The sequence below is a fragment of the Aethalodelphis obliquidens genome, unplaced genomic scaffold, assembly GCF_003676395.1.
Source record: "Aethalodelphis obliquidens isolate GAN/ISIS:26980383/991018 unplaced genomic scaffold, ASM367639v1 scaffold14, whole genome shotgun sequence".
In the NCBI taxonomy this organism is placed as follows: Eukaryota; Metazoa; Chordata; class Mammalia; order Artiodactyla; family Delphinidae; genus Aethalodelphis; species Aethalodelphis obliquidens.
Window position 1 is genome coordinate 2,547,237 of NW_020837958.1, and position 142,985 is coordinate 2,690,221.

At 41.5% G+C, this 142,985-nt stretch overlaps 4 protein-coding genes across 13 annotated transcripts in view; all 4 read left to right on the forward strand.

Annotated features, from left to right (window-relative positions):
- The first annotated feature begins 5,646 nt into the window (after nucleotides 1-5,646).
- On the forward strand, nucleotides 5,647-44,528 carry FNBP4 (formin binding protein 4). Of its 3 annotated transcripts, none has more exons than XR_003434446.1 (18): nucleotides 5,647-5,889; nucleotides 6,881-6,970; nucleotides 12,762-12,898; nucleotides 13,421-13,604; nucleotides 14,217-14,364; nucleotides 14,470-14,590; nucleotides 16,063-16,398; nucleotides 17,437-17,667; nucleotides 19,625-19,667; nucleotides 21,142-21,266; nucleotides 22,159-22,263; nucleotides 23,170-23,303; nucleotides 24,291-24,478; nucleotides 29,358-29,668; nucleotides 30,213-30,357; nucleotides 31,095-31,429; nucleotides 37,896-38,148; nucleotides 40,003-40,113. XR_003434446.1 is itself a non-coding variant. In XM_027114698.1 (18 exons), exons 1-18 carry the CDS (start codon nucleotides 5,673-5,675, stop codon nucleotides 43,542-43,544), a joined length of 3,099 nt encoding a protein of 1,032 aa, XP_026970499.1. In that variant the 5' UTR covers nucleotides 5,649-5,672; the 3' UTR covers nucleotides 43,545-44,528. The 3 variants fall into 3 exon arrangements, 2 of the variants coding, with proteins under 2 accessions (XP_026970499.1, XP_026970500.1); XM_027114698.1 differs by lacking the exon at nucleotides 37,896-38,148 and adding an exon at nucleotides 43,454-44,528 and having other exon boundaries at nucleotides 5,649-5,889; nucleotides 40,003-40,160; XM_027114699.1 differs by lacking the exons at nucleotides 19,625-19,667; nucleotides 37,896-38,148 and adding an exon at nucleotides 43,454-44,528 and having other exon boundaries at nucleotides 5,651-5,889; nucleotides 17,457-17,667; nucleotides 40,003-40,160.
- Nucleotides 44,529-45,701: 1,173 nt separating this feature from the next.
- AGBL2 (AGBL carboxypeptidase 2) lies at nucleotides 45,702-89,757 on the forward strand. Of its 6 annotated transcripts, none has more exons than XM_027114700.1 (17): nucleotides 45,703-46,532; nucleotides 46,706-46,841; nucleotides 47,131-47,194; nucleotides 51,513-51,605; nucleotides 52,342-52,527; nucleotides 65,313-65,420; nucleotides 70,479-70,632; nucleotides 72,448-73,230; nucleotides 75,001-75,157; nucleotides 77,195-77,321; nucleotides 77,863-77,963; nucleotides 79,010-79,140; nucleotides 82,425-82,491; nucleotides 84,203-84,328; nucleotides 84,836-84,943; nucleotides 86,962-87,045; nucleotides 88,590-89,757. In XM_027114700.1, exons 2-17 carry the CDS (start codon nucleotides 46,806-46,808, stop codon nucleotides 88,761-88,763), a joined length of 2,499 nt encoding a protein of 832 aa, XP_026970501.1. In that variant the 5' UTR covers nucleotides 45,703-46,532; nucleotides 46,706-46,805; the 3' UTR covers nucleotides 88,764-89,757. The 6 variants fall into 6 exon arrangements, with proteins under 6 accessions (XP_026970506.1, XP_026970505.1, XP_026970501.1 ...); XM_027114701.1 differs by having other exon boundaries at nucleotides 46,747-46,841; XM_027114705.1 differs by lacking the exon at nucleotides 86,962-87,045 and having other exon boundaries at nucleotides 45,702-46,532.
- Nucleotides 89,758-103,284: 13,527 nt separating this feature from the next.
- MTCH2 (mitochondrial carrier 2) lies at nucleotides 103,285-142,487 on the forward strand. Of its 2 annotated transcripts, XM_027114714.1 has the most exons (14): nucleotides 103,285-103,516; nucleotides 106,005-106,089; nucleotides 106,238-106,344; nucleotides 113,279-113,305; nucleotides 113,505-113,567; nucleotides 115,442-115,499; nucleotides 115,760-115,811; nucleotides 116,250-116,309; nucleotides 117,703-117,796; nucleotides 118,761-118,808; nucleotides 119,741-119,808; nucleotides 122,014-122,089; nucleotides 141,473-141,555; nucleotides 142,376-142,487. In XM_027114714.1, exons 1-14 carry the CDS (start codon nucleotides 103,430-103,432, stop codon nucleotides 142,392-142,394), a joined length of 927 nt encoding a protein of 308 aa, XP_026970515.1. In that variant the 5' UTR covers nucleotides 103,285-103,429; the 3' UTR covers nucleotides 142,395-142,487. The 2 variants fall into 2 exon arrangements, with proteins under 2 accessions (XP_026970515.1, XP_026970516.1); XM_027114715.1 differs by lacking the exons at nucleotides 141,473-141,555; nucleotides 142,376-142,487 and adding an exon at nucleotides 124,008-125,522 and having other exon boundaries at nucleotides 103,293-103,516.
- Nucleotides 142,488-142,796: 309 nt separating this feature from the next.
- C1QTNF4 (C1q and TNF related 4) overlaps nucleotides 142,797-142,985 on the forward strand; it is a 4,241-nt gene continuing 4,052 nt past the window's right edge. The window contains exon 1 of one of the 2 annotated variants that reach the window (XM_027114711.1): nucleotides 142,797-142,904. The gene's annotated coding sequence lies outside the window, so the exon portion shown is untranslated. The remainder of the gene's footprint in view (nucleotides 142,905-142,985) is intronic. The other variant, XM_027114713.1, reaches the window with a different exon arrangement.

Genomic DNA, 142,985 nt, shown 5'->3' on the forward strand with positions numbered 1-142,985 from the left:
TTCTGTGCAAGGGCTTTAGTTGCGGCGAGCAGGGGCCACTCTTCATCACGGTGCGCAGGCCTCTCACTGTCGCAGCCTCTCTTGTTGCGGAGCACAGGCTCCAGACGCGCAGGCTCAGTAGTTGTGGCTCACGGGCCTAGTTGCTCCACGGCACTTACATTTCTTTTAATCTTCACAGCTCTTTCCAATTTTGTACCTAAAAACAAAGATAGTCCTGCATTATTTTTTAATATAATCGGCTCATCATTAACCCTAAGCCACAAGAATATACCTTCCTGTGTCTGCACAGAACTCCAACATCAAAAGACATTTATTGTTCAAATGACTTATGCCAGTTTCTAGAGACTAAAAGTAGGTATTTCTTCCAGTAAATGAGGCTTCATGGTTTAAATGAACTTCCATGAAACACACAAGGTCAAATAATGTGGTATAATAAAGAGTATATCTGATCTTTTTCCCCTATTCCTGGCATAGAGATTATAGAACCCTTGTAGTTTCCTGAGTGAAAGAAGTCTTTGTTATGCTAATAAGGTGACTCTTGGCAGGGGGGCCCTTAGATAGCTTCAGGATAGGGCTAGTCCCCAGGAAGACCCACCCTGTGATGGTGAATATAGGGTTAGAACTTTGGGCCAGAAGGACAGGGCAGGGGGCTTGAGATTGAGTTCAGTCACAGTCACAGTGGCCAGTGAGTTAATCAACCATGCCTATGTAATCAAGTCCCAGTAAAAACTGGACACCAAGGCTGAATAGAGCTTCCTGGTTGGAGAACACATTAATGTGTTGGGAGGGTGACATGAGGACTCCACAGAGAGACAGCATGGGAGCTCTGTGCTCCCTCCCACACCTCACCTTGTATCTTTTTTTTTTTAAATAAATATTTGGCTGCGCTGGGTCTTAGTTGTGGTATGTGGAATCCTCATTGCCGCGTTCAGGATCTTTTAGTTGCAGCATGTGGGATCCAGCTCCCTGATCAGGATTGAACCTGGGCCCCCTGCATTGGGAACGCAGAGTCGCAACCACTGGACCACCAGGGAAGTCCCTCACCTTGTGTCCTTTATAATAAAGCTGGAATCATAAGTATAGTGCTTTCCTGAGTTCTGTGAATGCTTCTAGAGAATTCAAAAATGTGAGGAGGTCGTGGGAACCCCTGATATTATAGCCAGAAAGAAGTGTGAGTGGCATGGGGACCTCATGTGGAGCTGGCTTCTGTAGTAAGGGCAGTCTTGTGTGGGACTGAGCCCTTAAACCTGATTGTTACCTCCTGGGGCTTATCCCCAGAATTGAATTGATCAAAGTACACCCAGTTGGGAGTGAGACAATAATGACTGTTGACCTAAAAAATATATACTGCCAGTTATTTCTCCAGCAAAGATAGATTTATTCGGAATCATCAGACAATTGCAATCCAGGGTCTTGCAACCAAGGCATGCCATGTGCAAGTCCCCCCAGGGCAAGGGAAGGAGCGAGGAAGGGGAGGGGAGTTGGGAGAGCTATAGTAAACAAAGCACTTGGCTTTTCATTGGCTGAGTCCTTGCTAGGAAAGAAGAGTTTTCTTCCTATTGAGCTCTGCTATCATCCCAGGGCATGAGAGCTCCCAGTCCTAGTCTCCCAAGACTATTTAATTGAGTTTTCCTTTTTTTTTTTTTTTTTTTTTTTTACATTTATTTATTTTTGGCCGCGTTGGGTTTTCTCTAGTTGTGGCGAGCGGGGGCTACTCTTCATTGCGGTGAGCCAATTCTTATTGCGGTGGCTTCTCTTGTTGCAGAGCACGGGCTCTAGGCACACGGACTTCAGTAGTTGTGGCATGCAGACTCAGTAGTTGTGGCTCGCGGGCTCTAGAGTGCAGGCTCAGTAGTTGTGGCGCATGGGCTTAGTTGCTCCGCGGCATGTGGGATCTTCCCGGACCAGGGCTCGAACCTGTGTCCCCTGCATTGGCAGGCGGATTCTTCACCACTGCGCCACCAGGGAAGTCTGAGGTTTCAGTTTATTAATTTCTTACATGATAAAATTTAGATGAATTAACACACACAACCCTAAAACTTCATTCTACACTGCTGAAGCTGGGATTTCTGTGGACAGTCTTCCTCTGCAGCATATCTCATGTTGAAGTTCCAAAAGCCAGAGCTTTAATATGGATTAGGAAGGTTGGCTTTTGAAATTAACATCAAATACAGAGTAAAGACATCGCCCACCAGTCGTGATTATAACTAAATATATTTGAAAATGCATGTTTATTTAAATGATTGTTCTTCCCAGGTTTCACTTGTCAAATGTAAGCTCTGATAATTTGATTTTACTAATTCCAGAGCTGTTTAGGTCCCCGGCAATCAAAGAGCAGGCCTAATTTTTCTTTAAAGGGAGTGACTGACCATGTTTACTCACCCTGTGTGGAGACGTAAAAAAAAAAAAAGCCAGATAAGTAGTTTAGGTTTTATAGTCTACACAGTTCTCTGTCACATATTCTTTTTTTTAATTGATTACTTATTGAAGTATAATAGATTTACAATGTTGTGTTAATTACCGCTACACAACAAAGTGATTCAGTTATACATACATACATATATATAAACATACATATACACAATCCTTTTTTTACTCTTTACCATCATGGTTTATCACAGGATTTTTTTTTTTTTTTTTGGCTGTGTTGGATCTTCGTTGCAGTGCACAGCCTTCCCATTGCAGTGGCTTCTCTTGTTATGGAGCACAGGCTCTAGGTGCAAGGGCTTCAGTAGTTGAAGCACACGGGCTCAGTTGTTGCAGCACGCTGTCCCCAGAGCACACGGGCTTCAGTAGTTGCAGCATGTGGGCTCAGTAGCCGTGGCACATGGGCTTAGCTGCTCCACGGCATGTGGGATCTTCCCAAACCAGGGCTTGGACCCATGTCCCCTGCATTGGCAGGTGGATTCTTAACCACGGCACCACCAGGGCAGTCCTCTGTCAGACATTCTTTTGTTTTGTTTGTTCAACCCTTTAAAAGGTAGGCCTGGGATTTCCCCAGTGGTACAGTGGTTAAGACACCATGCTTCCACTACAGGGGCGTGTGTTCAATCCCTGGTTGGGGGAAGTAAGATCCCACATGCCATGCTGCACAGCCAAAAAAAAATTTTTTTTAATAAATAAATAAAAAGCAGGCGTAATTTAGCCATGATTTGTCCATTCTTGGTTCAGATCCTAATACCTTCTCTGAGGCCAAAAACAGTAAAACATGTCTCTAAAGCCAGTGGTTCTCAACCCTGGCTAAGCATTAAAATAAAGAGCTTTTTAAAATAAAATTGATATGAGCCCTGCACTCTCAGCCCTGATTCAGATTCTTATATTGCTTTAATACCCTCCAGATGGTTCTCTAAACAGCTGGGGTCGAGAACCCTGGCTACAAACATTAAGAGCTACCTCCAAAAATATAAATTTCCCCCAAGGAAAACAGCCTTTCACATTTCTATGCATTGTGGTTTAGCTCATAATCTCACTTGTTTACAGCCAGTTTTATAATAGGATCTGGACTTTCATGTAAACAAAATGCTCATTAGTAGTAATAATAGCTACTATAGAATAATTGCTTATTTTGTTCCTGGCTGCATTACAAAGAGCTTAAAACTATGATGTAATTTAAACTTCACAACAACTCTATGGATACTATCACTAACATTTTACAGTTGCAGAAACAAGTTTAGGGATGTTAAGAAACTTGTGAGAGGGCTTCCCTGGTGGCACAGTGGTTAAGAATCTGCTTGCCAATGCAGGAGGCATGGGTTCGAGCCCTGGTCCGGGAAGATCCCACATGCCGCGGAGCAGCTAAGCCGTGCACCCCAACTACTGAGCCTGTGCTCTAGAACCCAAGAGCCACAACTACTGAGCCCGCACGCCTAGAGCCCATGCTCTGCAACAAGTGAAGCCACCGCAGTGAGAAGCCTGCGCACCACAACTAGAGAAAGCCCGTGTGCAGCAACGAAGACCCAACACAGCCAAAAATAAATGAAATAAATTTGTTTTAAAAAAAGAAACTTGTCATAGCAATCACATCTGGAAGGTGCTGGGGTTGAGTTTTGAATCCAGATGTTTGGCTTCAAAACTCCTATGTACAACTACTGTGTATCAACTACTTCTTTTAATAAATAAATCAAAAAAAGAAAGGAAGAGAGAAAGAAATCATTGGTGACAGCTTCAAAACAGCATATTCTCCCCTGCTTCTAGCTGTTAATTTTTCAGAAGTCTTGGGAGTCTAATCTCAAACCACTCTAATCCAGATATTCCTCCCATAGGTAAGAAAAGGAAAGAACTCTTGCTACTTATTTCTAGTTTGTATATATTCAAGCACTATATTCATTCAAAAACTGAGTGCTTGTGTTCCAGAAAGTGCATTTCAATACTGGGAACAAAATAGACAAGTCACTGCTTTCATGGCTTTTGCACTCAGCAACCAATTTAAGGGTTCATCTATAAATGAGGAATATGATCTATAAATTAGGAATAATGATATCTACCCTATAAAGTTGTGAGAATCAAATGCAATTCTACATATAAAGTCCTTAGACGGTACCTGACACATAGTAAGTGGTCAATAAATGTTACATATTATTAGCATGCTCTAGCAAGAACTGAGTGAGCGCTGGGAATATAAAAATATATACCACTGGGGACCTCCCTGGCTGTCCAGTGGTTAAGTCTCTGAGCTTCCAATGTAGGGGGCGTGGGTTCAATCCCTGGTGGGAGGTGCGGCCAAAAATATACCACTGGATTTCTTAAACTCAATTTAGAAGTGGGAGACGAGTATCAACGGTAAGTCAAGTTGCTAGGGAGGGGCTCAGCATTGAGATAAAAGGTTCAGAGATGTTATGCCTGCAACGGGTCTTGAGGAAGGAAAATAATTTTGCCACACGATGCCGTAGTTTTTCCAACTAGTGTGAAGGAATAAAGGTGAGAGAACCGCTCCGAGTGGCTGGCTCCAGAATGGGACAGGGGAGAGGAGAGTGCTAAAGGAAGATAAATCTATGGAAGCGGCCACGTTGGGAAGGCTCCTGTATCCCATCACAATTTAGGCTCTACCCTCGTATGCACTATGTCGTGATATTTTTCCACTTGATAAGCCACACGATGAGACGTCATCTTTGTGCCCCAAGAAAAACTTCACAAAACCATAAAAGACCTACTATTTTACCTAATGTTCAATGTTATATCCAAAGTAAGCCACAATAATCAGGGCGAAACTTGGGAAAGGGCCTGGAAAGCAGCACAGCTTCCTGGACGACAAACGACAAGAAACACATAGGCAAGAACGGGTACAAAATGGAGGACAAGACGGTAGAGAAAAGACTCCGCAAAAACCGCATGGGTGGAGCCTGACGTAATTGGAAGCAAGTCTAAACTCACATCCTTCCGTACTATTCGCTTGACTCTGACCCTTTTTCCTTGTCCATTGGCTACCGGGTTCTTCAATGTGTCAAAACAGCCAATCGTCTAGCCCCGTGGGTAAAGTCCTCCTCCCCCCCCGGGGGAGGAGCCAGAAGAGTGTACGGGGCCCAAGGCGCTTGCGCGGGCGCATGCTCCGCCGGTTAAAAGCGGATCCTTCTAGGAGGCGGTGTCGCAGTGTATGAATATTGATTACGTAGCGTCGCGCCGAACGCCCGCCCCTCTAGGTTGCCCGACGCTCGCAGCTCGCGTTCGGGCTCGCGATGGGGAAGAAGTCCCGGGCGGTACCCGGCCGTAGGCCTATCCTGCAGCTCTCTCCGCCAGGTCCGCGGAGCAGCACGCCGGGACGGGACCCAGATCCGGAGCCCGACACCGAGCCGGACGCGGCGGCGGCGGCGCCCAGCCAGCCAGCCCCGGCGACGCCGACGACAACGACCGCGGTCACTGCCGCCGCGGGTCCGGACGACTCACCTTCAGAAGGTAAGCGTGCGCGAGGGGCCGCGGCGCCTAGGTGGGGCGTCCGAAACTCGAGCTCGGGGCTCGCGGCCTAGGCCTCTCGGGCGAGTCCTAGGAGGAAGAGAAACCCGGGCGGGCGGCGTCCGCATCCGAGGCCTGTTGCGTGCGGCCTGCGGTGAGGACGGCTGTGAGCCCAAAGCTGCGGAAGGGGCGGCGGAGCCGTGTGCGCCCGGCCGGAGCCGACCCAGAGGCGCCATCTCTGGTGCAGGGATTGGCCCAGGCGCCTAGTCTGCTCAACGTCTATTCTTGGCTTTGAATAACTTACGGGGTAAATGTGAGAGTATGCGTTTCCGCGTCCTAGGTTTGGTGACCGTGGAACCTGCCGTTTTCTACACGGCATCGGCTTTTCCTTTTCGTTTTTGTTGAAATTGAGAGAGACCCTTTAGAAGTGAGCATACCATTTTTATTATGCCAGCTAAAATGTAAGTAACCCCTAGTTGGCAGGTTTCCCAAAAATCCCTGGAGAGGTGGTGTTTGTGGGTTCCCAAGTACTTGTGTTTATCCCTAGAATGGTACTTGGGTTAAGAATAACCGGACTGGGCTATACTGCAGGGGCCAGACGCCGGAAAAGCCCCGACCATTTCAGGTTTAAAAAACAAAAAAAAATCACGTTGGGTGGCTCTTGCGAAAAAAATGCTCTAGTTGTGCTTTTCGTAAAAGCTTTCTGGTAGCCTGGAGAAGATTTATTCTGTGTGTGTGTTTTAACTTTGGATTATTTCAGATGTAATTTTTATATACGGTGTTTAAATTCTTAATGTTAAAGCCACTAGGCAGATGGAAGATTCTAGTTATACTGGTTTTCTTTATTTGGGTTAGTGATGAGTTACAGCTACCCTGTTTTTAAATTGATGAAATCTAGACTTGAGAAGTCACAGATTGTTTTGTCACCTGTATAGTTTTTTCTGTGTTCCGTCGTCTGACTGTAGTTTTCTTTTGTTTGCTTTTTTAAATTCAGATGAACAGGAGGTGGTGGTGGAGGTTCCTAGAGTTCAGAATCCTCCCAAACCAGTCATGACCACCAGGCCCACTGCCGTTAAAGCAACAGGTATAGTTTTTTTTTTCATCTTTTCTACATTAGGATCAAACCGTGTTTGTATATAGTGTTTTGATGAATGTTTCAGTGTTGCTAATTTATATTCCTCCCATAAAATGGAAATTTTAAATCTTTGTGAGGGCTTGTTGGTATATATACTTTAACCAATGTAAAAGAAATTTTTTTAATTTATTTATTTATGGCTGCGTTGGGTCTTCATTGCTGCGCACGGGCTTTTTCTAGCTGCAGGGAGCGGGGGCCCCTCTTCGTTGTGGTGCACAGGCCTCTCACTGCGGTGCCTTCTCTTGTTGCGGAGCACGGGCTCTAGGCACGCGGGCTTCGGTAGTTGTGGTGCGTGGGCTCTAGAGCGCAGGCTCAGTAGTTGTGGCACACGGGCTTAGTTGCTCTGCGGCATGTGGGATCTTCCCAGACCGGGACTGAAACCCATGTCCCCTGCATTGGCAGGCAGATTCTTAACCGCTGCGACACCAGGGAAGTCCCTTAACCAATGTAAAATTTGCTGTTCCCTTTTCTCTGTACCCAAATTACTTTGTACTACTTTTTCTACTGATGCTTTTGTAACTAGTTTTCTAGCTCCCCATTATCTTGGCATTCTTTAGGGACACCAACAGTGTCTTTTCATTGTGTTATTTCTCTAACACACAGCTTTGATTGGTACCTAGCAAATGTTTGTGCAGCTGAAAATTGCTCTTATTGATTATTTTTTAAGCATGAAGGAATATTTGCAGTGATGGTTTTGTAGACAAACCTGGGTTCAAATCACCACTCTAGCATTCATACTAAAACCTCAGGACATCATTTATCTGTAAAATAGATCTTACAGCCCTAAGTTATTTTGATGATTAAATTGAACAATATATGTAAGTTTCTAACACAGCAAGTGCCAAGAATGTTAGTTTTCTCTACTCTTTATGTATCTTGAAAGATTAAAATATGTTTTGATACTAAATATTCTATAATTGGTAGTAATTTTATTCTTCTGAATTTGCAGGACTTTTTGTACTATGTGACACCTGAAATAATAGATGCTTGTTCCCCCCTACCCTGTATTTGCCACTTAAAAAAAAAGTATGGGTTGGAAAAGGTAAAACTACATTGTGAGAGAAATTCCAGAACTAGGAAATAGCATTTTGTATTTGTAAACTACATATATTATTTCATTTGGGTCTTCTAAGGATTATGTGCAATGGATAGAATTTAAATGTTCTACGAGAAATTTCCTTGGTTGCAGTGTCAGTCAGCACTTCAGACCTTTATGTGCCTTGTGAACAGAACTGTTTTCATTCTGTTCAGCTTCATACTGCGGCGTAAGAATATATCAGCTTTACACTCCATCCCTCCCCACTGCCGTTGGCAACCACAGGTCTGTTCTCTATGTCAGTGAGTCTGTTTCTGTTTCGTAGGTAGGTTCATTTGTGTCATATTTTGGATTCCACATATAGGTGATATCATGTAGTGTTTGTCTCTTTCTGACTTGCTTCACTTAGTATGATGGTCTCTAGTTCCGTCCATGTTGCTGCAAATGGCATTATTTCTTTTTTTTTTTTTTTTTTATTGCGGTGCGCGGGCCCCTCACCGCTGCGGCTTTTCCCGTCGCGGAGCACAGGCCTGGCGGCCATGGCTCATGGGCCCAGCCGCTCTGTGGCATGCGGCATCCTCCTGGACCGGGGCGCGAACCTGCGTCCCCTGCATCGGCGGGCGGACCCTCTACCACTGTGCCACCAGGGAAGCCCCCCCCCTTTTTTTTTTTTTTTTTTTTAAATAGCTGAGTGGTATTGCATTGTATATATGTGCCACATTTTCTTTATCCATTCTTCTGTCAGTGGACATTTAGGTTTTTCAGATATTCTGTTTCTTCTTGACTCAGTTTTGGTTATTTGCATCTTTCTAGGAATTTGTCTATTTTAACAAAGTTGTCTATTTGTTGCTATAATTAGTTCAGAATATTCTCTCATAATCTGTAAGGTCAGTTATGAAGTCCATTCTTTCATTTCTGGCTTTGGTAATTTGTGTCTTGTCTCTTATTTTTTTTGGTTAATATAGCTAAGTTTTGTCAATTTTGTTGGCCTTTTCCTAGCATCAAATTTGGTTTCGTTGATTATCTCTATTAATTTTTTTGTGTCATTGATTTCTGCTTTTAATATTTATCATTTCTTTCCTTCTATTTGCTTTATAATTGTTTGCTCATTTATTTTCTAGTTTCCTATGGTGAACGCTTGAGTTGTTGGGTTGAGATACCTCTTTTCTTTTTTGACTTAAGGCAATAAATTCTCCTCTAAGCAAAAAAAAAGAAAAAAAAGAATATATCAGCTTTATTCATTTCTTACTTACTAGTTGGTATACGCATAGGAAAAAGTTTAACGAAAACAAAAGGGATGCAATTTTCCATTATTATTTGCATGGCTTTGTGAAACTGTAGATACTCAAGAATTGATATATATATGTATATATTTTTTAAATTAATTTATTTTATTTATTTTTGGCTGCGTTGGGTCTTCTTTGCTGTACCCGGGCTTTCTGTAGTTGTGGCGAGCGGGGGCTACTCTTTGTTGCAGTACACGGGCTTCTCATTGCAGTGGCTTCTCTTCTGATGCATGGGCTCTAGAGCGCAGGCTCAGTAGTTGTGGCGTACGGGCTTAGTTGCTCCACGGCACGTGGGATCTTCCCGGACCAGGGGTTGAACCCGTGTTCCCTGCATTGGCAGATGGATTCTTAACCACTGCGCCACCAGGGAAGTCCCTTGATATATTTTTTTAAAGATGATTTTAGTTAAAGAATTTACTTTTATCACTATAAACATGCTGAATTTCTTTGCACAAAAATGAAATTTAAATGAAATTTTAAGTTATTAAAATATGCTTTTATAATATAGTAGAGAAGCATATGTAGTATTTTTATGCTAACAGATATTATGGTAAATGCATTTGAAATTATCTAAGGGAAAATTTAGAATAAGTTCTGTTAAATTAGGCCAACAGACTACCATGATAGTCAACAGTATTTAAGCATCTTCTAGAAAAGGGTATTTAATGTGGTTCCATAGATGAGTGTCAGACATCTGTGAATCCCCTGAAATTGCACACTCAAGTGTGTCTTCCTGAGAGGTCCACAGCTTTTATCATTTTGATTGTTAATAGCTTTCTGTGACCAAAAGAGTTAAAAATCACTGTTCAGTGTTATGAGGAAATAGTTTCTAAGGGGCATAAGGCACAGTTACTGTTTGAAGCTTATCAGGAAAGTAAAGTATATATCTAAGAAATAAATAATTTACTGCCCAATATCATTAGTTAATTTGCAAATTGTGTGGCACCATCCATTAGAGGTAAGCATATTGAGGTTTGAGGAGTCAGTACTCCTCAAAAAAGACTGCTAAGGACTGGCTCTGAAGATTGGCCTTGTTTCCTCTGGCTTCATTTAGCAACAGCTTCTCAGTAGTAGTCTAGAAGCCTGGTCCTGTGAAGCTTTTGGCTTTCTAAGATTATGCAATTTTGTATAGTATTGTGAGATTTTTTTTTTTAGTGTTATTCTAAATGCATGCCTGTTTTTATTAATGTATAGAATAAATTTTCAGAGATGTAATTAGAACTTGTTTCATGACTTGATTTTATCTTTTATTCCTTTAGAGTTACCTTTTGTCCCCTTAACATCATTTTATGTAATCCCATAATGGTCTGATTAATCATAAAGTGATATTGCATCTGGCACTGTGCTGGAATTTGCTTTTCCCGTCCCCTGTTTGAGAGCATTTGAGTTGTTTACAGTTTTTGGTTATTTAAATGAGGCTCTTAAAAGCTTTGTGCAAAACAATTTTTGTAATTATTTCTTAGGGTTATATTCTCAGAGATGAGATTATCTAGCTATAAGAAACTTTGAGAGTTTTGTAGTTCTTGGTATATGTTACCAGATTGTTCTTAAATATTGTATCAGTTTATGGTGTCGCTAACAGTATTAAGTATGTGTCTTTCCCCCAAATGCTGCGTTTAATCGTTTTCATTTACTTTGCTATTTAATTGTCATTATGTTATCAGGAGTTTGGAAGAGGTTTTAAGTGTGTAATATGAAAAGCTCTGAGTTGAAGAGAAAAAGACTAGGTGGAGCCTTGGCTAAACCTTTTTTTAAAAAATAAATTTATTTTATTTATTTATTTATTTTTGTCTGCATTGGGTCTTCGTTGCTGCCTGCTGTCTTTCTCTAGTTGCGGGGAGCGGGGGGCTATGCTTTGTTGCGGTGCGCTGGCTTCTGACTGCGGTGGCTTCTCTTGTTGCAGAGCATGGGCTCTAGGCGCACAGGCCCAGTAGTTGTGGCACACGGGCTTAGTTGCTCTGCGGCGTGTGGGATCTTCCCGGACCAGGATTTGAACCCGGGTCCCCTGCATTGGCAGGCGGACTTAACCACTGCGCCACCAGGGAAGCCCTTGGCTAAACCTATTGCCCTAGAGACCCACTCTGAGCCTGGGGAATTGCCCCTGCTTGGGAATTTTGTAGTCAAAATTCCACACGGCTCACCTGGTTGGAACCTTTTACCAAAAGATACAGAATTAAAGAACTAAGGCCAGTGATTATTGTCTCTCAACTAAGAAGTGTGTTTATATAAAAATATAAATTTCCCATCCTCCGCCTTCCCTGAAAAACCCATCAGTGCTAAATACTAAAATGCAGATTTTTTCTGTACAGAAATGTCTTGTGTAGTTCTATCTTTATCTCTTGTTCAGAAAATGTGGAAAATTGACTGGTATGACCCCACCCCCAAAATGAGATATAATATATTTGGTAACTGGAAAATGGAGATACTGTGAAATATCCATTTAAGAATCTTCCTAATCAGTTTAAAATAATATTTTGGAAATTGATAGTGTAACAACTTAGCTATATACTAAAAAAATAATGAAGGTGAAATTTATGTGGCTAAAACAATGAATGTGAACTTTTGTATGATAAATGAAGCAATTTGTGTTCATGTTTAGGTGAATCCATGAATTTGTTTACAGAATTATGACAGAGAAAACTAGGTTTTACCTCCTGATAAATCTGTTCAGTTACCAAGGCACTGGAAAATTTAGTCTTATTAATAGCTGCATAGTCTAGCTAGACTTAAATATTTCATATACCTATTATAATAAAATGATACATGAAGAGGATATATATGCTCACTTAATTGTAACATTAGAGTAGCCATAGGTGATACAAAAGGAAATGGCATAAGCATTGATCAACTAGTAAAAAAGTGTATAATTTCAGTTTTTTTTTAAGAAGGAAATTGCATTGCAGCATCACAGAGGCCATACCTAATACCATTTGAGTGGGAATTTTGGTTTTAGCTGGGTTTTTGTTTAGCTGGGTATTTGTTGCTAACCTGGCATGTTAGGTTCTGTTTTAATTTGTCACTTCTTTTTTGAGGAAAAAAAATCATTGAAAAAGAGCTTTGTTTTTCACTTTGAAAATCTCCTTGTTTGATTTACTAAACCCTAATTGGTTTACTTGTTTGAGATGGACACGTAAAACAACAAATTCTAAAATCAGGATATACTATGTGTTATTTTGACAGAGGGAGTATGAGGTTGAATAATTGAGCATATATTTTGAAAAGGATGTCAAGTTGCTATGCAGATTGATTTTATTAGCTCTAAGTGCATAGTCAGTTTGTACCTCTTTTTGGTAGTTCATTGAAGACTTTTTTGAGGTTCTACAAGTAAACTAAATGGCTAAAGAATCATATTTTCTCTTGGATACTTCCTAGGACTTTTTGACATTGTTATAAACGTTGCTTACCTTTTTGTTTCCAGGAGGTCTGTGCTTACTTGGTGCATATGCTGACAGTGATGATGAAGAGAGTGATGTTTCAGAAAAACCAGCACAGTCTAAGGAAGCAAATGGAAACCAGTCAGCTGATATTGATAGTACATTGGCCAGCTTCCTAGCGGTTAGTGGTGTTTTTGTTTGGGTTTTTAGTTATTGAACACTTTGGGATCGGAATTTCAAGTGGTTAGCCTACTTGTCAATCTATGTCTGTCTCTCCTTTTTTTTTAGTCTCTCCCCATCTCCTCTTTTTGTGACAGTTGTAATGAGAAAAATGGGGAAGAGGAGGGTTTTTTTTGTTTTGTTTTGTTTTGTTTTTTCAGTATGCGGGCCTCTCACTGTTGTGGCCTCTCCCGTTGCTCCGGACACGCAGGCTCAGCGGCCATGGCTCACGGGCCCAGCCACTCCGCAGCATGTGGGACCTTCCCGGACCGGGGCGCGAACCCGTGTCCCCTGCATCGCCAGGCGGACTCTCAACCACTGCGCCACCAGGGAAGCCCAAGAGGAGGGTTTTGACTTGGGAAGCTGAGACTTAAGCTTCTCAAGTCAAAACCCTGTGTGTGGGGGATTTTTTTTTTTTTTAAAGTGATGGCCATTTTTCTGGTTTAATGTGATTAATGAGTTTGTCACTATTTTCATTCTAAAGGAGATTGATGCTATAACAGCTCCTCAGCCTGTAGCTCCTGTAGGAGCTTCTGCTCCACCTCCAACTCCACCTCGGCCAGAGCCAAAGGAATCAACATCTGCCCTTTCTTCCACTACCCCAAATGGGACAGACTCAACCCAGACTGCAGGGTGGCAGTATGATACTCAGTGTTCACTGGCAGGAGGTAAACTTGATCCTTTGAGTTTTAAAGAAATCTAAAGTGTAGTTCTTAAAAGGTATTCTAGGCATTGAGGTTCCCAAAGGTGAAAGCCTGTGTGCTTTAGCCCCAGACTTTAGAATTCTGGTTTCTTAAATACAGTATTTAGAAAATGAGAACGGCTAGGGTATATTTTTTGTACTGAAAGATAATTGTTTGCCTTTTAACCAGTAGCAGATTATGCTCGGTAAATAATAAAAGCCATTATTTTAAAAAGTATTTTGGGATTCAGAATACATTTTTCAACTATCAAACTGCTTTTTTAAACCATGTTTGCAAAGATGACTGAGGAGGGGGGAGTGGCCCCCCCAGGGAACATTTGACAGTGTTTGGATTTCTGGCTGTCAGTCACAGCAGAGGGTGGTAGTGGGTGGTGAGAGGAGGGTTTACTGCGTCGACTGGGGAGAGGCAAGGATGCTGGTGAACACTACATCGGACTGCCTCCACAACAGAGAAGTGCCCTGCCCAGTTGTTAACAGTGCTGTGTTAGGTTGTTATAGCTTTAGAGTTGACTTGAGATAGAAGGTCAGAGTTGTGTGGGAATATGTGCTTCTTAAAATTTGTTTCATTTTCTTCTAGTTGGAATTGAGATGGGAGATTGGCAGGAGGTCTGGGATGAGAACACAGGATGCTATTATTATTGGAACACACAAACAAATGAAGTGACTTGGGAATTACCCCAGTATCTTGCCACCCAGGTGCAGGGATTACAACATTACCAGCCCAGGTAAGAATAGACTTGAAAAAAAAAGTTACTAGAAGGAAATCAGAGTCTTATCTTTTGCTGATAATATTTGCCTTCTGTTTCTCTTGCTAAGTATATTTTTTTTAGTTCCGTAACAGGTGCTGAAGCTAGTTTTGTGGTAAATACAGACATGTATACTAAGGAGAAAAATATTTCAGTTTCCAGTAGTAAAAGTGCACCAGTCATAACCAAGCGAGAAGTTAAAAAGGTCAGTGTTACAACTTACCTCATCTGCTTATTTTCACATCTAAAGAACTTGAATGTTACTCTGTCACAGGTATATAAGCCTCTGTTAATATTTTACAGCATAGATGTGAAACAGTATACATTTTGTTTCTTAAAGTTTTACATAATCTGTGTCTGTTTATTATATGGCATTTATAGCAGTTACCCAGTTCAGTGGTGCTTTTGGAGCTTTAGGGTGCAATAGAGGCTCCTTGAGTCATTGTGAAGGACATGGGAGCAGCCAAGCAGGCAACGCTTCGGGTCCCCTTCTCTGCTTCAGAATAGTTGTATTTTGGGATTCCGCCTTTTTTTTTTTTTAATATAAAGATTGGCTACCTTAAAAACTGCTACTAATAAAACTTGACCATTTTTGTAATCTCATCAGTAAGAAAAGTAAGTTGTACTCTACAGAGAGAATGTGTTGAATTTTAATTTATCTTGAATTTTTGAATGATGACGGAGTTGTATCAAAAAATGCTTTTACAGGGCTTCCCTGGTGGCGCAGTGGTTGAGAGTCCGCCTGCCGATGCAGGGGACACGGATGGGTTCGTGCCCCGGTCCGGTAAGATCCCACATGCCGTGGAGCGGCTGGGCCCGTGAGCCATGGCCGCTGAGCCTGCGCGTCCGGAGCCTGTGCCCTGCAATGGGAGAGGCCACAACAGTGAGAGGCCCGCGTACCGCAAAAAAAAAAAAAATGCTTTTACAGAATAAGTTCACCTTTACACCTGTAAGAGGGAGGTAGAATAAATATCCCAGTGGAGGAGGTAGACACTTTAAATGAAATCACACATTTCATTTTAGAAATATTTCACTTTCCTCTGAATCACCTTCACAGCATATTTAAGTTATCTCATCATACAGAAGAGGAAGGTGAAGATTTATCCAGTCATGTGTTGAACTGGCAAGATTCTGATCTTATTTAAATCTGCCTCTGTTTCTTACTAGTCTGCCTTTTGATGTACAGAGAATAGAAGAAAAGATATGTTTGAGTCCCACCCAGAACTGTAATACTGCCTTCCTAAAGTAGCAGTGTTTCCATTATACATGTGTAAAGAAAATGGTACAAACATGTACACTAATCTGATGGGAGTCAGTGGTTTTTAAGAATATCCAGTGACTGAAAATTATGGTCGTTTTTATTTTTATTTTTATTTATTTATTTATTTATTTTTCTGGTGCGCGGGCCTCTCACTGTTGTGGCCTCTCGCGTTGCGGAGCACAGGCTCCGGACGTGCAGGCTCAGCAGCCATGGCTCACGGGCCCAGCCGCTCCGCAGCATGTGGGATCTTCCCGGACCGGGGCACGAACCCATGTCCCCTGCATCGGCAGGCGGACTCTCAACCACTGCACCACCAGGGAAGCCCTATGGTCGTTTTTAACACGAACAATTAAATGTACTGTATATTTAGGTGAGATTTCTTTGAAAGTTAAGCAAAATTATTTTATTCTTTATAGGAAGTGAATGAAGGAATTCAAGCTCTCTCAAATAATGAGGAGGAGAAGAAAGGGGTGGCAGCATCACTGCTTGCTCCTTTATTGCCTGAGGGAATAAAAGAGGAAGAAGAGAGATGGAGAAGAAAAGTAATTTGTAAAGAAGTAGAGCCAGTTTCAGAAGAGAAAGAAACAAGTACAACAGAAGAAGCAACAATAGTAAAGCCACAAGAAAGTCTATTGGACGGTGTGGAAGACCCTACTCAGGAGGATATTTGCAGTGTTGTTCAGTCTGGAGAAAGTGAAGAGGAAGAAGAACAAGATACCCTGGAGCTGGAGCTGGTTTTGGAAAGGAAAAAAGTAAGTGTTTGAAGTTCTGTTAGATGTATTTTCTTCCTTCGGAACTGTCATACTCTGGGATTGCTGTGCTCAATTTACAGCCATCGTTGGGATTTTGTTTTTCTTATCCTTTCACCTAGATATGCTTATGTAATAAAAACTTGAACTATGGAGTTGTAGTTCTTTTGGTCCCTGATGATGCTTTTGGTAGTTGACAACCAATAAAGACTAACGTTGTTATGATTTAAGGATAGATACAGTAAGTATAATGTATATCTTTGGTTTAGCTTCTTAACAAACAAACATTGCGAATTCTTGTGATAATTTGGTTTTTAACCCAACAGTTAAAGTACAAGTTGACTTCCAATGATCACCTGTGGTATTGTGTGTATAGTTAAGTGGACCTTATGGGAATTCCCTAGCAGTCCAGTGGTTAGGACTTGGCGCTTTCACTGCCTGGGCCTGGGTTCCATCCCTGGTCAGGGAACTGAAATTCCACAGACTTCTATGCGGCCAAAAAAAAAAAGGAAAAAGAGAAGTGGGCCTTGTGGGAAGATAACAGGAGAGTTTAAGAGGAACCCATTATTTCATGTGCTTTCCTTCTAAGGTAAATGGTCCACAGGAAACTTTCTGATTGAGAAGTTGATTTTTACTTATTTTCTGCCCTGATTTTTCTTGGAACAGTTTTATCTACTGCTGCCTTGAGTATATACGAAGCAAAGTCTTAACAGGTGTTATAGCAGTAAATCACTTTGAAGCTTCCCGCTTTTGAAAAATTTGAAGCTATAGAGAAGGACCAGCGAAAGTTGAGCTTTATCCTTTGTGTACATGTATTAGAAAATTTGTTCATGGATCTTTAGAACCTATACCCTTTAAATCAATATTTGTTAACTGTAATCATGAGTAAACATTTATTGAGTAACAGTAGAATTTGGAGCATAATGATCAATCCTGATGTAAAAATGTATTAAAAAATACTTATTGTCCTCAAAGGATTTAAATTCCAAAAACACATGGCTGTCATTCTTGCTACTCACACAGATAAATGTTGGTAAACAGTTAATTCCTGTTCGTCGTAGGCAGAGCTGCGAGCCTTGGAGGAAGGAGATGGTAGTGTGTCAGGGTCTAGTCCGTGTTCTGATATCAGCCAGCCAGCATCTCAAGATGGAATGCGTAGACTTATGTCTAAAAGAGGAAAATGGAAGATGTTTGTTCGAGCTACCAGTCCAGAATCTACCAGCCGGAGTTCTAGCAAAACTGGACGAGAGACTCCAGAAAATGGAGAAAGTGGTAATTTGTGCTTTAATTAAACTTGAGAGTTGAAAGATGTAGAGGAGAAATCCCTCTTACCCTTTTCTGTTTTCTCTTCAGCAAATAGAAGGATATAGCACTTTTACCCTTTTAGGAAATGCGGGGAAGGAAACTTCTGCCTTTTCCTGCTCCACCTCTGGTGGAGCAGTAAGAAATTGAGAGGCTAGAATCCATCGGGCTGTGTATTCACTACTGATTCGGAATAACTTCTCCCTCAAAAACAAAAAAATGAGATTGGGTCTCTCCCTCCCTTTTCTTTTTATCACTCACTACAGTAATTGTCATGATAATCTGCATAAAGACCGTGGATTCTCTTTACCTCTCTATTACCAGTTGGTAAACACGGCAGGCAAGGCCCACCTCTGGCAAACCCAGCCTCATTTTCCCTCTCTGTGTACAAGTTGTCCAGCCTTTGGTTGGGTGTGTAGATAGTCTGGTACTGTCATGAGGACCCAAGTCATCTTCAGGGTAATATAGAGGAGAACCTGCTGCATTTTTGCAGTCTGTTACCAGAACTAACTAATTTTAATCACCAAACCTTAGTTGAGTGTACCAAGCAGAAGGTACCTTATAGGTTACAGTTTAAAAATAACAAGTAAACAAAAACACAGGTAATAAATAAATGCAAACATCCTTGAATTTTTCTTTCCAATCAACCATATAGAAGAATATGAAGTAGAATTCTAAAGGTGCCCCTCCCCCCTTCGTCTTTTCACTGTTTTCATGCCCTACCCTGAGGTCCGTTTTCTTTATTTTTTTATCTACATATATTCTTCTAGACCTTTTCCTCTTTTTTAAATATACGTTGGTGGTTTTGTGTGTGTGTGTGTGTAATGTGCATATGTAAATTTTACCATAGGTGAGATTAACCATATGGATTGTTAGACATACTTTTTTGTTTAACAAGGTCTTGAAAATTGTTTTTAACTGCTGAGTAGTATAGATGTCTTCATTTAACTCTTTCTCCATTGATGGACATTTGTGTCCTTGTTTCACTCTTAGAAGTAATATTACATTCATTTTATCCCAAAAAAGTATAAATATTAGCCATTCAAATATCCATCAAAAGAGTAGTGGATAAATTGTGATGTATTCTTCCAATTGAATACTAAGCAGCAGTAAAAAATGAATGATCCATTGCTATATGCAGTAACATGGATTAATGTCAGGAACAATAATGTTGAATTTAAAAAGCCACAGAAGAATGCATATGTTAGTGCTCCATGTATATAAGTTGAAAAATAAGCAGAAATATTGTGCTTAAAGATCTATCCATGATGAAAGTAGAGGCATTTACCAACACCATCAGGGTGTGTCTGGTGTGAACATGTTGGGGGAGAGGCACAGGGAGCTTCGAGGTGTTATTAATAGTCTTCTGTTAAGCTGGGTTGTAGTTACTTGAGTGCTCATGTTGTTTTTTAAATATATTATACTCATTAGTTAATGATACTATGCAATTAAAATAATGCTGTAGTAAACATCTTGGTACATCTATCTTTATGCAGATTTTAGTACCATTATAGTATAGATTCCCAGTGGTATATTGCTAGGTCAAGGGGTATATGCATTTTCATTTGATAGATCCTGCCTAACTGCCCTCCAAAATAATCAAGTCTTAGAGCTCTAGCAGTGCTTAAAATTGTTAAATTCTTAAACCTGCCATCAACTGTAAGATGTCTAATATACCAATGAACTATAAACTAGTAAGTGAGAGAGTAGAAAGATTTGGTTTTAGACAACATGAAAATGCAGAAGGAATATTAATGATCAAATAAAAAGAACAAGGCCATTGTATGAAAAGATTAAGTACTTAATACAAAATTTTAGGCTAATGAAAGCTGTTGAGAGTGATATTAAAGTCACATTTCTTCTCTAGATCAAATATTAACCAGTGTTAAGAAAAGGTACTCAAATTTGTTTTTTTGTTTGTTTTTAGTCTGTGATCCTCCAGAGAGATGGATTTACATTGTATATGTTTGGTAAGCAGGTGTTAAGCAAACATAACAAAGAGTTCATATCTTTTAGTCCATTTAAGTATGTGGTAAACCTACCTATTCTTTTTTGGAGATTCCCACTACCAGCAGACAGCACCAACCAGAAGGGTAGGTAGGTCCAATAAAGGCTGTCTACAGGTGTTAACCAGTTCAGGAAGGGAGTTATTTGGTAGTTTAATATGCTGCTCTGGTCTTGAAAGCCTTTTTTTAAAAAATAAATTTATTTGTTTTTATTTTTCGGCTGCGTTGGGTCTTCATTGCTGCGCATGGGCTTTCTTTCATTGTGGTGCACGGGCTTCTCATTGCAGTGGCTTCTCTTGTTGCGGAGCACGGGCTATAGGCACATGGGCTTCAGTAGTTGTGGCACATGGGCTCAGTAGTTGTGGCTCGCGAACTCTAGAGGGCAGGCTCAGTAGTTGCGGCACACAGGCTTAGTTGTTCCGCAGCATGTGGGATCTTCGTGGACCAGGGCTTGAACCCGTGTCCCCTGCGTTGGCAGGCGGATTCTTAACCACCGCACCACCAGGGAAGCCCTGAAAGCCTTTTTATCAAAACCCATTTGATAAAGAACCGTTAGATATTCTAGCTTTTGTAAATAATTGAAGCCATGATTTTCTGGAAGAGAAGATTAGAAAAGATTAATAGATGAAGGAGGAAGGGAAAGCAGAAACTTCTTGGTAATGTGGTAAAACAAAGTAAATCATGTATATAGACACATTTTAAGAAAGGTGATTATAGGGGCTTCCCTGATGGTGCAGTGGTTAAGAATCTGCCTGCCAATGCAGGGGACGCAGGTTTGAGCCCTGCTCCGGGAAGATCCCACATGCCGTGGAACAACTAAGCCCGTGCACCCCAACTGCTGAGCCTGCGTGCTGCCACTACAGAAGCCCGCAGTCCTAGAGCTCGTGCTCCACAACAAGAGAGGCCACCGCAATGAGAAGCCTGCACACCACAATGAAGTGTGGCACCCGCTCGCCACAATTAGAGAAAGCCCGTGTGCAGCAATGAAGACCCAATGCAGCCAAAAATAAATAAATAAAATAAATTTATTTTAAAAAAAAGAAAGGTGATTATAAAGGATTAAATTTTTTGGCTCTTTAGAGACAGTAGGTTGATAAGTCACTAGGGCTTCCTTAACATGTAAGGAGAAAACAGGCAAAGGAGAGCACTAATAACTTTCAGATATTTGCTACGGGGTAAGAAAATGTATTTGGGGCTCTATTAGTATTGGTCCTTTTTTTTTTAATTTTATTTTTTTTATTGAAGTATAGTTGATTTACAATGTGCCAATCTGTCCTGTACAGCTAAGTGACTCATTTATACACATATAGACATCCTTTTTTTTATATTTTTTCATTATGGTTTATCAGAGGATATTGAATATAGTTCCCTGTGCTATAGAGTAGGACCTCGTTGTTTACAGTCCTTTTGATTTAATTTCACATATTTTCTTTTTTAGCAATTGGTGCTGAAAATTCAGAAAAAGTAGATGAAAATTCAGACAAAGAGATGGAAGTAGAAGAATCTCCAGAAAAGATTAAAGTACAAACAGCACCTAAAGTAGAAGAAGAACAGGACTTGAAAGTATGTATATTACTTAATGCAATTTGACAAATAAGTACTTTTAAATTGGCGAACCATTTTAAATAGGCCAACTACTTTCTTTTAGCAAGTAGTAAAAAGTAATCTTTACTATCTCCAAATATAAATCATTTATTTGGTTAGGTGAAAAGGTTATATTTAAGGCTGAAATAAGGAGCTATGAGACTGACTTGATATAGAGAAATTATCTAAAAATAAATTCTAAATGCTTAATTACTTATAAGTAAGTCTCCATTGGAAAGCAGTAGCTTATCAACTATAGGCTTCTCTAGTTTGGAAGTACTAAAGAGACTCAAGTTACAAATTTAATTCCTGCATGAACTACTTGTCCTTACACAAAGGCATATTTGTTTCCAATTTCATTTCTGTTGCTAATGTCATGAGAAGAATTGGACCAAGTAAGTGTGTGGCTCTTAAAGTGTGATCTGTTGGAAAAACCACTTAGCATATTCTTTTGACTTGAAAGAGTTTGTCCACTCACCAGTTAGTGTACAGCCATGTAGATGGGACTGGGAGAATTAATTTTGTTCAGTGTGGGGCTAGTGTAAGCAATTAGTAATGGATAAATGATGGCTTGGACAATATTGGGGGTTATGTCATTTAGGACCTATTTTCAACTTCCATATCGTATTAGAGTAGATAGTGCGTCTAATTTCTCTTGACCTTGTCTCATTATTTAACACTTTGTTATGTGAATTATTTTATTGTAAATTAGGGTTTTATCTTGTACATAACTAGTTGCGGTATGTGAGAAAGGCTGTTTATAGGCAGACCCATTTTTCTAGTATCTGCAACAATAAATGAAAGATTTTACATAATAAAATTTTGCTGACTCTGTTTTTATTTTTCCTTTTTTTTCTTTCCTGCATTACAGTTTCAGATTGGAGAACTGGCAAATACCCTGACAAGTAAATTTGAATTCTTAGGCATTAATAGGCAGTCCATCTCCAACTTTCATGTGCTGCTTTTACAGACTGAGGTAATTTAGCCATTTTTAGTATAAATAGTCAGTGTTTGAATGAAATGCTGTGTGTGTGAGGAATCTGTCTTATTTATGTTTCAATCCTAAATTTAAATTTTTAATCTTGATGTATATTTGAACCACCAACCCAGGAAATAAAACTATGTATTAGCCAAAGCAAAACATAATTATGGAAATAAATACTGAGAGTTTGTGTATGATGATGATACTTAACCCCCTTGAATTGGCATATATTCTGTTTTTCTAAGAAATTAAAATTCTGTTCATAGTGATGATGAGACCACATAATGTTGAAAGTACTTTATAAGTGTTAAAGCATTATAGACTTTTTTGGCGGGGCACGGGCAGGGGTGGCACTCAGCTTTTGGGATCTTAGTTCCCCCACCAGGGATCACGCCCGGGCCCACGGCAGTGAAAGCGAGGAGTCCTAACCACTGGGTCGCCAGGGAATTCCCTACAGGTCTACTTAAAAAGAGAAGTTCTGGATCCTATTTGTAACCTGTGTACTTTACAATAAATAGGATTAGGTAAGGAATTCCTGTAGGAAGCTCACTGATTTCCTTGAGAACTAAACCTTTAATTTTGATTAATAACATTACTTAATTGAATGAACTATCCACCCAAAAAATAAAGTTACTGGGGAACCATCTTAATATAGTCCAAAGGGAAAAACAAAACTACTGCTACTCATTTTCACAGATGTTGGAGATTTGACAGTACTGGGGTCCAGTCTCATTTTTGAGAACTCTGAAGAGCAAACAAGATTTTTAGGCTGGGATTTCTTTTCCCGTTTGGTCTAGTCTGCTGCCAGAGTATACATCATGGACCAGAAGACTTAAGTTCCTTTTACCTCTGCCTCCTGACATAATAATAAGTCTTTAACTTACTGCTTTTTTATTTTAGACACGGATTGCAGACTGGCGGGAAGGGGCTCTTAATGGAAACTACCTTAAACGAAAACTTCAGGATGCAGCAGAACAACTAAAACAGTATGAAATAAACGCCACTCCTAAAGGCTGGTCCTGCCACTGGGACAGGTACGCACTCTTCTCCCCTTTTCACCTTTCACCTTTGACATCTCAGACTTGATTTGTGATCACCACCACCTGACGACCTGACAGCCTGTCTGGAGACTGAGAGCAGCTGCGTTAGCGGTGCTGGGCAGGCAGAGCACCCCGAGCACTTGCAGAGTTTGGGCCAGCCACACGTTGGAGAAACAAAAAGCAATGTCTAAAGTGTTCCATGTAACGGATTTTTTCCCAAGATTGGACAAAGCTGGTTTTTACTCCAGAGTGTTGTTGCACGGAGTAGGGCGGGCTTGGGGGTTAAGCGCATGCGAGAGCTCTGTGCGCTTTACAGGACCTCTGGAAGCAACTACTCCTGATTAACCTCGGTGAAGTTAAGGAAAGCTTCGTGGCTGAAGATGTGAATGAAGAACAAGATTACTATCTTCTGCCAGCAGGTCAGATGAAAACATTTCTTTTTATATTTGGCTTTTCTTGATTTTTTTTTCGTTATTTGAAATCTTTGCTCTTTTATTTTTCAGCTCCCAGATCCTCTCCCTCTCTTTAGCTTTCACTGTGTTTGGTATCAAGAGTATGAAATGTGAATTCCACGGTTCAAGAGGGGAAGAGTCACCTTTTGCAAACTTCGTTCTCTTCTTTGGAAGGGAAATTAGTGTTCTAGGAGATTGAGTCCCTTTGCTAATGAAACTTGAAACCCTGTTAAGCATTGGCAAAAAAAAAAAAAAAAAAAGATGTGAGAGGTGTTTTTCTAAGTCATCTGTTGGAGTGAGAGGGCTCAGGGCTGTATTCACAGAGCTGCTGGCAGTGCAAATAGCTTTGAATTATCCTTGGTTCTCCATCCTCAATTGTCAAAGCTCTTTGTTGCCTTTGTGAATAGCAGTCCATTAAGAAGAGGTTCGTCCCTGTGAGAGCAGACTGCTGTCCTGGGACAGGACCAAATGGAAGTGTCTTTGTAGGAGAATGGGTCTTAAAACATGTGTTTTCTTTCTTGTAATTTAGGGATCATAGACGATATTTCTATGTAAACGAACAGTCGGGCGAGTCTCAGTGGGAGTTCCCAGATGGTGAGGAGGAAGAGGAAGAAAGCCAAGCACAAGAAAGTAGAGACGAGACTCTTCCTAAACAGACCTTGAAAGACAAAACTGGCACTGACTCAAATTCTACAGACTCTTCCGAGAATTCCACAGGTGGGACAATTTACCCTATATTAATTGGAGAGAAATTATTTTAGAGGAAAAAAAAGACTTGTATTAACATGTAAAAGAAAATAATTTGAATCATAATCACATAAATTTCTAACTAAAAAATAATGGCTTGCCCTAAGGAAAAGAAAAAAAGAATGCAGGGCTTATATTGAAGAAAATTAAGGTAGTGACTAGTTGGAAGTAAGCATAGTATTGATACCAGCCAGACTCTGCTAAAAAGTAAAATTATGAGCCGGTGTATTTTGATTTTAAAAGATTGTCCTATAACTGTTCTGTCATGCCACAGACGAAGCTGTGGATTTCCAATAACAGGAATTCTAATTAATGCTAAGGAACCAGTTATTTAAATTGTCGATATTTATGTGGAGTAATAAGAGATTTGTTCTGCTTTTCTGTAGAGCACTTAGTCTGCTGATTTTGCAACCTCATTTTTACACTTCACTAATCTCGTAGGAAGTATGGTTGTTACAAACCAAAATGATCTGAATAAATGCTGTGAAACTAGGACCATACTTGTTTCAGAGAAGCAAAATAATTGATCATTGCAAATCATCAATATTCTCGTATAAAACAATTAAGATGGCTCAATCCAGTTAAAGTACTCTTAGGGAACTTCAGTTTGGTTACGTAATTTTTTTTTTTGCGGCGTGCGGGCCTCTCACTGTTGCGGCCTCTCCCGTTGCGGAGCACAGGCTCCAGACGCTCAGGCTCAGCGGCCATGGCTCACGGCCCAGCCGCTCTGCGGCATATGGGATCCCCCCGGACGGGGTTACGAACCCGCGTCCCCTGCATCGGCAGGCGGACCCTCAACCACTGTGCCACCAGGGAAGCCCTGGTTATATAAATTTAAAAAAGAAAAAAAAGGCTTTCACATTTCAGTTTTTCATTTACTCTGAGAATCTGAAGAACCATTGCTTGATTTCCTTATTATGGAAGAAGATACACTGTTTTTTTTCCTCGAAGTCCCATCTTTCTTGGAATGACAAAAATAAGTGGCTAATGAAGCATAGTCAAGACTGTGATGAACAAACAGCCTTTCAATCTGAAAAACTGGTAGATGTTTGTTTAAATGATAGCATGTGAAGGTAAGAGTGTTGTGGAATGATTTCTAAAGTCATAAACCTTTGTGAACTATATTCAATATTTTGTAATAACCTATAATGGAAAAAATCTGAAAAGTATATATATGTATAACTGAATCACTTTGCTGTATGCCTGAAACATTGTAAATCAAACTACAATTTTTTTTAATTAAAAAATAAAGTCACAAACCTTTGAGGATAAAAAGATAGTTTTTGGTAAGATGGGAGTGAAGAGCTGAATTCTTACGTCCTCTGCTAATCAAAAATAATATTTTGTATTCTACTGGCTCCCTAATCCCAGTAGAAAAGTTCTGATTGTGTACCAAATAAAAATGGTCATGTACCAATGATTTTGTTAACTTCTTAAATAGCCTAAGAATCATTATCAGGTCACTCAAAATAGGCACCTATGACTGCAGATAATTTTAGAACATAGCAAAAAAGTGGTTTTCTACTTCATATTTCAGAAAAAAAAATTCTTAAGTTACAGGGTGTACCATTTTCATGAAGAGATTTTCTTTAGATTACTTTCTCATTCTTTGGGTAGTGAATAGTAGATACGTCTAGTAACTTGGTTGTATTTACTTTTTAATAGTTAGTGACCTGAAGAGGCTTGATGGTGGTTCTGGTTTGGTGATTCCCTTCTTGACCAGTGTCTAATGTCCCTTCTTATATGTTCTAAAGCTGAATTGCTAATGCTAAGTGTTGTGTGAATACCTTAGAGTTAAACATTAAGTTACTTTCTCCCTTTGTTAATGACACGCAGTTGGTACTGTCTGATAAAGGAAAAAGCCGCTGGTAAACCAGCTTATATTTTTGAGCCTCTTGATTGAGAGCTACTAAAACCACATGATAAACTTGATCTAAATAAAATCCAAATCTTGTACTAAGGTCTTTGGAATTGAAGAGCAATACCAATCACTATTTTAAGCCTGTAAAGAAAGTGTATAATGCTTGCTTTTTGTCAGCCCAACAGTGGTTAAAATCATCTTTTAAAGAAGAAAACATATACACTGAGGAGCAAGAAAGTTTCAAAGTTCTGTTCATTTTTAATCCTTGTTCATTGTTGCATGTTTGAATTTGACATTATATCTCTTAAGATGAGTGATACTTCAAGATACCCAACATGTCTGTTTTGCTGGGCTTTTGTCAGGTTAAGTTAAGCTGCTTTTCCAAAAAGTCTTATTTCTATAATAATTTCTTGATTTAAACTGATAAACTGGCCTCTTGCCTCAAAATACTAAGCAATAATACTTTTGGGGGAGTATAGGAAAACAATAAAGGAAGCCTACCTTTATAAGAAAGAAAGCCTGATTTTCTATTTATATAGAAGTAAAGATTCATAGAAAATATATGTTCTTGGAGAATTCAACATTTGTATCCTCACGGTATTCTGTTTTTAAGCTTGGTAGTTTAAAAAATTTATTAGCACATAATAAAAGCTATGTATATACCATTTTAATCTCTCCTTGGACTTCAGACTTAATGTTCTCTTAAATGGCAAAATACCTCAACTGGGTTAAATTTAGAAATGAAGAGAAGCAGTATGTAATATGACATCCATGGATATTCAAACTAGGATTTCTCGAAATTCTTTGTATTTAAGCTAAAAGAGATAATTATCAGTGTTACGATGCAGCTTTTATGTTTTGAGTAAACTTAGTTTAGGATTCAAATATTAACTCTAAAAGTGCTCCTTGTATGATCTAAATTTATCAAGTCTAGTTTGTTTCCTATTTACAGAAAGCTCAATTATTTCTGATTAACTTTGTTGAAGGTTGTAAACCACATTATTAATCTTGAACCTGCTTTGTTTTCTTGATTTCCTCTGCATAGCAGCTTCTCACCATCATAAACATAACCAGTATTGCATTATGCTTCCAGATGAGAAACCTGCCAACATATAAATCTGACAAATTTGTTTACCTACCATATATTATGGTTGGTTTAGTAAAAGGAAGTTTAATAAGTTATTAATCCTCAGTGTTTACTTCCTCAGTTCTGATGTAATCTTGATGTACTATTATGTAATGTAGTAGACTGCCTGCCCATACCCAAACTGTCTACCAGTTAGTGTAGAGATTCATAAAGCTTAATGAGACACTTGAAGTCTTTTAGCTGGAAAACTACATTCTTGTTTTCTGGTGAATTTTTTTCAGTTCCCTTTTCCTTGGTAGTAAGCAGTTTCTCAAAATAATTAGAGTAACTGTGTGAATTATGTTCTTCAAGTCTCTTACATAATGTATCATCTACCTGTTCCGTAAAAAAGTGAAGCTATTCTAAAAGCCAAATGGTTCATGGCTGCTTTGGTTTTACACTGTTGAGTGCCAGTGTGCTGTATTTTGAGCAAAGTAAGGTAAAAGGCCTTATCCTTGTTCTAGAGCCTTTTATAATAGAGTCGTTATTTAATCTACTGCTTTGACCATGGAATTTGACAGGTGACGGCATCTGGATCTCTACTCCGTGAGAAGTGAAATTTGAGATTTCTAACGCTCTTAGACTCCTGATATTTCACCAGGACATCTTGTTAAAATAGCACTAGGGGAGTTCCCTCATGGCCTAGTGGTTAGGATTCTGAGCTTTCACTACTGTGACCCGGGTTCAATTCCTGGTGGAGGAACTGAGATCCTGCAAGCAAAATGCACGGCTCGGCCAAAAAAATATATATATCACTAGACTAGGGGTCAGACTTGACCACTAAGAGCTATATGATCTTGGGCAAGTCATTTCCCTCCTGGGTTTCATTACCTTTAAAATGAGAGGGGTAAACTAGACGATTTCTCATGTCTCTTCTACTCCTAAATTCTATGATTTTAGGGAGAAAATCCCCTTCAGCATTCCTGGGATATATATCTAATAGTCCCAAATATTGTGAAACTTCCCTATTGACGATAAAGAGGGATGGGGAAGGCTGCAAGTAAGTATATCTTCCTATTTTCTCTAATCTTTAAATCTTTTCCCAGCAGAGAAAGGGTAGTAATTTACTATGACTTTTGCAAATTTTGAGGAAAGCTAACCCTGCAGCTCCTCAGCTATAATTTCTTAACTTCAGCAGCCATTTCAAATCCTCCATATCTTCAAACACCTCTTCTCTGTGTTATATTTATCATTATCATTTACCTTGAAGATTCATGCTCACTGATTTCCCTTTTCTCATCACAGGAATAAAAAATTACCCTCTCTCATTTGTTGCTGTGATTTAGTAAATGAATAATTCACACAAAGGTGTGAAGGAATGATAGGATTGACAATACCACCTTGCAAATGGATTTTTGAAACTTAGTAACCCAAATTAATTGAAATGGGGAGAGTTTGTGTGATTTGAATGTGTACTTCTCTGGGTCATCCTTAATTACTTATCTAGCTCACTAAAAGATAAAGTACATGGAATCAGTATTGCAAATGCACATCATTCACTCTCTTTTGAAATAAAGAAGACCCCAGAATGTTGCCTTCTAGTTGTGTATCTTTGAAATAAACTTCAGGTTCAGATGACTGAATTTCTCATTAAGTTGATGTGATGTTGCTTCATTTACTCAGCCATAAATCTGTACCCAGAAAACAAGACTAGTATAACACAGCTGGGGCGAGTGCTAACAGTAAATTCTATAAATTTATCTTTTCATGGAAGTCATTTTTGAACTGAGTTTAATATTTCAGTGACATCAGTGTAGAATAGATGTCTGTGGGACAGGTTTTGTCTATATAATCAGTTGAACATTTCTGTGTTCATGGAGTTTTAGTCTTGCTTTTTCCCTGACTCCTATTTGTTTTCATAGGTTCTCTTTGTAAAGAGTCCTTTTCTGGCCAAGTTTCTTCTTCATCACTCATGCCACTTACTCCGTTCTGGACCCTTCTTCAGTCAAATGTGCCTGTGCTTCAACCTCCATTACCTTTGGAAATGCCACCGCCTCCGCCTCCACCTCCAGAATCCCCGCCTCCCCCTCCCCCTCCTCCTCCTCCTGCAGAAGATGGTGAGATCCAGGAGGTCGAGATGGAGGATGAAGGAAGTGAGGAGCCTCCTGCTCCAGGAACGGAGGAGGATACTCCATTGAAACCTTCAGCACAAACCACAGTTGTAACTAGCCAGGTGAGAAATGCCATCTGGCATTCTGAAAAGTTTTGGAGGACTGGGGCATGATTGACACGTTTTATTTTTTTTTAATTTATTTATTTATTTTGGGCTGTGTTGGGTCTTTGTTGCTGCGTGCGGGCTTTCTCTAGTTGTGGCAAACGGGGCTACTCTTCATTGTGGTGCACGTGCTTCTCATTGCAGTGGCTTCTCTTGTTGCAGATCACAGGCTCTAGGTGCGTGGGCTCAGTAGTTGTGGCATGTGGGCCCTAGAGCACATGGGCTTCAGTAGTTGCAGCGAGCAGGCTTCAGTAGTTGTGGCTTACAGGCCCAGTAGCTGTGGCTTGCGGGCTTTAGAGCGCAGGCTCAGTAGTTGTGGGGCACAGGCTTACTTGCTCCGCAGCCTGTGGGATCTTCCCGGACCGGGGATTGAACCCGTTGTCCCCTGCATTGGCAGGCTGATTCTTAACCACTGCACCACCAAGGAAGTCCCTACATGTTTTATTTTAGAACAGGATACTTAACCAGGGGCTACAGCCACTGACTAGAATCTCTGTTTCAGACTTCAGCTGACTGTACCATCTCTAGTTCTCCTTCCACTAAAGCAATAAAGAGAAAAGCTACAGAAATTAGTACTGCAGCAGTTCAGAGGTCAGCTACCATTGGTAGTTCTCCGGTCCTCTACAGCCAATCAGCTGTAGCTACAGGTAAGCATTGTGATTAAAATGTATTTTCATCAGTGTATTATCTTTGTTTCCAGAATTAGATATCATAAATTAATGTTAAAGGCTTTTCATTGCAAAGACAGTTTATGTGCATTTATTTCAGTTACTAAAAACCACTATTAACATTGGCATATATCCTTCCAGATTGTTTTCTGAGCATTTACACAAAATCATTGATCTTGATGTTTAAGTACCTTAATGCTAAAATATTAGGAACACCAGAAAATGTGACTGGGTTTTTTGTTTGTTTTTGGGGGGGTGGTTTGTGTGTTTCTTGGCGGGGGGGGTATATTAGAATCACTTTGTAGGTGATCTAACTCCCAATTTCCTTTTCCTCCTCCTTCTTGTTTTTGGCTGTGTCACAATGTCCTTTTTTTTTCTTTTTTTTTTAAGATGTTGGGGGTAGGAGTTTATTAATTAATTTATTTATTTTTGCTATGTTGGGTCTTCATTTCCTTGCAAGGGCTTTCTCTAGTTGTGGGAAGCGGGGGCCACTCTTCATCGCGGTGCGTGGGCCTCTCACTGTCACAGCCTCTCTTGTTGCGGAGCACAGGCTCAGTAGTTGTGGCGCACGGGCCTAGTTGCTCCACAGCATGTGGGATCCTCCCAGACCAGGGCTCGAACCCGTGTCCCCTGCATTAGCAGGCAGATTCTCAACCACTGCGCCACCAGGGAAGCCCCACGATGTCCTTTCTATAGTTTTATGTTTTCTGTTCTAGGTCACCAGGCAACAGGGATTGGACACCAGGCACTATCAGTTAGCCATCCAGCAACAGGAATGGGTCATCAGGCCAGAGGAATGAGCCTACAGTCCAATTACTTAGGACTGGCATCAGCTCCTGCAATTATGAGCTATGCTGAGTGTTCCGTCCCAGTGGCAGTGACTGCTCCCACATTGCAGCCAGTCCAGGCCCGCGGCGCTGTGCCCGCCACTGCCATTATAGAGCCGCCGCCGCCGCCACCTCCTCCTCCTCCTCCTCCCCCCCCACCACCACCACCACCAGCTCCCAAAATGCCAGCACCTGAGAAGACAAAAAAAGGAAAGAAAGATAAGGTAGAGTAAACCTCTCTTTACATTTTAGTTTAAAATTTTTGTTTTATTGAGGTGATAGTTAAAGTATAAATTCAGTAGCACTTAGTATATTCACACTGTGGTGTAACCACCACCTCTCTCTAGTTACATAACATTTTCATAACTCCAGAGGAGAACCCTATACCCATTAAGCAGTCACACCTCATTACACCTGCAGTGAACATTTGGGTGCATATGTCTTTTTGAATTATGGTTTTCTCTGGGTATATGCCCAGTAGTGGGATTGCTGGGTCATATGGTAGTTCTATTTGTAGTTTTTTAAGGACCCTCCATACTGTTCTCCATAGTGGCTGTATCAGTTTACATTCCCAGTAACAGTGGAGGAGGGTTCCCTTTTCTCCACACCCTCTCCAGCATTTATTGTTTGTAGATTTTTTAATGACGGCCATTCTGACCAGTGTGAGGTGATACCTCATTGTAGTTTTTTGCATTTCTCTAATGATTAGTGATGTTGAGCATCTTTTCATGTCTTTGTTGGCAATCTGTATATCTTCTTTGGAGAAATGTCTCTTTAGGTCTTCTGCCCATTTTTGGATTGGGTTGTTTGTTTTTTTGATATTGAGCTGCATGAGCTGCTTTTATATTTCGGAGATTAATCCTCTGTCGGTTGCTTCATTTACAAATAATTTCTCCCATTCTGAGGGATGTCTTTTTGTCTTATGGTTTCCTTTGCTGTGCAAAAGCTTTCAAGTTTCATTAGGTTCCATTTGTTTGTTTTTATTTCCATTTCTCTAAGAGGTGGGTCAGAAAGGATCTTGCTGTGATTTATGTCATAGAGTGTTCTACCTGTGTTTTCCTCCAAGAGTTTTACAGTCTGGCCTTACATTTAGGTCTTTAATCCATTTTGAGTTTATTTTTGTGTATGGTATTAGAATTTCATTCTTTTACACGTAGCTGTCCAGTTTTCCCAGCACCACTTACTGAAGTGCCTGTCTTTTCCCCACTGTATATTCTTGCCTCCTTTGTCAAAGATAAGGTGACCATATGTGCATGGCTTTATCTCTGGGCTTTCTATCCTGTTCCATTGATCACTGTTTCTGTTTTTGTGCCAGTACCATACTGCCTTGATTACTGTAGCTTTGTAGTATAGTCTGAAGTCAGAGAGCCTGATTCCTCCAGCTCTGTTTTTCTTTCTCAAGATTGCTTTGACTCTTCGGGGTCTTTTGTGTTTCCATACAAATTGTGAAATTTTTTGTTCTAGTTCTGTGAAAAATGCCATTGGTAGTTTGATAGGGATTGCATTGAATCTGTAGATTGCTTTGGGTAGTATAGTCATTTTTACAATGTTGATTCTTCCAATCCAAGAAAGTGGTATAGCTCTCCATCTGTTTGTATCATCTTTAAGTTCTTTCATCCGTGTCTCATAGTTTTCTGCATACAGGTCTTTGTCTCCTTAGGTAGGTTTATTCCTAGGTATCTTATTCTTTTCGTTGCAGTGGTAAAGGGGAGTGTTTTCTTAATTTCATTTTCAGACTTTTCATCATTAGTGTATAGGAATGCAAGAGATATCTGTGTATTAATTTTACATCCTGCTACTCTACCAGATTCATTGATTAGCTCTAGTAGTTTTCTGGTAACATCTTCAGGATTCTCTAGGTATAGTATCATGTCATCTGCAAACAGTGACGGTATTTTCAGTTAATTTTTGTATGGTGTCAAGTAGAGATCCAATTTCACTCTCTTGAGTGTGATACCCTGTTGTCCCAGGACCATTTGTTGAAGAGACCATTCTTTCCCCCATTGAATGGTAGACCTTATCTAAAATCAGTTCACCATAAACACATGGGCTTATTCCATTGGTCTATATGCCAGCACCACGTTGTTTTGATTACTATAACTTTGTGGTATGTTTTGAATTTGAGACGTGTGAGTTCTCTGACTTGGTGCTTCTTTTTCAGTATTGGCTCTTCAGGCCCCCTTGTAATTTCATATGAATTTAAAGGTCAGCTTTTCCATTTCTACATAAAAGGCCAGTGGAATTTTGATAGGGATTGCATTTACCTGTAGATTGCTTGGGTCTTATTACCTATTTAGCAATATTGAATCTTTCAGTCTGTGAGCACAGGATTCCTTTCCATTTATTTAGGTCTTTAATTTCTTTCAGCATTGTTTTATAATTTTCAGTGTACAACTCTTTCATCTCCTTGGCTAAATTTATTCTCAGGTATTTTATTCTTTTGCGTGCTATTTTAAGTGGTATGATTTTACCCTTTTATCGTATGTAATGTTCTTCTTTATCTCTTTTAACAGTTTTTTACTTAATTTCTATTTTGTCTTGTAGTAATCCACTTACCCCTTCTTTCTCTTGGTTACAATTTTCATGGAATGTGTTTTTCTGTCCTTTCACTTTAAACTTGTGTATGTCCTTAGATGTAAAATGAATTTCTTATAGACGTGATCAGTTTCAATTGCATTTTGTTTTTTTAATCCATTCTGCCAGTATTGTAACCAAAGAAAGTGGGGGTTCCAGCTGCTCACCACTCAGAAGCCAGTAAAGAGGCAAGGTTGGCGGAAAGGGAAGTTTGCTTTATTTTTGATGCTGGCAACCCGGGGTGGGGAGGAACTCCTGTCAAGAGGCCGACTCCCCCCACTTACAGTCAGTGGACAAGAACTTTCATAGGTGAAGGGAGTGGGCTACAGGCAGAAACAGCACTGTCAGCTCTAACAGTCCATCTTGAAATTGGTCATGCAGTGGCCTGATCAGCATCATCGTGATTGTTTTAAGTACAATTAATCTTCAGTTCCAGGGTCAGTTTGTTCCCATTTCCTTGAGACCATTTCTTGGAATTGTGGCAGCTTATGTCATGGCTACAGTCTGGTCATCATGTAGTTAACATCTTCCACCTGGTGGGGGTTTCAGTATAAGACGGCTCACAGGATGTGGCTCAGAATATTATCTATAGCCCTTGAGAAGGAACTAAAGGTCCTTAACTATGCTTAATGACTAAACATTTATTACTTGGTCTCATTTGACTGTTTTCCTTTGTTTCTGCATTTTCTCATTTCTCCAATGAAACTTTTTTTTTTTTTTTTTGTTTTTTTTTGGCTGCGCTGCTTGGCATTTGGAATCTTAGTTCCCCAACAAGGGATTGAACCTGCACCCCCTGCAGTGGAAGCATGGAGTCTTAACCACTGGACCACTAGGGATGTCCCTAATTAAACTTATTCTTTGGCTGAAGTTTTTTCACAGACAAAATGTAGGCCAAGGACATGACAGGAAGGGACCATAGGGTCCTGCTCCATTGCAGTATGTGTTTTTTGATTGTAGCGTTTAATCCGTTTACATTAGTAAATTAATAATTTAATATAGTAATTACTGATAAGGATTTGGTATTCCTTTTGGTTGTTTTCTGTATGTCTTAATAGCTTTTTTGTCTCTCATTTCCTCTCTTACTGCCTTCCTTTATGTTTAGTTGATATTTTTCAGTGACACATTTTGGTTTCTTTTTCATTTCCTTTTGTGTATATTCTATATTTATTTTCTTTGTGGTTATGGTAGGAATTACATGTAATATCTATTTTAAACTGGTACAGTCAATTGCAGACAAAAACTCCTATACAGACGCACCTCCACTCTGTTATGTTATTGGTGTTACAGATTATATCTTTATATACTGTGTACCCATTAATGTAGACTTGTAATTATTTTTTATGCTTTTGTCTTTTAAAATCTGTAGAAGAATAAAAATTATGAACCAGTATCACAATAATACTGGTTTTTATGTTTGTTCTTGTATTTACCTTTACCAGAGAACTTTAAATTTTTGTATGACAAGTTACTATCTAGCATCTTTTCATTTCAGCTTGAAAGACATGCTTTAGCATTTCTCGTAGGGCACATCTAGTGGTAATGAATTTTCTCAGCTTTTGTTTATCTAGGAATATCTTAGTTTTTTTCCCTCGGTTTTTTTACATTTATTTATTTATATTTTGGGCTGCATTGGGTCTTCCTTGTTGTACGCGGGCTTTCTCTAGTTGCAGCGAGTGGGCGTTACTCTTTGTTGTGGTGTGTGGGCTCTAGGCATGCGGGCTTCAGTAGTTATGGCTCACAGGCTCAGTAATTGTGGCTTGCGGGCTCTAGAGCGCAGGCTCAGTAGTTGTGGCATACGGGCTTAGTTGCTCCGCAGCACGTGGGATCTTCCTGGTCCAGGGCTCAAACCCGTGTCCCCTGCATTGGCAAGCAGATTCTTAATCACTGCGCCGCCAGGGAAGCCCCATTATTTCTTACATAACATCTTTGCCCTTTTCTCCTTCTGAGATTCCCATAATGCATATATTGGTCCATTTGATGATGTCGTATAAGTCACTTGGACTCTGTTCACTTTGCTTCATTCTTTTCCTTTTTGCTCTTCAGACTCAATAACTTCAAATGACCTATCATCAATTTTGCTGATCTTTTTTTATGCCTATTGGAGTCTGTTGTTGAAATAGTGAATTTTCAATTCAGTTGATGTATTTTTCAGCTCCAGAATATTTCTTTGGTTCTTTTTAATAATAATATCTGTCTCTTTGTTGACAGTCTCATTTTGTTCACGTCATTTTCCTGATTTCCTTTCATTCTTTGTGTTTTTCTTTAGTTCTTTGGGCACATTTAGGACAGTTATTTTAAAGTCTTTGTCTAGTAAATCTGAAACCTTTCTTTCTTCTTTTCTTCCTTTCCTTTCTTTCTTCTGCACTGGGTCTTAGTCGTGGCACATGGGATCTTTTAGTTGCGGCCTGCAAACTCTTAGCTGCGGCATGCATGTGGAATCTGGTTCCCCATCCAGGGATCCAACCTGGGCCCCCTGCATTGGGAGTGTGGAGTCTTACCTACTGGACCACCAGGGAAGTCCCAGCATGTGTTTGTATGCTTTGTGATCTTTGGTTGAAAACTGCACATTAGAAAAAATAAACTCTCCCAGTCTTTGCACACTGACTGTGTATGGAGGAAAACCTTCCTTAATGAGTCCAACATGAAAGTGCAACATTTTTTCAGGCCTTTCCTGGGTATATGTGTTCCCTGGACATGTGCTGTTTTTTGTTTTCCTTTCCCCTTGTGTATTTACTTTTAATTTCCCTAAGAGCGTCACACCTGCTTCTTCTGTGAGCCTTATATGTTCTGTTGTATTCCTCTGCCCATGATCTTTTGCCCCCATCTGTCCACATGACTTCTGTCCCACTGTGGTTTTCACATGCCGCAGCTCCTGCTACTGCCTTCACGGTTTCCAACCTGAGACCCAAAATATGCCACCATTCCTGGCTGACCTCCAAGTTAAGACAGTATTGAAACCAGTCCCTAAGGCAACCACAGACAGTCTAGAACATATCAGACATTCCAGTTATTTCCTTCCACCTGGAGGGGGAGAACTGAGAATTGGGCCATTTCATCCCAGCCATATTGGGGAGGGTGTGTGGAATAAGGCAAGCAAACATGCCACAAAATTCCCTGTTTTTAGTGTGGGTTTTTCTTGATTGGGTGTTCTCTTGGTTGCTCAAGATCTTTGACTGGTTTCCAGAGTTCCCACAAAGCCATTTTAGTCAGTCTCTATTTGTTTATATAATATTTCCATGGGGAAACAAGGGCTTGGAGCTTCATAGTCCGCCATCTTTCTGACATCATCCTCATGAACACTTTGAATGCCCTAAATTACCTAAAGAAACTTTCTCATCAGCTTTTCCCCTCCCAGTGAAGTGTTATAAAAAATCAACAGTGACAGGATAATGTCTTGAATTAGATTCTTGTCAGACAACTTACTCTACCACATACAGTTCTCCTGAGCCAACATACTGTTGACCACCTACGTGTCTTTACTTTGTTTACCAGTCCCACTACTATTCATTCTTTTATAATTAAATTGTTAGAATGATCAGTGCCCAGGAATCATTTCTCTTACGAAGCCTTCCTTGGCGTCCTGCCTCCAGTCTTCCAAGAGAGATAATTACTTCCACCTCCATTCATTCAACAAGTAATTTTTTAGCCAATCATGCTTTTATAGTCATATAAATAATAGTTTTGAAAATCCAGTATTCTACATTAATATGTCATTTTTATGTACCTGTTATCTGAAAACAATGATCCATCTCTTTAGTGTTACCGGCCATTTTTAAAGGATATAAGAGAGTGGGGGGGGTGGGCAGTGGGATGAATTGGGAGATTGGGACTGACATATATACACTGATACGTATAAAATAGGTAACTAATAAGAACCTGCTGTATAGCACAGGGAACTCCACTTCCCTGTACAATGAAAACTAACACAACATTGTAAAAAACTATACCCCAATTTAAAAAAAAAGATATATACTCAGTACCTCTGATGTTCAAGAATATTTAAGACCAGTGTATATTTTCGATATTTTTGCTGAAGAGTTTTGTGTGCGGTTTACTAGAAAATAAACTAGAAAAAAAGGCATTCTAGCCATTTAGTCTTTATTCCGCTGGCTGCAGTGTTCCCATATTAAAAACGTGTTCAAACAGCCAGTGCAACTCGGGATCCATGGTTTTGAATGTGATCGGCAGTACATAACTTCTGAAACATAAAGTACTTTCCCATGACAAATAGAAATGAAATGCACTACAAATTTTCAAAATCCTATGGAAATCAGAATGAAAGCACAACTCTACCTAGATCTATGTTTTTTAATCATACTTGGAGACGTTCGGCGAGAGCTTGTAACCCCAGTGAGCCCTCTATGCACAGGTGACCGTTATTAATTCATGTTACTTTTTACTCAGTTGGTTCCATGCTAACCCAGATGAGCTATGTTGGAGCTTGCTGGAAGGGTGTATATGCAGTGGGTCAGGTTGTACCACAGGTGAAATGACAGAATGGAATGTGGGAAGGTGTGTGGAGCAGAAGGTTTAAGCACTATAGATGGGCATTTCCCCAGAAGGTTAAAAACTGTCAGTGACAGTCAAAATAGGGTATCGAGCAAGGAGCCAAGTAATTTTAAAAGACTGAAAATATTAAGCTGATTTTCTCAACTCTTTTGGGGACTTAATCAAGAAATGTGTTTTCTCTTAAGTGCAGGCCGGAAAAAAAGCTTGGGTCCTTATACCCGATCCTCACAGGAGCACAGCACTCAGTCACACCTATCACTTGAGTGCCTGCTTGTCACGTTTAGAGTGTAACCTGGCCAAGTCTTCAAAACCGCAGGGATAAAAAGTGGTTCTTATCAATGTCTAATACAGTGTTTCTCTAAATTCAAAGACCTAATCACAAATATCAGCAGGTATATTTTGAATACATACTGTGTCAGGCATTCTCTCTAGGAGCTCTGTGTTCAGTAGCTAACCAACAAAATCTCTGCTTTTGCTTTTGTAGAGCTTTTCTGGTGGGCTTGGAGAGGGTATGGGGGGACTGGGTTGCAGAAACAGATAAGCAGATATATGTTCAGTGTTTAAAAATGCAATGAAAAAAAGTGTAAGAGGACAGAAAGTGACCTTTGGGAGGTGGTACTGTTTCATGTAGATAGGGTGGTCAGGGAAGGCATCTTTGCTAAAGAGTGCCATTGATCAGAACTCTGAAGGTAGTGATAGAGCAAGCCATGTTGGATATGTAATAAATATCACAAGCTTTTTTTACTGTGAGATTATGTTTATTATAGGCAATTTAGAAAATGAAGTTAAGCTGCTAGAAAAATTTATTATTGTATCTCCTCTTAGAACTAATCTCATCATTAATGTTTTGATATACCTCTTTGCTTTTTTCATATTTAATAGTTGCCTTTGACTCTGTTGGCTCTTTCCAGAAAAGCTGGTCATTTGTTTCTCAGCACTGTTTCACTTGATGTGAACACTGCATCCATTTAAAATTGTAAAAAGGTACACTGTGATTCTTTTTTCCTTTTTCTTAAAAAAATATTTATTTATTTTGCCTGTGCTGTGTCTTAGTTGCAGCTCACAGGATATTTAGTTGTGGCATGCAGACTCTTCGTTTCAGCGTGCATGCAGGATTTAGATCCCTGACCAGGGATCAAACCCAGGCCCCCTGCATTGGGAGCATGGGGTCTTACCCACTGGACCACCAGGGAAATCCCGGGTACACTGTAATTCTGAGAAAATGAGACAAGGGCAAGAGTTTTGAATTTCATAGAATAAGGCTAAAGAAGATGTTTCTGACTTGATTTCATAAAACACCACATTTACACTTTTTAGTGTTTTTGTGTTTTTTTTTTGCGGTACACGGGCCTCTCACTGTTGCGGCCTCTCCCGTTGCGGAGCGCAGGCTCAGTGGCCATGGCTCACGGGCCCAGCCACTCCGTGGCATGTGGGATCTTCCCAGACCGGGGCACGAACCCGTGTCCCCTGCATTGGCAGGCAGACTCTCAGCCACTGCGCCACCAGGGAAGTCCCCCAATTTTTAGATTTTTAACCAAGCTTTAAGTTTATAGTTGGTAGAAATTTCTGGCAAGAACTTAGAATGGTATTTATTTTTGGTGTTTCTTTTCCTTTAATTTTGAAGTTCACTTATTCCTTCGAACTAAGGAAAAGATCCTGATCTCGTGTGAAGGACTCATGCACTTGTTTTATGTATTATATTCCTTTGTTACAGGCAAAGAAGAGTAAAACCAAAATGCCATCTCTGGTAAAGAAGTGGCAGAGTATCCAGCGTGAGCTAGACGAAGAGGAGAATTCTAGTTCCAGTGAAGAGGACCGAGAATCAACTGCACAGAAGCGAATTGAAGAGTGGAAACAGCAGCAGCTGGTCAGGTAAAAGAAAGAACCATAGATGGCGTGGATAGTGGTGGTTGTAGCTGTGGTTTTAGAGCCATCATGTTCTTAAAATCATAGCCCTTAATTTGATTCCTTTACAGACTTACCTAAGTAGTTTTTAGTTCATAGAAATGTTTATTTCCCTATAAAAATTGTAATCTAGCCTTTTTCAAAATCAGAAACATCAAATCTGTAATACTTCCCACTGATTGTTCCTCTTAGGCAAAGAGCTATCTTAACCCTGAGCATATGGGGAAAAATAGTCATCCCCATTTACCATGTAGCTCCAAGAGACTCTTCTATATGTATATTTTTAAATTTTACAAATAATTTACAGACATAAAAAATAAAGAGGAGAAAACTTAATTAGAAATTTTCTGGGCATATACCCTGAGAAAACCATAATTCAAAAAGAGTCATGTACCAAAATGTTCATTGCAGCTCTATTTACAATAGCCCAGAGATGGAAACAACCTAAGTGTCCATCATCGGATGAATAGATAAAGAAGATGTGGCACATATATACAATGGAATATTACTCAGCCATAAAAAGAGACGAAATTGAGCTATTTGTAATGAGGTGGATAGACCTAGAGTCTGTCATACAGAGTGAAGTAAGTCACAGAGAGACAAATACCATATGCTAACACATATATATGGAATTTAAAAAAAAAAAAATGTCATGAAAAACCTAGGGGTGAAACAGGAATAAAGACACAGACTTCCTAGAGAATGGACTTGAGGCTATGGGGAGGGGGAAGGGTAAACGGTGACAAAGCGATAAAGAGGCATGGACATATATACACTACCAAACGTAAGGTAGATAGCTAGTGGGAAGCAGCCGCATAGCACAGGGAGATCAGCTCGGTGCTTTGTGACCGCCTGGAGGGGTGGGATAGGGAGGGTGGGAGGGAGGGAGACGCAAGCGGGAAGAGATATGGGAATATATGTATATATATAACTGATTCATTTTGTTGTGAAGCTGCAACTAACATACCATTGTAAAGCAATTATACTCCAATAAAGATGTTAAAAAAAAAAAGAAATTTTAATAAGAATCTAAACATAGCTAACTCAAATTTTTATTTATTTTCATGGTTTTTGAAGGTACACATACTGAAATGAGCAACATTCTTTGAATGCAACTAATTGCTCAGTTGTCATGCGTAACTTGGAACATACTCCTCTCATAAATGGTGCCAGATTTCAGGTTCATCTCTGATAGGTTCTAGCTTATCATTACTTCTGGTTCTTGCACTTGCAACCTCCATAAATGCAGTACTTATGAAAATATTGGGGGGAGTTCCCTGGCGGTCCAGTGGTTAGGACTCTGCGCTTTTACTGCTGAGGGGCCCGGGTTCAGTCCCTGGTCAGGGAAAGATCCTGCACGGCATGGCCAAAAAAAAAAAAAAAAAATTGGGAGAGGATAGCCATCTTTGCTTCATAATTCAAAACATTTTCATTCTTAGATCCATAAACACTAATTGGAATAGTCATTCCAGTGAATTTTTTTTTTTTTTTTTTTTTTTTCCAGTGAATTTTTTTGTTCCTAAAATATGTTTCTCTCCAGCCACTACACACCTACTTTCAGCATTTGTCCCACTTATGAACCTTATCAAATAAATTTTAGCATGTAGCAGTATAAAACCTGAAAGGTTTCTAAGGAAAATGCGATCGATGGTCCCAGTTCTTGTTACAAAATATTGGGTGAAGGAGGTTGTTCAGATTTATTTATTATTTATTTATTTTATTTATTTTTGGCTGTGTTGGGTCTTAGTTGCAGCACACAGGATCTTTGTTGAGGCATGTGGGATCTTTCGTTGTGGCGCGAGGGCTTCTCTCTAGTTGGGGCATACTCGTTTTCTCTTCTCTAGTTGTGGTACGTGGGTTCCAGAGCACGTGGGCTCTGTAGTTTGCGGCGTACGGGCTCTAGTTGAGGTGTACGAGCTCAGTAGTTGTGGTGCTCGGGCTTAGTTGCCACACAGCATGTGGGATCTTAGTTCCCTGACCAGGGATCGAACCCGTATCCCCTGCATTGTAAGGCGGATTCTTTACCACTGGACCACCAGGGAAGTCCCAGGTTGTTCTTTTCAATGAGACTACTGTATTTCCTTTTTGACCTTACATTTCCTTACTTTTACAAGAATGTGTTGTTTTCCTTCAGTATGTTCACTCATCAGTCTTGAATTTGAGAAGATTCATCTAGATTATGGTCCTCTTATCACTCATAGTCTGAGATTTTACTTATCCAGTCAATTTTACCATCACAGTTAGAATCTACAGTGCCTCTGTCTCTTGGCATTTATCTGATTGTATAATATTGGGGAGCGGTAGGGGAGACTATGAAGATGTTGTCTCCAGACTTCTTTTTTACTTCCTGGAAAGGAGATGCACTGTTTTGGGCAACACAATAAGAAAGCTGAGGGGTGGTATTAGTGATGATTTATTTAACTTTTGTATCATCGTTGTAGATGATTCCATTATTCTTCAGCTTTCTTACTATTTTAATCTTTTTTTAATATTGCTGGGAATTGACTAATTAATTCCTACAGTGATGAAATAACAAACTATTTCAAGATGATCGGAAGTCACAAAGATTCTGTAATTAATCTTAGCTCATTTTGTATTTATAAAAGGGTCTAAGGCACCCATTCTGGTAATTGTAAGTTACAACCTGAGTTTTTGTTTGTTTTTGCCGTGCTGCGAAGCTTGTGGGATTGAAGCCAGGCCCTCGTCAGTGAAAGCATGTAGTCCTAACTACTGTAGCACCAGGGCATTCCCTAGAATCTGAGTCTTAATCGGTTTTATAAATGATTGAATAAGCCATGAGAGATCAATCCTAATTAGAACTGATCAAGAGAGTCAAAAACGTTAGGTCCAGCGGTCCCTGATGGTATGTTAAGAGTTAAATATATCTTCCTATGTGTTAAATATATCTAAGATAAAGAATCATAACTCCTAGGGACCAAGAAATACTTTTACAAGAATGTGTTATTTTCCTTCTGTATGGCTTCAGTGGTTGCTGGGGAGATACAAAAACAAATATGCACTTTCATATAAATAAAACTATAGAGAAGAGTGCTTTGTATGTGTTTGGTTGACCTATCAATTAAGAAATTTGATGAAGAATAACGCTGGTACTTAGCTGAGAAACTTGAAACATTTTCATGAACATAGATAAAATATGTCACATTTTCGGTTTCAGTTAGCTTTTATTTGCTAGGAAATAAACACTTTTTCGTTCTTTTTCTTTCCAGTGAACTAATTTAATCTGTACGTTGTTTTCACAGTGGCATGGCAGAGAGAAATGCTAATTTTGAAGCCCTTCCTGAAGATTGGCGAGCAAGACTGAAGAGAAGAAAAATGGCTCCAAACACATAGTTTTTTAAATTTTTATTACTGTTTTTTTTGTTTGTTTTTTTAATCATTTCCGAGTCTTAACCAGTCTTACTGTTGTCAATAAACTATAAATGTCATGAGGGAGAGCATATGATGAATTTCCTGGGCAAGAGTATACACGTACAAAATTGCCACGTTTGTGAAATGTAATTTTTCTGTTTTGCTGAAAGGTGAGGTGACTGAATGCTCTGACCTGGCTGCCTTTATTCTCACACTGGCAAACTCATCATGTTAGGTACATTAACCTCATCAGTCTGGAACATGTGGTTCATGCGTATGACACCTCTGTAGAGGACTCACTGAAGAAAAGTGAAGGATTTTCCTGCCTCATAGAGGCTCTTGTAGTTCCTAGTGTGGCACGCTCTCTCTCATTAACTTCTTCAGAACAAGTGCAATTAAGAAAGCAGCTCTATATTTTGCCTTGCTTAACTGGGATTATAGGAATCTCTTTCTGACCTCTTCCTCTAGTCTGCCACCCCTGAAGTGCTGAGATACATCAAGTCGTTCACCTTGTTCTAACAGATGGCCACACTCTTCAGAGTATTCTTTCTCACAAATTCTAGAACTGATAAAGATAGCTCAGTCATTTCACATATTAGGTGGCATATTTAAATTACAGTATAGGTGGCAGCAGCAGCAGGTGTTTGCGTCTTTGATTTTGAGAATTTCCTCCTCACGTATGTGGCAGTAAGTGTAACAAAAGCCACTGTATGTACTGATGTGTCTCCATTGTCTTACCTTGGTCCAAAGTTCACCTTCCATTTATGTGTGAATGTATTCTCCATAAAATTCCAGTATTTAAAAAGCAGTTTACTGTTCTGTACTTCCTATTGTATCACAATCAGGTAAAAGTCACTTTAAACTGAAGAAAAAGCAAATTGTGTTTTAAAGCTGTTTGTATTTCTCCAGTTTCTGACCTTGTAAATTTGTATATATGCACTAATAAAGCTTTTTTTATACTTCTGATTGATTGTTCTTTTGCTCCTGTTTTGCCTGTTAACTCCACGATTATGTAACCAAGACTTACTTTAAGTCAATTGTTTTTTCTAATCAACTATAGTGTAAGGTATGTGCAAACATTGAAGAACAGCTCCAGGAAAAAAAAGCATCAGGATCTTGAGCCCGTTGCGGGGTGCGAGGACGGGGTTAGAAAAACAGGCCTCTAGTACCAGAAGGTGTGACTTAAATTTTGGAGCTTGTAGTCTGTAATATTAGCTAGTGTTTGGCCTACTTAAATCCTGGAAATGATGTAATGTGGTTAATATTGTGAAAAAAATAAAGGTGCTTTATATTTTTTCCACTAATTAAAAAAGTTATGTATACTTAGAGTCATGTAAAGTTAACCAAAGACAACAATAGTTAGAATTTTATTCTAGTATATTTATATGCATATAATTGTCTAATCAGTGTCATGTATGCTTGTGTTGGTTTTTTACCGTTATGTATTTCGGTGACCATTTTGTATATAAATTGTTTTTCTGGGCTTCACTGGTGGTGCATTGGTTAAGAATCCACCTGCCCAATGCAGGGGACACGGGTTTGATCCCTGGTCTGGGAGGATCCCACATGCTGCAGAGCAGCTAAGCCCGTGCACCACAGCTGCTGAGCCTGTGCTCTTAGAGCCTGCGAGCCACAACTACTGAGCCCTCGTGCCTGGAGCCCATGCTCCCAGGGTGGAGGCCACTGCAATGGGAAGCCCACGCAACTGCAACGGGGAGTGGCCCCCGCTCGCTGCAGCGAAGACCCAATGCAGGAAAGAAAAATAAATTTTAAAAAATCAAATTCTTAAAAATGTACCGTAAAATTTTAAAAAATAAAATTGTTTTTCTTGTAATTTGCGTAGAGCATATTTCTGGAAATAGAGGCTGTCAACTAGCCATTAAAGCTTTTGCTTTAAGTGCCAAACAGTTTTCCAGACTTCTGGGAATTGGTACAGGGACGAAGTGCCTTTGTCCCTCTCCTGCCAGAAAGGAGCGTTTTTTAGAATCTGACAATTTGATAGTCAAAATGTGTGGTTTTAATTTACTAACTTGTATGTTTTCAATGTAGGAGGTAATTTATCAGTTCTAGCTATGGGATGGAGAGAAGGTGAAAGAGGGGAAGCGGCTCCGTTTGAGCAATACTCAACAGTTTCCTAAAGCTGAGGAACAGCTGCTTTTTTGTTTGGGGCCCGGCCACGGGGCATGCGGGATCTTAGTTCCCCAACCAGCGATCGAATCCGTATCCCCTGCAGTGTAAGCACGGAGTCTCAAACACTGGACCACCAGGGAAGTCCCCATCAATGCAATTTCTAATCCCCAGAAGCCAGGCTGCAATACTGTAGGAAAGGAGGAATGTGAATCCTTGGTACCTGAACGCCGGTCTTCGACTTTTCTCCTGTTCCCCACCCCTTCCTCGGAGGCGCAGCCTCGCTCTCCGGAAGCGCCCAGCCGCCTCGCCCTCCCGCTTCCGCCTCGTGGTTGCTAGGCAACTGGGGCCCTAGAGGAAAGCAGTGTCGCGTGAGCGTGACGGGAGTGTCTTGTGGTCGGTGCGCGACTGGTTCTCTACCTGCGGACCGTGTCCCTCGCCTCGCTCACGCTCCTCTGTCGCCACAGGCTCCGTACGCACCCCTGCTGCCCCGGACGGGGCGCGGAGGCGGTAGCAACCTTCCCTCTGCAGTCGTAGGAGATATCTACGCCCCGTCCCGCGACTCTCCGGGAAACTGCCCTTCGCCACTTTCTCCCTGCCCAGGAAGCCCTGAATCCCTGAATTCCGTTTTCAGAGCCCACTCTCCGGGCTCTTGACCTTTCTTTTCCACCCACCCCGAGACTACTGCGCCGGACCCCTCATCCCCTTTTCTTTCACTTTCCTGAGGCGACCTGGTGGGGGGCATCTCCCTCACTGGTGGGGAAAGAAGCATGGGGCCAGCAGGGGTCCTGGCGCCACCGGAGGAGGAGGCTGGAAGACAAGGCGCTCTCCCAGATTCTTCAGGTGCGCATCGGGCCTCGTGGCGGGTCCTTGTTTATCTGAGGAGAGGTTGGGTTGGCAGGGAAGACGGAGCGGTACCGCAGGGTTTCCTAAAGTAGCGTGGGAGCTGCGAAGCGGAGGGAGGGGACGTGGGTGAATTTCTACAGTTTTTCAGTTGTTCTAATCTGGTTTTTTAGCTTCTCCTATGTAATCAACTGCCCTTTTGGAAACTGGTCAGGGATTGTTGCTGGATGCCGGTGTCACTGACAGGTCTTCAGCATACCATGCAGAAGTAACATGTTCCCAGCTTTGGAAACAGAGCTAAAGCAGCAGGTCGGTACACACTCCTCTCCAGGCACTCCACAGAAATCCAATACTAGATCCGAAGGTATATTCTGGTGGCATCTTTTTCTGGCTGGAGATCTTGATCCCAAAGATAGAATAATTTGCACAAATGTCTTTCACATCGTTTGTTTACAGAAGTTCTCAGGTATAGTGTCCTCTGCAACAATGCTTGTGTATTTTTGTTAAGAGTCAGTATTATTCTTATAACAGGCTGTTATAATAATTCTCTACAATTATGAAAGCACTTTCTTGATTGAGATGGCCTGTCGTTTCACAGACTCTTCCTGAGGCCTATGAAGACTTTATGTACCATCACCTCCAGTACTATGGCTACTTTAAAGGTAATATCTCATTCTTACCTAGCATCACCTTTCCTGGGTTCATGAAGTAAATTGTTTGATCAACTGAGAGAGTTGTGCTTGGATAAACTGATGAATTTTTCCAGCACCACCATTAGTGAAAGAACTTCCTTCCCCTACTGATATGCTGTGTTACCCCTGTTGCGTGTCCATTTATACAAGGGTTTGTTTGTCTGTCCTTGCACCAATACCACCCTTTCTTAATGACACCACATGGCATTAAAACAGTCTTGATATCTGGAAAGACATGTCCTCCCATATTGTCGTTCTTCAAAAGTGTCTTGGCTCTTCCTACCTTTTTATATAATTTTAGAATTGGCTTGTGATGCTTAAAAAAATATATGGGATTACATTGAATCTATAGATCAAATTTGACAAGAAATGAGAATTTTCCAATACCAGGTTCTCCCATCTATTAATATAGTCTAATTCTCTAATTTACTTAGGTCCTCCTTAATGTCTCCCAATAAGATTTATAATTTTTTTCATAGAACTGCATATTTGTATGCTATTATAAGTGATATCTTTTTAAATTTTGATCTTCTAACTTTGCTCCTGGTATTTAGAAATAAAATGTAGGGCTTTTTTTGTTTGTTTGTTTTTTTGTGGTATGTGGGCCTCTCACTGTTGTGGCCTCTCCCGTTGCGGAGCGCAGGCTTAGCGGCCATGGCTCATGGGCCCAGCCGCTCCGCGGCATGTGGGATCCTCCCGGACTGGGGCACAAACCCACGTCCCCTGCATCAGCAGGTGGACTCTCAACCACTGCGCCACCAGGGAAGCCCCTAAAATGTAGGTTTTTATATTGATTTTATTTCTATCAACCTTGTTAGACTTTCTTATTAACTATTTCATTTTGTAATTTGTTGAAAACTGAATTTCCAGCTCACCAGATTCAGCAGAGCCCTCAGGACAAAGCAGCTCCCACTCTGAGTGCTGCACTTTCACTCTGAGTACTTGCCTTCACTTGGTTGTATAGCTGCCTCCCAATTTTCCACTTTACCATACTGCTTCTCAAGTCTTCTCCTCAGCATGAAATGGAGAAAATGATGTTTAATTCACATAAATTGGAATGTGAAAGCTCTTTGGAAAATGGGTTGTATTCATTGTAAACGCCTGTGGTGGCAGGTGGTGACTAGAAGGAGGTTTGCTAGTAGTAGTGGTTTGGGTGTTGACCTACATGTTGGAGGTGATGAACTAGCCTTCCAGCACGTTTCAGTAAACTGCCTGTTCTTAGCTGAGAGGGGCAGTTTACCAAACTGCTATGCACCAGCATGTTGGGAAGAATAATCCTCGATACCTGTTGAGTGGCTCTTTTGGGGAAACAGAGGATTTGATACCGGACCCCTTGCAAAAGGAGAAGCGTCTGTGTGAGTAATAATCAGTGTTGTATGACCCCCAGAACCCTCACGTCCTTGAGCAACAGCTCCTGGTGTTCAGGAGAACATGGCCTAACGTGGGAGAAGCCAAGGGAGCAGCCTTGGCCACCGTTTCTGACATCACTGAAAAATGTTCTCTCTTGGGGCTTCCCTGGTGGCGCAGTGGTTAAGAATCCGCCTGCCAATGCAAGGGACACGGGTTCGAGGCCTGGTCCGGGAAGATCCCACACGCCACGGAGCAACTGAGCCCGTGCGCCACAACTACTGAAGCCTGCACTCTAGAGCCCGCGAGCCACAACTACTGAGCCCACACGCCTAGAGCCCATGCCCTGCAACAAGAGAAGCCACCGCAGTGAGAAGCCCGTGCACTGCAATGAAGAGTAGCCCCCACTCGCCACAACTAAAGAAAGCCCATGTGCAGCAGCAAAGACCCAACACAGCCAAAATAAATAAATAAAATTTTTAAAAAATGTTCTCTCTTAAAAAACAAAGAAAGAAATTTTTAAATGAAAAGAAAAATAACAAAACAAAAAAATATTCTCCCTAGATCTGCTTTGGATTTTGTAGGTTTAAATTAAAATACTGTGCATTCTGGATGATCTTCCTCCAAATTATTAGAAAATTTGTTAGAACGCCTTGGTCAAGAGTAACACATTGATTTTTTTTCATGCAGTTTTGGTGGATATATTTGTTAAGGCTCTTTGCATAAGAGTGGTGAAAACCAATTCCAGCCAGCTTAAGCAAAAATAATTTTTTACAGGGATTCCACAAGTTTCTTCTGGAATCCAAGGGTAGGAATGCAGTTGAATTTCTCCCTCAGTACATATCCAACCAAACATCAGTTCACTTCTCTTTACTGCACATCCTTCCCCCACCCCAACCCTCCCCCAGCTACCATCATCTCACTATTGAAACAGCCTCATAATTGGTCTCTTGGCTTCTCTTGTCCATGATGCCCCCTTCCAATCCATTTTCCACACAGCAGTGTTCTTTTTTATGTGCAAATCTGATTGTGTCCCTTTTCTAGTTAAAAATCTATGAATGACATAAGACCCAAAAGCCATAAAATATAACACTGATAATTTTTACAGCAAAAATTTTAATTTCTGTATAGAAAAAATACCATTAGTAAAGGAAAATAATTGGAAAAAAATTTTGTGACAAATATGTCAAAGGGTTAATTTCCTTAACATAACAACTCTTACAAATCAATATGTAAAAGATGACCAAATAGAATAATGGACAAAGGACATGAGCAAGGAGTTCATAGAAAAGAAAACACAGTCAACAAGCTTTATGAAGAGATGCTCAATTTCACCTCTAATTAAAGATACAAATCAATATGTCAAGGTACCATTTTTAAATTATGAGATTTGGGCAAACATTTTTTTTCGGTCAGGAGGTGGGAGAACACTCTCCCACACTGCTGTTAGGAATGTGAATAGATAAGATTTTTTAGAAAGGCAGTTTGGCAATAGGTGGAAAATGTAAAATGGTACTTAACCTTTGATGTAGCAATTCCATTTTCATTTTCAAATATGTATCTTATATTTTTGCTCATCCCAGTGCCCAGAAGGCTTTTCCATTCTGTGTCCCAGAGCTCCTTGCAGGGAATAGAAAGGCAAGGGTTGAGCAAAGGAGACTGTTAAGATGGAATGGCTCAGGAGCCAGCCGACCACCCCCCTTCAGCTTCCTCCTGCCCCATTTGCTGACACTTGAAATAACATTGATAAGAAACAATTGCCAGTCTTAATATAATAAAAAAATGTAAAATGCAAAGACAGCTGCTAGAGGTGACACAACAATGTAGATGAATTTTAGTTAGAGTATAACTGATAACCTGACACTTTTTTCCCCCCGTTTTGATCATTGGAGTGAGGAAGATATTTTTCTTTATCTTTGTAGCAAAGCATTTATTATGTTGTTATTGTTGTTTTTTTAAACCAGAAAAGTACAAAGGAGGTAAAAAGGGAATGAGTTATAATGTGCTTGTTTCAAAAAATAAAAAAGAGAAGAGAAGGAAAGGAAGGAACAAACGAACGGAGGAAAGAAACCAAAAAAGAAAGAAAAGGAAATATATGTATAAGGTTAGAAAATTCAAATGGTAGGAGAAAAACACAAAAGGAAATTAAGAGCTCTCCCTGCCTCACCCTTAATATAGCCACTATTATAATCATTCTTTTCAGGAAAAAGAAAATATATCCTCAAGTGTCTATATATTTTTTCTTCTTAATTGCTCATAGGGATCCTATACATAATCTTTGATTTTTTTTGTTTAAAAATAGAGCCTTTTCATATGAGCACAAGAAGCATCTACCTCATTCTTTTTAGAGCACCTACAGTATTCCATCTCATTAACATGTCATAATTATTTTAACTTCCCTTTTGTTGGATGCTTTGGTTGTTTGCACATTTTTATTATTTGAACGTTACTGCAGTGAGTATATTCGTATATGTATCTTGACGAGCTTTTGTTAAGAAAATCTATAAAGTAATTTCTAGCAATGGGATTGCCGAATCAAGGGTTTGGGTGTTTTAGATCTTACTAGACATTGCCAAATTGCTTTCCAGAAAGTTTGCACCAATTTGCCTTTTTGTCAGCAAGTTATGAGAGTACTTGTTTACTTACACCTTTGCCAGGGTGAGTGTGAAAACACATAAATGTTTTTCCTGTCTGTTAGGTAAAAAACCGTTATCTCCTTGTCATTTTGATTTACATTTCTTTATGAGTGAGATTGAGCAGCTTTACCATCTTTTCAAATGTTTGTTGCCTTTTCCCCCTGCATTAAACAGTGGGGGAAATATTTTAGACACAGAAATGCAGGGGCCCAAAGTGGGGGCGGGGGATGGAAAGGTATAGGGGACACGGGCAGGAAAAAGAAAGATCCATCGGACCAACCATACCTCTTCCTTCCCCTTTCTAGGGCCTACCAGTCTATCTTCAACTGTGCACAGACAGATAGAAGCTGTGAGCAGAGGTATTTCATGTCCTTCCAGACCAGAAAATGGAAACTCCTGTAAGGAAATGTCTGTCCCTCCTGCTCTCCCCACCAGAGCTGGGAGTTACCACCCTAGGGGCCTTCAGCCTTTCCTTCCTCTTTCCCTTTCTTTTCATTCTTCCTCTCATTTCCCTTTTTTCCCCCTTTGTCCTTGAACGCCCTTGTTTTCCTCCCTTTTTTCCCATTCTTTATTTCCCAAGAACTCTTCTCTCTCTTCTGCCCCTGCTCACTCCTCTGCCCCTATCTACCTCCCTGTTTTGTAAGTCTCTCTGTCCTTTGAATGGTTATATTATGAACTTGAAATGTAATTTGTAGATTGTTTCACTGTAGTTAATAAAGTTTTATGTCCTTTTTTTCTAAAACACTAGTGGTTGAATTGAAAGTTTTCTTTTTTGCCTCTCTCTAGACAAAAATAATAACACACGTTAAGTAACTTTTATTTGTAACCCACTGTTGAAATGTCTTTGACCCATTAACATTGATTTAAAAAAAAGAAAAAAGTTTCTTCTAACTTACTCTAAAGCTTTACATTTAAATGTTTAACAGACTAAGGCAGAACTTTAACTTAACGTTTTATAGTTTTGATGCTGTCATCCCGTACTAAATCTCTTTGAAGGAGAAACATGTCATAGGATTGCGTATCTGTGCTAATATATTAATACAGTGCTTAAACTTACATATTTGTTACAGTTGAGCAGTAAAGTTCCCAAGGAAGAAGAGGAAACTGTTCACTCATTCCCTTTCCCTTTGGCAGATTCCCTTATGCTGAGTTCACCACTTCTTAAGAGCAGACAGCTTCTTCATGATGACCTTGGTGAAGTAAACTCACGTCTTCGAGAACCCCGAGATCTCTTTGCTTTTTTCTCCAGCAGTGGGCCACTGCAGGCTCCAAGATGGCCAATAGAATGTGAAGTCATCAAGGAGAACATTCATCATATTGGTAATGTGACTTACGTGTCATGGTCTTGCCGTTCTGACAGACTATATTACAGTTTTAAGTTCTACATACCAAAGTACAAGACGGGACAGATTCACCATCTGTTAGCTCACCCTTAACATGTTTAAGCTCTGGGAAACTGGTATACACTCACCAAAGTCAAAAGTTACACTAATGTATAAATTAGAATGCTTCTGAGTTTATTGGAATGGGAGGATACCTTTCTAGAGGCCAAAATATATCAATACTTAAATCTGTTTTCTAGATTATTCCCATTTCAGTATGTTTGGTTGAGTTTTATAAAAGTTGTATTTTTACCAGCTGTGGTAAAATTGATGAACACCATGTATATAATACCAGAATGTAGTTTTTACTGTTTTTTCCCCCACGGTTTTATTGAGATATAATTGACATAAAACATCGTATTAGTTTAAGGTGTACAATATATATTGCAGAATGACTTTCACAGTAAGTCTAGTTAACATCCATCAACTCACATGGTTACGTTTTTTTCTTGTGATGAGAACCTTTAAGATTTACCCTCATAGCAACAGAAGAGTTTCCAACTAACTCTATCAACCAAATTTTTAAAAAATTTTTATTGGAATATGGTTGATTTACAATGTTGTGTTAGTTTCAGGTGTACAGCAAAATGAATCAGTTATACATATACATATATCCACTCTTTTATTTTTAGATTCTTTTCCCATATAGGCCATTACAGAGTATTGAGTAGAGTTCCCCGTGCTATACAGCAGGTCCTTATTAGTTACCTATTTTATGTATAATATGTGTGTATTATGTGTGTATATGTCAGTCCAAATCTGCCAATTTGTCCCTTCCCCCACTTATCCTCTGGTAACCATAAGTTTGTTTTCTACATCCGTGACTCTACTTCTGTTTTGTAAATAAGTTCATTTGTACCCCTTTTTTTTTATTCCACATATAAGCGGTATCATATGATATTTGTCTTTCTGTGTCTGACTTCATTCAATATGATGGTCCATCCATGTTGCTGCAAATGGCATTATTTTTATGGCTGAGTAATATTCTTTTTTATGGCTGAGTAATATTCCATTGTATATATATACCACATCTTCTTTATCCATTCCTCTGTTGATGGACTTTAGGTTGCTTCCATGTCCTGGCTATTGTAAATAGTGCTGCAGTAAACATTGGGGTGCATGTATCATTTCAAATTAAGGTTTTCTCCAGATGTATGCCCAGGAGTGAGATTGCTGGGTCATATGGTAGTTCTATTGTTAATTTATAAGGAGCCTCCATACTGTTCTCCATAGTGGCTGCACCAACTGACATTCCCAGCAACAATGTAGGAGGGTTCCCTGTTCTCCACACCCTCTCTATATTGTTCGTAGACTTTTTGATGATGGCCATTCTGACTGGTGTGAGGTGATACCTCACTGTAGTTTTGATTTGCATTTCTTTAATGATTAGTGATGTTGAGCATCCTTTCATGTGTTTGTTGGCAATCTGTATATCTTCTTTGGAAAAATGTCTGTTTAGGTCTTCTGCCCATTTCTGGATAGGGTTATTTGTGTTCTTGATACTGAGCTGCATAAGCTGCTTATAAATTTTGGAGATTAATCCTTTGTCAGTTGCTTCATTTGCAAATATTTTCTCACATTCTGAGGGTTGTCTTTTCATCTTATGGTTTCCTTTCTGTGCAAAAGCTTTTAAGTTTCATTAGGTCCCATTTGTTTATTTTTGTTTTTATTTCCATTTCTGTAGGAGGTGGGTCAAAAAGGATCTTGCTCTGATTTATGTCACAGACTGTTCTGCCTATGTTTTCCTGCAAGAGCTTTATAGTGTCTGGCCTTACATTTAGGTCTTTAATCCATTTTGAGTTTATTTTTGATATGATGTTAGAAAGTGTTCTAATTTCATTCTTTTACATGTAGCTGTCCAGTTTTCCCAGCACCACTTATTGAAGAGGCTGTCTTTTCTCCATTGTATGCTCTCGCCTCCTTTGTCAAAGATAAGGTGACCATATGTGCATGGCTTTAGCTCTGGGCTTTCTATCCTGTTCCATTGATCACTATTTCTGTTTTTGTGCCAGTACCATACTGTCTTTTTTTTTTTTTTAACATCTTTATTGGGGTATAATTGCTTTACAATGGTGCGTTAGTTTCTACTTTATAACAAAGTGAATCAGTTATACATATACATATGTTCCCATATCTCTTCCCTCTTGCATCTCCCTCCCTCCCACCCTCCCTATCCCACCCCTCCAGGCGGTCACAAAGCACCGAGCTGATCTTCCTGTGCTATGCGGCTGCTTCCCACTAGCTATCTACCTTACGTTTGGTAATGTATATATGTCCTTGCCTCTCTCTTTGTCACAACTCACCCTTCCCCCTCCCCATATCCTCAAGTCCGTTCTCTAGTAGGTCTGTGTCTTTATTCCTGTCTTACCCCTAGGTTCTTCATGACCTTTTTTTTTTCTTAAATTCCATATATATGTGTTAGCATACGGTATTTGTCTTTCTCTTTCTGACTTACTTCACTCCGTATGACAGACTCTAGGTCTATCCACCTCATTACAAATAGCTCAATTTCGTTTCTTTTTATGGCTGAGTAATATTCCATTGTATATATGTGCCACATCCATTCATCCGACGATGGGCACTTAGGTTGTTTCCATCTCCGGGCTATTGTAAATAGAGCTGCAATGAACATTTTGGTACATGACTCTTTTTGAATTATGGTTTTATCAGGGTATATGCCCAGTAGTGGGATTGCTGGGTCATATGGTAGTTCTATTTGTAGTTTTTTTTTTGTTTGTTTGTTTGTTTTGCACTATGCGGGCCTCTCACTGTTGTGGCCTCTCCCGTTGCGGAGCACAGGCTCCGGACGCGCAGGCCCAGCGGCCATGGCTCACGGGCCCAGCTGCTCCGCAGCATGTGGGATCTTCCTGGACCAGGGCACGAACCCGTATCCCCTGCATCGGCAGGTGGACTCTCAACAACTGCGCCACCAGGGAAGCCCTATTTGTAGTTTTTTAAGGAAACTATACTGTCCCTTCCTCCATACTTCCTTCCTCCATACTGTTCTCCATAGTGGCTTGCACCAGCAGTGCAAGAGTGTTCCCTTTTCTCCACACCCTCTCCAGCATTTATTGTTTCTAGATTTTTTGATGATGGCCATTCTGACTGGTGTGAGATGATATCTCACTGTAGTTTTGATTTGCATTTCTCTAATCATTAATGATGTTGAGCATTCTTTCATGTGTTTGTTGGCAGTCTGTATATCTTCTTTGGAGAAATGTCTATTTAGGTCTTCTGCCCATTTTTGGATGGGGTTGTTTGTTTTTTTGTTATTGAGCTGCATGAGCTGCTTGTAAATTTTGGAAATTAATCCTTTGTCAGTTGCTTCATTTGCAAATATTTTCTCCCATTCTGAGGGTTGTCTTTTGTTCTTGTTTATGGTTTCCTTTGCTGTGCAAAAGCTTTGAAGTTTCATTAGGTCCCATTTGTTTATTTTTGTTTTTATTTCCATTTCTCTGGGAGGTGGGTAAAAAGGATCTTGCTGTGATTTATGTCATAGAGTGTTCTGCCTGTGTTTTCCTCTAAGAGTTTGATAGTTTCTGGCCCTACATTTAGGTCTTCAATCCATTTTGAGCTTATTTTTGTGTATGGTGTTAGGGAGTGATCTAATCTCATACTTTTACATGTACCTGTCCAATTTTCCCAGCACCACTTACTGAAGAGGCTGTCTTTTCTCCACTGTACATTCCTGCCTCCTTTATCAAAGATAAGGTGACCATATGTGCGTGGGTTTATCTCTGGGCTTTCTATCCTGTTCCATTGATCTATCTTTCTGTTTTTGTGCCAGTACCATACTGTCTTGATTACTGTAGCTTTGTAATATAGTCTGAAGCCAGGGAGCCTGATTCCTCCAGCTCCGTTTTTCGTTCTCCAGATTGCTTTGGCTCTTCGGGGTCTTTTGTGTTTCCATACAGATTGTGAAATTTTTTGTTCTAGTTTTGTGAAAAATGCCATTGGTAGTTTGATAGGGAGTGCATTGAATCTGTGGATTGTTTTGGGTAGTAGAGTCATTTTCACAATCTTGGATTCTTCCATTCCAAGAACATGGTATATCTTTCCATCTGTTTGTATCATCTTTAAGTTCTTTCATCAGTGCCTTATCATTTTCCTCATACAGATCTTTTGTCTCCTTAGGTAGGATTCTTCCTAGGTATTTTATTCTTCTCATTGCAGTGGTAAATGGGAGTGTTTCCTGAATTTCTCTTTCAGATTTTTCATCATTAGTGTACAGGAATGCAAGAGATTTCTGTGCATTAATTTTGTATCCTAGTACTTTACCAAATTCATTGATTAGCTCTAGTAGTTTTCTGGTAGCATCTTTAGGATTCTGTATGTATAATATCATATCATCTGCAAACAGTGTCAACTTTACTTCTTTTCCAATTTGGATTCCTTTTATTTCTTTTTCTTCTGTGATTGCTGTGGCTAAAACTTCCAAAACTATGTTGAATAATAGTAGTGAGAGTGGACAACCTTGTCTTGTTCCTGATCTTAAAGGAAATGGTTTCAGTTTTTCACCATTGAGAATGATATTGGCTGTGGGTATGTCATATATGGCCTTTATTATGTTGAGATAAGTTCCCTTTATGCCTACTTTCTGGAGGATTTTTATCATAAATGTGTGTTGAATTTTGTCAAAAGCTTCTTCTGCATCTATTGAGATGATCATATGGTTTTTCTTCTTCAATTTGTTAATATGGTTTATCACATTGATTGATTTGCGTATATTGAAGAATCCTTGCATTCCTGGGATATACCCCACTTGATTATCATATATGATCCTTTTAATGTGCTGTTGGATTCTGTTTGCTAGTATTTCATTGAGGATTTTTGCATCTACGTTCATCAGTGATATTGGCCTGTAGTTTTCTTTCTTCATGACGTCTTTGTCTGGTTTTGCTATCAGGGTGATGGTGGCCTCGTAGAATGAGTTTGGGAGTGTTCCTCCCTCTGCTATATTTTGGAAGAGTTTAGGAAGGATAGGTGTTAACTCTTCTCTAAATGTTTGGTAGAATTTGCCTGTGAAGCCATCTGGTCCTGGGCTTTTGTTTGTTGGAAGATTTTTAATCACAGTCTCAATTTCAGTGCTTGTGATTGGTCTGTTTATATTTTCTATTTCTTCCTGGTTCAGTCTCAGAAGGTTGTGCTTTTCTAAGAATTTGTCCATTTCTTCCAGGTTGTCCATATTATTGGCATATAGTTGCTTGTAGTAATCTCTCATGATCCTTTGTATTTCTGTTGTGTCATTGTTACTTCTCCTTTTTCATTTCTAATCCTATTGATTTGAGTCTTCTCCCTTTTTTTCTTGATGAGTCTGGCTAATGGTTTATCAATTTTGTTTATGTTCTCAAAGAACCAGCTTTTAGTTTTATTGATCTTTGCTATCGTTTCCTTCATTTCTTTTTCATTTATTTCTGATCTGAACTTTATGATTTCTTTCCTTCTGCTAACTTTGGGGGGTTTTTGTTCTTCTTTCTCTAATTTCTTTAGGTGTAAGGTTAGGTTGTTTATTTGAGATGTTTCTTGTTTCTTGAGGTAGGATTGTATTGCTATAAACTTCCCTCTTAGAACTGCTTTTGCTGCATCCCATAGATATTGGGTGGTCGTGTTTTCATTGTCATTTGTTTCTAGGTATTTTTTTATTTCCTCTTTGATTTCTTCAGTGATCTCTTGGTTATTAAGTAGTGTATTGTTTAGCCTCCATGTGTTTATATGTTTTACAGATTTTTTTCCTGTAATTGATATCGAGTCTCATAGCATTGTGGTTGGAAAAGATACTTGATACGATTTCAGTTTTTTTGTTGTTTTTTTTTTGCAGTACGCGGGCCTCTCACTGTTGTGGCCTCTCCCATCACGGAGCACATGCTCCGGACGCACAGGCTCAGCGGCCATGGCTCACGGGCCCAGCCGCTCCACGGCACGTGGGATCTTCCCAGAGCGGGGCATGAGCCCATGTCCCCTGCATCAGCAGGTGGACTCTCAACCACTGTGCCACAAGGGAAGCCCACGATTTCAGTTTTCTTAAATTTACGTAGGCTTGATTTGTGACCCAAGATGTGATGTAGCTTGGAGAGTGTTCCGTGACCACTTGAGAAGAAAGTGTATTCTGTTATTTTTGGATGGAATGTCCTATAAATGTCAGTTAAGTCCATCTTGTTTAATGTATCATTTAAAGCTTGTGTTTCCTTATTTATTTTCATTTTGGATGGTCTGTCCATTGGTGAAGGTGGGGTGTTAAAGTGCCCTACTATTATTGTGTTACTGTCGATTTCCCCTTTTATGCTGTTAGCATTTGCTTTATGTATTGAGGTGCTCCTATGTTGGGTGCATAAATATTTACAATTGTTGTATCTTATTCTTGGATTGATCCTTTGATCGTTATGTAGTGTCTTTCTTTGTCTCTTGGAATAGTCTTTAAAGTCTATTTTGTCTGATATGAGAATTGCTACTTACTCCAGCTTTCTTTTGATTTCCTTTTGCATGGAATATCTTTTTCCATCCCCTCGCTTTCAGTCTGTATGTGTCCCTAGGTCTGAAGTGGGTCTCTTGTAGACAGCATATATACGGGTCTTGTTTTTGTATCCATTCAGCCAGTCTGTGTTTTTGGTGGGAGCATTTAATCCATTTACATTTAAGGTAATTATCAATATGTATGTTCCTATTACTATTTTCTTAATTGTTTTGGGTTTGCTATTGTAGGTCTTTTCCTTGTCTTGTGTTTCCTGCCTAGAGAAGTTCCTTTAGCATTTGTTGTAAAGCTGGTTTGGTGGTGCTGAATTCTCTTAGCTTTTGCTTGACTGTAACGCTTTTAATTTCTCTGTCAAATATGAATGAGATCGTTGCTGGGTAGAGTAATCTTGGTTGTTGGTTTTTCCCTTTCATCAGTTTAAATATGTCCTGCCACTCCCTTCTGGCTTGCAGAGTTTCTGCTGAAAGATCAGCTGTTAACCTTATGGGGATTCCCTTGTATGTTATTTGTTGTTTTTCCCTTGCTGCTTTTAATATTTTTTCTTTGTATTTAATTTTTGATAGTTTGATTAATATGTGTCTTGGGGCTTCCCTGGTGGCGCAGTGGTTGAGAGTCCGCCTGCCAATGCAGGGGACGCGGGTTCGTGCCCCGGTCTGGGAGGATCCCATGTGCCGTGGAACGGCTGGGCCTGTGAGCCATGGCCGCTGGGCCTGCGCGTCCGGAGCCTGTGCTCTGCAGCAGGAGAGGCCACAGCAGTGAGAGGCCCTCGTACCGCAAAAAAAAAAAAAAAAATGTGTCTTGGCATGTTTCTCCTTGAATTTATCCTGTATGGGACTCTCTATGCTTCCTGGACTTGATTGACTATTTCCTTTCCCATATTAGGGAAGTTTTCAACTATAACTCTTCAAATATTTTCTCAGTTCCTTTCTTTTTCTCTTCTTCTTCTGGGACCCCTATCATTCAAATGTTGGTGTATTTAATGTTGTCCCAGAGGTCTCTAAGAGTGTCCTCAATTCTTTTCATTCTTTTTTCTTTATTCTGCTCTACGGTAGTTATTTCCACTATTTTATCTTCCAGGTCACTTATCCGTTCTTCTGCCTCAGTTATTTTGCTATTGATTCCTTCTAGAGAATTTTAATTTCATTTATTGTGTTGTTCATCCTTGTGTGTTTGCTCTTTAGTTCTTCTAGGTCCTTGTTAAACGTTTCTTGTATTTTCTCCATGGTATTTCCAAGATTTTGGATCATCTTTACTATCATTACTCTGAATTCTTTTTCAGGTAGACTGCCTATTTCCTCTTCATTTGTTTGGTCTGGTGGGTTTTTACCTTGCTTCTTCATCTGCTGTGTGTTTTTCTGCCTTCTCATTTTGCTTAACTTACTGTGTTTGGGGTCTCCTTTTCGCAGGCTGCAGGTTCATAGTTCCCGTTGTTTTTGGTGTCTGTCCCCAGTGGCTAAGGTTGGTTCAGTGGGTTGTGTAGGCTTCCTGGTGGAGGGGACTGGTGCCTGTGTTCTGATGGATGAGGCTGGGTCTTGTCTTTCTAGTGGGCAGGACTGCGTCCGGTGGTGTGTTTTGAGGTGTCTGTGACCTTATTATGATTTTAGGCAGCCTCTTTGGTAATGGGTGGGGTTGTGTTCCTGTCTTGCTAGTTGTTTGGCATAGGGTGTCCAGCGCTGTAGCTTGCTGGTTATTGAGTGGAGCTGGATCTTAGCATTGAGATGGAGATCTCTGGGAGAGTTTTCGCCGTTTCACATTACATGGAGCTGGGAGGTCTCTGGTGGACCAATGTCCTGAAGTTGGCTCTCCCACCTCAGGGGCACAGGCCTGACACCCGGCCAGAGCACCAAGACCCTCTCAGTCACACGGCTTTTGGGAAGTCTGAGGTCTTCTGCCAGCCTTCAGTAGGAGTTCTCTAGGAGCTGTTCCACATGTAGATATATTTCTTATGTATTTGTGGGGAGGAGGGTGATCTCCATGTCTCACTCCTCTGCCATCTTGAAGGTCTCCCCACTAAGGTACTTTTCAAAACATAAACCACTCCTTTGAGGAAAGAAGTTGGTTTTCATTGACCCAGTAGGTAATTTTCTTTGTTCACTTGCTTAATTTATTCTAATCACTCTCAGACACAGTGACCCACTACAGTGAAAGTCAGGAAACCTGGTTCCATCTGCCACTTGCTGATCATGAGTCACTGGGGAAAGTGCTAGACCTCTCTGAGCTAAATATTTATTTTCCCTCGAAACTCTGGAACTCCACACTCCAGAGGCCCTCCTTTCGATGTGCTGCCTCTCCCCTTCTGCGCAGGTCCTAAGAAGAAAAAATTTTTTAAAAATTTTATTGAAGTTTAATTGACTTATAAGGTCATGTTTTAAATGTATAGCCCAGTGATTCAGTTATATATATATATATATGTATATATATGTATATATATAAAATCTTTTTCAGATTCTCAGAAACGTTTACTTTTTTTTTTTTTTTTTTTGCGGTACGCGGGCCTCTCACTGTTGTGGCCTCTCCTGTTGTGGAGCACAGGCTCCGGACGCGCAGGCTCAGCGGCCATGGCTCACGGGCCCAGCCACTCTGCGGCATGTGGGATCTTCCCGGACCGGGGCACGAACCCGTGTCCCCTGCATCGGCAGGCAGACTCCCAACCACTGCGCCACCAGGGAAGCCCAGCCCTACTATTTTTTAATCATAGTTTGAGTTGATTGAGTTGATTGAGTTGATTGATTGAGTTGATCTTTGAGTTTTTGATGCAAGTACAATCTTTAGCCTTCATTTTATGAAGGATTTTCAGAAGTGGAGACTTTTATGATTGCTGGAACACTCATGTCTCTGCTTAAGACTGCTGATAAACAACTGGGTGTTTCTTATTTTCTCACTTTCCTCTTATAATATTCATTCATTGTATATTCATTAAGCATCTACCATATGCTAAGTATAGTGCTTGGTGTTAGAGATATAGTGATGAGCAAATGGAGACACTCAGAGCTCACAGACTAGTGAGGAAGTTAAAGATAGAACCAGGCAATTGCATAGCACTTGGTCCCTCTGGGAACACTTAACCCCAACCTGGAAGTTCAGTGAGGGTTTCCAAGAGAAGTTGACACAGAAGCTGAAATCTGAAGGATGAGTTAGAAGTGATCCAGTTGAAAGGATCAAAGCAAAGTATTCCAGTTAGAGGAAACAGAAAAAGAACAAGACATGTTTGGGTAACCATGAAGCCTTCAACATGAAAGAAAAGAGATGAAGCTGAAGATACAAGGATTGGCTCAGTGTCTTAACTGGGGACAGAACTGCCCTTAGGGTGTTTGGAAATTGTTGGGGGGCACATTTTGAGTTGGCACAATAGCTGAGAAGTCTTAAGGTCATCTGTTCCTACCCTGTAGAAGTGGGGTTTTTTGGGTTTTTTGTTTGTTTGTTTCGCTGCATTGGGGCTTCATTGCTGTGTGTGGGCTTTCTCTAGTTGCGGTGAGCAGGGGGCTATTCTTTGTTGTGGTGTGCGGGCTTCTCATTGCAGTGACTTCTCTTGTCGCGGAGCACAGGCTCTAGGCACGCGGGCTCAGTAGTTGTGGCTTATAGGCTCTGGAGTGCAGGCTCAGTAGTTGTGACACACAGGCTTAGTTGCTCCACAGCATGTGGGATCTTCCTGGACCAGGGCTCATACCTGTGTCCCCTGCATTGGCAGGCAGATTCTTAACCACTGCGCCACCAGGGAAGCCCCCATTTTTCAATTGGATTGTTTTTTTGCTGTTAAGTTATATGAGTTCTTTATATATTTTGGATGTTAGCCACTTATCAGATATATGATTTGCAAATATTTTCTCTCATTCAGAAAGTTGCCTTTTGGGAATTTCCTGGTGGTGCAGTGGTTAGGACTCTGCACTTTCACTGCCAGGGCCTGGGTTCGATGCCTAGTTGGGGAACTAGGATCCTGCATGCCATGTGGTATGGCCAAATTAAAAGAATAAAGGGTTGCCTTTTCATTTTGCTGATGGTTTATTTTGCTGTGCAGAAGCTTTTTAGTTTGATTTAGTTCCACTTTTTTACACTTTTGTTGCTTTTGCTTTTGTAGTCAGATTCAAAAACTCATCACCAAGACCTGTGTCAAGGAGCTTACTGCCTGTGTTTTCTTCTAGAAGTATTATGGTTTCAGGTCTTACATTCAAGTCATTAATTCATTTTGAATTAATTTTTGTGTGTGGTATAAGATAGTGGCCCAGTTTTATTCTTTTGCATATGGCTGTCCAGTTTTCCCAACACCATTTATTGGTGAGACTGTCCTTTCCCCATTGTATGTTCTTGCCTTCTTTGTCATAAATTAATTGACCACAGATGCATGGGTTTATTTCTGGGTTCTCTATTCTTTATTTTATTTTATTTTATTTTTGCCGTGCCACATGGCATGCGGGATCTTAGTTCCCTGACCAGGGATCAAACCAGTTCCCCCTGCAGTGGAAGCACAGAATCCTAACCACTGGACCACCAGGGAATTCCCTGGGCTCTCTGTTCTGTTCCCTTGATCTATGTATCTTTTTATGCAGATATCATATTGCTTTAATAACTATAGCTTTGTAATAGAGTTTGAAATCAGGGAGCATGGTGACTCTAACTTTGTTCTTCTTTGTCAAGGTTGCTTTGGCTATTGGGGATCTTTAATGGTTCCATATAAAATTTGGGATTGTTTGCTTTACTTTTGTGAAAAATGCCACTGGAATTTTGATAGAGACTGCATTGAATCTGTAAATTGCTTTAGGTAGTATGGACATTTTAATAATATTGGTTCTTCCAACCTTGAGCACAGAGTATCTTTCCATTTATTTGTGTCTTCTTCAATATCATTCATTAATGTCTTATAGTTCTTGTTTAAATTTATTCCTAGGTATTTTACTCTTTTTGATGCAATGGTAAATGGGAATGTTTTCTTAATTTCTCTCTGAGAGTTCATTATTAGTGTATAGAAATGCACCGATTTTTGTGTATTGATTTTGTATTTTGCAACTTTACTGAATTTGTTATTAGGTCCAACAGTTTTTTAATAGAGTCTTTAGGGTTTTCTGTATATAATATGTGTCAGTGGCAGTTTTAGTTCTTCCTTTCCAATTTGAATACCTTTTATTTCTTTTTCTTGCCTAATTGCTCTGGCTAGGACTTCCAGTACTATGTTGAATAAAGTGGTGGGAGTAGGCATCCTTGTCGTGTTCCTGATCTTAGAGGAAAAGCTTTCAGCTTTTCACCATTGAGTATGGTGTTAGCTGTGGGCTTGACATATGTGGCTTTTATTATGTTGAGGTAGTCCCTCTATACCCATTTTGTTGAGAGTTTTTGTCATAAATGGATGTTGAATTTTGTCAGATGCTTTTTCTTCATGTATGGAAATAATCATATGATTTTTATCCTTCCTTTCGTTAATGTGATATATCACATTGACTGATTTGCAAATGTTGAACCATCCTTGCATCCCTGGAGTAAATCCCACTGATCATGGTGTGTGATTCTTTTGATGTACTGTTGAATTTAAGTTGTGTCTTTATATATGCCCTTGGCTTTCATCACTGGCTACTGTACTTAAAATGATATTGAGAAGTCACCCAAGTGTCATATGAGAAATCTTTCAGAATTGAGTGTTAATGAAAAAACCTTGTTTCTTCTGAAGAAACTGATATACTTATTCCTCTATATTAATAAAAAATATGTAGCTGAGCATATTTTCCTGACCGGGAGCTCAGGGACAAATTTTGAAGAGTTGATGAAACGACTATATTGACCTTTCTGCCTTATTTTTAGGTCTTCTATTTAAAGTTTATACTTCTGGGGCTTCCCTGGCGGTCCAGTGGTTAAGACTTCACCTTCCAATGCTGGGGGTGTGGATTCGATCCCTGGTCGGAGAGCTAATATCCCACATGCCTAGTGGCAAAAAAAAACATAAAACAGAAGCAATATTGTAACAAATTCAATAAAGACTTTTAAAATGGTCCACATCAAAAAAATCTAAAAAAATAAAGTTGATACTTCTGTTGTATATGCTTTTTGTTAAAAATTTCTCCATAGTCTTTATAGAAAGAAGCAAGACATAATTAATTAACAAACACACTGGAAACTTAGGGTGGGAATTTGGTTTGATTCCACCCTACTAGCCATTTGAATAATCATTATTATGATTTCATGTCAGTCTCATAAAGTGCCTTTTGTATTATTTCTTTTTTTTTTTTTGTATTATTTCTTATTTTGTACTTTTTAATGTCTTCTTTCAGAATGGGTTCCACCTCAACCAGAATATTTCTATCAACCTACAGGAAATGAAAAGGCACCAAAAATTGTAGGAGAAGAAAAAGGCACAGTTGTCTATCAGTTAGATTCAGGTATTGTCATCACACTGAACAGTGAGTGATTAATCATGTGGTCATGATTAATTAATTAATTAATTACAATAAATATATTTTCTATAATAAAAGTGATTTTCAAAAAGTCATATTTTAGTGATGAAGAAACTGTCTTTTCCAGACCAACCTGAGTGGGAGCCCTGAAATTCATGACCAATCAGTTTTAAATTTTCAATCGTTTTTTTAAAATGTTATTATGTTTTCTTAATAGTTCTGAGTCCTTTTTATAGCTTCTTCCTTGTTATTCCCCTTCCTGAAAATCAAATGTTGGATCTTTGGGTAATTTGCTCTTCTTTTCTCCACCTCCTGAACCATAGTGAGTATTTTGTAGTATGTGCATATGACTGTCATTTACTCTGTGGTTTCCTGCATTAATTTGCAGGCATCCTAGCGGTAGAATTTCTGTCTTTTATAAAAATGTTCAGGACACTGTACCCAACAACAAAATACACATTCTTTTCAAGGGCACATGGTAAATTCCCCAGGATATACCATATACTAGGTTGTAAAGCGAGTCTTAATACATTTAAAAGGATTGAAGTCGTACAAAATATATTGTCTGATCACAGCAAAATTAAATTAGAAATCAACAACAGAATGAAATCTGGGAAATCTACAAATATTTGCAAATTGAACAACACATTTCTAAGTAACCCATGGGTTATAGAAATCATAAGAGTTCAAAAATATTTTGAACTGAGTGAAAATAAAACAACATATCAAAATTTATGAGATGCAGCCAAAGCACTGCAAGGTAAATTTATGGCTTTAAATGCCTGTATTTAAAAGGAAGAAAGATCTCAAATCAATTACATAAGCTTCCATCTTAATAAATTAGAAAAATAAGAGCAAACTACATCCAAAGTGAGCAGAAGGAAGAAAATAATAAAGATAAAAACAGAAATCAGGGCTTCCCTGGTGGTGCAGTGGTTGAGAGTCCGCCTGCCGATGCAGGGGACACGGGTTCGTGCCCCGGTCCAGGAGGATCCCACATGCCGCGGAGTGGCTGGGCCCGTGGGCCATGGCCGCTGAGCCTGCGCATCTGGAGCCTGTGCTCCGCAACGGGAGAGGCCACAGCAGTGAGAGGCCCGTGTACCGCAAAAACAAAACAAAATAAAACAAAAACAGAAATCAGTGAAATAGAAAAGTAATACAGAAAATCAAACCAAAAGTTGGTCCTTTGGAAACATTAACAAAATTGACAGAACTTTAGCCAGATCAACCAAGAAAAAAGGAGAGGAGACACAATTTATAGAAATCAGGAATGCAAGGGGACACAAGCATCAACTCTACAGAAATCAAAACAATTACAAGGTAATGCTATTAATGACTTTATGTCAGCAAATTAAACAACATAGATGAACAGGAGAAATTGCTAGAAAAACATATCAAAACTGATTCAGGAAGAAATTCAGATTATGACAAAGAAATTGAATTAGTAATTTAAAATCTTCCTGCAAAGAAATCCCTGGGCCAGATGGCTTAACAGGATTTGTTTGAATTGTACCAAACATTTAAAGATGAAATAGCACTAATGCTTCAAAACTTTGAAAACAGAGGAGGAGGAGGAAACACTTCCCAGCTCTTCTTATGAAGCCAGTATTCAAAGCCAGACAAAGACATCACAAGAAAACTATAGATTGGTGTTCCTCATGAACATAAATGCAAAAATCCTCAACCAAATACCAGCAAACCAAATTCAACAGCATATGGAAAGGATTATATACCATGACCAAGGGAGATTTGTTCCAGGAATCCAAGGGTGGTTCAACATAAGAAGATTGATGTGACACAGCACATTAATACAACAAAGGGAAAAAAAACACAGTCATCTCAATCAATGCAGAAAAAGCATTTGACAAAATCAGGCCTTTCATGATAAGAACATTCTGAAAACTAGAAATAGGAGAGAATTTCCTCCGTTTAGTAAAGGGTATTTATGGAAAGGATGAATCAACTTCAAACCCACTAAAACAGCTATAACAGCAATACAGACAATAACAAGTGCTGGGGAGGATGTGAAACAGATGGTAATAGTAACCTTTAAGGCAGGAAAGATATATCATGTTAAAGAGAAGTAAGCTAATAGATAGTAATGATCAGAAAAGAAATCTATTTTATTGGAGGAGGAACATGTACCAAGTATAATTAGTAGAAATGGGATGTGTTAAGTCAGTGAAATCAGGGGAGGTTTTTACAGAAAAAAACTGTAATAGGAAGGAGGGACTGCAATGTGTTTACATTCCTACAACTAGAAAAATAAAATGAGCCAGTTTTAGCAGAGAGGACCCATCTGAGATGTGGTTACACATGCTCCGCTCCCAGTTGCCTTGATTTTGAGCTCTCGTTACTATTTTGGCAAAAGCTGGTGAGGTAGAAAAGGTGAAGCAACTCATAGTCTACCTAGCTCCACCTTATGGAATGTCTGAGGAGGAGCTTGGGAGACTTTAAACTCAGATCATAAGTCAGTAGACTTGGGTTATAAATAGTAGGGGTTATACTGCTCCTGCAACCTCAAGAAATTCTTGGATATTATAAGCCTGTTTCACCTCTCGTTGACTTTGCTGTAGTCATTTTCAATAAATCAGATGACCATGAATCGCCACCGCTTCATCTGTTCTATCCAGACATATTTCTACAAAGGAGGAAACCCTGGGATTGAGAGATCATTCTCCTGATATGGCAGCTTTTGTGAATTGTCCTTATTGTCCTGTTACTACACATTTGTGGCAGCTGTCTTGATCTTCTTGTCCTTTGGATTCATCAAGGAGAGTTGAGCCCACACTGTTGGAGGAATGAAGAAACAGAAAACTGAGAAGATGGGGCTCCGGGGAGAATCTGGGAGTTTGTTAGCTTAGGAGACCTAGAGCAGCCACTTGCTGTAAGGATATTGAGGGGAAAATAAGAAAGAGGTTTTGTTATTGAAAAATGTTACTGTGGGCTATGAATTGGATCATTTGTTTTGTTTTGTTTTTTTAAATTTATTTTATTTTATTTACTTTTGGCTGTGTTGGGTCTTCGTTGCTGTGCGCGGGCTTTCTCTGGTTGCGGGGAGCAGAGGCTACTCTTTGTTGCGGTGCGCAGGCTTCTCATTGCGGTGGCCTCTCCCGTTGCGGAGCACAAGCCCTAGACATGCAGGCTTCAGTCGCTGTGGCTCGCGGGCTCAGTAGATGTGGCGCATGGGCTTAGTTGCTCCACGGCATGCGGGATCCTCCCGGACCAGGGCTCGAACCCGTATCCCCTGCATTGGCAGGTGGATTCCCAACCACTGCACCATCAGGGAAGCCCCTGGATCATTTTTAAGTTACCTTAAAGACTAAAGAAAATATTGAAATTCCTATATTAATGACATCTGGTTGCCGATCTGTACTTTGTGGTTCCATGAAGAGATCGAATAACATGGGTCCCCAACTCTTAAATGGATTTACTTGTACTCCTGCTGCTGCTTCTGTTTTTACTTCCTCTGTGCTTTCACTCCTTTTTATGCTCGCTTTCTCCTTTGCTTTCATTTATAATCCAAATATTTATTCTCTAAATCTCCACAGTGGCAAGGTTGCGTATAGAAGCAAAAGTCATCATAATGTGAATATACTTACTAATGAACTGACTACTTATAAAATCAGACCCCATACATGTTTCTGTTTGTTTAATTCTCGTATCTATCCTGCCCGATGGTCAGCATCTTTGCTGGTATCAGTCACTTGTTGATGGTGGTTATTGTTAACATCTGACAACATAATGCAAGTACAGTAAAAAATTAATTGCAAACTGAAATTATCCTGGGACTTCCCCGGTGGCATAGTAGTTAAGACTCCGTGCTCCCAATGCTGGGGGGCTGAGTTCGATCCCTGGTCAGGGAACTAGATCCCACGTGCATGCCGCAACTGAGAGTTCGCATGCCACAACTAAGGAGCCTGCGTGCCTCAACTATGGAGCCAGTGAGCCACAACTAAGGAGCCCACAAGCTGCAACTAAGGAATCCGCCTGCCACAACTAAGACCCAGTGCAACCAAATAAATAAATATTTTTAATAGTGAAATTATCCTTACAAGAGATGCAGGATTGTATGAAGTTGATGAATGTTAAAGAATTGCTTGCACCACTGCAAAGCCATTGACAACTGAGAATCTAGAAATTTTTTATCAGTTAACAGTTAAAGAGAACATCAACAAAAGATGACAAAATAGATTCTTCTGGACACAACTGATAAGAACAGTGTGGTACAAAGAGAGTCCTTGGGAGAACTGTGGGTCCTAAAAGAGTTTTGCAAAAGTAACTGCAAAAAATCAAAGGTGTCACATGGCATTCTCACTGAATTTGTCTGAAAAATTGTAAGCCCACCAAAAAAAAAAAATTAACAATTGATTCTTTGTTATTCCAAGGATTAGAAAGAGGTTGTGATTATAATCTAAATTTTCCTAAATAAAATAATATAAATTGTGTAATGTTTTTTGTTTTAGCTCAATGTTAAAGAAAAAGTTTCAATCATAACCTTTTCTTTTCACTAATTACTGATATTTTGATTCCCCTCTTAGACAAATTGCACTCGTGCCAGTTCTTCTCACGCTTCTATTTTTGTTATATTTAAATCTGGAATGATATACCAAACAATGACATGGAGTGTACTTTATTTTCTCTCTTTTTTTTTCCCCCTTTATCTTCTTTTTAAATTAATAAATAGGTGCTATTTGGCTTTTTGTTTGTTCTTGTAGAATAAGACTGCAAATGTTTTCCGGTGCTCCACTTAGAATGTAATTTTTTGCCAGCATCCTTTTAAATTAGAGTTTAAATGGGTATAAGCAGTATTTGAGTTGCCAAGGGTAACCAGGTAGCAAAAGGAAGTCCTCTAAACTACTTAAAGGTCTTCAAATATATACATTTTTAAAACTTAAAAGTCTCAGCAAGGACAATTGAAAATTTAAATACTCATTGTTCTTAAGCTAGAATAGTGCTGAACACAGAGGGGTTCAATTAATATTTGCTGGATAGATGGATTCTGAGTGAAACTTGGACTGAGTATGTCTGTCTCATCTGCAGTGCCCACCGAAGATTCCTATTTCACCAGTTCCAGAGTGGGAGGCAAACCAGGGATTATCAAGGAACTGGCAGTCACGTTGCAAGGACCAGAAGATGATACTCTACTGTTTGAATCAAGGTTTGAGAGTGGGAACCTGCAGAAAGCTACTAGAGTGTGAGTAACAAAGAGGAATTTCCCAAAGGGATGATGACTGAAGTGACTGAGAAGTGTCTTCAGGAATCATGTTAGCGATCAGGAGTGTTTTTGTGAAAGAGAAAAGTGATGAGAGGTGATTGTGAGGACGATGAAGAAGAATGGAATCATTGTGACTCATACTTTTCAGAATGAAAATTTATCTAAATTATTTTTTCTACTTCTGAAAGAAATTAGTGCGCATTTGAAATTTGCATTGTTGACCTGAAATAAACAGACTGTCAGATATTTCTCCAGCAAAGATGCGTTTATTCAGTATTGGCAGAGAACTGCAATTCAGGGTCTGCAACCACGGGGGACGCCACATGCAAGTCCCACGCTACAAGAGAGGGAGAACACTTTCACTGAGAGGAGAAGGAAGTTGGGAGGGCTCCAGTAAACAAAGGGTCCGTGGCTTTTCATTGGCTGAGTCCTTGCCAGGAAGGAAAAGGAGTCTTTTTTTCTTCCTGTTGGGCTCTGCTTTCATTGCAGGGCATGAGAGCTCCCTCTTCTGGTCTCCCAACTCTATTTAATTGGGTTTCTGGTTATTAATTTTTTACAGTCTCAATAAAAATACCATAAAAGTTGCAGTTCTATAATCATACCTCCTGGATGCAGCAACTGTTTATAGTTTTGTGTATATGCATTAATTTTCTCTCTCTCTATAATATGTAATATACACAAATTATATATTTTTAAAAATAGGAAAGTGGTATACATACTGTTTTACATGTTGCTTTTTTCCACTTAATAAAATTTAAATATTTTTCTATGGCCATATCACAGATATTCATATTGTCCTATTGTATGGATACTCCATACCTTATTTACCTTGTCCCCAACTGATGGGAAATTAAGATGTTTACAATATTTTGCTTAATGAATTAATACCCTTATGCATTTTTTTTTTTTTTTGGTCGCACTGTGCAGGTTGTGGGATCTTAGCTCCCCGACCAGGGATCGAATCCATGCTCCCTGCAGTGGAAGCGCAGAGTCCTAACCACTGGACCACCAGGGAACTCCCTGCATTTATATTTTTAAGTATTTGTGGTTTTATGAGATAAACTCTAGAAATAAAATTGTTGGTTCAGGGTTTGATCACTTCAGTACCGCTAGTTTTTGCCCATTTGCCCTCCCAATGTGATTTCAGTCCCCATCAACCGTGTGTGAGAGTGCCTGGTTCGCAGCACTGGAATGTTGATGAGATGGAGGGGGAAAGGGCATCCTATTTTAATTTGTACTTCATTAATTATGCATGTGGGTGAATATCTTTCCATGCTTTTTGGCATTTGTATTTTGTCTTCTGCAAGTTCAACAAGGTGAAAGCATTCCAGAGATGCCCCCTCATCTTCAAATAAGTGAGAATCAGATATAAAAATAGCACAGAGGGCTTACAGGTCTCCTCTACAGTGATGATGTCCAGGATGTAGCTAACAGCCAACATGGGGCTCTGGCTTCACTACTGTTCAGTGTATTAAAGAGAAATGTGTTGAAGTGGTTAGAAACTGCTATTGGATACTCTCAAAAGATACCAAGAAGCTCACAGTGCTCCCAGAAATGCTGTGCAGCAGTGTAAGGTTTGAGATTCTTCCTGTCCCACTCCGAATAAACTTTCTTTTCCCAAGTTCCTTCTAGCCTAATACGTGAGTTGGAAAACTAGAGAAATAAGAAAATAAATGTGTGATGTAGCAGGCTTTTCTGTTGTAATAAGATCTGTTTTTACCAGAGGGAAACAATGTTTGTTTTTTGAGGGGCGTGTGGAGTTATAGAGATATTCTTCTGTGTTCTCTATTACAGAAACACCTATGAGTATGAACTCACCTTGCGAACTGACCTCTACACGAATAAGCACACTCAGTGGTTTTATTTTCGAGTTCAGAACACCAGAAAAGATGTCACCTATCGCTTCACCATCGTCAACCTCCTGAAACCCAAGAGCCTTTATACTATAGGGATGAAGCCACTCATGTATTCCCAATTGGATGCCAGCACCCACAGCATTGGCTGGAGGAGAGAAGGAAATGAAATCAGGTACTATAGGAGCAACACGGATGATGGGCAGCAGCGCTTTTACTGTCTCACATGGACCATTCAGTTTCCACATGACCAGGACACTTGCTTCTTTGCACACTTCTACCCATATACGTACTCTGACTTGCAGTGCTTCCTCCTGTCAGTGGCAAACAGCCCCGTCCAATCTCAGTTCTGCAAACTCCGAACTTTATGCAGGAGCCTTGCAGGAAACATCGTCTACCTGCTCACCATCACCAACCCAGCCCGGACCCCTCAAGAGGCAGCTGCAAAGAAAGCTGTGGTCTTGACTGCCAGAGTGCACCCTGGGGAAAGTAATGGCTCTTGGATTATGAAAGGCTTTTTGGACTTCATCCTTAGCAACTCCCCAGATGCCCAGCTCCTCAGAGATATCTTTATCTTCAAAGTGGTTCCCATGTTAAATCCAGACGGAGTGATCGTGGGGAATTATCGTTGTTCATTGGCTGGAAGGGACTTGAACAGGCATTATAAAACTATTCTGGAGGAGTCTTTTCCTTGTATCTGGCACACCAGGAACATGATCAAGAGGTGAGGCCTTTATCTATTGGTCTTACTCTGAACGCTGTCAGCACTATCTGATGGCATGAGATCTCTTCTCATGGCATAGGAATCGGGTATAGCTTTATGGACAGTCTTCAACGTTCTCTTTGCAGCCACTTGGGTTTGTTCATTTTCAAACTTTAAATCATGTCTTATCTTTGGGTTGAAACTGAACATGCGAGATTTCAGCTAGAAGCATTTCACTTATAAGTGAAATGATTGAATGGAAAAGGTCAAAAGTCAAGGAGTTCATAGGTCTTCATGATGAGACTTGTGTAACAGTAATAATAATAGTAGTACCTAACAATTAGTGAGTGCTTATGTACGACAGGCAGTATTACACATGACCCATTTAATCTTCACATTCACCCTGTGAGGTAGGCACAATCAATATCCCCATCTTGTATATGATGAGGAAATTAAGGCCCAGAAAGTTTAAGAAACTTGCCCAAAGTCATAGAGCTAGTTCTCTGGTTGCAGAGTCTGAATGCCTTATTACCATCTTATATTGCCTCTTATGAAGAATGAATAATAATGGGACTTCCCTGGTGGCTCAGTGGTTGGGAGTCCGCCTGCCAGTGCAGGGGACACGGGTTCGAGCCCTGGTCCGGGAAGATCCCACATGCCGTGGGGTACAACTACTGAGCCTGCGCTCTAGAGCCCGTGAGCCACAACTACTGAAGCCCATGCGCCTAGAGCCCATGCTCCACAACAAGAGAAGCCACTGCAGTGAGAAGCCTGATCACCGCAACAAAGAGCAGCCCCCACTCACCACACCTAGAAAAGCCCGCGTGCAGCAACAAAGACCCAATGCAGCCAAAAATAAATAAATAAATTTATTTTTTTTAAAAAAAAGAATAATAAATCAATCTGCATTTTCCAAGCGTATATAAAAGCAGTTGAAGCCTATGATAGAATAGCACCCGCCTTAAAGGAGCTTCCATTTCGCTGGGCATGCAACTGCAGCAGATACGAATATGTGAACGCACGCACCTTCTCACCATATCTGTGTGAATGGCTGAGAGTTGTGTTGGGTTGGTAGGCAAAATGGCTAAGAGCATATATTGGAGTCAGGCAGGCCTGGGTTTGAGACCTGGTTTTACTACTGGCTGGTTCTGTGACCATGGAAGTGATTTAACCTCTCTGTGCTTCAGCTTTCTTATCTGTAGAATGGGGATGATAATACCTGTGCTGGGTGGTTACTGTGAGGATTCAATGAGATAATCCATGTAATCTGTTTAGCACAGTACCCTGCACATTGTAAATGTGGGGCATTATTGTTACCACCACCGTCATCATGGAGAAGGTGTTTGGAGGTGTCCTGGTAATCAGGAAACAAAGAAGAGCTGAGTCTTAAAGGAACTAGCCCTGGAATGTCAGAAACCAAGGCTTTCTTTGGTTCTTTCCCCTCTCTACCTCTCTCTCTCTTTCCACAGTTCTGCACCAGAGTGGGCTTTCCTTTAGTAGATTTTCTCCTCTTTCTTGTCAGCTTATGCAAGGCCTACCCATCTCCCCTTTCCACATCCCCTTTTCCATCAAGTTCCTCTGGCTGGCAGAGGCAAGGAGTGTTGGTGACATGTTTCCAGCAGGGGCTGAGGTTGGGCATAGGGTCCTTTGAAGGTCATTAGGGGCTGAAATTTTCTTAGGGGGGAAAGTATCAACAGACATCCTTAAGGAAGAGACTCCAAAGGATCCTTGGTCATGCTCATGCCCTGTATATCCACTCAGTTCTTTGTTTGCCTCCCCCACCCCCAACAGACTTCTTGAAGAAAGGGAGGTTCTCTTGTATTGTGATATCCACGGCCACAGCCGTAAGAGTAATATCTTCCTGTACGGCTGTAATAACAATGATCACAAGTTCTGGCTTCACGAGCGAGTCTTTCCTTTAATGTTAAGCAAAAATGCTCCGGATAAGGTAAGCATGTAAGGTAATTTTCTGTCCATTGACTAAGGGGGAAGGATAACTCATTGCTTCCTATATGCAGTGTTTGATTTGCCACTTTTATCTCTCCATTATCTTGGGTAAATCCAAGCTACCTGGACTTCAAGAATTTAGAAACGTGTGGCTTTAATTACTCTGTGTCTGATGAAAAGATAAGTAAAATGTAGTGTATCCACACGATGGAATGTTACTTGGCAGCAAGAAGAATTAAGTACTGGTGTGCTAGGACACGGATGAACCTTGAAAACATTACACTAAGTAAAAGAAGCTAGACACAAAAAGCCACGTATATGATTCCATTCTATGAAATGTTCAGAAGAGGCAAATCTATAGAGACAGAAAGTGGGTTAATGATTGCCTAGGGCTGATGTGGGGAGGATGGCATGGGGAGTGACTGCTAATGAGGGGTACTGGGTTTCTTTTCGGGGTGATGAAAATGTTCTAAACTTAGGTTATGGTAATGGTCGCACAACTCTGTGAATGTCTTTAAATCACTGAATTGTGTGCTTTAAATGTGTGAATTTTATGGTATGTGAATTGTATCTCAATAAAGATGATTTTTTTAATTGCTCTAGGCACAGGTTCAAACTGTTAGTGGTAGAATTCTCTATCATCTTTCATCCTGTGTTTGGCAGTGGAAGAAGGGACTGAAGGACAAATGCTAATATTGCTAACAGCAAAATGCTAATATTATATGAATCTCCACAGAAACGTTTATGTAATACAAGATCACAAATAACTGCAAGATATTAAAGGGCTAATAAAAACAACTTAAAAGCCTTTAATAGTTGGCTGAGTAACAGCTCTGTGACAGTTGTATCTGCATTGATTTAGAAGCTGGTTTTCAACATCATAAATAAATTCACAAAATGTAACTGTCATTGGAAAGAAGAAATTAGGCTGGATTCAGAAAAGTATTTAAATGACAGTGTAAATTTTCTCACATAAAGATATAGGACAAATATTTTGTCTCTGCTACTCTTATCTGTAAAAACAAAGAAGAAAGAAAAAGGAAGCCTTTTTTCCTTCTGCCCTTTATCCCTCCCTCCCTTCTTTCCTTTCTTTTTCCTTTTCTTTTTTCAATCTTCCTGTTTTTTCCGGGGATCTCTTTTCTTCACTTGAAATCCCATCCGGAACCTAGCGTTTAAAACAATGAAAAGCAGCGCTGCGCTAGTTGAAGTGGGTGGAGGGAGGGCTCAGTACCCTGCCGTCCTGTGTCCTCAGTTCTTGCAGCAGGAGCGCCCTGGGGCTCCTCGGTAGAACCTCTGGATTTCAGAGAGCACACTTCAGAAATCACTGGTAGTGAGACGCCTTCCAACTCTAAAGCATTTTCAGCAGGACAGGATAGGTTGGGATAGTTGCAAAGTATATGTTTACAGACTCCAAGTGAGGAAAGAGAATTGGGGCGGTCATGAAAGACAGTGGAGGATATTGAACTCCAAGCCAGAAGCGTTAGTGATGAGCAGCAGAAGAGCTCTAGGCAGAGGCTGTAGGGGCGGGGCACACACAGCTCATAGAAAGAGGGCAAATGCAGCTAGACCCAAGGGTTCAAGTTGGGGAGGGGTAGAAAATAAACCTTAGAAAGGCTGGCTAGTGCCTTGAATGCTAAAGTAAGCCAGCATTCCCAAACAGGCCCTCAAGGAACCCTAGTCCTGCAAAATGTCCCTGGGGACGGTGGCGAAGGAAAGGAAGCGTTCATGAGCAATGAAAATCAGAATATACTCTCTCCCGTTTGGAGGGTCAGCGTTCACAACAACATATTAAATGCTCTGAGAAGTCCCACAGAGGAGGCCTGTTTGGTCTTGTTAAACCTTCTCCCTGACCAACAGAACTCATTTTTTTCCTCTGTTACATCTAGTAACATCTCTTAGAATTAGTATGTTATGGAACATACGTTAGGAAGTAACATATAGAACCCAAGGGAACCATTTTTTTAATTCATATTAGTGAATTTAGACATCTTAACGTTTGCCAATTTATAATTAACAGAGGGCTTGGATTTCTCTTTAGTTCTCTTTCCATAGTTGTAATTTTAAAGTCCAAAAGTGCAAAGAAGGAACAGGACGAGTCGTGATGTGGCGGATGGGGATCCTAAACAGCTATACCATGGAGTCTACCTTTGGTGGGTCCACCCTGGGTAAGCTCTCTTTTGTATATCATAAGCCGGCATGGCAAGGGGACGCCAAGCAAAGCACTGGGGAGATGAAATCTCCTTGAATGTTGGGGAAATGATTGACCTAGAAGATTTTCTTGTCTGTGCCTTAATGTTAAATTTGAGAACCCAAAATATGAGTGTGAAACGTAATACCTGATGGGGCAGTATAGCATAGTTGTTGCTCAGGCCCTGGAAATCAGGCAGGTCTGGGTTTGAATTTCCGTTTACTGGCAATAATAATAGTACCTGCATTACAGGCACTACTTAATGAGGCAGTGCATGTAAAGCACTTGACATAGTGCCTACCACAGAGTAAAGCCTCAGTAACTGTAGCCATCATGATTGTAAACTTGTTCATTGTCAGAGATTCTCCTGAATCAAACTAAAACTAGAAGGAGAGAGACCCTGTCCAGAAGCGTAATATTCTAGAATCATAGGTGGTGTTTCTAACGAGATATTCCTAAATGAGATTTGCATTTGCTCATTAAGATTTAATAAGAAGTGTTATGGATTTTTTCCGCAGGCAATAAAAGAGACACTCACTTTACCCTTGAGGATCTAAAATCCCTGGGTTATCATGTCTGTGACACCCTTCTGGATTTCTGTGATCCTGACAGAACCAAGGTAAAAATGGGGTTTCAAGAAATATGGTGATGTGACTGTGATCGTTTTCACGTGGGTCCGAAGTCAGCCCAGTGGGATTACAGGCAATCTTAATTTTCCTCTTAATATTTTTCTGAAGTTTTTCTAATCAAAGAAAATAAGAAAGCCCCCAGCCTGCAGTCTCAGCAAACAATAAGACCTCATACTTCCCCAAGAACAGAGGCCATGGTGCCACCTTCCCTTCAGCACACCTCTCCCTCGCTTCTAGGCTTAGCTGTGGCAGCACCAATTCTTACTTCCCTTCCTCCTATTTCAGAAAATCAGGTGTCCTTTCTCTTCTCCAAAACTATCCCTGTCCTTCAAGCACTTGCCAACCTCCCCTGGGGCCTCCCTGAGGTCTTGCCTCAGTTACCTCCTCTCTTTTCTGTGCCCTCAGTTTTCTCCTTTTCTTCTTCCCCTCAACTGCAGATGTTCTCAAGCTGCCCCCATCCTAAATACAAATGAAGGCTTCCTTTAGCCTTGTTGCTCCAGGAGATTATTTCTATTTCACATCACCACTCGCCTTCTTAAAAGGGAGCGTGTACTCATGGTCTCTAACTCGTCTCTCATACCCCCTCTGAAATGTCGGCCCTGGGAACACATGACATGCACCACTCTGGATGCAACTGTTCAATTAAAAAATACTTAAAAGACACTTTGACCTCAACATAGGGCCTGTTAAATCAGATTTGCCATAGGCCAAATTCTGAACAACCCCATTCTAACTTTCCCTACTCAAAAAAATAAAATAAATCTGACCTTTGCATTGTTCAAGAAGTGTATTATTGGCTTTAGCCAGGGAAAAGTGACTAAAGCAGTGTTCACTGATATTCTGCCCTAAAAATGCTGCTGTCTGTTCTTACAGCTCATGTAACTTATTGTTAACATGTCCTTAGTAGCAGAGGTTACAGCTTACTCATCTTTAAGTCCCCAGCAATAAATAAAGTGCCTTTCAGCGTATACTTAGTAAATATCTGATGAATAACTAAATGAATAATCAAAAATAGTTCTTTTTTTCACTTCCATAGTTCATGCAGTGTCTAGCAGAGCTTAAAGAGCTCTTACAACAGGAGATCCATAAGAAATTCAAAGAACTTGGACAAGATATGGATTTAGAAGGAAGCTGGAGTGACATCTCTTTGTCTGACATTGAATCCAGGTAACAAACTTCATTTCAAAGAAAAACCATAGGGGTTCTATATATATATTTTTAATTGTCTTGCCTGCTCTGTTGTTTTGTTGGTTTTGAACCTCAGGTGCAAAATATTGAATAAATCACGGCACCCTTGAATGCACTTCATTCCTTCAACAACTATGTATTGAGTGCCTGATCTTTGACAGCCTCTCTTCTAGGCTCTAGAAGGCGTGAGGGAGATTGGCAGGAGGTTTGTGTAGGGCCTCGTAGGCAATTGTGAAGCCTTTGTCTTTTACTTCAAGGGAGATGGAAAGCCTTTGGAAGGTTTTAAGTGCACAAGTATCGTGACCTGACTTAGGTTTTACTGGGGCTGCTATGTGGAAAAGAGATTGTAAAGAGGAAAGGGCTAAGCCGGACACTCATTAGGAGGCTCTTGCAATAATACAGAAGAAGGGTGATGGTGCTTAGGGGTGTAGCAGTGTTTGGGGGTGTGGGAATTGGTTGGATTATAGATATATTTTGAAGTTTCACACATTAAGATTTGCTTATGGATTGGATATCGGGTATGAGAGAAAGAGAGAATGACTCTATAATTGGTTGGATGGAGTTGCCTTTAACTGAGCTGGGGAAGATGAAGTGGGTGGAGAAGGTTAGGGGGGTGATGAAGATCAGGAATCTAGTGTTGGGCATGTTGAGTTTGAGGTGTCTAATAGATGTCTAAATGGAGATATGGAATAAGCAGTTGAATATATGAGTCTGGAGTTCAGTGTAGAGAGGTCTGATGGAGAGAGTCATCGTGGATAGATGATATTTAAACCTTAAGTGTGGCAGATATCCCAAGGGAGTAAGTGCAGGTAGAGTAGAGAAGAGGGCTGAGTCTGAGCTGGGTACCATAGCTGTAAGAGGTTAAAGAGACCATGAGGAGCCAGCGAATAAGACTAGGAAGGGACCAGCACGGCCAAAAGAAAACCAGGAGAGTGATTCTTTTAAAGTAAATCAGATCGTGTCATTCCTCTGTTTAAAACACCTCAGTGGCTTCACCACTTCACTCAGATACAAAGTCAAGGACCCTACAGTGGCCTACAAGGCTATAGGATCTAGCCATCTGCTACCTCTGTGACCTCCACCCTCACCCTCTCACACACTGCTACAGCTACACTGGCCTTCCCGCTCTACCTCAGGGCCCTTGCACTGGCAGTTCCAACTGCTCTCCCCCAGATAATCACAATGCTAATTCCTTCACCCCCTTCAAGTCTTTGCTTAAGCGCCAGCTTTTTCAGTGTGGCCTCTACCCTCATTACTCTAATATTGCAGCTTGCTCCCCTGCCTTCACCCTCCTGCCATTCCTCAACCCCTTTACATGCTCTGCTTTTTTCCATAGCGTTTTACCACCTTCTGTATCATTTGTCATTCTATATCACTTATGTCTTTGTTGTGTCTGTTATTTATTGCCTGTCTCCCCCTACTAGGGTGTACGTTCCACAAAGTCAGAGATCTTTGTTTTGTTCATCTCTGTATCTCATTTACTTAGAACAGTACCTGGCACATAGGGAGAGCTCAATAAATATTTGTTGAATTCATTTAGTATGTAGGATCTCGGGCCCACTCTAATAGTCTCCACAGCTATTTTAGGAAGCCCCCAGGTAGGGGGTGGTTATTTCACAGGTGTGCCAGAACACCTGCTACTGGAGCTTACCGCCCCAGCTGTCCCCAGTCAGAAGGTTTCTGGTCAGGGCATGGCGGCCTTCTGCTAGAGACTGCACTGTAGTCTGTGGTAGAAAATGGGAAGGGGATGGCTCGCCCACCCACTCTATGTAGCACATTGATTCTGGGTCCTAAAGTAGTTCTGCTGGCTGAGTCTCCCAAATGTCTCTTTAGGAACCTTAAACCAGACCAGCAGCCCAGGTAGTGTGTCCCATTCACCACGTCGCCTCTTCCACTCTCCCAGAATCCTTTGCCTAACTCTCCAGGACCACTGCATCAAACCCTCTTCACTTTCAGCCTCAAAAACAAAATGCCCCCCGCATATCAAGTCATACATATAGGGCCCAGGGGGACCAACTCAGAAGCATCCTGACTGCATTCTGACAGGCTCAGCAGGGATACTCTGAGGCATTTAGTTAAGAGTTATTGAAACCAATCTGCCAACCTCTGCACCAGCCTCCATGGGGCTCCTCCTATCCATTCACATGGTTACACAGAAAAGCAGACTTGTGTGCAAGCCCAGTTTGAGTTTGCTCTGTGTGCACGTACATGATTTTCGACATCATCTGGGGTATACTGCATCTAATGTTTTTTTTCCCATTTGTTAAAGTTTTCTATTACCTCTGAAAGGGACTTCAGAGGCTATTATCTAGTGGCCTCAAAGGCTACTCCTCAGACTGGAAAAGCCTTGTGAGAACAGGGAGTTGGGAATTAGATCAGAGAAGAGAGGGCTTTCTTCCTGCTGCCTTGCTGTGGGGCTCCTCATTGTGCACTGATGGGAGGGCGGGGGAGCCTGAGCAGAATGAAAGTGCTGAGCAGAAGAGTGGTTTGAAGTGCTGTCTTTTCCCAGGAGATTTGAGTTTTGTGCCAAGACGTTTTTTTATATATGGGGACGTGTCATAGAGCGCAGCTTTCAGTTCTAGCCAACCACACCCCAGGAAAGGGGAAAATATAATGACACAGAAGCAAAGGACATGATGAAGGAAGAAAGGGTGGATTATCTGTGTCTTCATTCCTCCTAGCCTTTGAAGAAAAGGGGAGGGGACAGTTTGTGGGGAGGACTTTAGATCAATCTAGATGTGCTCCAAAACTTTAGAAGGGGGAATTGGGGTGATAAAAGTAATACTCCTAATCTCTGACCTACAGATTCTTTGTTATTAAATATATCTATTTGCATATTCAACACATTTTTGAAGAGTACCCAGTCAGATCCTTGCTCTCTGAACTGGTAGTGCCTAGACAGGTATGAAGGAGACAAAGCCCCTGCTTTCAGACAAATCCCAGTCCCCTGCTGTTCTCCAGGGCCGCTCATTAAGAATCCTACAGTCTCTCACAATCACTGCCAAGGGCAGCTTTGCCCATCCGGCCAGTGTTTATTTTGCCACTTGGTTCATCTCTGTTTCCTGTGCACTGCCTGGCATGCAGTAGGTGTTCAGAATGAATGAATGGATATGCTTATCAAGAATTCTTAGTAATTGAAACACAGACAATGAGGGCAAATAGCAGACTAGGTGTCCTAATCCCATGCTGCTGGTCTGCTAGGCGTTTTACATCCTAGACATTAATAACAGGTATTTCCCTTTTTCCTTTCCTTTTGGAAACAGCACCAGTGGTTCTGACAGCTCCTTCTCAGATGGTCTCCCTGTTCACCTGCTGAACACAGCAGATGAGGTAAGATTATAGAGACTCTTGCACCCAGAAAGTAGCAGCCTAAAGAAAGCATGACACTACTGGATAATTTGGAAGAATTTTCAACTATCCCAAGATCTGCAGAAAATACAGCAGTAACATCCTAACTGGTTACCCTGCCCTGGAGTCTTTCATTTTGTCCTTTATAACTTTCTTTTTTAAATCTAGGGGGGAAACATGCGAGAACTTCATATTTATTCCAAAATTAATTAAAAGTGGGGAAAAAAAGTTTAACTAAAAGTGAAACCCACGTTAAGAGATAGAGGTTGTTAGAAATGACCCAGAATTTCCCTGGTGGCGCCGTGGTTAAGAATCTACCTGCCAATGCAGGGGACACGGGTTCAATCCCTGGTCTGGGAAGATCCCATATGCTGGGGAGCAACTAAGCCCCTGTGCCACAACTACTGAGCCCGTGTGCCACAACTACTGAAGCCCGCTGCCTAGAGCCCGTGCTGTACAACAAGAGAAGCCACCATAATGAGAAGCCCGCGCACCGCAACGAAGAGTAGCCCCTGCTCGCCACAACTAGAGAAAGACTGCGCACACGCAGCAACAAAGACCCAACGCAACCAAAAATAAATAAATAAAATATAAACAAAATTTAAAAAAAAATGACCCATACTTTTTTTTTTAAATAAATTTATTTATTTATTTTTGGCTGCACAGGGGCTTTTCTCTAGTTGCGGCGAGCAGGGGCTCCTCTTCGTTGCAGTGTGCGGGCTTCTCATTACGGTGGCTTCTCGTTGTACAGCACGGGCTCTAGGCACACGGGCTTCAGTAGTTGTGGCATGCGGGCTCAGTAGTTGTGGCTCACGGGCTCTAGAGCACAGTAGTCGTGGCACACGGGCTGAGTTGTTCCACGGCATGTAGGATCTTCCCAGACCAGGGCTCAAACCTGTGTCCCCTGCACTGGGAGGCAAATTGTTAACCACTGCGCCACCAGGGGAGTCCCACAAATGAGCCATACTTTTTAAAAAATGTTTGTTTACATGGTCTTAGGTAGTTTTTTTATATTTCCATATATTAAGTAATTTTTCTTCTGCCCCATCTATTAACAGACTTGTTTTTCACATAGATGGTATAAGAGCTTTAGAAACAGCAAAATGTTTGTTGTGGTTCACTGGGCACCTGATTTCCTAGTTGCATTAAGAAGTATTTCATCATAGGGTGAGTTTAAGGCTGTGTCAGAAGGAACCAGCCATATCAGACTGGACCCTACAGTTTCTTCAGCTGGATTTACAGCAGCATCAGAAGCTTCACCACACCATAGGTACCTGGAAAATTAGTCCTGAGCTTCATTTGCTTAATTATTAAAGCCACCCTATGGTAACAACCAAACTTTATCTGTTAAGCACACATCTAATAATCAGTATTATCTGTACCTGCCAATATTGCCATAAGTAATGTGCTTTCAAATTTTATATCACAGATATTTGTTTATTGGTATAGGTGCCCCTTTGGCAGTATATCTATAATAGGGGGATTTGGACGGTGTTAAGTGGGGAGGGGTCTCTGGTAATGAGGTAACTGAACTGTTTTTTGATTCTCCAAACCAACAACAGTTCAACACTGTGAGGGCACACATACTGGGTTAGCCATTGCGTCTTGAGTGTTGTGTGAAAAGAGTGCTACATGTGGGTGGGCATACCACTGGAATCCTCAATGGCTAATTTCTCTGTACTTTCTGGAATAGTTGAATCAGAAGAAGAAGATGTATAAGAAGAAAAAAAGGAAGCCACTTCAGTCTAGGAAACAGCGAAACAAACAGTATCAGAAAAGTAATTTGATGCAGGAGACAAAGTTAACAGAAGATGCCCCCGTAAGAAAGCTCTGTTGCCTACTTCTACTGTCCAGTTAGAGTTTTCTACAGAGGGAGCAGGACAAAGAGTTAAGGTTTACTCTAAACCAGAAAGGGAGTGGGAAATGGGGCAGGGGGAAGTTTTCTATTTGGATTTCAGAACTCTCCCATGGGTCCTCTGGATATCCCTAAGCAGATTTCAGCTTAGCGCACTATTCCTCCACTACACTCTAGCATAGCAAGTCTGGGTTTCCAAGTCTGGATTTCCAGAGGAAGGAGATGGTAATGGAAAAGTGGTGGCTAGAACTAGACCAGAGATTCCAGGTGGCTGAGAATTCAGGCCTGGTCCAGGCTAAGGACACTTGGATACCTCCTTCCTGCCTGCCACGCCCACACCATACCCCCTGCTTTCTAAAGATGAAAACGCTTTCAGAGGTGGGAGTTTTACTCTTGGGTGAATTGGGTCAATTATGAGTTGATTAATTGTAATAGAGCAACTGAAAAATATTCTCTTTGCAATCCTTCTAGGAAGGGGCAGGGTTTGCTTCTACTCTGCAAAAGCAGCCTGCTTTTTTCAAAAATTCAGAGAATACCAGTTCTTCAATGATGAAAAATGAAAAACCAAGGTTGAATGAGGTAGTATTTTTGCTTGACCTTTGTGTTTTTTTACTCACTCATGGAAAATTTATTAAAAACCTTTTTTTTGGTAATATGGTTAAAGTGTACAGCATGATGATTTGAGATATATATATATATATATATATATATATACACATTGAGAAAGGATTGTCACTGTTTAGTTAATTAACACAACCTTCACCTCAAACAAATATTCACTTTTTTTTTTTTTTTTGCTGAGAACTCTTAAGTCCTACTCTGTTAGCAAATTTAAATTATACAACACAGTACTGTCAACTATAGGCACCATTCTATACATGGTAACCTTCACACCTCATTCATTTTATAACTGAAAGTTTGTATCCTTTTACCACCCTCTCCCTATTTTCCCCAATCCCAAGCACCTGGCAGCCACCGTTCTCCTCTCTGTTTCTATGAGTTTGGATTTTTATTTTAGATTCCACGTATAAGTGATACCATGCAGCATTTGTCTTTGTCTGGCTCATTTCACTTAGCATAATGCCCTCCACCCATGTGCATATGTTTTGTTGCAAATGGCAGGATTTCCTTCCTTTTTAAGGCTGGATTATATTGTTTGCAAGTATTTTCTCCCATTCGATAGGTTATCTTTTCATTTTATTGATTGTTTCCTTTGTTGTGCAGAAGCTTTTCAGTTTTAGTCTCACTTGTTTATTTTTGCTTTTATCGTCTTTGCTTTTGATGTCAAATCCAAAAAATCATTGCCAATGTCAAGAACTTTACCCCCTATGTTTTCTTCTAAAAGTTTTACAGTTTGGGATCTTGCATTTAAATTTTTAATCCATTTTGGGTTGACTTTTGTGTATGGTATAAGACGGGGTACAGTTGAATTCTTTTGCGCATGTGGATATCTAGTTTTCCTAGCACCACTTATTAAGGATACAGTCTTTTCCCCCACTGGTTATTTTTGGCTCCTGTGTTGAAAATTAATTGACTATATATGCATGAGTTTATTTCTGGGCTCTCTATTCTGTTCCATTCTTGACTTTTTGTCACACAGAGTCTCTGATTTTTCCAATTAGTACGTCTCTCTCAGAGGGTGAAGAGTGCAATAGCCCTCTGTCACTCTTACTGTCAGTACCACTGGGAGCAGGGGAACATTAAAATTGGTGGGGACACTGACACTGAAGTCTGATATCCCACATTGGTGAATTGTGATTTTATACCCAAAACATAAGAGCTGGCTGCTTTAACCATCCATCCATCCATTCAGCAAATTGTATTGTGTAACTACTACACGCCAGGCTGTCTACTGGATGCTGGGAGTGCAACATTGAACAAAACACTATCCCTGCCTCAGGGACCTTAGGGTCTGCTGGGTATTTTAACAAGTAAGCAGGAAGCCACATACAGAGTAGGATGCAGTAGGAAACAGAGGAGACAAGTTCACCCAACTTTTAGTACTTTGGAGTGTGGCTGTAAAATCCTTGATTCTTTCATGTATAACAGTAGGTTTGGGTACAATAGTAGCCAAATAGGGCGCACGAGGCCCTCCTCGTGTGGAATGCTGCCCTGTGGTTAGGGATGATAGAATAAGGTCCCACCGCATTACACGGAGGAGCCCGCACAAAGCACAGCCATCTCTGTTCAGTATTGAGGGCCATTCGGTGTCTAGTGTAATAATGGCAAGAGCACAAGCTATGGGGTCTGTCTTGAGTTCCAACTCCATCCCCACTATGTAGTTTTCCGTGAGTTACTTAACCACTCAGGGGCTCAGTTGCTGCATCTAAAATGTTGGGGTAATAATATCTACACATAAGGTTGTTGAGAATATTCAATGTGAAACCGTGTGTGACGTGCCTGGCATATGGTAGGCATTCAATAAGTATTAGTTTCCTTCTTTTCTTCAAATTACTATTTGTTTGTGTTCTGCCTCTCTTTTCATGTTAGAGTATCATAATGAATCAACATGCATGTATAAAAATTACTCTGTGTGTTTTCTATAATCACACTTGTCCAAGTGGAAAATTTAGTGAGAATGTGTTCATTTATTTTAGTTAAATGGAAGAGACAAAGGCACCTCCCTGGGCCCATCAAAAATGACCACCTTGATTTTGACTAAGAATAAAGAGAGAATGCAGGTATTTCACCTAATATATGTATATATATGCCAGCAATTAATTTATTTTTCAAATGTATTATGTGATTTGGAGGGGTGGAGATCTGCAATCCACACAGTATCACCTCCTTGGATTTGTTCTGCTGAGGTGAACATCTAACATAGTTTGCACTCTCAGGCTACAAAACACCTGACCAGCCAGGGGCATTGCCCACAAAGTACTGCAGGACGGAGGAAGCCCACCCAGGGCTGAAAGCTTGCCGCGGAGAATTTAGTTTCATTTCAGTGAACATTTGTTAGGCAGCTATTATTTTGTAAATCCATGGCAACATTTCAGGTAAAAAGTGATGGTGAACGCAGTGGTTCTGAACCCTAGGAGGTGTTAACAAACCAGGGTGCCACCATCAGTTGTGAGGGGTGTTTCACATCCACTGTTACAGTGATGGTTCGGTACCGAGGTTTGTGAACGATTTGCTTTTTTAAAATAATAAGTTAGAATGAATTCCTATTTATCCCTATAATAACATCTCTCTTGCTCCTTTGCACTTGCATATTCTTTCCTGAGAGGGAGGAAAAAGAAGTAAAGAAACAGCTGGTGAGCTGTGGTTTCAAATAGCCCTGATTGTGTCTGCGGGAAAGTGCTGTTCACCTGTGTCCGGGTGGAGCAAAGATTGAGGACCACTGGATTACTGTAGGTGCACTAGGTATAGAATAGATGATTCTCTCAAGGTGAAGTCCCTGCCGTCTTCCCAAGTCTGCTGCTTGGCAATTCTCAAAATGATGCTCTCATTTACCCGTCAGTATTTTACGGAGGACCTACTATGTGTGGGGCCCTTTGAAGACTGTATGACATGAGCCCTCCCTTAAGGCCGTGATCCTCTAGGAGGGGTAACAAGATAGATAGTCCAACCACCATGATATAACAGAAACAGAGCAGTGAAAAGAGAGATGTAGATAAAGTCAAATCAAAGAGGATTCTGTCCTGACACACTGAGAAGTGATGACTGTCCTCTTTCCTCATACAGCATCCACTGCAGGGTGTCTGTGGATGGCTAAAACCGTATCCTACCACTGAAACATGCAAGCTAGGCTGTGACATGTAACCAGGGATTCAGTTGGACACAATGTAGTAGACGAATGCCATCCAAACCTTTACTTTTACTTCATTTTCTTTAAATTTCTAATTTAATGTTTCTGTAACAGAGATGTAGGCATTTAAATTCCGTGGCAGGTCAGATAAGCAGAGTTTAAAAAACGGGACAGTCTCCCAGCTTGTAAAGTAAGCTCTTCTCTTCCTTTGCGTTATGTTTCTAGACAGCTTATAAAATGCAGTCCCTAAACTTCTCAGGGCAATTAAAATATTGCCCATGGACCTTTCTTTGGCTATCAGAGGGACTAGGACAAATGCTTGATTGGTGCCTGCCCTGTAACAACGCCAGCTACTTTGGTATTTGAGGGGAAATGCAAATACTTCTCACTGACTCCTGCGAAACCAGCACCAACCCTAACTATAACTTCAGGAATTGCAGCATCAAGTGGTTCACCTTTTATGTCTTGTTTGCACAGAGAGAGAAGCCAGGATTTACAGTATCATGCTCTCCAAAGAGAAACACAAACCCCAGCCAAGAGCCAGCTCCAGATACGAAGCCAAACTGGTCCAGGAACAGATATCCTGCCACAAAGGGAGGCCGTACGACTGCGGTGGTATACCCATCCTTGCACATATACACCTACCCATAGGGTGCCTGGGCCATGCCACACAGGCGCTTCCTTGCTGTGTTGTGGGTTAGACACATTTTGTAACGAAGGGATTTGTATGCTAGGGAATTACGTTCATTTGTGGTATTCTGTGTTGTGTGTTCATCATGCACTGTCCTCACCCCAGGTGCTTACACTGTGTTCATGCTCTCAAGATGCATACCTCACAAACTAAATTATTTTTTCATAAAATGAAATTTTATTGTGATGTATCCAAAAGCTTCCCTTATCAGAAATTTGAGTGTGTGCTCGTGAAACTACAACACAGATATACCTCAGTTTAACCAATAGATATTCTCTCCAAAATTATGTGCAAATCAATTTTAAAAGTGCAAACTCTGTTTTAAACGTATTCTGGGAGTTTACTGTGTTAAAAGTCTTGTGTCAAAGCTTTCTAGTGTTCAATGATTAGTCTGACTGGGGTATATCAGGTTTGCTCAGGGTGAGGTGTTCCCACATAGAGAAAACAACTCATGTACTACCTGGAAGTCAATGTTGCATATATTATGTTCAGCATTGTTATGTGAGTTTTTTAACCCATTGATTAAAATTCTTTCTCTCCCACAAATTGTTCCCTTTGATTGGTTAACTGCATAATCTTGTGTGAATAGATACTTTAGATTTTCTATCCCTCGCAAGCACCAAGCACCATCTGCTGGCTACAGCCTGCATGTCAACGTGCAGGAGTCACGTTAAACAAGGGTCACTCCAGTTCATGCCAGGCCTCCTGTTTTGACTTTACCTGCTTCCTTTCACATTGGATTGAAAGTTTCCTAGTACGTTTTTTGTCATCACTTTTAAACTCTTTCAGCCACCACCACTACCTAGATGACTAGAGATTAGAACCAAATGGCAACACATTTTATTATAATCCCAGTGTCTGTGTCTTTTTTTTTTTAATTAATAGACTTTATTTTGAGAACAGTTCTAGATTTACAAAGAAATTGAGGAAATAGTACAGAGAGTTCCCATATACTGCCCACCTCTCCCCACACACATTGTGTGTGGGGGTTTTTTTTGGTTTTGTTTTTGTTTTTAATTTATTTATCTATTTATTTTTGGCTGTGTTGGGTCTTCGTTGCTGCACGAGAGCTTTCTTTAGTTGCGGCAAGCAGGGGCTCCTCTTCATTGCGGTGAGCGGGCTTCTCTCTGTGGTGCCTTCTCTTGTTGTGGAGCATGGGCTCTAGGCACGCGGGCTTCAGTAGTTGTGGCACGTGGGCTTAGTAGTTGTGGCTCACGGGCTCTAGAGCGCAGGCTCAGTAGTTGTGGCACACAGGCTTAGTTGCTCCGCAGCATGTGGGATCCTCCCAGACCAGGGCTTGAACCCGTGTCCCCTGCATTGGCAAGTGGATTCTTAACCACTGCGCCACCAGGGAAGCTCTGTGTATGTGTTTTTAAAGGGAATATCTGCCCATGCTCTTTACATAGGAGTTTGCAAATGGCCTTCTTCTATTCCACATCTTACACCCTAAAACTATTAGTCAACATTTTAAGTATCTAGAAATCACCCAGCCAAAACCCCACTTTTTGTTCCTAAAAGGATATCTTTAAAGGACAAGTCCCAAAACAAACCACTGAGAGCAAGCCTTGTTTGAAAGTTGTTTAGAAATACTTGGTTTTTGCTCCAAATAATTTTGGAAGAAGTTTATTAAAAGCACCCCAGTATGATATTTTTGGAATAAAACACTAGAATACATGATCAGATTTTTTTAAAGTGCTTTTTGAGAGTGAAAAGCTTCCTGAGAGCTGTGGTTTGGCTGCTAAGATATCAAAGGGGCAAAAAGGAGAGAATCCTATGCAATCCAGGCACAGCCTCCACATCCAGTAATTGCCAAAAGGCCATGGCAGTTCAGTGTTGGGCCCTGCCCAGCTCACAGTCAGTCCTGTAAAGTAGTAGCTATTTGTTTTCTTTAGAAAAGAGGGGCAAGTTTGCCTGCTTAGATTAAGAGAAAGTGCCCCGCAGGGCATTTACGTGCTACAGCATCTAAGCCAATATGCCTATCATTGCTCATTGTGCTTTTTTTTTTTAAACATATCTTTTGAAAATAAATTTATTTACTTATTTATTTATTTTTGGCTGCGCTGGGTCTTCGTTGCTGTGCGCCGGCTTTATCTAGTTGCGGCGAGTGGTCTTCGTCGTGGTGCGCGGGCTTCTCATTGCGGTGGCTTCTCTTGTTGCAGAGCACGGGCTCTAGGCGCACGGGCTTCAGCAGTTGTGGCACATGGGCTCAGTAGTTGTGGCTCACAGGCTCTAGAGCACAGGCTCAGTAGTTGTGGTGCACAACTATAGAGAGAAATAATGCTATGTGAAAATTCCAAGTTCCTGCTGGCACTCCTACCCTAAGACATGGGCTCTTCCCACAAATTCATCAGTCAGAAAGAGTGCACTCAGCAGTGACTTAGGAACTAAGGAGAATGCAGTGATGTGTCAGACTCCATTCCTGTGCTTAAAGCCCAGGTGGGAACAGACTACTGAACCAAAGCAAGCCCGTCAGTAAGACACTCTGCTATAGCTTTAGAACGTTGTCGTGGGTTAAAGAGAGCCACCAACTGAAATGTGAAATACCTGGGTTTGAATCCCACCCAGACTCGGGGGTGGTGGGTGCAGTTGCTTAACAGCTCTGGACCTTCGTTCTCTGACCTGAAAAGTGAAGTGACTGTCCAGGTGAAGTGATCTCTAAGGCCCCTTCATTTTTACAGAATCGCATTGGTTTGAATACTTCCCCCAGCTGTTGATCATGGATTGCAGTAAGATGCCTAGAACAGCTTCCCTCTTGGGCCTGAACCAGCTAGGTCCTGTCACCCAGCCTCTGGTCCTCGGGGAAACAAAGCCACTTTGGTGGCTCTAAGTACAGTCCCCTCCCCTCTCGGCCCCTCCAAGCTTGGCACAAGCCGTCTCTCCCCCCGGCCCCCTGAACCGTTGGATTCAGTGACCAGAAATCACTTCAGTAAACCCCTTCTCAGCTGAGCTCAAACTCCAGCCACTCCCCTTTCTTTCTCTTGGCTTCACTTCCTCCCCCATTCAGCCCAGACTCCAGGGTGCATTACATCAACCCCTTCCCTGCCAGCACCCCGGACTCCTCACCCTCTGTGCTTCTGCCACATCCACCTGGTAGTTCCCCAACTTTGGCTCCTTCCAGCCATCCCGACCATCTGTCTTCTCCACTCCTACACCCAGGCTGCCAAGATGGCTGCAGGAAAACCTGTCCTTGAGCAAACCGGGGCCACCGCTCACGTGTCTCCTCCAGCCTCAGAAATGTATCCTCTGCTCCTGAAATGGAAGTTCTCTCACCCTTCCTTCTCCGTGGCTATTTTACACCTCCTCCCTTTGCTCAAGTCCCCTGCTTCCCTCCCAGCAAACAACCTCGTTAGGACGAAGTGGTTAAGAAGCTAGGCTCTGGTGGGGTGGGGTAGGCAGAAAACTACAAACAAATTCTGAACTCTTTTTAGTAGGTTTGTTTATGTACTTGTATTGGCAAAATGATTCTGAAACTATTTTAGGTGTCTTACATGATTGGGCAAATGAGTAAATGTGTTGATGTTGTTAAGAGCTAGGGTTCTCACTCTGCAAGAAGAAACATACAAATATTTAATGGAGGGAAACAAGAAAAAACCCGTGGAAGTGGATTGGAATTGGAGATATCAGTGTGCACTCATGATTTCTAAAGTATGTATAGGTATGTATATTCACATGTATATATATTCAGCTCTGTCTGCTAAGAGGGCCTAAAATCCAACACACCCCGTTAGCAATAAGCATATTTTGCACTGAGATCTTGTACTCTCATACCGTTCCCCTCTGAAAGGAATCAGCGTTCGTTAGAGAAATGGCTGCTTCCAGGGCTGGTACATGGCAAATATGCGATGAGCAGCCTGGAACATTTTGTCATGCCAAAAAGTAAGAAAGTACTTTAAAAAAAAAATTAGTAGTAGGCATTTCATAGGACAAAGGAGCCAGTTTGAAGGAGCTGCCACCAGCCAAAGCTGGGATATTAGGTACCAAAATGATTAAGGACATTCATAAACTATAACCCATTGAAAAAATTAGGAATCAGTGAGTTCATATTAATGAGAAAGGGAGAGAGAGAGAGAAGAGAAAGAAAGTAGAATGAATGCTGAGTGTCAAACGGTGACTGCAGAGGGAGTGCTGGAGTTGGGATCAACATTTTGCAACCACCATAGTAAAGTGGATCAGGCAAGAATCACCAATGGAGGCTAAATTGAGAAGGAAGCATGAGGAGCGGGATATTTGCATGGGTTCAGAGTGTCTCCACTCAGATTGCTTACTCGCTGTAAAGGAAAAAGTAGTTAACTATGTGATGAAGAAATTGGACATCTTGACTGAGTGACCACTGAGGGGTGGATTGACATCATGTAATTCTGATGCGACGCCTGAGAACACATCACATATGTAGTATTCTGGCTGGAAATGCATACCCTGAATCTAATCATGAAACATGAGACAAAGGCGAAATAAGGAACATTCTACCCAAAACAAAAATCTTGACTCTGGCATCAGAATGTCTGGGTTCAAATGCTGGCTTTACTGGGTTTATGACCTTAGGCAAGTTACTCTCTCAAAGACTCAACTTCCTCATCTGTGAAATGGGAACACTAGCAGGACCCACCTTTCAGCGTTGCTGGGGGTGCTGGATGAGAGAATGCATATAAGGCACTTATCAGAGTGCCCTACACGCAAAAGGCTCTCAGGAATGGTCAGCGGCCGTTACTCTTGTCCACCCTGCCTTCCTTTCCTTTGTTTTTAGAGAAAAAAGTGCCCAGTTTCAGGTTTAAGGCTAACCTCTCCACCTATGTTTCAATTCCATCTCCCCAACTTTTCTCAAACTTTCTGCTTTGCTTTATTCTCTCTTCTGTATTTCTCTCTCTCTCTACCGGCAACTTCCCTGTAGCCCAAAAACATGCCAAGCCCTTCCCATCTTTAAAAAAAGATAAAACCTCTGTCACGTCCTGCAAAGTTTCCATTCCTTGCTGTCTCCACTCCCCACCTTCTAAAAGTTCTCACCTCCCATTTTTTGTAGGCCCACGATGTGTCAAGAGCTTTACCTTTACATGGGAGATAGATACTATGCTCCTGTTTCACAGATGAGAAAAGTTGGTCTCCCCAAGGATTTGAACCTAGCTCTGCCTCAGTCTCGAATTGTCCAATTGGCAGCCACAAACCACAGGTGGCCATGGAGCATCTGAAATGGGGCTGGTCCAGACTGAGATGTGAATACGTATCAGATTTCAAGGACTTAGTACCAAAAAAAGACTTGTAAAAATCTCATTAATATTTTTATATTGATTACATGTTGAAATAATATTTTGGGTGAAATATATTATTAATTAATTTTACCTGTTTCTTTTTATTTTTTAAATTTTTTTATTGGCTGCGCTACGTGGCTTGCAGGATCTTAGTTCCCCGACCAGGGACTGAACCCAAGCCCTCAGCAGTGAAAGCGCTGAAAGCAAAGAGTCCTGACCACTGGACCACCAGGGAATTCCTTCTTTTCACTTTTTTAATGTAGCTACTAAAAATATTGAAATTATGTATTGTGGCCAGCATTGTATCTCTATTGGACAGCCCGGTTCTAGAATATTCATCTCACAACGCAACATGGCCTCTTGTCTCCTGAGACACCACTCATCTTAGCTCCCTGAATGTGTCCCAGGGCTTCTTCCTCTACATACCCTACATGGGTGATCTCCACCCATCCTTGATGCCTGTAAGCCATGATGACACTGTATCAGCCCCTCCTACACCCCCGACCCCTAGATCCAGCTGTCTCCCCTCCATCTCCACTTAGTTTCCCTCTGCACCTCAAAGGCAACATGTCCAAAATGGAATTATTCAATTATCTTTTCCTTAAACAGGAGCCTCCCTCGTCTTCTCTCTCTCGATAGAAGCGCCACTATTGTTACCATGTAACTCTGTACCTCCACACTCATCAGGTGCCAGTGACTCTACCTCCTAAGTAAATCCACAGACTTCGCTCTACCCACTTAGTTCAAGTTGTCATCGTCCTCCTAAACTGTTAGATCTGGTCTTCCAGCTGACCTGTCTTTGGCAGAGCGGCCAAGATGAGCCCATTACAAGGCCAATCTGATCACGTTCGTCACCTTGCAGGGGCCCATCTCTGATAGGGCCCTGTTGCTGCCTCAGCCTCCAGCTCTGACTCCCTGTGAATCTGGAACATTAACTGCCCCTCCCAGGTCCCTCCCACACCCCCCACCTCATTGCTTAGCAAACACCTGCCACCTTTCAAGACTCAGCCCAAATAGTAGCCCACTCTGCAAAACTGTTCTTGGGGCCATTTCCCGGGCAGGGCTCACCAGTCCTTCCTTTGCCTCCTGGAGACTTTGACCTCAGCACCTGAAACACCTCAGTGCACCAATTTGTTTACTCAGCTGCCTGCGGTCTCTTAGTTGTGGCATGCGAACTCTTAGTTGCAGCATGCATGTGGGATCTAGTTCCCCGACCAGGGATCGAACCCAGGCCCCCTGCATTGGGCGCTCGGAGTCTTACCCACTGGACCACAAGGGAAGTCCCCCAACTGCCTTTCCTAACTAGAATGATTTCAACCACAGTCCACAGGAGGAAAAACAAAATTCAAACAAAACACAGTTACTGCTTCATACAAATAAGAAGTCCAGATGTAGGGCAGCTCCAAGACTGCTTAATTTATTTAGCAGCTCACTGGCATCATCAAAGATTCAGGCCTTATCATCTTCCATCTCTGTCACCTTCGGTGCCAACTTTGTCCTCAAAGTGAACTCTGCTCTGTTAGTTGTACAGCTGTAGCAGACCCAGGCAACCACCAGATCGAACAACACCCAGTGAAAGAACATCTGTTCCTGTGTGTCTTTTATTCTTCTTCTTCTTTTTAAAAATAACCTGTTAAAAAAAAATAATAACCTTTTTATTTTGGAATAATTTTTCATTTACAGAAAAGTTAATACGACAGAGTTCCCATATACCCCTCACTCAGTTTCGGTTTCCCCTAATGCTATCATACATCACAACCAACAAAACATTGGTACATTGCTATGAACTGAACTCCAGACTTCATTGGAATTTCACCAGTTTTCCCTTTAATGTCCTTTTTCTATACCAGGATCCAATCCAGACATCACATTGCTTTTCGCTGTCATATCTCTTTGGTATCCTCTGGTCTGTGATGATTTCCCAGTCTTTCCTTATTTTTCATGATTTTGACAGTTTTGAAGAGCACCGGTTAGGTATTTTGTAGAATAGTCCTCAAATTGGGCTTATGATTTGATTGGTGTTATGGGTTTTTGGAAAGAATGTCACAGAGGCCAAATGCCCTTCTCATCGCATTATATCAGGAGCACTTGTCTGCATGACATCACCGGTGATGGCTAGGAAAGCCTTTCCAAAAGCCCTGGAAAGGATTTCCCCTCATGCCTTTTACTATTGTAAAACAATACAGGTTTATTATAGAAAATTAGAGAATCAGCTAAGCAAAAATAAGGAAATAAAAACACAATATTGCTATCACCAGAGATGATCATAGTTAACAAATTACTTTTAATCTTTTCAGATCTTTTTCTTTTTTAAAAAATGAATTTTCGTTAAATGAGGTCATATTGTATACATTGCTTTACAACCTACTTTAATTAACAGTCCTCACCTTTCATATAAGTTTTTATTTTTGAATTATATAAATAGAATATTCAAAACATAGTATTAAATTGTAAAACAAAGACATAATTCAATCTACCAGCATTTAAAAATCTGCATATTAAAAGATCACACCTTCTCTCAGAAAAATTAACAATAACAACAAAAATAAACTGCACTAAGACATGCCTTCATAAAGGTATTGAAATTCAAGGTGAAATTAAGGCATCCAGGCAAAAAGATTAAAATCTTTAACATGCATATAGTGAAGGAATGTATTTTCCATGATCCTTCTTTTTTTAAAAATTTATTTAGTTATTAATTTTTGGCTGTGTTGGGCCTTTGTTGCTGTTTGCGGGCTTTCTCTAGTTGCGGTGAGCAGGGGCTACTCTTTGTTGTGGTGCGTGGGCTTCTCACTGCGGTGGCTTCTCTTGTTGCGGAGCACCGGCTCTAGGCGCGCGGGCTTCAGTAGTTGTGGCTCACAGGCTCTAGAGCATAGGCTCAGTAGTTGTGGCTCTTGGGCTTAGTTGCTCCATGGCATGTGGGATCTTCCCGGACCAGGAACCCGTGTCCCCTGCATTGGCAGGCAGATTCTTTTTTTTTTTTCTTTTTTTAAAAAATAAATATATTGTGAGTCCTGTGTAGGGTGTATTTTAAAATCATCTTACATGCAAACTATTATATATAGGACGGATAAACAACAAGGTGCTATTGTAGAGCATAGGGAATATGCTGTGATAAGCCATAATGGAAAAGAATATGAAAAAGAATATACATATGTATATGTACATATAACTGAGTCACTTTGCTGTACAACAGAAATTAACACAACATTGTAAATCAACTATACTGCAGTAAAATTTTAAAAATTAAATTAAATTAAAATAAATAAATAAAATAAAATCATCTTAAAATAAATAAATAAATAAATATATTTATTTATTTGTTTTTATTTTTGGCTGTGTTGGGTCTTCGTTGCTGTGCGCGGGACCCCTCTAGTTGTGGCGAGCGGGGGCCACCCTTCGCTGCAGTGCGCGGACTTCCCATTGTCATGGCTTCTCTTGTTGCAGAGCACGGGCTCTAGGCGCGCGGGCCTCAGCAGTTGTGGTGCACGGTCTCAGTTGCTCCGCGGCATGTGGGATCTTCCCGGGCCAGGGCTCGAACCCATGTCCCCTGCATTGGCAGGCAGATTCTTAACCACTGAGCCACCAGGGAAGCCCGGCAGGCAGATTCTTAACCACTGCACCACCAGGGAAGTACCCTATGATCCTTTTTTTAAAAATCTACTAGAAAATGAACTTTAGTCAACCGAGGGATGAATGGAGACAACCTCACCAAAAGGACTCATAGAGAATATGAAAGCCATTTTATTTTATTCTAGTCTTAGGACTTTTAAAAATGTGAATGTCTCGGGCTTCCCTGGTGGCGCAGGGGTTGGGGGTCCGCCTGCCAATGCGGAGGATGCGGGTTCGTGCCCCCGTCCGGGAAAATCCTACATGCCGCGGAGCGGCTGGGCCCGTGAGTCATGGCCGCTGAGCCTGCGCGTCCGGAGCCTGTGCTCTGCAGCGGGAGGGGCCACAGCAGTAAGAGGCCTGCGTACCGCAAAAAAAAAAAAAAAGTGAATGTCTTTTATTATAAAATGAAATGAAAATATTAACCTAGCAATATGTTTTTTGGCCAGGTGGCTTGTAGGATCTTAGTTCCCCAACCAGGGACTGAACCCACACCCTCCGCAGTGAAAGTGCAGAGTCCTAACCACTGGACTGCCAAGGAATTCCCAAACCTGCAATATGTTAATTACACTTATAATAATAGTTGAGAAAGAGGAGTAAAGGTGAAAAGTAGTGTGAGTGTGATGATGCTGATTTCATAAAAAGATATGTAAAGTTGATAAATCAAGTAATAAGTATATTTAAAGTTATAAATATGAACACTTAGACATACCAGGTGTGAACACTGTGAAATACAAGAATACAATTAACTGGAACCTGGAAGGCAGGAAGATGATGGAGATAGGGAAGGGAAAGAAGTGAATAAAAATTTATTTCAACAGTGCTCAGAGTATGGACTGAATAGATACTGCCTAATAAAGAGAGAATAAGGTATATAAGTTGTGGTCACCGAAATAGCCACTATATATACAACAGAAACCTTTCAAATATACCTACACACACTCAAAAAGAAATAGTTCATATCATAAAATCTTATTTTTAAGCAATCAACAAAAAACTATTTTTAAAGTTGTAAACACTTTTTTTAATGTTGGAAAAAAATTTTAAAGCATAATAACAAAACTATGACCAAAAGTATTTGTCATATCAAGAAATGTAAATTGGCTGAATTCATCTATTAAAAGAAAATTTCAATCCCTGAATCTGATCAGCAGTTGGTTGAATCCACGGATGCGGACCCCATGGACACAGTGGAATGACTAGATTTTCAGGTTTGAATCACAAAACAAAACCCACCAAGTATATGGCATATAAAACAGACACCTAAAATGAAGTAACCAAGAAAGATTAAAAATGAAAGAAAGGGGGAATTCCCTGACAGTCCGGTGGTTAGGACTCGGTGGGTGCGGACAAAAAAAAAAAAAAGAGAGAAAGATAGAAAGGGCAGACAAGCACTAAGTAAATGCACACAGAAGGATATAAAGGACCATAGTCTAAGCATGAGATAAGGTAGAATTCAAGGCCAAAAGCACTTAACAAGACAAACTATCCGAAAGGGTGCCATATACAATGAAGCTCTAGTAGTTAACCAGTTCTCTATACCAAATAACATGGTATCAACAATTATAAAGAGAAGACTACTGGAAATGCAAGAAGCATTAGACAGATACACATTAATATTGCAGATTTTATTCCACTTTTCTTTGACCAAGTGGACAAAAACTAAAATACACACACACATACACACACAAAACATTTAAACCTGAAAAGAAAAATGTCCTTTGTTAATGCTCATGGAACACCCAAAAATCACTCATATATTAAGTCACAAAGCAAATAAATCAATTTATAAATAAAATTTCAAAAAGTATAAATAGAAAAGTCAACATTCTCTGAACACAAAACAATAAAACTAGTAATGAATACTATCCGGGAGGTAAAACGAAAACTGCCACTAAGATAACAAAAAGTTCTCTCAAACAAATCTTTGGTCAAAGAAGAAATCAAACCCAAAATTCCTAACTATTGAAGAACATATTAGAAGCTGTGAGCTAAAGCAGTGCTCAAAAGGAAATTCATACTTAAATGCTTGGTGGGGACGGGGGGACTCTTGCAGGCAGCACGGATTTGATCCCTTCGTCGGGGAACTAAGATCCTGCATGTTGCCCAGTGCAGCCAAAAAAAAAAGGATGATGTCCAATGCTTATGGTAATGAATACGAAAGGGTAACAATGAAAGAAGTAAGCCTCTATAGTAGGCGGAATTCTAAAGGTCTCCCCCAAGATTCCTGTCTGCTGCTTATTTCATCAAAACACTAATCTAGGTACTGCTATGAAAGGGTTTTGTAGATGGAATTAAGGTTATTAATCAGCTGACATTAAAATAGGGAGATTATTCTGGATTATCCAGGTAGGTCAGGTGTAATGACATGAAATCTTAAAAGCAGAAGAGGGAAGTAGAAGACTTCATCAGAGAGATGGGGTAGAAGAAGAGGCAGGAGAGATTAGTAGGCAGGAGATCAGAGAAATTTGAAGCATGAGAAAGACTGGACCCACCACTGCCAGCTTATGAAGATGAAGTCAGGGAACTGTTAGCAGAGTCTCCAAAAGCTGAGAAAACTGGCCAGCAGACAACAAGGAAATGTGAACCTCAGTCCTATGACTATGTGGAACTGAACTTGAATTCTGCCAACAACCTGAATGAGCCTGGAAGTAACTTCTCGCCCAAAGCTTTTAGTGGGCCAATGCCTTGATTTCAACCTTGTGGGACTCAGAGCTGGATATCAGCCACTCCTACTGGACTTCTGACCTGCAGAACTGTCAGATAATAAACTTGTATCTTTTTAAGCCACTAAATTTGTGGCAATTTATTATGGCAGCAATAGAAAACGAACACAGCATCTAACTTAAGAAGTTAGAACATGAGTGAAGTAAGTCAGACAAAGACAAATATCATATGATATCGCTTATATGTGGAATCTAAAAACATGGTACAAATGAACCTATTTACAAAACAGAAATAGAGTCACAGACGTAGAAAACAAACTTATGGTTACCAAGGGGGAAAGGCGAGGAAGGATAAATTGGGAGATTGGGATTGACATATACACACTACTATATATAAAATAGATAAGAACCTAGGGAATTCCCTGGTGGTGCAGTGGTTAAGAATCCTCCTGCCAAAGCAGGGGACACAGGTTCAATCCCTGGTCCAGGAAGATCACACGTGCCGCGGAGCAACTACACCCATGCACCACAACTACTGAGCCCGCGCTCTACAGCCCAAGAGCCACGACTATTGAGCCCTCATGCCACAACTACTGAAGTCCGCGTGCCTAGAGCCCGTGCTCTGCAACAAGAGAAGCCACGACAATAAGAAGCACGCACACCGCAACAGAGTAGCCCCCGCTCGCCGCAACTAGAGAAAGCCCACACACAACAATGAAGACCCAACGCTGCCAAAAATAAATAGATAAAATAAATTTCAAATAGATAAGAACCTACTGTATAGCACAGGGAACTCTACTCAATACTCTGTAATGACCTATATGGGGATAGAATCTACGAAGAGTAGGTATAGGTATATGTATAACTGATTCACTTTGCTGTACAGCAGAAACTAACAACATTGTAAATCAACTATACTCCAATAAAAATTAATTTAAAAAAAAAGAAGTTAGGGGCTTCCCTGGTGGCACAGTTTGAGAGTCTGCCTGCCGATGCAGGGGACACGGGTTCGTGCCCTGGTCCGGGAAGATCCCACATGCCGCGGAGCGGCTGGGCCTGTGAGCCATGGCCGCTGAGCCAGCGTGTCTGGAGCCTGTGCTCCGCAACGGGAGAGGCCACAACAGTGAGAGGCCCGCATACCGCAATAAATAAATAAATAAATAAATAGATAAATAAATAAGCTACAAGGATATATTGTACAACACAGGGAATATAGCCAATATTTTATAATAACTATAGAGTATAACCTTTAAAAATTGTGAATCACTATGTTGTACACTTGTAACATATAATATTTTACATAAACTACACTTCAAAAAAAAAAATCAGGGACTTCCCTGGTGGCACAGTGATTAAGAATCCGCCTGCCAAGGCAGGGGACACGGGTTTGATACCTGGTCTGGGAAGATTCCACATGCCTCAGAGCAACTAAGCCTGTGTGCCACAACTACTGAGCCTGCGCTCTAGAGCCCACAAGCCACAACTACTGAAGCCCGCGCACCCTGGATCCCGTGCTCCGCAACAAGGGAAGCCAACGCAATGAGAAGCACATGCACCACAACAAAGAGTAGCTGCCACTCTCCGCAACTAGAGGAAGCCCGTGCACAGCAATCAAGACCCAATGCCGCCAAAAATTAATTAATTTTTTAAAAATCAGAAAAAAATGTCCCCTTGCTAAATGGTCTCTATGGTTAAATATCAAAATTTCTGGATTTAGTTAGAATCAACTTTTAAGTTTCTTTTAACTCTAAAAGCTACAATTTGGTATTATATTTCCATGTGCCAAGCTGGGTAGGCATATCATTTCATTCAATTCTCACAACAACAGTATGAAGTAGACATTACTATACTCATTTGTTTAAGGTTCAAAGAAGTCGTAGTTAATAATTGGTAGAGGTGAAACTTGGACCAGGTCAATTAGACTCCAAAGTCCAGGCTCCCTCCTGCTCTGTAAACTGCCTCTCTAGCACCATGCTGAGTCCAGGACAATATTAATTAAAACTAACATTTGTATTTCAATATACAGTTTTTAAAAATCTTATCAATTTATCAATTTCACTTAACGCTCAATAATAACCCTGAGAGGCAGGTAGTAGTGTAATCCTTAGATTTAGATACAAAAATTGAAAACTGAAGAAGAAAAAATGACTTCTGAATCATTTTGATACAAAAGAGAGCCAAGATTGAACTGCAAGTCTCCACTCTCAGTTTATTCTCTGCACCAGGCTCTGCCTAAGCGTTGATATAGAATGTGTGAGCTGGGACTGAAGGGTTGAAGACAGTGCCATTTTCTTTTTGCCTCTAATAACCTGTAGCCTGGTAATCACTTAAGTAATTTTTCATTTATGCAATAAATATTTATTGAGCACTTAGTATGTGCCAGGCACTGAACATACAAGGAACAAAGGCTGTCCCGGCTCCTGGATTCACGGGGTTTACATTCTGGTGGAGGAAACAAAAAGATAAATTTCAGACAATGATAAATGTTGCAAGACTATGGAGTAGGAAATAAAGGGGAGGTAAGTTTAAATAGACGTCAGAGAAGGCGTTTCTGAGAAGTTAACATTAACTGAATGAATGAGTACATGTATAGCAACCCCCGATGGATTCATTTTTCAAACTTATCTAGTTTTGCTGGCCATTAGATTGTTTATGATTCTGATGGTGAATACTCTTTGGAGCTTATGTTGCTGATGCCAAAAGGGCAAGGGCAGAAGCGAAGAACATGGACGAATCCTTTCCAATTCATTCCACTCCTGTGACCTTGCCTTTGCCGTCAGGGTCACTCCCCACCGCCACGCCCATTCTTCTGCCCCCGGATGCTTCCAGCCTGCGCAAGCGCAGGAGAAACTGCTGTTCCTAGTGGAGGGCGCGGATTCCACCCCAAAACGCATGCGCCCCGGGCTCGCAAGCCCCGCCCCGACCTCTGCGCCCGCTCGCGAGCCCTTGCCAATTCTCGGGGCGGGGACTGCGCGGGGAGACGCGCGCCGGTGCGTGCGTGCTCCCGGGCCGCGGGCGGGCCAGTGAAGCTGGCGGCCCTGGCACGTGATCCCGGGTCGGCGTGGTAGCTTGGTGGCTCCGTCTGTCTGTCCGTCCGCGGGTGCCATCATGGCGGACGCGGCCAGTCAGGTGCTCCTGGGCTCCGGTCTCACCATCCTGTCCCAGCCGCTCATGTACGTGAAGGTGCTCATCCAGGTATGAGTCGTCGCCTTTCCCTTCCTCGCCCGGCGCCCTGTTCGGTCGCCGCTGCCCAAGGCGCCTGAGAACCGGCTCCAACCTTCAGGGCCTTCAGTCTCCTGAGATGCTGCTCCTTCTTTGCTGCCCGCCCCTTCCTTCCCGGCAGGGACGACTTCCACCGCCCGCTGAGCTCCCACTGCCCGTGGGCCTTCCCGAGGTCTCGCCTCCCAGCCAAGCCGTGAGGCCCGCTCCTTTCCTGGTATCCGGCTGCCGCCCTGCCCTGCCCTGCCCTGCCTGATGGCTCCCCTGAACTTTGTTTTCTCTTCCCTGAGGTTGATCCTGGCTGGGCGCCGCCAAGGGCTTCCCAACCTTTCTTTCTCCGCTGCTCTGAAATGAGCATCCTTCTCTCCGCCCCGGCCCCAAACGCAAGACGTGAAATCTGTTGAAGACAAATTTGAAATTCGAGGGGAGCCAACACCTTATTAGCTTTTGTTTTCTCTTCTTTTGTTGCTGTTACTACTGCTCTTCTGTTCTGAGATTTAGCACCAGATACCCAGAGAAACACAAGGAGTTCATTCAGAAGTGATAATCAAGCGGTTGATGAGTCACATTTCGGAAGGATCCACTGAACCCTCTTCAGCAGCAGCCCATGTGGCTCATGACAGTGAAAAGTCACGTGTCAGAGTGATGTGAAATCAGTTCAGTTGAAAGTTTTATCGAGTTTAAGTATATATGTTAGTTTCTAATATACTGTGAAATAATTCTTAAATGGTATTTTATATTCACAGGCAAGTTTGCCCGGTTTTAGCTGACTATAGACCATTAGGTAGTATTGTTCAGTTGCCTTTCTGAATTTCCCTGTGACGGGCAGGTCATTCATTTTTTTAACTTTTGTTGAGAGTTGACGTAATTACGTCATGCATAGTACCAAGGATAGAACCCCTGTCCTCACCATCTGCCTTTCTGTCAGAAATATGCAAGACACTAGGGAAGGCCTCATTTCTTATTTTTGAGTTAATGATACTAATCTATATTATGTGTTGCTGAGTTGACCCTTGTGGATTCAGAACCTATATGTAAAAAACTATTGTAAAATAAGTTGTTTAAAGTAAGAACGAAGGGAATTCCCTGGAGGTTCAGTGGTTAGGTAGGACTCCACACTTTCACTGCTGAAGGCCCAGGTTTAATCCCTCATCTGGGAACTAAGATCCCCGCAAGCCACTAGAGGCGGCCAAAAAATAAAAGAAAGAAAGAACAAAATCTTTGAAATGTATTGTGACATCTAAAACAGAATTGGCACATTTGCAGCTAGATAATATCTGAGGTAAAAGCATTTTTCAGTAAATCTGATACAAGCCCATTACTCAGTCCTTATCCAGGAGACAAGATTTTCTAATGACATTCAGAGCTCTTGCCTCAACAACTCCTTAATCCTTATTGCACAACATGCTTGTGTTGCCAAGTGTCTCAGGGGTTTTGGTGAAATTCCCAAATACTCAGTTTTAAAAATAATTGCACAGTGACACTTTCAGGAGTTCTTTAATTGAACAGGTTGAGAATCACAGCAGGAGAGTCAAAACCATGGCCGACAACGTTCATTCTCTCAAGTATCCCTTTGGCACTAAAGAGTCTGAATATATTGTAGAAATAAAATGATGACATTAATTCTAAAATGACTCGTTAGATTGTTCATGACAGTCTGCTCCTTTAACATGGACTTACTAGCTTGTAATTATTTCCCAAATGAATTATCCCCAGCTGTATCTGCATTTGCCTTTTGAGTGGTTTGTTTTGCTAGCCAAATATGAAGCTGTTGCTGGCTTAGTCTTCTCACTTTGTCCGGATATTAAAAATGTGCTTGATTTTCTTTAGAAAATATTTTTGAGCGTCCTCAGTAAACTGTAGCTTTGTTAACACAAAAATTCCCTTATTCTATTTTTAGATTGATGCCAGTCTATCTTAGCTACATGGTTTACTTTGTAGAATTTGAACCAAAAGAAAACTTGGAGTTTATTGAAACCAGTCTTTTTTTTTTCTTTTTCTTTTTCTTTTTTTTTTTTTTTTTTTTTGCGGTACGTGGGCCTCTCAGTGTTGTGGCCTCTCCTGTTGTGGAGCACAGGCTCCGGACGCGCAGGCTCAGTGGCCATGGCTCACAGGCCCAGCCGCTCCGCGGCATGTGGGATCCTCCCGGACCGGGGCACGAACCCGTGTCCACCACATCAGCAGGCGGACTCTCAACCACTGCGCTACCAGGGGAGCCTGTAACCAGTCTTAAACAAGTGACAAAATTAAAAACAAAACAAAAAAAACATACCAGAACTGACAAGGATGATACTTCATCACTGTCTTGGAAAATATACACTGCATTTTAACTTGTGTTAAAAATTATAACTCTAAAAAAAATATATATATATATAACTCTAAATTTGTTCTTTATTCAAGACCTTGCAACTCAGGCATTCCTGGGAATGTTGCTTAGTATTGATTTAGTCTCTTGTTTTTAAAGGTGGGATATGAGCCTCTTCCTCCAACAATAGGACGAAATATTTTTGGGCGGCAAGTTTGTCAGCTTCCAGGTCTCTTTTGTTATGGTAAGTGTCTTTGATTTATTTGGAATTGGAGGACATTGAAGGGTGTGATAGGAGTTACTGAAAGAATATATAGTAAGCATGTTTCCTTGAAATTTCTGTGTAACCATTACTTTCAACTAGAATGTAAATCTCCTACTTGTGTTCTTAGCTCAGCACATTGCGAGCATCGATGGGAAGCGTGGGTTGTTCACAGGCTTAACTCCAAGACTGTGTTCAGGGGTCCTTGGAACTGTGGTCCATGGTAAAGTTTTACAGGTAAGAAGAAAATCAGTCCATCTTCCCATAGATTTAGATAACCTTTTCTTTTTTTTTAACATCTTTATTGGAGTATAATTGCTTTACAATGGTGTGTTAGTTTCTGCTTTATAACAAAGTGAATCGGCTATACATATACATATGTTCCCATATCTCCTCCCTCTTGGGTCTCCCTTCCATCCTCCCTATCCCACCTCTCTAGGTGGTCACAAAGCATTGAGCTAGATAACCTTTTTTTTTTTTTTAATTTATTTATTTATTTTTGGCTGCATTGGGTCTTAGTTGCTGTGCATGGGCTTTTCTCTAGTTGCGGCGAGTGGGGACTAGTCTTCATTGTGGTGTGTGGGCTTCTCATCGCCGTGGCTTCTCTTGTTGTGGAGCACGGGCTCTAGGCGCACGGGCTTCAGTAGTTGTGGCTTGCAGGCTCTAGAGTGCAGGCTCAGTAGTTGTGGCGCATGGGCTTAGTTGATCTACGGCACGTGGGACCTTCCCGGACCAGGGCTTGAACCCGTGTCCCCTACGTTGGCAGGCGGATTCTCAACCACTGCACCACCAGAGAAGCCGTAGATAATCTTTTACGTACAATTTGATCAAGAGCAGTTTCAAAGATATACGTCTTTACATCCATGGCCTTTCTTCCTCTTGAAAAACATTTACTTGAAATACCTGTTCTTAATTCTTTCCTGGGAAGCAAGGAGAATTTGTATAAAATGAAGTAATTGATTTTGATCTACACAAGCTTCTTCCTCTGGACCAGTTGTTCTGAGCAGAAATTAAGTACACTCATTTGAGCTCCTGTGTAGCTCATATTATTTCTTTGGAGGAGGAAGGAAGCTGGTTAAAACATACATTTCTTTCTCATGTTATTTTCCTCTTATTCCTAGTGTTACTCCTAGTAAATGTTTTCTGTTACAAATTTATTTTTTTTAAACTTAACAAGATAAACGTTAAAGTAGGATAGTGTTTAATTGTGACTGTTTATTTCAGTAGTACTCAGTACAGGGAATTCCCTGGCGGTGCAGTGGTTAGGATTCCACACTTCCACTGCAGAGGGCATGGGTTCGATCCCTGGTCAGGGTACTGAGATCCCACAGTCTGCAAGGCTTGGCCAAAAAAAAAAAAAAAACCACTGCCGATAATAATTGGTACAATCCTCCATGTATATTTTAAGGCTTTAATGTTGGCCCAATTCTACTTTTTTATCATTTGATGAGCAAGTCGTGGTGTTGTTAATCAGTTTCATGATCTGATTGGCTTAGGTTTTAAATTCTCTTCAGACTTTGTTGAATTGAGTTGGGGAGGTTTTCCAGTTAGTTCCTCACATGGAAGCAGCGTTTTGGGTGGCCCGTGGGTCACAGTGATGGAGTTTTAATGGGCCGATGTTTTTGGTGGATTGATTACTACTCTTTTCCAGCCACACTGTACTTTGGCTCAGTGGAAGCGTTCCTGTTACCTAAATGAGGTTTAGATTTTCATGTGGGAAAGTAGTTGTCATCTAGTTCAAAGAGGTTTATGTATAGACCAAGAGTGAAATTACTGCTTGAGATCAAGTTAAGGAAAAGTAAGACAAACTTGAGGTAACCAAGTACCTGAATTAATTGTTTCACATGTAGCCCGATGAAATAGAACAGGGTATTGGTACTATAGTTAGTATCAAAAGCAACTAATACAATCAAGAAGAAAGACCAATTCAGGTCTTTCTGAACAAGAAAGAGTTCTGTATATCTGAACAAGAATTAAATTGAAATGTGTTCAGAATAATGTAGAAGAGACAGGTTGAAAATTTTATTAATGGAGTGAAAACCAAAGTCTAGAAATGAGTGAGGATTTTTAAAAACTCCTGAAACTGTTAGAATTAATTCTGGCCAAAGACCTGGAATTTGACCAAAAACCATCATTTCGCTTAATCATGTTGTTTGTTCTCTTTCCTCTGATTTTATTTTTAAAATGTAATTCTTTTCGTAAAAGACAGTGTTCTCTATTTTTTAAATCTGGTTATGACTAGGAGGTCAGTTGTCTGGTTCTTGTATTTCACCTAGCCCATCTTCTATTTCTGAAATATCCCACAAGTACTATTTCCTCTTGCAGTGCAGTCTGAGCTCTGGCAGCTTCGTGTTCTCTTCTCCAGAAGAATAAAGCATCTTCTCTCTTGCTTGGTTTAGAAACAGTCAGATGCAAAAGGAAAAGTGAGGTGGTTTCAGCTATTCAGACTTAGCACCAATTCTCTGTTCTTTGTACAGTGAAGAAAAGCATCTTGCCCTAATTTGGTATTAGACCTGCTTTTTCCGTGAAAAAGCCCTGAGGCTTTTTCCATAGCCTTAGTCCTAAGCTATGTTTTATGTTTTTTGGTTTTTTTAAATTTATTTATTTTACTTTTGTCTGCGTTGGGTCTTTTGGCTGCACACGGGTTTTCTCTAGTTGCAGCGAGCAGGGGCTACTCTTCGTTGCGATGCGCAAGCTTCTCATCGTGGTGGCTTCTCTTGTTGCAGAGCACCAGCTCTAGGTGCGCAGGCTTCAGTAGTTGTGGTGCGCAGGCTTCAGTAGTTGTGATATGCAGGCTCAGTAGTTGTGGCGCGTGGGCTCAGTAGTTGTGGCTCAGGGGCTGTAGAGCACGGGCTCAGTAGTTGTGGTGCATGGGCTTAGTTGCTCTGCAGCGTGTGGGATCTTCCTGCACTGGGGCTTGAATGTGTGTCCCCTGCTATATGTGTGTATTTAGTAAATAATGTTCTTGGATTTGGATCATCGTGTTTTCATTGTCATTTGTCTCTAAGTATTTTTTGATTTCTTCAGTGATCTCTTGGTTATTTAGTAATGTATTGTTTAGCCTCCATGTGTTTGTGTTTTTTACGATATTTTTCCCTGTAATTGATTTCTAACCTCATAGCATTGTGGTCAGAAGAGATGCTTGATATGATTTCAACTTTCTTAAATTTACTGAGGCTTAATTTGTGACCCAAGATGTGATCTATCCTGGAGAATGTTCCACGTGCACTTGAGAAGAAAGTGTAATCTGTTGTTTTTGGATGGAATGTCCTATAAATATCAATTAAATCTATCTGGTCTATTGTGTCATTTAAAGCTTCTGTTTCCTTATTAATTTTCTATTTGGATGATCTGTCCATTGGTGTAAATGAGGTGTTGAAGTCCCCCACTATTATTGTGTTAACTGTCGGTTTCCTCTTTTATAGGTGTTAGCAGTTGCCTTATTTATTGAGTTGCTCCTGTGTTGGGTGCATATATATTTGTAATTGTTATATCTTTTTCTTGGATTGATCCCTTGATCATTATGTGGTTTCCTTCCTTGCCTCTTGTAACATTCTTTATTTTAAAGTCTATTTTATCTGATATGGGTATTGCTACTCCAGCTTTCTTTTTTTTTTTTTTTTTTTTTTTTTTGCGCAGTACACGAGCCTCTCACTGTTGTGGCCTCTCCCGTTGCGGAGCACAGGCTCCGGATGCGCAGGCTCAGCGGCCATGGCTCGCAGGCCCAGCCGCTCCGCGGCATGTGGGATCTTCCCGGACCAGGGCGTGAACCCGTGTCCCCTGCATCGGCAGGCAGACTTTCAACCACTGTGCCACCAGGGAAGCCCCCCAGCTTTCTTTTGATTTCCATTTGTATGCAATATCTTTCTCCATCCCCTCACTTTCAGTCTGTATGTGTCCCTAGATCTGAAGTGGGTCTCTTGTAGACAGCATATATATACAGGTCTTGTTTTTGTATCCATTCAGCCAGTCTGTGTCTTTTGGTTGGAGCATTTAATCCATTTACATTTAAGGTAATTATCAATATATATGTTCCTATTACCATTTTCTTAATTGTTTTGGGTTTGTTTTCATAGGTCCTTTTCTTCTCTTGTGTTTCCCAGTTAGAGAAGTTCCTTTTTAGCATTTGTTGTAGAGCTGGTTTGGTGGTGCTGAATCCTCTTAGCTTTTGCTTGTCTGTAAAGCTTTTGATTTCTCCATCGAATCTGAATGAGATCCTTGCTGGGTAGAGTAATCTTGGTTGTAGGTTCTTCCCTTTCATCACTTTAAATATGTCATGCCACTCCCTTCTGGCTTGTAGAGTTTCTGCCGAGAAATCAGCTGTTAACCTTATGGGAGTTCCTTTGTATGTTATTTGTCATGTTTCCTCATTCTATGAGGCCACCATCACCCTGATACCAAAACCAGACAAAGAAACTACAAAAAAAGAAAATTACAGACCAATATCACTGATGAATACAGATGCAAAAATCCTCAACAAAAACTAGCAAACAGAATCCAACAACACATTAAAAGGATCATACACCATAATCAAGTGGGATTTATCCCAGGGATGCAAGGATTCTTCAATATACGCAAATCAAGCAATGTGGTACACCATATTAACAAACTGAAGAATAAAAACCATATGATCATCTCAATAGATGGAGAAAAAGCTTTTGACAAAATTCCAACACCCATTTATGATAAAACCTCTCCAGAAAGCGGGCATAGAGGGAACCTACCTCAACATAATAAAGGCCATATACAACAAACCCATAGCAAACATCATTCTCAATGGTGAAAAACTGAAAGCATTTCCTCTAAGATCAGGAACAAGACAAGGATATCCACTCTCACCACTGCTGTTCAATATAGATTTGGAAGTCCTAGCCACAGCCGTCAGAGAAGAAAAAGAAAGAAAAGGAATACAAATTGGAGAAGAAGAAGTAAAACTGTCACTGTTTGCAGATGACATGGTACTATACTTAGAGAATCCTAAGGATGCCACCAGAAAACTACTAGAGCTAATCAACGAATTTGGTAAAGTTGCAGGATACAAAATTAATGCACAGAAATCTCTTGCATTCCTATACACTAATGTTGAAAAATCTGAAACAGAAATTAAGGAAACACTCCCATTTACCACTGTAACAAAAAGAATAAAATACCTAGGAATAAACCTACCTAGGGAGACAAAAGTCCTGTATGCAGAAAACTATAAGACACTGATGAAGGAAATTAAAGATGATACAAACAGATGGAGAGATATACCATGTTCTTGGACTGGAAGAATCAATATTGTGAAAATGACTATGCTACCCAAAGCAATCTACAGTTTCAGTGCCATCCCTATCAAATTACCAATGGCATTTTTTACAGAACTAGAACAAAAAATCTTAAAATTTGTATGGAGACACAAAAGACCCCGAATAGCCAAAGCAGTCTTGAGGGAAAAAAATGGAGCTGTAGGAATCAGACTCCCTGACTTCAGACTATACTACAAAGCTACAGTAATGAAGACAATGTGGTATGGGCACAAAAACAGAAATAGATCAATGGAACAAGATAGAAAGCCCAGAGATAAACCCACGCACTTATGGTCAACTAATCTATGACAAAGGAGGCAAGGATATACAATGGAGAAAAGACCGTCTCTTCAATAAGTGATGCTGGGAAAACTGGACAGATACATGTAAAATAATGAAATTAGAATACTCCCTAACACCATACACAAAAATAAATAAAATGGATTCGAGACCTAAATGTAAGACAGGACACTATAGAACTCTTAGAGGAAAACATAGGCAGAACACTCTTTGACATAAATCACAGCAAGATCTTTTTTGATCCATCTCCTGGAGTAATGGAAATAAAAACAGAAATAAACAGATGGGACCTAATGAAACTTAAAATCTTTTGCAAAGCAAAGGAAACTACAAACAACGAAAAGACAACCCTCAGAATGGGAGAAAATATTTGCAAACGAAGCAGCGTACAAGGGATTACCCTCCAAAATATATAAACAGCTCATGCAGCTCAATATTAAAAAAAAAACCCAATCCAAAAATTGGCAGAAGACCTCAATAGGCATTTCTCCAAAGAAGACATACAGATGGCCAAGAAGCACAGGAAAAACTGCTCAACATCACTAATTATTAGAGAAATGCAAATCAAAACTACAATGAGGTATCACCTCACACCGGTTAGAATGGGCATCATGAGAAAAATCTACGAAGAACAAATGCTGGAGAGGGTGTGGAGAAAAGGGAACCCTCTTGCACTGTTGGTGGGAATGTAAAGTGATACAGCCACTAGGGAGAACAGTATGGAGCTTCCTTAAAAAAAACTAAAAATAGAATTACCATATGACCCAGCAATCCCAGTACTGGGCGTATACCCAGAGAAAACCATAATTCAAAAAGACACATGCACCCCAATGTTCATTGCAGCACTATTTACAATAGCCAGGTCATGGAAGAAACCTAAATGCCCATCGATAGACGAATGGATAAAGATGATGTGGTACATATATACAATGGAATATTACTCAGCCATAAAAAGGAACGAAATTGGGTCATTTTTAGAGACATGGACGAATCTAGAAACTGTCATATAGAGTGAAGCCAGAAAGGAAAACAAATATCATACATTAACGCGTAAATGTGGAACCTAGAAAAATGGTACAGATGAACCAGTTTGCAGGGCAGAATTTGAGACACAGATGTAGAGAACAAACTTATGGACACCAAGGAGGAAATGAGGCGGGGCCGGGGGTGTGGTGGTGTGATGAATTGGGAGATTGGGATTGACATATATATATACTAGTATGTATAAAATGGATAACTAAAGAACCTGCTGTATAAAAATAAATAAATGAAATTCAGAAATTCAAATAAATAAATAAAAATAATGTTCTTGGATTTTTGCTTTGCTTTGTTTTCCTTTTTCTTCTTTTAGATAAGCACTTTTATGAGCTGACCAATCAGTATGTTAAATTTAGCAACAAGATCATCTTAGAGACACTTATTTCCAAGTGTTAATTAGAAGTAGAAATTAATTGGAGATGTACAACCAAAAAAATCAACTATTTTAATTTCTGCCAATCAGTAGAGTTTTCATTTTATGTTCTGTCTCAATAACACTATGATAGTCCTAATCATCCTTTCTTTTCTTTTCTCTTCCTTTGTAGCATTACCAGGAGTGTGACAAGGCTGAGGTATGTTGGAGCCAGTTTCTATGCATGAGTCCATTTTCCCTGCAAGCTACTGTTGCTCTCTGGTCCTCTTTAGGAAAAGGGACAAGCAGTCAGCTTTCCTTTCATCATAAGAGAGTGTTGGCATACAGGATGGCCACCAGTTTGAACAGTTCTATTTAAAACCATCAACATATCTATCTACTTTCATTTTGATTTCTAGGAGTCAGGATCTGGAAATGTACTGAAAGAAGTTTCATCTTCCTTTGACCGAGTTATCAAGGAGGTAAGGTGATTATGATTTCTCTAAATCAGAGCGAGCTGGCAGTTGTGGAATCAGGATCATCAGGCCTGTATGTTCAGTGTCTGTTCCAAACAAAATTAAACTTTCAATTTAATATGGGCTTTACTGCATGTAGAACATAAAGAGAGAAAAAAGCATTGCTTGCTGTTTGGAATTTCAAGGAAACAATTTGCCCACTCATCTTTAAAATTGAAGAGGTACTGAAACCTCTTATAATAGAGTTGGAAATCTCTGGCCCAAAAGTATTAAAATAGTGGCCAGGGCCTTTGTGTGTTGGATATTATATATCCAGAAATGCTTTTACAACATTATTCTGACTTTGAGATGTCCTTATCGTCCATTTCCCACTCCTGTCTTCTGCCATTGGAGTTTGTTGCATGCCTGACTTAATAATACTCTTTTATTTCTAGTCTTTACATTATCTAATTGTCTATAGAGACGTCACAATTTTTCATTGAAAACTGCCTTCTAAAGTATATATCACTGAACAAACATCGCTATAGGCCAAGATGTCAGATGAGTCAACTTTGTTTTTTGTAAATTTTCATGAAGGGATTTTATTTAAAAGTAGAGATGCATGTATTACTATGTGTTTTATATTTTCTTAACTTTATTTAGTTAATCGTAAGGCTCTTAGAACTACCATTAGAGTAGGGGTGAGATCTCTTAACTAAATGAAGGTAATGTTTAAATGCAAAAACGAACGACGGACCTGCTATATTTACAGCCTACCTCCAAGTATTGTGATTGAATTTTTTACTAACCTCTTTACAGAGTCCTAGACAAGAAAGATAAGCTAGGGTAAATATAGAGCTCTAAGATACTGCACAGTTACGGGGCTGTGGTCGAAAAACAGATGAATGTCGTTGTGTTCTCCTTGAGACGTTGATATAGACTAAATAGAGCCTGACATTTGTCTAGTGTAGATATCAGAGTATCAGAGTCTCTAAAATCACTCACAATGAGAGAGCAACTTAATAGTCTAAATACCGGCCTCATAATTGTTTGTTTGTTTGTTTGTTTGAATTTATATTTTTATTTATTTATTTTTGGCTGCGTTGGGTCTTCGTTGCTGCGCGTGGGCTTTCTCTAGTTGCAGCGAGCAGGGGCTACTCTTCGTTGTGCACAGGCTTCTCATTGCAGTGGCTTCTCTTGTTGTGGAGCACGGGCTCTAGGCGCTCAGGCTTCAGTAGTTGTGGCATGTGGGCTCTGTAGTTGTGGCTTGCAGGCTGTAGAGCGCAGGCTCAGTAGTTGTGGTGCATGGGTTTAGTTGCTCCACAGCATGTGGGATCTTCCCAGACCAGGGCTCGAACCCGTGTCCCCTGCATTGGCAGGTGGATTCTTAACCACTGCGCCACCAGGGAAGCCCCAAGCCTCTTAGTTTTATTCCAGCTAGGTTACTGTTTGCTGGTGACTTTCCCTGTTTCTTTTTTTTTTTTTTTTTTTTTGGCCACACCATGCAGCATGTGGGATCTTAGTTCCCGACCAGGGATCGAACCTGCACCCCATGCATTGGAAGCGCGGAGTCTTAACCACTGGACCTCCAGGGAAGTCCTTTTCCCTGTTTCTTTGCTTTTGTTTTTCTCATCTGTAAATTTGAGAAGATAACAGAAACGTGCTTTGCAGAGAAATTTTGAGAAGTAACTATAACAGTATTGAAATCCATGAGTGAAAGCTGTGCTAGAATGATAGTGTATTATATTGCATCCCATTCAGGCTACTCTTCCTGACTCCAGGAAGGGCGGGAGTGCTCTGTCACTCACTCTCTTATTCTACAGTGTCCACCCACATGACTTCTCTCAGGAATTTGAGTGTCATTTATTTAGATTTCACAAGTGTGTGTTGATTCTTTCTAGACAACTCGAGAGATGATGGCTCGTTCTGCTGCTACTCTCATCACACATCCCTTCCATGGTATGTTTGCAGTTGATAACTGAAATCTGAATTTTTATCTTTCTTTTATATCACCGTCTCTCCTGACTACTTAGATAGGTTGACATGGGAGTTCACTAAAGTACCTTGCCTGTGTGTTTTCTGTTTGCTTGTTTTGGCTTTTATCCAATTTATCCAGATAGCAAAGTGTCTTTAGGTGGGAAAACCTTTTTTTTTTTTTCCCCAGGGCTATTAAAATTTATCTCGATGTAGCTTAAAAATCTTTTCTCTGTGTTCTATAGTGATCACTCTGAGATCTATGGTACAATTCATTGGCAGAGAATCCAAGTACTGGTAAGTGTTTCTGTTTTCAAGTATTCAGGGAGATCTGTTGAAGCCAAAGTATTAGAATAATAATACTTTACACTTTTATGATGCCTTAGAGCTTATAAAACAAATTCATGTATCTTATATCATTTGATCTACACACAAAAAAAACAGTAAAATCGAAGAAAAAGGCCCAGACAGGTTTAGGAGCCTCCCAGGACCTCAGGGTAAGTTGCAGGACCACTGAAGCCAGAATTCACCCTGACTGCCTGTGACCACACCCTTAGGTATTAATATCTCCACTTCTATCTCTAAATGCAACCGTCTTTGCAGAGTGAGGGTGGTAGAAAAGGGAGCAGGGGTGGAGGTATAAGTTTCACCTTGTCAGAAGTGGTAATTGAATATTTTTTTTAATAGCTCCAAAATAATCTTAATGTATTTTATGTTTCTTTCTTCTGAACCTAGTGGACTTTGTGACTCCATAGCAACTATCTATCGGGAAGAGGGCATCCTAGGATTTTTTGCGTGAGTAAATTACTGATTTGTGCATGTGATTTTTGTGTGAGTAGAAAGCTTTGATGAGAACGAGGACATAACTCCTTGTTTAAACCTCAGAGAAAATGTACTCTCTGGGTTTAATTCATGTTAAACTCCATTTAGGCCCATCTGACTTAAATTCTCTTGTAAAGATCCCAAACTTTTGCTCTGCACATCTAAAATGTGTGAAATGAGGGTTTTGGTTTTTTTTTAAATAAATTCATTGAAGTTTCTACCCCTACAGTGAGTTCTCAATTACTATATAGTTGATAAAATGAGGAAAGTTAGTTTTTGAAAAATGGAAAATTATCTAACATGTATCTTCTTTATCCTGAGGGAATACGTTTTTGCACTATATTCATTCCCTTGAATTTACTTTGGAAGAACTTAGGCTACTACCCTTGTTCTTCTGTTAACAACAAAAACCGCATTATTAACTAAATGGTCCTTTTTAATTTTCAGTGTTTCCACATACTTGATTTTATGTTTGAGTATCATAAATACTCTGGGAAATAGGCAAGACAGCTATTATTATTCTCATTTTAGAGATTTAAAAAAAACTGATGCTCTGGGAAGTTCATTTGCTGCCCATCACATAGCTGATAAGTGGTAGAAGTGGCATTTAAACGCTGGTCTTCAGTCTGTGAGGTAATGTTTGTCCCACTCTTCCACACTGCCTCACCTTGGTTAACTAGGCCCTGGAAACATGTTTTTTTTGTGTGTGCTTTTTTTTTTTTTTTTTTTTTTTCTTTTTGCGGTACGCGGGCCTCTCACTGTTGTGGCCTCTCCCGTTGCGGAGCACAGGCTCCGGACGCGCAGGCTCAGCGGCCATGGCTCACGGGCCCAGCCACTCCGCTGCATGTGGGATCTTCTCAGACCGGGGCACGAACCCGTGTCCCCTGCAGCGGCAGGCAGACTCTCAACCACTGTGCCACCAGGGAAGCCCTGGAAACATGTTTTTTGATGCCCTTCACCTGTATCTGTGTTTGGGCCATTCTCATTTTGTAATTTTTCTCATCTTTTGCCCTGCCAAATTTGAATATCAAGTAGTTTAGCAATAATCATATTTAAGTCTCTTCTCCGAAATAGGCACATTTTTTGCCTCCTTGCTTATAGTTATTAATAGTAAGCTGAATCATTGGCCATATCTTAGAGGGGTACAGCTGACCTGCATTTTTTAAATGAGAATAAAAGTCATTAGAGATTAGCCTCAAGAACAGTTATATTAACTAGAATGAATTGGTTAAGTTCTCGTATTCAGTGTCTTTTCAGTTCTCTAGAATGTTTTGAAATTAATTCTTTGAGAAGTGTTTATATTGAGTGAATTATCTTATTGCTGATCACATTTCTTGGTGCTTACTTCTATTTTTTCTTCATGTAGGGGTCTTATTCCTCGCCTCCTAGGTGACATCATTTCTTTGTGGCTCTGTAACTCACTGGCCTACCTCGTCAATACTTATGCACTGGACAGTGGGGTAGGTTGTGCCCTTGAGATGTGCTGGTGCGGACTTCATTGTATCCACCTGGCAGCTAGGTTAGCTTTAAAGTAAGATGGCAGTTGGTGTGCCAGACTCATCATTATATAGCTATATATTAATAGTCAAAATTTTAAAGACTAATGTAGTGCCCTATAGTGTTTACTATAGAGAGATGCACCTAGAAAGTCCCTAGGGTGGGGCAGAGTGAGCCTAAGAGTCTACCTTTCTCCATGCTGCAAGGAGATCACTTCTTTATTGATGCCTAATGTTAGAGGACACCATGAAGCAGGATAGTTTTATAGTATATGCAGGTGTTTCATCTAATCTGAAGTGTTAAGGGGACTCCTGTATTGGGCTTTCTAGAAACCTTAGCCTGGGGGCGGGGTGGGGGGTGAGAATCAGCCTTCCCTAAAAGCAGTGTTTCTCCAGTCTCAGCAGTTGTATACCTCTTTGAACACAGTTAGCCCCAAAGCATGGTGGGAACTAGGACACCCCCAGGCCAGGGGTAGGACTAAAAATCCACGTGCTTGGTTTCTTGAGTACTGAGACTGATCTTCCCCACAGCATCTGGTACACAGCTAGGTGTATACGGAGGGAGTGACTTGTCCCTCAGTATACCGTCAGTGTTGTTTCCAGGGATTGTATCAATATTTCTAGGACATCGGAAAAGGTTACCAATCTCATTTCTGTTGTTTTTGAAATCCTGAGGCTATTATATTTGTTCTAAGCCATCCTAGCCTAATATGAACTTGTCTGTTAATGTTGAACCAAGTTGATCATTTTGATCACTGCCTTTTTATGCTCATAATGTTTTATGTTTTCATCCTCTAAATTAATTTTCAAGTTGTCAAAGAAACTAATAATGCAGAGGTAGAATATATTGATATGGTTGGGGATAATTAACTGTTATATCAGCTTAATTTTCTTACTCGTTCTAATAAAGGCTTTCTTCCTGTTCTAGGTTTCCACCATGAATGAAATGAAGAGTTATTCCCAAGCTGTCACAGGAGTAAGTTTTTAAAAATCCTTTTAGCCTTTTAGGAGTAGGTTGGTTTGTTTGTTTGTTTAATATTTATTTATTTGGCTGTGCCGAGGCTTATTTGTGGCACGTGGGATCTTCGTTGCGGCATGCAGGATCTTTAGTTGCGGCATGTGGGATCTAGTTCCCTAACCAGGGATCAAATCCAGGCCCCTTGTATTGGGAGCGTGGAGTCTTAGCCACTGGACCACCAGGGAAGTCCCTTTTTAGGAGTAGTTTTCTTTTCTTCTCTTCCCTTCTCTTTTTCTTTTCTTTTCAATTTCTTTGTCGTCACTGCTTTAAAGCAACCAGCTGTCTCACAGGAAAGTCTCTCAAATTTATTAATATTTTTCAGAGGTAAGAATAACCCAGAATCCCTGCATCACAGTAACAGTAATAACAAGCCTACATAGTGTGGTGCTGTTCAGCTTTCAGAGGGGTAAGTGGGCACTTCTCATCACAGATCTGCCCCTGCTTCTCACTGTATCGTGCTGAACCTGTATTGGAAACTTCACGCTCTTCAATCATGTGGAGTCTTCCAGTAGTTGACTTTTGAAGTAGTTTCCATTGTCTTTGGAAGGATATTCATGTTGTCTTGTTTTCTTCAGGGCTATTTTGAAATGCTTATTGTATTTAGTTGTATTTACTTTTAAATGATGAAGTTCAGTTTTATTTGAATGTGGGCTCAATCACAGAATAAGAGAAGCCTTCTGGTCTTTGGTTAAAAGGTTGCATGTAGTGGTATGGTAAGAGGAGGAAACATCTGCAGGCTCAAAAAACGTGTAATTTAGTCTCTCCTGGGTTACTGAGAAAGCAAAACCAATGTTGGAGTATTTGACCACAGTGGCACTAAGACTAAGGGAGAAGAATAAAGGAGACTAGGAATGACTTAGTAACTTAGCTGTCTTTTTACTCTTTTACAGTTTTTTGCCAGTATGTTGACGTATCCCTTTGTGCTTGTCTCTAATCTTATGGCTGTCAACAACTGTGGGTAAGTAAGTGCCTTGCGTTTCTTATCTTAGTAGTTGGCTGCCTGTATGCCTGACAGGTAGGGCAGTCCTGGTAGAAATTTGGGGAGGATAGTACAGTTGTTGCTGTTAATAGATTTCCCAAATTTTTCTCTGTCTGCCCCATGTACCAGCAGTCCCATCAATTTGTATTATAAGCAGCCACTTCATATCCTTTTTTGGAACAGAGAAGGGCACAAATAATATTTCTCAAGCATTTATAAATAATATGCACTTGCCAGTAGTGTAGGTTCTTTTCTGAAAAGGGTGGGAAAATTACCAAATTACTCTACTTTCACATTTAAAAAAAAAAAAGAACTTTTTTATTTGTTTTTTGCCACGAGGTGCGGCATGCAGGATCTTAGCTCCCTGACCAGGGATCGAACCCATGCTTCCTGGATTGGTAGCGCAGAGTCTTAACCACTGGACCGCCAGGGAAGTCCCTCCTTTATTTATTTATTTTTTTTTTTGCGGTACGTGGCCTCTCACTGTTGTGGCCTCTCCCGTTGCGGAGCACAGGCTCTGGACACGCAGGCTCAGCGGCCATGGCTCACAGGCCCAGCCGCTCCACAGCATGTGGGATCTTCCCAGACCGGGGCACGAACCCGCGTCCCCTGCATCAGTAGGCGGACTCTCAACCACTGTGCCACCAGGGAAGCCCCCTCCTTTATTTTAAGTCCTTATCCTCTCTTTCGAAGTTACAAAAGGTATGTCAGGGATTGAATGACAACCTGTACCTGTTTTTCCTCGGGGCTTCACGGAGAAAGTGAGTTTTCAAGTAAGAAAAGTAGGAAATTTGGTTGAAAATGGAAAGTTTCTTGACCTTTCATATACTGGCTGGGGAAGGGGTGGGTGTGGTGTTGGACACCACTGATTTCCAGCTTCTAGGCGCCATCTGACTCTACCAGGTTGGACAGAAGTTTTGCCTCTTTTTTTTTAATTAAAAAAAATTTTTTTTAGCCACGCTGCACGGCTTGCAGGATCTCAATTCCCCAACCAGGGATCAAACCCGCAACCCCTGCAGTGGAAGCACGGATTCATTTTTTTTTTTTTTTAATATTTATTGATTAACAAATATTTATTGAGTATATATGGTGTACTGCTATAAAGTGAATGGTGGTTTTTGGGTTTTTTTAAATTTATTTTATTTTCGGCTGTGTTGGGTCTTTGTTGCTGTGCGCGGGCTTTCTCTAGTTGTGGTGAGCGGTGGCTACTCTTCATTGCAGTGCGTGGGCTTCTCATTGCGGTGGCTTCTCTTGTTGCAGAACACGGGCTGTAGGTGCACGGGCTTCAGTAGTTGCAGCACGCGGGCTCAGTAGTTGTGGCACGCGGGGCTCTAGAGTGCAGGCTCAGTAGTTGTGATGCACGGGCTTAGTTGCTCCACAGCATGTGGAATCTTCCTGGACCAGGGCTCAAACCCATGACCCCTGCACTGGCAGGTGGATTCTTAACCACCGCGCCACTGGGGAAGCCCGGAAGCACGGATTCTTAACCACTGGACCGCCAGGGAAGTCCCAGAAGTTTTGCCTCTTGATTTATTTTCAAAACTCTGTTCCTCTGGAGTACCTGCCACAATATGCCATTATACATGTCATTGTTTTCAAACAAGATATCAAATTGATAGCTGTGTGGAGTTTGTTTTGTGATTTGTGGAGCGGCTGCCACATTTCGGCCCAGAGCAGGCTTGAAGGATTAGTTAAGTGTGTTGTTGTTGTCTTTGTTGTTGTTACTATTATTATTTGCAGTTTTTGAGAGAGGAAGTGATAAGGGGTTATACCTGAGTAAGAGCATGTAGCCACCACCATTTCACACCACTGTCCATTGTCAAGTTTGGAGTCTTTTGAATACTACTTAGTTTTAAAATTCCCTTTCCCTGCTTTTTAATCATATAATTACTATGTTCTAGGATTTCATTTGTCCACAAAATTTAAACCTAGATGTTTTAGAAAGTACATAACTGGTTCAAGTTTCTGTTTCTGTTATGTTGATTCAAAACCTAAATGTAAGGGAGGGCGATCCGTTTTGGATGCTCAGTGTTTCCCCTGCTCCAATAGAATTTGTTTCTTCAGAACTAAAATTGCTTCTCAGGGAACTTTCCAGGAAGAATATTTTGACAAAGATTTACTGAGCTCTTGAGAGAATGTTTTATAAATGTTGACTTCAGTAGCTAACCTGTTATTCTGTTTCAGGCTTGCTGGTGGATGTCCTCCCTACTCCCCAGTATATTCTTCTTGGATAGATTGCTGGTGCATGCTACAAAAAGAGGTACTTCTCTCTTATTCTCTGTCTCCCTCCCTCCCTCTCCCCTCCTCGTATTTTATTTTGTTTTGTTTTTGTTTTTTTTCTTAAATGTCTCTGGAATCCCAGGTTAATTCTTGTAGGTTATCCTTTAGTTACCAATTAATGTACCCTTTTCAATGTTCCATATGTCACTCTGGCATAGTAATAAAATGTACTGCTTGGAAATCAGGAGAGGTAGTGGAGAATTAAGAATTCCTAGATGTGATCTGGAAGCCATTTGAGTGATCACATTCAAATTACAAATAAGGTCTGGGTAGACAGTTATCCTGGTTGTTAAAATGATGCCCTTGATTTCAGATTATTTTTTCCAACCTCACCTTTTTGTAACTTTTCAGAATCTCCTAATATATTCAGGTGTTTTCCTACAGTATTTAGAGAAGCTGAGAAATAAAAAGTTATTTACCTATGACATTATTTGTCACAATGTTGTTGAAAGGGCTGATCTCTTACTTCTAGAGTCATGTTAGTGGATGATTTTGTCCAGACTCCAATTGTGAGGTGTAGGTCATCTCCAACCAAAAGTTCTTGACGAATCTAGGCAGAGCTTTATTAGGAACCAAAATGATAAACGGCTGTGGGCTAAATTTAACATGGAATCACTAAAATGGCCATCAGTTGAAAGCTGTTTTTGAATGGGAAGCACTCTTTAAAGGATTGCAGAAGAAATTGTATGAGGAAACTCTTTGTTGCATTATATGATAGCACCGGTGACACATACGAGAAAGACCTTTGTTCACAGGGCGCAGGCTTCCCAGCCTGCACTCTGAACGCAAAGGCCTAGGTGCTGCTGGGGGGGCTTTTGCTCAGCGAGCCCAACAAGCCCTTCTGTGAACCCAGGCCAGGACACTTGGGTGGTTGCCAGGCAGACCTAACGTGAACATCTGGGTTTCATTCTGAGTTTTACATTCTCGGTGTTACAATGTCCTTTTGTGGTCCCCGTTTACAAGGAAAGGTGGCCCTTCTTTCCCCACTTCCTAACCAGCCCCCGACTATAGGAAGAAAGCAAATAGAAAATCAGTAGGGTATCAGACACCTTACCTAGGGAACGGTTAGTCCTTTAAATGCTTAAGACAACAGCAAATCTTAACTGAGCACTTACGGTATATGAGGCATTATGCTAAGAGTTTTTCATGTATCAGCTCACGTAACCGTCAAAACAGCCGTGTGAGGATAGGTACCGTTCCTTATCATCCCACCTCACATATGAAGAACGGGGACTTTGAACGGTTAAATAATGCCAATTATGTAACCCAAGGTCACACAGCCAGTGTTTGGGAGAGCAGGATCTACATGCAGGCTGTCTAACTTCAGAGTCTACTCATTTAAACTCACAACATTACTACTTTAGTTATAAGATTTTCTAAGTACTCCCTAGAGATCTACCATTCCATTCAAAACAAATAAAAGCTGGCACAGGGACTTCCCTGGCGGTCCAGTGGTTAAGACTCCACGCTTCCACTGCAGGGGCCGCAGGTTCAATCCCTGGTCAGGGAACTAAGATCCCATGTGCCACGCGGTCAAAGAAACAAACAAACAAAAGCTGGCACTTGACTGCATGATAGGACTGTTCTCAACACTTGATATGAATTGACTTGATAATCCAGCTAGCTAGCAAGTGGCAGAGCCAGAATCCAAACTGGGAATTCTGTCTAAATAGGTAAGAAATACTTGCCTTTATCGGTGTGTCAGAATTGTAGTTAATTCCACAGAAGCTCAGCTTAAGTCAGAGAATACAAACTGCTACTCTGTAGTGATAGTCCCGGTTTTATCCTGGTCATTTTAGTCATGTTTCTCAGAAATCTGTCCAGTTGTCTCTGCTGATTTGGACTGGCTGACCTCATTTTCACACTAGACTTTATTTGTATTTTTTTTTTTTTTCCAGGGAAATATGAGCCGAGGAAATAGCTTGTTTTTCCGGAAGGTCCCCTTTGGGAAGACTTATTGTTGTGACCTGAGAATGTTAATTTGAAGATGTGGGGCAGGGACAGTGACATTTCTATAGTCCCAGATGCACAGAATTATGGGAGAGAATGTTGATTTCTATACAGTGTGGCACGCTTTTTTAATAATCATTTAATCTTGGGAAAATGGAGGTGTTTGGTGTCTGCCTTTTTTTGTTCTTTTTTCCAGCACAACATAATTTACCACTGACATTCCCCTTTTAGTTATCCTGAAACATTTTTACTCCAGATTATTTTACTTAAAAGAAAGAAGTTGCATTTACCTAAAGGTACAGGCAGGTTGTCATGCAATTTGAGTCTTAATTTAAGGCTTTGTAAAGTGAAGAGTACAATCCTGTGAAGAAAGAGAAATAATTGTTTGAAACTTAAGAAAATGAATAAGGCAAATGATATGGGAGGTTATAAGTTACCGTTTTTTTAGTAGACCTTAAAAACTCAGCAGCGTCCACCAGAGTCTGTCTCCCGGTATATTCTTCTAAGCACATTTAATTAACCCTGTCTCTCATACTTCAAAGAAAGGACAATACACTGCTAATCTACCCTAGAAAAATCTCTGCGTGAGGCATCCATGCCTTCAGTCTGTTATTGCAAAGCAATAAATTGTGTTGCCAACGACAACAAAAAAGGACAATTAGAATATAAGCAAGATTTGGAAAGGAAGCATGATGGCTTTCTTTTTCCAAAAGAAATTCTTATTATATAAAATATGAAAAGCAAATACTGTGGCATTGGTCCCCTTCTCTAAGAGCTAAGTCTTTGCCAATCCCTAAATTACATCATTATACAGTTCTAATTGTATATAATCTTTTGTGCTTCTGTTTGTTATTTTGTTTGCTTTTTGTTGTTGCAGAAGGTGAGTAGTTTGTTTTTCATTCCTAATGACACACTTGGAAGGTATACTTGTAACTTCACGTCTGGTAATGCAGACGTAAGTCCACCACCTCGCATGTCATACCCTCAGTTAGGCATGGTAGCGTTCAGAAGAGGGGGAAAAAATCATTTTAGAAGGGCATAAATTTCCACTGAAACATAAAGATCTTATTTACTCAGGCCTTTTAGAAGCGGGTTAAAATGCTCTAAAATGAGAAAGCATTTGGTTTCACTTACTTAAATCCACTGGGTTGTTGCCAAATGAATAAGCATTGAATTTGCTCTTTCTGAGAAGAATTTGCTACTTCCCTATCAAAGCTGCAGCACCCGCAATATTAGAGTGGACGTGCAGGGTCTTCTCCCTCCCCCGGGGTTTAGGAATGTAGCCTGAAGCTCCCAAGTAGCTTACCTTGAAATGTCTTTGATGTCTCTTTGTCTCAAAAAGGAATGTAAATTTTATATTCTATTCAATAGTATCTGCATTTGTTTTAATATAAAAATGTTTTGCATTACCTACTTTTTTTCCCAAAAAAAATCTTCAAGTAAAGATGATCTAGGAAAATGTGCCATGTTTATTATCCTGTGGCTTCTGTTCTCATACATGCTACTACGCCTGCCTAGTTGAGAAGCTTGTCTGACTGTGAGAACCAGTCCACCACCAGCGGGCGCCAAGGCTTTGGTTTTGCCTGTGAAAGTCGGGCTGTGGAAAAATTTCACCAAGGCCTGGCATTATTCAGAGTACTGGCTGATCAATTTAACTGCGTCCAAGCTATAAGTCCCATAAGAGTGCTATACCCGTGGTCCTCCATAAAATTTTATAAGCCGTTAACATACTCAGAGTCTGAAATTTATTCAGGGGCTAGTAAATGCAGGTAGGTAGGTACTCTTAAGATACGCATGCAAGGGCTTCCCTGGTGGCGCAGTGGTTGAGAGTCCGCCTGCTGATGCAGGGGACACGGGTTCGTGCCCCAGTCCGGGAAGATCCCACATGCCGCAGAGCGGCTGGGCCCGTGAGCCATGGCCGCTGAGCCTGAATGTCTGGAGCCTGTGCTCCGCAACAGGAGAGGCCACCACAGTGAGAGGCCCGCGTACCGCAAAAAAAAAAAAAAAAAAAGATACACATGCAAGAAATACTGAACTGACTCATTATATATGTAAATCATGTAAACCTAGATAAGGATTATCTAGTAAGCTGCACTTGTGAAACTGGGCAAGTGGTTTGCTTTGGCAGTACTGAGCTAAGTTGCCAGGAAATATTCCCTCTGGGGACTCTGCTTGTCATTGAAGCTTGACTGAAGAAAAGAATGTGGGGTTTCCTGGAACTTTGGGGTGCTTGTAAAAGTACCAGGGTATACAAGCAACCTTAGGATGAAAGAAACTTTAAATATGGTCCTATATCCCAGCTAAACATACCCTAGCTTTGCTATGATTTCCTACTTAAGAAATGTCTTCCTTTCCCCCTCCCCATTGAAATTTTTCTTATATGGTAAAATTCAGCTCTAGTGCCATCTCTTTGTGAAGTCTCTCTCAGTCCTCCCAACCAGATGAGATCTTTGCCTTCAAACTTCTCCCCTAAGTCTCGTAATTATACTGCAAACTAAACTGACAAAACAAACTACATCCAACACCAAGTTCAAGGCTTACACAGCAGTGGCATTACTTCTCTCTGATCTGAAAATATGTGAAAAAAAATTATATTTGGCCCTTTAAAACAGGTGCACCAAAACAACCTCACTGGGCTTTATAGGAAAACTAGCTGATGAAGTAGCAGTGCATGAAGTCGGGTCAGTTGAAGGTACTGTGGCAGGTAAGGGGAAGCAAGAAGAGAGAACAGTAGGGAGTAATGACTGCCAAGCCGTAAGCTTTAGTTCTCATAAGCTTTGGTAGAGTAGGTATGCCCACTTTAGAAATAAAGAAAATGAGACTCAGATTAAGTAACTCCTTCAAAATTATACAGCTAGTAAGTTTTAGAGGAGAGTTCAAACCTGAGTCTTTCAAATTCCAAGGCATGTTTACTGTTTCATAGAAGCAATGAAATGCTGAGAATAAAGTAGCCAGTGAACCAAATGATAAGTGATCCGTCTGAGGACAAAGGCCCTGCCTTTTAGTCAGATCAGTGAACCAGAGAACAAGCCTCCCACAGAATAGAGTAGAATGGTCTTCAATCAGGAAAGATACACTTTTTGCCTCTGCGGAATAAGTAGGTGAAGCAACTGAAAATAGAGATGATCACCATTACTTTTCTATACTATCATGATTTATGCGGATGGAAAGCTAAGTTACTGTACAGGAAGGATTTTTTCCCCGAAGTACCATTAGTCCAATGTATTGGAACTCCTACTATGTTTGAAGGTTAACATTTTTTGAAAGTGATTTACATGTCAGCTCCTCAATGGATTCTTTTCTTATGGCCATGCCCTGTGACTTGTGGGACCTTAGTTCCCCAATCAGGGGTTGAACCTGAACTGTCGGCAGTGAAAGCATAACCACTGGACCACCTGGAAATTCCCTCAGTGGATTCTTCTAGAACATCCTTGCATATTGGATGGGTTCATTCAGGATGCTGCCCTAAGTGCCATAGTAATTTGTATCTTTGGAGATTTTTTGTTTTGTTTTTGGGGGGGGGGGGTTGGTTTTTTTGGCCATGCCATGTGGCTTGCAGGATCTTAGTTCTCTGACTAGGGATCAAACCCGTGCCCCCTGCAGTGGAAGTGTGAAGTCCTAACCACTGGACTGCCAGGGAATTCCCATGGAGTTTTTTTTGGTTTTAAATACAAAGTTGTGTGTTTTATCTCCCATGGAGAGATTTTTTTAGGCTTATTTAAGGATGTCACATTTTATGTTTTCCACCTCCATTGATCCTTCGTCTTATCTCTTCAGACTTGAGAGAATTAGAATCTTGAACTCTGATTTTTGTCCTAGAGGGAAAGTTGCAAATGAAAGATTCTTTTGCCACCAACTAAAAAAAAAAAAAAAAAACCTTTTTTTCAGGAGACTGTCTTAGAGGGTAACAGCAATCAGTTTTCTAAAGCAACTAAAAGTGTTTCCCCTCCAACCAGTTTTGTCCATATGAGTCAGCCTCATCTGTTTGCTGTCTTGGGAGGCAGGTCTTCCACACACACTGCCATAATTCCATGACCGTGAGATGAAATGTTGAAAAGCCCAGTTGCCTCACTCTCGTAAGTGGATTCCTCTGCAGTCGGGACCCCAAATCTGTCTGGGACCAATTAGCCAGCATTTGTATTAAAACCACAGTTGTTCCAGCACCAATTTACTGCCACCCTGAAAAAGAGTGTTTTCAAATAGATTCAGATTAGCACCACACCAAAATATGGCTGGAGAACAGTGCTTTGGAGCGTGTCAAGGAAAAGGGGGAGAAACAAAAATGTGCCCTGGAGGAGCTCTTGAAGACTTGCCAACTTCCCAAGAGGGAGAGCAAATAATGATACAAACCCTGCCCCCTCCCAAACCCAAGATGACACCATTGGTGAGAGAACCTTTTCTAGCACCAGTTTTTGCCTCACTAAGGCAGCCAGAAGAATGGACTGTTCCCTGGTAATGCCACATTTCCATGGAAAAATCTATCAGGCTTTGCAGTTTATTTCCAAACTGAGGAGCCAGAGGTGAGATAAGGACAGGAAACAGAAGTGCGCCTAGTCGCTTTCTATCCCGTCTGCACCCCTGCCCTCCTGGCATCCCAGAGACTGGTGAGAGTGTCCTTTGGCTGGAAACAAAAAAGGAGGATGAAAAGGGAAACAACAGAGCCGTACCTCACTTCAGACTGCTCACCCCCTCCTGGAATTCAGCATTTCATGCCCTTCCTTCCCTGAGGGGCCCACATTTAGAGTTTATAAATACAACCCTCAGTTACTGAGTGCAAAGCCCTGGGTTGTGGGCAGTGGAGGATGTAATAAATCTCTGCCTCCTCCATGGCATTACTGGGAGCTGAGGAAGGGATGCAGTCTGGCGAGAACATAAAAACTAAGAATGTTGGGAGGATTAAATGGAACCATGTGTAAGAAAGCAAAGCTTGGTACACTGAAAGGGTTCTCACCGAGTCTCCCGAACACTTGCTGTGATGGGTGTTGGACAGGCAGGATGTGCCAGAAGTTGAAACCAAGCTCCCTGGGATCCACAAGAGGAAAAGCTGACATCCAGTTAGGGGAACTCAGGGAAGACTTCGTGAAGGAGTAGCACTTGACCCGGTTTTCTAAGGACAGGGTACTGGGAGGCAGGATGGTGGAATGGGAACAATTTCCAGCCCTGTCACTTAGCAGCCATGCGACCTTGGACTAGTTATTTGATCGTATTAAGCCTCAGGCTCCTCATCTCTAAAGTGAGGATAATACTTCTCTTACTGGGGCATTAAATTGAGTACAGTGTCACAGCAAATATTTGGAATGTGGTAGCCGTTATGGTTATTTAAGAATTAGGGGGCTTCCCTGGTGGCGCAGTGGTTGAGAGTCCGCCTGCCGATGCAGGGGGACACGAGTTCGTGCCCCGGTCCGGGAAGATCCCACGTGGCATGGAGTGGCTGGGCCGGTGAGCCATGGCCACTGAGCCTGCTCGTCCGGAGCCTGTGCTCCGCAACGGGAGAGGCCACAACAGTGAGAGGCCTGCGTACTGGAAAAAAAAAAATTAGAAGGTAAGGGAATACTTTATAAATATAGATAATATGGGCAAAGTCATGGAACTAGTAAAGGCCAAGAGTTGAGGGAAAGTGGAATTGCATCTCTAATGACAGTCCTAACATTTCTTTTTTTCTTTTTCTTTTTTTTTTTTTTGCCGTACGCCGGCCTCTCACTGTTGTGGCCTCTCCCGTTGTGGAGCACAGGCTCCGGATGCGCAGGCTCAGCGGCCATGGCTTCCGAGCCTAGCCGCTCCGCGGCATGTGGGATCTTCCCGGACCGGGGCACGAACCCGTGTCTCCTGCATCGGCAGGCGGACTCTCAACCACTGTGCCACCAGGGAAGCCCCCCTACCATTTCTTCAAAGCTGTATTTCTGCCACATAATGAGCACCTGGAACAATACCTAACACATAGTTCTCAATAAATGTTTGTTCAGGATCCTTAAATTCAATTACATCACAACCCTTCTCCCCAAGCCTGCAGTGGTGCTTGCATTCTCAAATTTGTTTAAACACTTCATGATCACCCTGTTTCCCAAGCTAAAACCCTGGAGATGACTGAAACCTCTCCACCCTTCACTATTCTAAGAAGTCACTGCTAGATTCGCAGAAATGCCTCTTGAATTTGTCATCCTCCCTCCGTCCCCAGTGCCCTGGTGCATCATCTCTGCTCAGCTGTTGCAGCAGGCTTCTATCTTGTCTTCCTGCCACCAGCGCAAGACAGCAGGCAGTAGATAAAGCTGGAGCTGTATGGTATGATCTGGTTATGGAGGATGGCTACAACTTTTCTCTGCCTATACAAGCTTCCTACAGGGGATAAAATACTTTCTGACCTAAGTTTCTTAAGACTTCTTGCTCTAGCATCCTTAAATCCATGCACCTTAAGCCCAAGTCATGCAGTCCCAATTCTCCTCCTACAACCTCCTCTGCTCTGCATATTTGTACCTCATTAGCAGCTGCTCTTTGTGTTTATCTTCTGCTGGAGCCTTGTGCAGAAGGAGCCAAGCTGAGAGACAAGGATATTTATAAATAGAAAGTGGGTGTAAAGTTCTGCAGTTGCAAATGTTTTTTAAAAGGCTAATTCCATCTCTCCTCCATTTGAGCTTTGAAATTCCTGTCCACCTCCTCATCTTCCATCTTTTACCAAAAGTCCTTACCCTCTCCTTGGTCCCGGCCATGATAAACCTGGAAACCCTGGTGGTTAAGAGATGTCACCTGGGCTTCCCTGGTGGCGCAGTGGTTGAGGGTCTGGCTGCCGATGCAGGGGACGCGGGTTCGTGCCCCGGTCCGGGAGGATCCCACATGCCGCGGAGCGGCTGGGCCCGTGAGCCATGGCCGCTGAGCCTGCGCGTCCGGAGCCTGTGCTCTGCAACGGGAGAGGCCACAACAGTGAGAGGCCTGCGTACCGCAAAAAAAAAAAAAAAAAAAAAAAGAGATGTCACCTGGAAAGTGGTGCATCTATAGACATCTGTACAGAATGAAAGCTATTGAGATAACATAAATGTACTTACCACCTAATAATAGAATATTTATTAGTGGCCTCCTACATGACCTGCCCATATATCCATTAGCTCCAACCCATAAAATAGCCATATAAACAAAATATAATCCCATTTTTTTGATAGAAAAGTGAAGTTCAGAAGGGTTAAGCGATTTGCTCAAGACTGATAAATGACAGAGCCAGGATTCAGAGCTGGGTGTGCAAGTCTGGGGAATTTCTAATACGTCATGCACACCTACTGAGTTCTGTTTTTCTACATAAAAATAGGGGAACAGATTTAAACAAGGAGGTAAAAATGCAACTTGATGAGAGAGAATTTGATTTTATAACAAGGAAAGGGTCAAGTTGTATATCATGGTTGCATACTCAGAAACCCAACAGACTGGCTTAATTAAGAAAAGGAATTTATTGGCTCAAGCAACAGAAATGGTCAGTTGGTAATCTGGTGGTTCAAACAAAGGCATCAGGACTCCCACTCGCCCCACCCCTTGGGCCCACCTCTGCCCGGTTTCCCTCTCAGACAGGCTCACTCCACTTGGCAACAAGATGACAAATGGCATCTTCACTCAATGGCTTTTTAGAGCTTGTCATTTCAGAGAATGAGTAAATGTCTCTTAGGGAAGTTCCAGGAAGAATCCCCTGGAGGACTCTGGCTTGACACACATCCATCTGTAAACCATTCCATTTGGTGTGTCTGGGGGATGGAGTACTCTACTGGCCAGACCTGAGTCAGGTCCAGCCTGAAGGTGTCAGGATCCAGGGTCAGCTCCACTGGAACCATATACGGTTGGCCCTCCGTATCTGCAGATTCAACCAAACAGATTCAAGGGTCTACTCTACTTGGGGCTGCAGGGGCATGGCTCATCAAAGGAAGGTTCACCAGGCATAGACATATACTGCAGCATGTCCAAAAGAAACAGCTTGACCAGAAAGGGAAAGAAAGCAGCACAGTCCGCCAAGGACATAACCTGTGAGAACCGTGAACCTGAGATGAGCACAGGGGTTGATGGGTACTGAAACCTATGCACAATCACCACATCAACCACATAATATCCCCATTTTTCAAGTGAGAAAAATGGAAGCACAGAGATTTAAACAACTTGCCGGGAAGGGGCAGAGCTAGAATTCAGACCTGGATATGCTTGACTCCGAATCCTGTGTGCTTTCTGCTCTCTGCCCCGGCGCATTGCCAGCCCGGGGTGGCGGGGTGGGGGGAAGCCTTTGGGTGAAACTGACAGGTGAGCCGGGTGAGCACTTGGAAGCCACGGCCCCGCGGGAGTCCACTTCCACCTGCCCAGCCGAGCTCTGAGGGCGGGACGGCCCCAGGCTGGGGGACTGCCCCCACCCTGCCCTGGCAGCCACAGTCCCACACAGCTTCACATGCATCAGCGACCGGTTCCTCTCTCAGTGGACAGACATGACTGCCAGGGAGCAGCTCCCCCGACCTTAGCTCTGACCGTGGGGAAGAACTGCCTGGAGCTGTCAGTGGCACAGGAACCACAGAGCAAAGTCGAATCAAGAAGGAAGGGCATGTTGGCCATGGAATGAGTGGGTGAGCAAATAAATAAATAGTCCTAGAAAAATAACTTGAAGAGATTAGAGTTACTATCTCACGTTTAGAGACTTAGATGGGAATGTGGCACATGAGACAGGAGGCTCTGAAATAGAAAATGAGGGTAGCCCATTTGCAGAAAATCCTTGGACAGGAAAAGGGGCAGAGCTGAAGAAACCAGCGTGGCTGTATGGAGAGCTCCCTGACAGGCTCACAAATGAAAAGGCAGGTATAAGAGAAGAAGGCTGAAGTCCTTGATAAAATGAGACTCGGAAAAAGTGCAGACAGTAAAAGATGTTGTTGGTTATGTTCAGAGCAAGAGGAATAAAGACAGGATAGGGTTCCACTTGGGGAAAAGGTGCCAGGTTAGCAGTTGTCGGAAAGCAGAATACTCAACCCCGATTCACCTCACCCTCCATCGAAGAAAAGCATTTCTAAACTGGAATGAGTCAAGCAAAACTTCAGATAGAGGAAGTTGAAACTCCAAAGGGAGAGAAGAGAAGTAAACCTAAGCACCCAGCCATTTAAATGAGTTGCAAATCCCAAGGTGTTAAACCTTGCAGAGAAGATTCTGGAACCCTTGCCAACGTAGCTGATAAAGCTGTGGACAAAAGGAAAGGGGCCCCAATGCCCGATGGCTGCAAATGTCCCGGTGTTAGAAAAGAGGAAGAGGTAGATTCTGGAAACTCTAGGTGGGTATACTTCCGGTGAATTCCCAAATTTATTCTAGAATATCATATTAAACTGTGGGTTTGAGAACACCTAGAAAAAGAATTGGTACCTTCACTAAAAACAAGATAGAGTAAATAATAATGTCAACAATAATATAGTTTGTTATTATTTATTTGGAAGGCCACTAGGAAAATTTCCTTGGACATAGCGTACCCCGTTTCCAGTTAGACATCAGGTGCGCCCCAACTGAGGAGACAGCCAGGAAAACAGTGACCTCCAAGATTGCCCAGTCGGGTGGATCTCTAGCCCATTTAACCACTGTGCCCCTCCCCCCAAGTTGGTTATTCGGTTGATGTGAATCCGGGGAGAAGTCTTAAATTTCATGCTTCTAGATTCTGCATTTGGTCAGCTCAGTAGTTAATCGTGTCTGCCACACTCACAGTGCAGGTGGTACCACTACTGGAAGGAAAAGCTAATATTTGGATGTCAGAATCAAGATTCTAAAATATCCTGAAACAGTGAGCTGAAACCCACAGGATGAATTTAAAAGAAGTGGAAAGACCTGCATTTATACGTATTTTAAACATCAGCTGCACCAGCACAGGATGAAGGAAGTTTGGCCTGACGGTGCTTGTGAAAAAGGCTGAGGGCTTTCAGCCGACCTCAGATTGTACAGAAGCCAGCAGGAACCAAGCAGCTGCTCAAAAAGATACTGGTTCTCCCTGCCTTTTTAAAATAAATTTATTTATTTATTTTATTTTTGGCTGTGTTGGGTCTTTGTTGCTGCGTGCGGGCTTTCTCTAGTTGCGGCGAGCAGGCTTCTCATTGCGATGGCTTCTCTTGTTGCGGAGCACAGGCTCTAGGGCACGCGGGCTTCAGTAGTTGTGGCTCACGGGCTCTAGAGCACAGGCTTAGTAGTTATGGCACATGGGTGTAGTTGCTCCATGGCATGTGGGACCTTCCCGGACCAGGGCTCGAACCCGTGTCCCCTATATTGGCAGGCAGATTCTTAACCACTGCACCACCGGAGACGTCCCTTCCTGCCTTTTTTAATTTTAGGTGCAAAAGGGTAAAACAGTGGAAAGTATGTCTTTCTCCCATAATCATTCCTCTTCCCAGGAGGCAACTGCTGTTAATAGTTTCTAGAAGATTCTCTCAGAGGTATTCCATGCACATAAAAGCAAATGCATACTTTTTTTTAAAAAAAGAAATGGTAGGGGCTAGGGTCTTCCCTGGTGGCGCAGTGGTTGAGAGTCCGCCTGCCGATGCAGGGGACACGGATTCATGCCCCGGTCCGGGAAGATCCCACATGCCACGGAGCAGCTAGGCCCGTGAGCCATGGCCGCTGAGCCTGCACATCCGGAGGCTGTGCTCTGCAACGGGAGAGGCCACAACAGTGAGAGGCCCGCGTACGACAAAAAAAAAAGAAAAAGAAAAAAAGAAATGGTAGCATACTGTACACCTTGGTTTTTTTGTAATCAAATCAATATTTATTTCATAATTCATGAAGCTGTTTGATTCATTACTTAAATTTCAAAGATGTGGACCCAGTGCATACTCTGAAATGCTCATAAGGACCTCTCTTGCCTAATAAAGTATTACTATTTACATTAGAATTACAAAGATAATTATTATACTAACAGTATAGATATAACTCTTACAGCATGGTGCCCTGAACTTAAAGCAATTCTCAAGTAAGTTTTGAATATAAAATGTATAACATTTAACAAATTTTCCAATATGTTGCAATGGATTGGTCCTAAACTCCTCTTCTTGTTTAAGTGTAAACTCAAGGGAACTCTTTCAAGAAAGCATCAATGGAAAAATGGAACTCTGGATTAAAAAAATAAATTGTAGGGAATTTAAGAGTCAGAGGAGGGGGACTTCCCTGGTAGTCCAGTGGCTAAGAATCCGCCTTCCAATGCAGAGGACAGGAGTTCGATCCCTGGTCGGGAACTAACTTCCCACGTGCTGCGGGGCAACTAAAGCCCCAGGCCGCAGCTACTGAGCCTGTGCGCTCTGGAGCCTACGTGCCACAACTACAGAGAAGGCCGTGCACCGCAGCAAAGAGCCTGCACGCCGCAACAAAAGATCCCACATGCCGCAACTAAGACCTGACACAGCCAAAAATAAATAAATAAAAGAGTCGGAGGAGGAAAGAGGTCATCTTATTGGGAAAGCAAAGGAGGTAAACTTATTTCCTTCCATGAAACTTTCTTTTCTCCATTTATAAGAAGCTATGACTTTGAGGGCCAAGTACAGTTGGAGTGGACTTATGGAAAAAGAAGCCTGATGAGTAGTCTAGTCTGTATGGAAGTTTAGATCTTACACTACAGTGGCAAAATAAATTTTTCAGAGAATACGTATGAGGATTATAGAGCAGAAGACTTAACCAACATTCTTTCAACAAATATTTATGAAGGTCGTATTCTAGAGTGGATAGCTAAAAAATATGTTAGAATGATAAATGCCATAATAAATAGAAAATGGCAAGTTGTTTGCTTTATTTATTTTTTTTAGGGGAGATGGGACTAGGACTGGGTCATAGCCAGTTGTTAGGAAATATCCTGTCATACGGTGATATTCAAGCTAACACATAAAGGCAGTAAAAGACTCTCATGTAGAAAGCCAAGAGTAGAATAATAATGTATTAGGGGAGTGAATTGTGAGGGGGAAGAGAAAAAGTACATTTAGAATGAACCTGCTATAATCAATGATTCGAGGGGTGCATAAAACATCTTTGAGAGGCTTCAGATGGGTACAGCTTGGCGGGGCTTTATTTCGGCTCCATACCAATTCCCTCAAATGTACACCTTGTTTTTTTTCACTTAACAGTAAATCTTAGAGATTATTTCATATCAGTATACAAAATGACTCCTCATTCTTCTGTAAAGGGTAGGTAGTATTCTATGTATTAGAATTTATTGGATGGGTCCTCTGTTGCTATTGCAAACAATGCTGCAATGAATAACATGTCATTTCAGACATGTGGGCATATATCTGAAGAACAGCTTTTCAGGAAGTGGAATCATGGAGTTGAAGGGCATGCACATTTTAAAACTTGGTAGATATTGTCCAATTGTCCAGGGGTCCCAGTTGACCCTCCCACTAACAGGGTATGAATGTTTCTCCACCTCATCACCAATAGAGTGTGTTATAAATCTATAGATCTTTGATAACCTGAGAGGTAAAAACAATGATGGCATCTTACTGTAATTGTCTTATTCTAACAGTTATTTGTATTTTTTTTTATTAACTGCTTATATTCCTTACCCACTTTTCTACTCAGTCGTCTTTTTCTTAGAGCTCTTTGTGTTATGAATTACAAATATATTTTCCAGTTTGTAGTTTGTCTTTTGACTTTGTTTCTGGCAGTTTTGCCGTGTTAATATGTTTTTGTTTTAAGCTGTAGTAAAAAGTATCCACAAATTTTTTTTTAATGAATTCTGGATTTTATGTCATACTTCAAACTTCTTTACTCTGAATTTTTTTTTAATATCACTTGATTTCTTTTAGTGCTTTTTTGGTTTCATTCTTACATTTAAATATGTGATCCGGGCTTCCCTGGTGGCGCAGTGGTTGGGAGTCTGCCTGCTGATGCAGGGGACACGGGTTAGTGCCCCGGTCTGGGAAGATGCCGCGGAGCGGCTAGGCCCATGAGCCATGGCTGCTGAGCCTGCGCGTCTGAGCCTGTGCTCCGCAACGGGAGAGGCCACAACAGTGAGAGGCCCGCGTACCGCAAAAAAAAAAAAAAAAAAAGTGATCCATTTGGAATTTGTTTTGGTATCAGGTGTGATGTACGGATCCAACTTAAAGTTTTCTAGATGGCTACCTAGTTGTTGCCATACAGTTTATTCAATCGTATCTTTTCTCCTCTAATTTAAGCTCCCACTTTTATAATATTCTAATTCCAATATGTATTTAGATACATTTGAAAGAAATTAAAGTTTTTATTGATATTTCAAATTACTTTTCAAATGAAAGGAATAAATTTTCATTGTAGAAAGTTTGGGAAATAGAAAACATTTTACAGAGAAAATGAATATCATCCCTGAACCTAGCATAAATAACAATATTTTTGTTTATCCAGTCTTTTCCTGCATAATTATATTCTCTGCCTAATTGATGACACTATGTAAGTCCCCCCCAGTTTTCCATCCCCCAAATCTAGTGTGATCTAAATGCCCAAAGTGGAACCAGTCATCATCTGACCCAGACTGAACATTATTCCTTCCCCGTCCCCCCCGATCCCAGTACAAGAGGTGGAGTAAACCCCTTCTGACGCTTAAAATTCCTTCACTCCCCCCTCTCATTCTAGTCACCAAGTCCTCTGTATTTTCCCTCCAGAGACTCACAGGCCCTAGATTATGAAGTCCTCTCAATACACATCCGAAGAAACCAGGACCCAGAGAGGGGAAATAACTTGTAAAAGTTGGAGTGCTTTTAACTGCGAGAAACAGAGGACTCAAAATGGCTCCACCATCTTCCATAGTGAGAGGTCCATAGGTAGGGTCTGGAGTTACCTGTTGTCTCCTCTGCCAACATGGGTCAAGGAGGACCAGCAACGGTAGCTCAGGTAATGAGCCTGGGTTTGGGGAGAAACTCAGTAACTGTACTGTATCTTCAGTCCAATTTTGACACGTTCTGTTTCCCCCAGTATTCCAACTATCTATTGCTGCAGTAACCCAAAAGTTTCTGGTTTAAAACAATAACAATCAATTCTGTCCCTAGTGGGTCTGGACATACACTGGGTTCAGCCAGGTACTTCTCGTTCGGAGTCCTTCGTACAGTTGCAGTCAGACTGTGACTGGGCCCAGAGTCAACTTGAAGGCTTCCTCACTCATATTGCAAACAGTGGATGCTGGAACCTCAGCTGCGGTCAGGGCCAGCTTCACAGGCTGCAACGTGTACAGCTACACAAGGTCCCACACTTAGAAGGTCTCTATGCATGGTTTAATGATGTTGTGACCCTCTAAATTCTTAATTTTTGAACAAGGGGCCCTACCTTTTCATTTTGCACTGAACCTTGAAAATTAGATAACTGGTCCTGACTGGGGCTGTTGGCCACAACATCTGCACATGGCCTTTCCATGTGGCCTGGGCTTTCTCACATCATGATGGCTGGATTCCAAGTGTGAGTTTCAAGAGAGAGCGCCAGGCAGAAGCAGCATCACCTTTCACGCCCAACCTAGGTCTTCCTCTTAGAGGGGCGTGGCATGGTGTAAGAAGAGCAGGGTGGGCTGGGAGATGCTATCACGCTGTCTTTGGAAGATGCAATTTGCCACATCTGGTCAGGAGCAGGCCACCTCCGCATTTCTGGCCTCAACCTCCCCGTCTGCAGAAGGGACCTGGGGGTTCCCTTCTGGGAAAGGGGCCAACAGAGGGGAACTTGACCCTCACAGCCGCTCCCAACTGCCTCCATTCTGTGTTGTTTACCAGGTGCTCAGAGGCATTGGAACCAGGGGCAGTGGGGCCAGGAGCCCAGCCCAGGAGCTCTAAATGTCTACTCCCCTGGAAAGCTGAAACCTCTAAGGAAGGCAGGGACTCAGCGCCCTGACATCTGCTTCTCCTGCCAGCATCTCTGCTTGGCTGACGATTCCTCCTCTTTCATTTCTCCCTGGGGCTTGTTGTTGTCTTTCTTATTAGCTTCCCTTCAACTCCCAGCAAGGTCCCTAGACTCTGAGCTCTGCTAATTCCCCTGTAAGCCACTGGCAAGCCAGGAAGCTAATTAAATTGTGAGCTTGTGCGCGCGCGCTCTCTCTGTCAGTCTCTGCAGCTCTTCTTAGTTTCTCTTCCACCTGTCTCTTCCCTTTATCTTCCTTAGAGATCTCCCTGTCTCTCCTCACCTCTTCTGTCCCGCACTTAGAAGGGCTCTGTGCATGGTTTAATGCTGCCTTTCACTCTGTGGTAGGAGTAATCTTAAATACTGCTCTGAGCCCTAACCCCCTGCGGCAGGATAAACCAAGTTCCTTAGCTCAGCATTTAAGCCCTACAACACCTCACCTGCCAGGCCTCCTTCACAAACCCTTCCCTCTTCAACTGAGCCACATACAGGCCAATCTATGCTACCTCCACACCTTTGCTCACACTCTTACCTTAGACTGGATCCCATTCCCTTACTCCTCTATCAGCACTATGTAAAATCCTCACCATCCTTTTTTTTTTTTTTTAGTTTTTTTTTTTCTTTGGCCATGTTGCGCGGCATGTGGGATCTTAGGTCCCCAACCAGGGATTGAACCCATGCCCCCTGCATGGATGCGCAGAGTCTTAACCACTGGACCGCCAGTGAAGTCCCTCCTAATAACTTCTGCACACATCTCAATGACCAGGCCTAGCTGCCGGAGACAATGGGTACATTGCCTCCCTTCAAACTCATGAGCCCATTCCTCATTTTACAGATGAAAAATTAAGGCCCCGGGGCTTCCCTGGTGCCGCAGTGGTTGAGAGTCCACCTGCCGATGCAGGGGACACGGGTTCGTGCCCCGGTCTGGGAAGACCCCACATGCCATGGAGCGACTGGGCCCGTGAGCCATGGCCGCTGAGCCTGCGCGTCCGGAGCCTGTGCTCCGCAACGGGAGAGGCCACAACAGTGAGAGGCCCGCGTACAGCAAAAAAAAAAAAAAAAAAAAATTAAGGCCCATAGAGGATCAAAGAATTCAGGAGGCCGCAGAGCACAGTGGCTAAGGACTGGGTTTTGGAGCCAGACAGACCTGGCTTTGAATCCTACCTCTGCATTAACCTCTTTATTCCTCATTTGTAAAATTGGGTTAGTGACATCTACTTCAGGGGATGTTAAGAAATTAAATAAGGGGACTTCCCTGGCAGTCCAGTGGTTAAGACTCCATGCTTCCATTGCAGGGGGACAGGTTCGATCCCTGGGAACTAAGATCCCGCATGCCTCACAGCACAGCCAAAAATAAATTTAAAAATAAACAAATAAATAGAAATTAAATAAGATAATGGGCGAAATGAAAAAGCACTTAACACAGTTATCGTTCATTGTCTCAGTTCGGTTTCCCCCCAAAAGCCGACCCTGAGGCAGATTTGGATACAAGTAGTTTATTTAGGAGGTGATCCCAGAAGCAGGGTGAGAGAGTGGGGGAGTGAGACAAGCAAGAGAGGAAAGCAAGCAAAGCATACAGGGATAAGCAAGCTTTCCCCATGGACAGCTTAGGTTCCATTCTGCTGGAGTCTTTCTGAGACTGGAACAGGCCTGGGAATCGGAAATTGCCCCACTTTCAGAGGGACTGAAAGCTAGAGGATTTATCCACTAACTCTGGGCCCTCCTTGGTGGAGGGTTACCCTGGGGGCGTTAATTCCCCACTTCCAGCCTGCCCCACACTCACGTCCAAAGCTGGGAATGCCACAGGACAGACACAGGGAGCAAGTTCAGAAACTGTCTGCAGGTGACCTCCAAGTAGGCCTGGGGGCTTGACTGGGGGCACTGGTAGCATCTGCTACACCCAATGAAAGGAACTTGCTATGAAAATGATCACTGTGTTGTGGTAGGAGCAGACAGGAGCTAGAGCCTAGCCCTAGGGCTCTTCTCTGAACCCTGCTGCCTCCTAACTTCATTCGGGTGCACCCCCAGCCTGCCCAGCCTGCCTAGATGCCCACCAGCACATGGCGTCCTCCTGCTCTGTTTCCCTTTGCCAGTGGCCTCCACCTCGTCCCATCCCTTGAAGCAAAAACCCTGCTGTCATCTGCCTCGGCCACCTGTCTCCAGAGAAATGAAATGAACATTTCATTTCTCTGCTGAAATGCTTTTGTGGACCCAGGGAAAGTGTCAGATGGCTTTCAGCCTGAGACAGACCCCCAGTGGTTTAACTGTTCTGCCCTGAGAGTCCTGCCTTCTTCCCATTCCTCCCACTGTTGGAATCACACCTTCAAAATGCACCTTCAAGATGGCAACCCTGACCTCCTTGTCCAGAAGAAGGCTTGTGGCTGCCGCAGATTGGCTTCCTGCCTTCCCCAGCCCTCCTAGGCCTCCCCCCACACCCACCTAGGCCTTTTCAGGCTGGTGAAGGAGGCAAAAGGTGGTCCTGAAAGGCTAGACAGGTGCTTCACCCTCTGTCCCCAAATGCCCCCATGCCCAGGCCGAAACGCCTCCATCCATCCTTTTCTATTGAGGCACATATCGATTCATTTTATCCTTCCCTCAGCACCCTGGAGAACACTTAATGAGTTCATCATCACCGTCAACACCTTCAGGAGGACTAACCCATGTTAGATTAACTGGGGTCGTGTAAGTTTTGATAGTTCCAGAAGGAGAGCTCCAGAGGACAGGGGATTTCACGGGGCACCAGGCTTCTCAGAAACCACACAGAGGGTCTGTGGCAGAGCCAGGACTAGAGCTCAGGTCCCCTGAGTCAATCGGGGGGGTAGGCAGAGGGGTCCTGCTCTGGCAGCTGAAGAGTGGGGCTCTTCAAAAGCCATCCATTTGGTCAGCATCTACTGAGAGCCAGGCAGGTCGTCCCCTGCACAGCTGTCAGGACCGCAGCCCCCCCTGAGGTGGATGCCAGAGTCCAGAGTGGAAGCCGTGGAGGGGCCTCGGTGAGTGCTGCGGTGTGAAGACAGCTGTTCCAGCCCTGGTGTCCTGCTGGGTCCTGCCACCCCGGCCCAGCTAGGCAGGGTGTCAGTGTCCCTCTGCAAACAGGCCCTTGGAGCCCTCCCATCGCCCTTCTCAACCCTCTCCCTCCTTGCGGACGCTGTGGAAGCAGCCTTTCTGCCAACACTCAATTCTGCCCCAAGGACTCCCCTCCTTCCTCAACCCCTCCCCAGGGGGCACAGGCTGACCCTCTGATGTCTGCGGGTTTTGTCTTCCTCCTTCCTTCCTTACCAACCACAGACATTTTCCGATTTGGAGGTGAAATGTCAGGTCACTGTAAGCCCTTCCTTTACTGGCAGCATTGATTCATTTATCCTTCTCTTCCCTCAGACCCCCTCCCCCGGTGCCACTCAGCTTGGACATCTGTCCCAGCCAAACTCTCACCTTCCACTGTCCTTGCAGTCCAGAGGCCAGTCCAGTCTCTGCGCCCTGCTCCAGTCCCCTCTCCTCAAACCAGGGAGAAGGCTGGTCTGTAGAGTGTCCTGAGCCACCGCTAGGTTGACCTCTGCCTCAGTTTCCCCATCTGCTAACTTGGATTAATGATGCCTGCTCTTCAGACCCAGAGGAGGAAGCTTTAGGGAGGTCACGGAAGAAGAGCCCGGTGCTCGCGCTGCCTGCGCGGGGGGCCTTCTTCTTGCGGTGCCCCTGGGCCCTGCGGCTCGGCTCCCCGGCCTCGGCGCGCCCCTCCCTCTCGTTTCCCCTCCCGCTTCTCCCCCTGCCCGCCCCTATCCTGCCTCTCCTCGCGCTGTCCCGGAGCGTAGCTCTTCAGCAGCCCTTTTTCCCTCGCTGCCCCGCCACCCCGAGACCACCCCGGGGTCCCAGCGCCCCGCCCGCCGCTGCCGCCAGCGCCGGCCCCGCCAGGCCCGGCCCCGCCGCAGCGCGGGCGGTCAGTGCGCAGCCCGGCGCCCGCCCGGAGCCCAGAGCCCGGAGCCCGGAGCCGGATCGCGGGCTCGGAGAGAAGCCGACCGACCGCCGCCCCCAGCCAGGTGAGGGCTACTCTGGGGCGCGGGGAGCCAGGCTTTCTCCTTGACTGGAAGCGGGGGCCGGGGAATTGGGTCCTTTTTCCC

Excerpts from the sequence above, each read along its gene's own strand:
- FNBP4 (XM_027114698.1), top strand. The coding sequence starts at position 5,673 with ATGGGGAAGAAGTCCCGGGCGGTACCCGGCCGTAGGCCTATCCTGCAG. Across the intron at positions 23,304-24,290 it reads TGGTCCTGCCACTGGGACAG|GGATCATAGACGATATTTCT; the intron begins GTACGCACTCTT and ends CTTGTAATTTAG. Across the intron at positions 31,430-40,002 it reads AAAAAGGAAAGAAAGATAAG|GCAAAGAAGAGTAAAACCAA; the intron begins GTAGAGTAAACC and ends CCTTTGTTACAG.
- AGBL2 (XM_027114700.1), top strand. The coding sequence starts at position 46,806 with ATGTTCCCAGCTTTGGAAACAGAGCTAAAGCAGCAG. Across the intron at positions 51,606-52,341 it reads ACCAGAAAATGGAAACTCCT|ATTCCCTTATGCTGAGTTCA; the intron begins GTAAGGAAATGT and ends TCCCTTTGGCAG. Across the intron at positions 73,231-75,000 it reads ACCAGGAACATGATCAAGAG|ACTTCTTGAAGAAAGGGAGG; the intron begins GTGAGGCCTTTA and ends CACCCCCAACAG.
- MTCH2 (XM_027114714.1), top strand. The coding sequence starts at position 103,430 with ATGGCGGACGCGGCCAGTCAGGTGCTCCTGGGCTCCGGTCTCACCATC. Across the intron at positions 116,310-117,702 it reads GGCATCCTAGGATTTTTTGC|GGGTCTTATTCCTCGCCTCC; the intron begins GTGAGTAAATTA and ends TTCTTCATGTAG. Across the intron at positions 117,797-118,760 it reads CTTATGCACTGGACAGTGGG|GTTTCCACCATGAATGAAAT; the intron begins GTAGGTTGTGCC and ends TTCCTGTTCTAG.